The sequence below is a fragment of the Polyodon spathula genome, chromosome 7 (assembly GCF_017654505.1).
Source record: "Polyodon spathula isolate WHYD16114869_AA chromosome 7, ASM1765450v1, whole genome shotgun sequence".
In the NCBI taxonomy this organism is placed as follows: Eukaryota; Metazoa; Chordata; class Actinopteri; order Acipenseriformes; family Polyodontidae; genus Polyodon; species Polyodon spathula.
The window spans coordinates 51,982,958-52,107,020 of NC_054540.1; the positions used below are offsets into that span (position 1 = coordinate 51,982,958).

The window sequence follows — 124,063 nt, forward strand, 5'->3', positions numbered from 1 at the left end:
GGAGAAGGAATTCTTCAGCCAGGGGCTGAACGAGGCCGAAGACAAACTGGTTGTCATCTCTGCCGAAAGGGACAAGTACAGACATAAGGTAGGGAGCTGCTTGTTTGTTACTTAGTTGCATACATCTCATCTTCCTAGAGGCCCCCATGTCGTAGTGAGGTTTCTTCCTGTGGGGGTACTAGCTTTGTATCCCTCTCTACACCACAACGTCCAGCATGGACACACACACACACACACACACACACACACATGTCACAGGGCATGCTTGGTATAAAGAACTGCACTTTCATCTGTTTGTTTATGTTGTTTACATTTTTTCTCAGTAAAATAAGAAATCATTGCTAAAACGGTACACCATTCCAGTCCCATTCTTTACCTGGAAATGGCCCTGGGGATTTCCTAGATTAATGAGCGATTCCTAAATCTGTAAGCCGCTGTGCGCTCTTTCATGTTGTCAGACAGACATTCCAGGTGACTGCCTCCAAGTTATAAGCAAAACACTTTTTGCCAGATACTCAAAACATAACAGTTCAAATAGTCTTAATCCGGCTTGTAGGTTCATGTCTTCATTTCAACTTAGCAGAAAAGAACACTAAAACTATATATAATGTAAGACTGTATTTGACTCTGGGCTTATTTTGAGCACAGGGCAAGGCACTAACATTAAGGCAAAGGTTGTTAGTTCCTGATTATAGGGCACTACGTGGGCGCAAACAAGCACAATTAGACTTTTGCCCTGTGAAGTGGTTTTTGGTACAATGAGTTGTTATGCCTGCGCTATTTGTATGTGTTGGCAAACAATTTTGGGAGTGGCTTCATTATCATTTTCCATTTCAATGGATTGGTCAGCGCTAACCAAATCGTGCCAACTAAAACCGTTTTACTTTTAAAATCACAAGGATGCCATTAATTGTTTGGCAGAGTGATTACACACATTCTTTCTCACCCCAGTGACTCATTATCAGTATGGGCCTGTGCTATTGATTGGAGTATGGTTGTGAACAGTGAGCCCAAAGCAAAGCCTGCCTGCAGTCTATGTGTGTGTGTTTGTGGAGTGACTCTGTGGGATGTCCTGTGCAGGTGGCTGAGCTGGAGCGGGAGAAGTGTCGCCTGCAGCAGGAGTTTCACAGGAGCCAGCAGGAGGTGCTGCTGCTCCGAGCTCATCCTAGCAGAGCCAATGAAGAGATCTTCTGGGGCAAGAAGTACGCCAGCTTCCAGTACCAAGAGCTGGAGCCATTGCGGGCCGAGCTGGACCGAATTCGGAGGGAGAAGAGGGAGCTGGAGAACCGACTAAGCAGGCAAAGAGAGACCCGGGAGCAGGGCACAAGCCCCCAGCCAAGTGCCACTGACAGGTAACCTGCATGGAGAGAGGGAGCCCAAAACATCTACGTGCAACCATTCTCGACTATGCAATGCATCTGGGTTGGAAATGGTCTTACCTACACTACGCACCCAGTTCAATTAACTTTAAGCAAGGAAAAATATACATTCATGCAATAAACAGTGCAAGAGAAGATTTTAAACACATCATCAATGTGATTAAATAGTGGGTTGGGAACCTGTTCTCTGTCATGTCATTTCCAAGGAGACAGCAAGCAGGCTCACACAGTTATTTATTTATTTATTAGCAAATACCCTTACCCAGGGCAACTTACAGTTGTATACAAAAAAATACTTAACAGGAATTAAAAGTACAATTAAGAGCAAGTTACAAAATACAACGACAAATACAGTCCTGATAAGAGCACAATCTTGCTCGGTTACACAATAGCACAATTCAGTTGATGTAATGATGTAAAATCACCTTTGAGGTTTAGCTCATTATGAAGTCCCTGTTTTTAAATCTCTTCGTGCACACAAGCATGCAGTTTGTCTGAGGGGGCTGAAAAGCTAAAGCTGTGCAGTGCAGGATGCTGCTCAGCTAGAAAGCAGTATAGTGTTTTTAAGCCCAGTGCATTAGGTCTGGTCTCATGATTGCGTGATTGAAGCAGTGCAGAGGCAGGCTGGTTCTCACAGGATGTCGCCCCCCCACTCCACCCTTGTTTCCACAGCGTTACCATGGAGAGGCTGCGTACACTGCGCCAGAACGTGGCAAACCTGCTGACCTCGGTCCTGCCTCATCTGGACCTGAAGGAGATCAGTTTCGACACAGGAGACATCGACCACATCCTGGAGAAGGTCATCGAAGCCAACAAGATCTGAGGCCCAGGCCAGGACAGATCATTTGATCCTTTAACAGGCTGTTGTGCTCTGTTATTTTTAAGGATGCTGCCTTTAAAATATCTGTGTATTGAGTAAGCTGTCCAAATTGTACAAAATCTAGCAATCACACAAAGTGTAAAATATAAGAAATAGGGAGATTAAATGAGCTATACTGTAATAGTTAGCTGGACATTATTGATGACATCTGTTCAATAACAAAGAAAATAAATAACATAACAAATTAATTTAGTGACTGATGTCTGGAGTTGTTTTTGTGGAATGGCAAAATTTACTGGTATAGAATTAAAGTGTGCATGTTAAAATGGGCTACCCTTAGAAAAGGAATAGGACTGTTTTATCATTCATGCAGTGCTTTTATAGCAGTAAAGACAGGTTCTTTCAGCAATATATTTATAAAAAATACGTCTACATTGTAGCATAAAATCAAACATTGACATATGACTGTTGAGGTGGGCATGCAATGTATTTTTATTTGTATTTTGTATCTGAATTCAAAGCACAGCTGGCTCATAGAACCACTACACTATCACCCACACCCTAAAACTGTCAAGTATTACCTTTTTCCACATATAAAGTAACCAGTTTTTAAGTCACCTGGTTTCAATTCTTGCAGAAAAACACAACTGAAAAAGTGGAATAGCCAGAGTTGTCCACCCAGCAACAACAAACGTTATCAACTTCGACTTTGATAACCCCTTTTCCCTACCATATATAAAATATATAATTTATTTTTTAGGTTCAAATAAGATACTACTGGCCATGAGTAGAACATGTGAATAATATGGCTGAAGTCAATTTACCCTTAACCACTGTGTGTACATATTGTATTGTAAATTAGATGAATGCTGGACCCAGGTTCCTAATATGTCAGTTAAGTCAAATTGTCATTTACAAATCCTCTAGAACTTAAACATTTAGTTGGAAATGGTATGGTAGCAATTAGTGTAAATAATATAGATTACTAGTGATTGTTTTATATAGGCTGCCAGTCCTTTTTCCTATTTTATACATTCTTGATCACATCTCAGTAACAGCGAACTCAGCGAAAGATGCTTAAGAGTCTTTTTTATACAGCGTCAAACCATGTGGAAAGTACCTAGTGCGTCAGAACAGTGCCTTAATGCAGTACTATGTTGAGAAAAGAGAGATCTATTGGGATGTATTTGTTTTTGCGCTGTGTGTAACCAGCTGGGAAAAAAAAAAAAAAAAAAAACAACCCGCAATCTGAGAATCGCTAGAACAAAATGAAACCTTTCCCAATACCACTAGAACAGTAATGACATTTCCCCGAATGTGTGGTCAAGGCCTATTTAGAAAGACCTACACTTAGTGTTAAATACAAAATAAAAATAACGATAAATTACAGATGAGTTAATAAAGTAAATTAGTTGTTTTTACTAAATGAATTACATTTGGCACAGCTTACCCTTAAATCTAAATTAAAGACTTTAACCATTTGTTGAACCCATGACTAGGAAGGCAGTGTCTTGGTAAAACATACTTTTAAAAAAATTTCATCACTGGCACCAAAAAGGTTAAAGTGTGAGGTCTGTTGATAATATTTAAATATCTGATAACTAGATACTACAAAGTAAAACGTTTCTTCTATTTTTTTTTTTCATTAACAGTTGTTACTTGTTACTGATTGTCAAAGTACCATAGAAAGAGTTTGCCTATGAAACCAGAAGCTCAACTCGTGCTCAGTCCACTAGAGGGAGCTGTTATGTGGATGTTTGATGCTGCTGCCCTCTGGTGCATGCCAAAGGAGGTACGTTAGTGTACAATGCTAGGCGGTTCATTGATGGGAAATGAAAAAAAAAAAAAAGCAACACAAAGCTTTTAGTTGTAGGAATGAGGGTAAACATGTTCATCATACATTCAATTCTACTACCTTTGTATTATGTTAAGCCAGCTTGTATTTAAGCACCATGTAACTGTGAAGCACACTGTAGAACAGGAAGTGTCGACGGCATCTTCATTTTGCAGATACCCCACTATGGATATATTTACAGCAACAAATGTTTGCGTTTATAAAGAACACATATACTGTATATAAGTCCAAAGTAGTGATGATTTTAACTTTGTAGCATGTATATATTTTGCAGATTTGTAATAAACACAACATTTGTAAAAATGTCTTTCGCGTAAACATTCCATGTTTTGCAGTATCAAGTAGCTGTAGCAGTGTATGTATTTCTCTTGGCCGTTAACCAGCATTGTGCATCCACTCATAATATTACAACTTTGATCAATGTACTTATTCAGCCACATATTTTCTATGTCTTAATGTTTAATTTATTGTAATTGTTTTTTCATATCCATAATATATTTTCTACCAAGTGTGAAACCTGTTTTGTTTTGTAATATTGTTTAAATGCTGTGTGGTGTTTGAAGGGCTTATTGTTTGGCTGCTGTTGTATATATATATATATATATATATATATATATATATATATATATATATATATATATATATATATATGGCGTATCATTTAGAAAAACTGTTTTTTATAAAATGTTTGAATATGTAAATCTGCATGACTTGTGTTCTTAATGTGTTTCCTGATTTCTGATTTGACCTGTGTAGAGAATACAGCCAGTAAGCATCTATCACAAGCCTCAGTATAAAAAATAAATACATAAAAAAACAAGTGGGCAAGCTGTACCAGATGTTAAACTGAGGCCCTAAACTGCAGTAATCAAAAAAAGTCAATGCATTTCATGAGAACCATAAAGTTGCGCAACTTCAGCCTTATCTACAGATCAGTACTTTTGCTTCCCAGCTGAACAATCAAAACCTCAAACTATTTACACACAGTTCGAGATAACGCTTAGTAAAAATTAAACATCTTTTAATGCATTTGTGGTAAGAAAACTCTAAAAGGCGTACACGTAGCTTAAACACGTTTTACCAAAGTACAGCCGCATGGAGTTGTCAAACATTTGTCTTTGTCTAATGAGGGTCATTTAAGTGCTACTGTCAACTGACATTAATGAGACCACTTGGTAGAACACAGCAAAGCATGGTAGGGCACAGGGGCGTGCGGTGATATTGTGCTAAAGGATTCAGTTACTGCACATACACGGGGAAGCATGAACATTTAATACAGCAAACTTCCATCAGGGTCTAGCCTGTAGAAATGCTTATTGAAACTGTATGGTAAGAGAAATGTTGGAAATCAGTGTTGGCTATAGCAGTTTGTGACATCTAGGGCATGTGAAAAGAGCTCATTTCGATCCAAGAGAGCTACAAATCAAGTTAACCAGGCAGGTGAAGTTTATTTACGCAGTAATGTGTTTTAAAAATCAATACTAGTAGTAGATAAGATAAGTTTGCTTTCCAACTATTATTTCTATGTCTTGTTTCTTGTTCCTATACTATCGAATAATACACCTGAAATGACATTATCGAGCCTGTGTTCCAATATCCTAATTAGATTTTTGTACATTTTGTATGAAACACTGACACCCTGAATAGGACTGTAGTACTGTAATTACTGAATGGATGTGAAAAGGAAATATTCTACAAACAGGTAGTGGTAGTTCCTATCAGAAGATACAGAACCTGTAATGAAATGCAACGTGTGTTTAAAATTGTTTTCGAATTTAAAATCTTTCTGTCATGTAATGGTGTTATTGCTGGAAGGGGTGTTCTTCGATCACTGGGTGTTTTATTGAGTTGACATGAAACTGTTTTTTGATAAATCTTCCCCCTTGGAAGACCATTTTAAACCTTTTGGTTGTCAAAATGGTGAATTTTCCCCTGCACTGTATAACAAAAAGAAAACAGATGCAGTAAATTGTATTGACACCTTTTGTGCTTGGGGGAGTGATGTGTTGGATAAAAATAAAGCATGACTCACTGCTCATGTGTTACCTGCCTTCCGGCATTAAATAAAACAGATATGTATAGCTGTACAGTAAGGCAGTAAAATGTGGCTGTTACTTACTCATCAAGTTCCAAACAAAGCCAATATATCAATCATTCCTCATGCTAGTTTCAGTTAAGTAAGTTTTTATGTGTACTTTTTATTGATCCATGCAGTAAAAAAGTACCCCCCTGTGTACATTCTTGAAGTATTCTTTTAAATAGCAAGTATAATATATGGACAACACCGTATGTTTAAACCTATATTAAACAGAAGCATTCTGGGATTTTATTTTATATCAAACTCTGCATCTTATTAACACTGTTGCCTAAAATACGAAAAAGTTATTCAATGCTACACACAAAACAAACCAAAAAAAAATAAAAAATGTAAAAAATTTACGTTAATTGTATCTCACAGTAAACAGATACATGAAAAAACGGTTTTGAAATGATCTGCTATTTTGAATAGATACGGTATCATTTGATAATAATCATCAACATGCTTACAGATGCTTGACAATGCACCTTAAAGTGTGACCAGCACGATCTGGAACACTTGAACATTGTTCTTGGTCCCAGTGAACCAGAACAATATATTTTGATTCCAGTGATGAAGGTTTTTGCTTGGTCTATTTGGCTTTCTGTAGTTATCATGGCTTTCACAATTTCCATGAAATGTACCCACAGTAGTGTAATACGTAGTTTTACTTAAATAATCCCCATTTCTGAACGAATAGTGTAAATATCATGTTTTTCATCACTTCAAAATAAAGACAGCAAATATTTGCCTTACTGACTTGTTGCAATGCATTCTGGAACCTGGCAACCATCTTGTTTTGCTTCTGGTAAATGATTGAACACACTGCATAGAGCTGCAGGATTTCTTTAAAATGTCTTCTGTAAAAAAGAAACCAGCTGCATCAAAGAGCAGAAACTTGTCTGCTAAAGATCGCTCTGTCCAATACAAGAAAGGGACATTTTACCTGTCTGTTGTTATTTTTAAATGTATTTATGTTTTTATTTTGTTTGATAATTCATTGACATTCTGTAATTTAGTATTTAAATATTCTGAGAAAAAGATACATTTTGAACATGACAACATAAATGTGTTCTGCTTTTATAATATTATGTTTAATCATAAAATATTTTGAAATACTTATTTTCAGATCATGAAAAGCAGTGAAATAAGCCATCTTTTTACAGTGAAAAAAATATAGCCCTAGCTTAGTTTTATCATAGATTAGCAACAGAATTTATGCTGACATATTTAAATTTTTGGAACATTTTAAGTGCACTGCAACCTGTTTATAATAGATTGCACAGGGGCATATTTCCCAGCAAAGTGACAGTGTAAGTTTGACTTCACAGGGGGCCAGTGATAGTCCACTGTCAAGTAACGAGTCAGTGCTCCATAATTCCTGGTACATTCCAGTCCAGTTCACCCACCCTAGCAGTGTCACACATACCCATTGAGATTGTAGCCATTGAAGTTGGTTCTCTGAGTCCTGGAGGAGGAGGCGGGGGGCCGGGGGTCTTTGCTCTGGGGATGGTCATTGCTGTTGTGCACCGACGGGTTCCGGAAAGTCATTTGCTGCGAGTGTTGGGGATTGCTGATCGGGTAAGGGTGGCGTCCCCCAAGACCGAAGTGTCTTGCACCCTCTTCCTGCCCACAGCAGGAGGCACAGAGGATACCCCCACCTAGGAAGGAGAGCAAGGCAGACACCATGCCCACGTAGAGCGACTCGCCCATCTCGTACTTGTAGCTGGAGGACAGGTTAGGGTTGTAGAAAATGCTGATCACCTCGTTAGTTGTCCATGACACAGGGATCAAGCACATGAAGCCAGCAGCCAGGAAACAGCAGCCTCCAGTGCCAGCCACTTTGGATCTGGCCGAGGACTCCAGCATGCAGGTGGTGCACTTCATCCCAATACAAGAGATGGCACAGCCCAGGCTGGACAGAGCCACTGAGATGACCATCATGGCCCGTGCAGCCTGGAGATCAGAGGGCAAGGCTAGCAGAGAGTTGTAGGTCTTGCACTGGATGGTGCCCATGCTGAGGTAGGCACACTCCATCCACAGGCCTTTCCGGTAGCCCATGGATGTGATAATGTTGGAGCCGATATGTGCAGTGGTTCTCCAGTTGGGCAAAATGGTAGCAACCAGTGTCCCTAAAAAACCCAGCATTCCCAGAATGAAGCCTATCAGCTCCAGCCCTGTGGAAGACATTCCTAACCCTTCTTTTCACTCAGAAATTAGATTCTCCTGGATAAGTTAGCAAGAATTTGTTCAATGTTCCTCTCCTGTTCTGGGTGGTCTGAAAACCAGGGGATATCTAGGTGACTGTCTTAATATGAAAGCAAACACGCTGGTTAAATATTCACTCATCAGAGAGCTATTTCCCAGCCACCAGTAACAAACACTAGACCCTCTACTATCATAAAGGGAACATGTTACAGTGAAGAGAGGAAGGATTTCTAGGTCAGGGTCAGCGCCTGCTGGGGTGAGAGAGGTATTCTGTGTCAAATCCTCACTCAATAGCTTGTGTGAGACCATTATCATTTTGAGAAAATATAAGTCAAGCTCCAGTTCTATTACTGAATTGGCCTTCGCTTGTAGTTGTTAAATAGACTTAGAAACCAGGAGAGGCTATGCAGTGCTAACAAACAATTCCATTCTAAAACAGAGCTCTGTGATTGGCTGAACAAGATTCTAAGCAATGATGTTGTTTCTGCAAAAAGGCACGGCAAATGTAGTGTAGTAATCTCAAAACTAATGCTTTATCAGTGTCTTATAAGAAATGATCCGTAAGAAAAACTTGAATAATGTAGAAATTAGATTTAATAATGTGTCTTAAATGCATAACACTATGTAAAACAATTTTTGTTCCTGGGTAGTAAGTGTTATTTCCTAATTGCTTATGCCTCAAAAGTATAGAAAATGGCTATTATTCCCCACAAACCTTGCTTTTGTGACAGGGACAGTGATATTTCAAAATATCACTATTTCCAATGGGAAAATGGGCAAATTTACAGTATAATCGTAAATCTCGAAAAACTACTCACTTCTAAATCTTTTGTAGTCATTTTTGTATTACTTTAGTATAAATACATGTTAATTTGGATTCATATGTTGTTTTTTTTTTCTGACTTTATGTGAACGAAAAGACACAAATTTGCCCGTTTTCCCATTGGAAATAGTGATATTTTGAAATATCACTGTCCTGGTCACAAAAGCAAAGTTTGTGGGGAATAATAGCCATTTTCTATACTTTTGAGGCATAAGCAATTAGGAAATAACACTTACTACCCAGGAACCAAAAAAAAAAAATTGTTACACGGTGTAATTACACAGCACAAAGTAGTTCCACAATGAAATAACAGATTCAGGTTAGAAAATAATATATTTAAATATAAATATATTTATGTTGTTATAAATAGAATAAAGAGAAAGCATAAACAAGGAGGAACAAAAAAAAAATTAAATGCTGGTATATACAAAATGTCAGATGTTCCGCTTTTAAAAGTGACTCGTACAATATAATACATGGTAGTGAGCATCAACACCGTTTGTGTTTAAAGAGCCTTATTAATGTTTCCTTAAACTAAAGGGTGACCTTTTGAAATGCAGAATTTGTGAGGTAGTCCTAAGGAATGTATGTGTGTTTTACTTTATTTTGGTGGGGTTATTTTGACTGTTATTTATGGATAAGTACTATTGACTCTCAGCCAATATGAAACAAAAAGTCAGAATGAATCTGTATTAAGTCAAAAAGTTGCAATTAAGACATGTGACAACACAATGCCTATTTATGAAATTAAAAAAATAATAATAACAACAAGTGTATTAAATTGTTATAACTGCTCTTTGCTCTTGTGGTTTATGATGTCACCAGAAACCCTCAATGCAATTATAATCTTGAAATTCACTGCAATGCTTATTCTATATATATATATATATTTAAGCAATATCCACAGGAGGCATGAAACATAAGTCAGTTTGACTTCCACCCAGTCATTTAACTCAGCTACAGAGTGCTGTCTCAATGCAGTCACTGGTGCTTGTTATCAAAACTGTACATATAATTTTATCCCAGGATATAAAATTTGGAATCCCAGGGAAAGTGATTGACAGAGAGATTGCACTTGTCATATAATTTATAACATAAAATATAATTTTTTGTAAATAACAACAGTACAGGACCAGAAACATGTACAGTTCCTGGCAAACCTAGTTCTGTATCGACCAAAGTCATTAAACTCAAAATATATACAACTGATAACAACACAGAGGGTATGGAATGAGATCACATCTTGCGTAGAATAAAATGGCAATCGGATTTCAAGAAATACAGCATACACAGTTGGCAGCCTATAGAATTTAAGACGGTGATTCCTGTCATATACAGCATGCAAATGACATCTCTTCCATTGTGTTATGAGTCAGTGTCCAAAGAGGCACCTCTAGATGTTAGTTGGTGTGCAGTCAATGTTTCCAGTACAGTGCAGGACCAGGGGTTGTAGACTATCAAGCCAGTGCAACAAACACATGTTAAAATACCAGTGTTGAGTACAAAAAATATTTTGATTGTATAAATGAAGGCTTTTACAGAAACGTTCACAAAATTGATGATTGAGTGTTTAAAGCTGTAGATAAATGCTGATGCATACACGCATTGTTCCTGGTGTTCGACATGGTGCCTGTGTAAGTGTGGCCATGCTGTATTCTACACTCCTCTATCAGTGTTCCTCAATTCCTGGTACAGCCAGTGCTCCCACCTCTGCAGTGTCACACATACCCATCTAGGTTGTATCCATCGTGGCTGATGTTGTGTTTTATGCTGCCGATGGCATAGCTGTTTTGCACCGCTGGGTTCCGGAAAGTCATTGGCTGCAAGCGTTGGGGGTTGCGGTTTGGGTAAGGGCTGAGCCTGAGGCCCGGGCGTCTTGAGCCCTCTTCCTGCCCACAGCAGGAGGCACAGAGGATGCCACCAGCAAGGAGGGAGAGCATGCCAGACACCATACCAAGGTAGAGTGCCACACCCATCTCATACCTGTAGCTGTTGGGTAGCATTGGATTGTAAAACAAACGGATCACCTCGTTAGTGGTCCATGACACTGGGACTAAGCACATGAAGCCTGCAGCTAGGAAACAGCAGCCCCCGGCTCCAGCTACTTGGGATTTGGACGTGCTTCTCAGCATGAAGACAGTGCACTTCATCCCAATGGAAGAGATGACACAGCCTAGAGTGGACAGAACCACTGAGATGACCATCATGGCTCGTGCGGCCTGGAGATCCGGTGGCAAAGCCAGCAGTGAGCGATACATTTCGCACTGGAAGGTGCCCGTGCTGAAGTAGGCGCACTCCATCCACAGGCCCTTCAGGTAGCCCACGGTGGTGATAATGTTGGAGCCGATGAACGCTGTCGTCCTCCAGTGCGGTAAAACGGTGGCCAGCAGTGTCCCTAACAAACCCAGAATTCCCAGAGCAAAGCCGCTCAGTTCCAGCCCAATAGAAGCCATTTCAGACCCTTCTTTTCACTCTCGACCTTATCAGAATTGGGAGTCTCACTAGTACGTTGACACAAGAGAGCCTCAGCCTCCTCTCGGTCCTGTTGTCGGAACGCTCCTGAATAGCTGTGTTGCTATCTTATATAAAAGCAAGCAAGCTAGTTAAATATTTACTCATTACAGAACTATTTCACAGCTACCAGCATCTTGAAACAAACCTTTGACCTATCATAAAAGTAACAGACAATAAAAGGTAATGAATAGATGGAAAGGATTCTGCTAGACAATAGAACACTAGTACCCTTTAGCCTCATCACCAAGCATTTGCTTTCTTATTGAATAGACCATGTTGTGATGCTTCCACACAGCACCTAACAATGAACCTTGGTGTGACTTGTTTAAAACCCAATATAACTCATAATTTGTGCGGAATAGCACTGATAAAAAGTTATTTCTTATTTCTGCCACATGATGTTTTGTCAATAGCAGCCTTGTTTCCTGTCAGTATAAATGTGTTACAAAAGGGGATGTCTGGGTTTCCAGAGATTCTGATGACATCATAGACCACAGGAGCAATCTCTAAGTAGTTTCCATCCAGAAATCCAGTATGGTACAACAACTTTTTGTTCACATAAAAAAAAAAAAAAATTTAATTGGTATGGATTTCCTTACACAACATAGATTTCCGTCAAAAAAAAATAAAATATATATATATATATATATATATATATATATACACACATACTTTTTCATTCACCTTTCAACCATTTACAAATATGCATTTTACAGTATGTGATGAATTTTACTAGGCAGTCGATGTTCCTAGTTATGTATTAAAGTACAGGGGATCAAACATATGAATTGCTGTAAAGTGTGTAAAAGCCCTTCTGTTTGTTGTTTTCTGCATAGTCGGTATATATTATATATGGGAGTTCTCCTAACTTATGCATGCTTCTTGTTGAGCCCCCTAAGGTACACAAAGAACTGAGCAATTGTTCAAACAGTTTCTTCTTAAAATACGTTTGAGGTTGACTCAAGTATCACAAGAAAACTGATCATTTGGATAACCAGATCCAACCTGCAAGTACATTTGAAACCCTGTTTCGGGCACCTCAGTGCAAACATTTCTGTTTCACATCCTGGTGTTTACCACATTTGCTCTAAGGGTAAGAAATAGCACTCAGAACACAATTAGACAGGATTCTGAGAGCACTATTGAGGACACAGGGATGCTTTAAACTTCTGAGTTTTAAAAAGTCACCAGACTGTGATAACAGAATAGAAGGTAAGGTACAAGGGTAATTGTCACAGAGACGGCCGAAGTGGGCGGCGTCAGAGCCAGGAAAAGTAATGAAATACACAAAACACAGGACGGATGAAATGAAGTGATGAAGACGCCTGTTGGCGCCGGTTTAATACAAAATAAAAGGTTTACACAAACACGAAAAACACAGGACACGGCACTACGCCAAAATAAATAGACAAACGAAAACAGACTAAACTTAACAAAACGGTGCACGCACAGACACTGACAAACACGGTGAGCGGATACTTTCTCCTCTTATCATTACTACTACTGCTTATTTCCTCCGTCTCCAATCCCGTTCTCCGCTCACCGAACACCCAACCACAGTATGTGACAACGTGCATCTATATATACTATTGTGCTGGGATTCAATTACCAATTAATTATTCACTTGAATCCCAGCACGTGAATTAATAAAGTGCAATTCCCCGTGCTCACATATTACTACATTTTACTTGCACGTGAAGTGCTGTGCAATCCTCGTGCTTAAATACACATATACATTTTAAACACTCGTGTTACACAGACCCGTTTATATCCCGTGTACCAATGTCTATACACCAACATTTAACACACCACACGCAACATATAACAGATAATATACACAGGGGCGGGCACTTTGTTACATATACCCCCTCCTGTGCAAAGCACACATGGCCTCAATGGCCACCTCCCCCCTTAAAAGCCCAAAAGTCCCGCCCAAAGTCCTTGGCCAGGACCAGAGGCTTCCAGGGGCCCACAGGTCGTAATGCTGTCAGCAGGGTAGCATTCTCCTGCCAGGGTAGTCCTAGCAGCGGAAAGGCTGCTTGGGGTGTGGTCTCCTGACCTTCCCCCTCCTTCGGCGCCGGCAGCTCCCCTTGGTGGGGCTTCAACCACCGTTCTTCCTGCAGGGAAGAAACTGCAGAGGGAGCAGGTCTCCGGACCTCCCCCACGATCTCCGGCGGAGAAACTGCTGCTGGGGTTGGCGGTCTCCAGACCCTCCCCCTCCTCCGGCAGCGAAACTGCTGCTGGGGTTGGCGGTCTCCAGACCTCCTCCCCCTTCTTCGTGGCCGGCAGCTCCCCTTCGTGGGGTTCCGGCCACAGTACTTCCGGCTGTGATGCGGAGCGGCGGGCAACCCCAGGCGATGCAGAGCGGCGGGCAACCCCAGGCGATGCAGAGCGGCGGGCAACCCCAGGCGATGCAGAGCGGCGGGCAACCCCAGGCGATGCAGAGCGGCGGGCAACCCCAGGCGATGCAGAGCGGCGGGCAACCCCAGGCGATGCAGAGCGGCGGGCAACCCCAGGCGATGCAGAGCGGCGGGCAACCCCAGGCGATGCAGAGGCATCCTTGGGCGAAGCGAGGCTGGCATCCTTGGGCGAAGCGAGGCTGGCATCCTTGGGCGAAGCGAGGCTGGCATCCTTGGGCGAAGCGAGGCTGGCATCCTTGGGCGAAGCGAGGCTGGCATCCTTGGGCGAAGCGAGGCTGGCATCCTTGGGCGAAGCGAGGCTGGCAGTCAGGACAAGCTGGGGTGCGGGTGTTGGCCCTCTTTTCGGCCACTGCAGCCGGGAGGTTCTTCCCCGTGCTTCCCTCAGCAGCCTATGCAAGGGCTGCTGAGGACCGCCAGCATCTAGTCCTGGTCCTTCTGGTGCAGGGAGAGGCAGCTCCTGCTCCTCTCCCCCTGATGGAGGTGGAGGCAGAGGAAGCTCCAGCTCCTCTCCTCGTGATGGTGGGGGAAGTGATACCAGCAGGCATTCACCCTCTGCTGGTGGGGGAAGTGATACCAGCAGGCATTCACCCTCTGCTGGTGGGGGAAGTGATACCAGCAGGCATTCACCCTCTGCTGGTGGACAGGGACCCAGCAGGCATTCACCCTCTGCTGGGTGGCGGAGGCAGAGGCAGCTCCTGCTGCTCTCCCCCTGCTGGTGGCTCCTGCTGCTCCCCCCTGCCGGTGGAGGTGGCGGAGGCAGAGGCAGCTCCTGCTGCTCTCCCCCTGCCGGTGGAGGTGGCGGAGGCAGAGGCAGCTCCTGCTGCTCTCCCCCTGCCGGTGGAGGTGGCGGAGGCAGAGGCAGCTCCTGCTGCTCTCCCCCTGCCGGTGGAGGTGGCGGAGGCAGAGGCAGCTCCTGCTGCTCTGCGCCTGCCGGTGGAGGTGGCGGAGGCAGAGGCAGCTCCTGCTGCTCTGCTCCTGCCGGTGGAGGTGGCGGAGGCAGAGGCAGCTCCTGCTGCTCTCCCCCTGCCGGTGGAGGTAGGAGCGGCGTGTAGTCTCCTGGTGGTGGAGGTGGGAGCGGTGTGTAGTCTCCCCTTGATACAGGGGACTGGTGCGGCTCTCCCTCACTTGCAGGGGACTGGTGCGGCTCTTCCTCCCTTGCAGGAGACTGGTGCGGCTGTGGAGACAGCGGTGGGACCTCTGCCTTCCTCTTCCCCTTTCCCCTTCTCTGCCACCTCCTCACCTTCCTCTCCTGCGGCAGTTCCTCCTCTCCCTCCTGGTAGGGGCAGCGGAAGGGACAATTGGCAAAGAGATGGTCCTGGTTGCAGAGGAGGCACCCCGGCAAGGACTGGTTACATCGCCGGGGATGTCTGGCCCTTAGGCGGCACTCCTCCTCTCTGTCCCTCACCTCTTTATCCTCTTTCCTGCTTCTCCCCATTTCTTTCTTTTTTTTTTTTTTTTTGTAATCCAAAGACGCCCCTTTTTTTTTTTTTTTTTTTTTTTTTTTTTTTTTCTCCACACAAAAAAAAAAAAAACCTCTCCTGGTCTGACGCTTGGAGGCGCTGTTAAATCCCACGCAGGACACCACGTGTCACAGAGACGGCCGAAGTGGGCGGCGTCAGAGCCAGGAAAGGTAATGAAATACACAAAACACAGGACGGATGAAATGAAGTGATGAAGACGCCTGTTGGCGCCGGTTTAATACCAAATAAAAGGTTTACACAAACACGAAAAACACAGGACACGGCACTACGCCAAAATAAATAGACAAACGAAAACAGACTAAACTTAACAAAACGGTGCACGCACAGACACTGACAAACACGGTGAGCGGATACTTTCTCCTCTTATCATTACTACTACTGCTTATTTCCTCCGTCTCCAATCCCGTTCTCCGCTCACCGAACACCCAACCCCAGTATGTGACAACGTGCATCTATATATACTATTGTGCTGGGATTCAATTACCAATTAATTATTCACTTGAATCCCAGCACGTGAATTAATAAAGTGCAATTCCCCGTGCTCACATATTACTACATTTTACTTGCACGTGAAGTGCTGTGCAATCCTCGTGCTTAAATACACATATACATTTTTAAACACTCGTGTTACACAGACCCGTTTATATCCCGTGTACCAATGACTATACACCAACATTTAAACACGCCACACGCAACACATAACAGATAATATACACAGGGGCGGGCACTTTGTTACAGTAATACAAAGGTAATACAAAGGTAATTTAAACAGCAAAAAAAATAGAACCGGATAAGATAAGTTAATAAATAAGTGCAATGTCATACTCGATTGGCTCTTTAACAGGAAACCTGTGTCTTATCTATGTTTCAGTGATACTCAAGCCTGTTTACAGAACATAATGACAGTAGGGCTGGGCTCTTGGTTGGTTCGTGCAAAACAAAACAAACTCAAGAGCAGTGATCCACAGAAAAGCCAGTGGCATGATGGATTTTTTTTTTTACCTGTATATGTACATGTGTGTGGCGGTGGGGCATCAAGTACGGTCTAGAAAGAACGACTGCCCTACAGGACAAAGGTCAGCCCTGCAGGCTCACTGGGAGCTTGGCCAGTAGGGGCTACTGCAGCATGGTGACTCAGTTCCTGTTGATTTTGCATCCGTGATTCACAACAAATTTGGTCTGAGCTTCACTGTACTTATCACAGTTTCCAGGCAACTTGTCATAGCATGTGACAAGGTAGAGGCTGGGTGAGAACTAGTGACCCCGCGCACTGCAAGCGAGCCTCTAAACCACAATGAAAAAAAGCCGGGCTCCTCTGCATTCTTGGTTTTAAAGCATTTGAGCTCATCTCATCTAATCAGCAGGGGACAGGATAGAATCTGTAACGGCCGTGTATTACACAACACCTCTGCTGTTGCACATGTACAAGCTGGTTGCACAAGGCTGGGGGATATTTTTTTTTATTTTTTATCACTGTTCTCAACAGATCACTTTGAACTTCAACTCTGTCTTCTCTTCACCAGCCTCGAAGCAGCACTGATCCACTGGATTCAGCACAGTCTGATGTTTCCTTCTCAGTTTTACAGCATTTAATCAATATCGGCATGTATTGTCTAGTACTAGAATGTCATTGAAACGAATAGAGGGTCGATATTTAGAGACACGGTAATAAATACATTAAAGAAAATCTGAATATTAGGCTAAATTCACAGGTTCTTAATCATTTCTACAATCACACACTTAGTGTTTTGTGATTAAAACGAAGAAAAACAAAATAAATAAAAATGCAGGACAAGAACACAAACCCCAACAGACTCAGACATTCCCTGAGACTCACGTGCATACCTGTAAATGTATACTTGCAAAACTGTACACAACTGGCACACACAGAAATATATACCACTATAGCCTTCTGGTTCTCTTAATCAAGCGTTACATCACCTGATAGAATTAACTAATATTAAAGTCGATTGAAACCTGATGAATAATGTTATGTTAACATATTGATACATACAAATACATACCACTTTATAGTTTTCCATATACTTAACCAAAAACTGACAAAAACTGTAAAATGTGACATTTATATATATATAAATTATGTATTAATCCTAAAATTCTAGGTGATGCAAAACTATTGGCCATAGCTTTACAGTAGTTGATGCCTACATCAGTGGTGTTGTCCTAAATCTGAAGGTACAGGAACACCACTCAAATAGATGTTTCTTAAACAAGAATTATTATACAAATTCACATTTTCTTTTTATAATGAACTTCTAGTATCACATATAATAGGTGATGTATTCATCTCATTTCTGACTAGTATTTCCACAAAGTGTCTTTTTCTATCTTGTCAGATTGCTTCACTTTATGTACGTGTCTGAGTGTCAGTGGCTTCGTTTGCGTTTGTGTCCACGGTCATAGTCGATGTACCGTCACTGTCGTCTTCATCAGCATTTATAGCCTTCTTAAGAAGTAATTCCGTACTCTTAGATCTTTCTTTGTGTTTTTATTGAGAAGAGGTCTTACCTAAAGACGGTTCAGTGGAGTATTAAAAGTTTCTAGTTTGGAAGGTGCTATGTGTGGTGCCTCTTTGGGAATCAAAAGGGCATTCTTTAAAGGTGCCAGTTGTCACTTCTCTGATGATTCTAACAAGGTGTGAGGAGGAAGGTTTTGTGATGAATTCTAGGTTCTCTCTAGTCTTCACTGAAGTGTGCCTGTGGAGGTGTGAGGCTGGGTGTGCCAGAGACACCTCCCAATCAGGGAGGAGAGGTGTGAGAGTAACCAGCTCTGAGTGGGAATGCCCTGGTCAAAGTACAAGGGACGTCGAAACACACTCAGCCCTTTACCATGCCACCCATTCCCATAATGCACTGTGTCTCCATTTGAAGCTTTGTGAAGTTCCATTCTTAAATATAAAGGGATTCTGACTGAACATGTAGAGTTATGAGTGAAGTTCCAGTCCTGCTTTCCTGGGTCATGTGACATTCCTTGGAACCTGAAATGAAATTCTGACAGAACAGAGATCCCCAAACCTTTTCAAAAGTTTCCAAAGGGGGAACAAAAACATGTATTACATGACAGAGTACGAGTACGAACTAAATCTGAAATTCTCATTTCCTTAATTATGACAGTAAAAATGAATGGTGAGTTTGCAGTTCACCATTTGTATATATGTTGTAGGGATGGTTTGCCATGGTTAACCCCATATATATCATGCTCATTTAGCATTTAGTATACTTTATTATACTTTGCTGTTTTCAGCCAATTTATTTTAGTACTATGGTACCATAAGAGTATGAGTTTGCTGCTACAGTATATCAGGATAGATTGATTGAATTCCTGGTAGTGTTAGGGTTTGCTAGTGGTTCTGTTTGGATTTCCCACTATAACAGAATCCTAATGGGCTTCTTCAAACTTTAAAGGTAAGGGTAATCAGATAAGTAAAACATGATGTTTGAATTATATATTTACAATAAAACAATGGCATAACATTTTTCCCTAAAAGGTAATAGGTTGAGCTAAATGTGTTTGGGATGTCTGGATTCTGCATTTTCAACGAAGTAATTCCATGAACAGTAGTTAACAAACAGCCCGACCCTGCATTCAGATTCATTTATTAGTGTGTGCGATGTCAGTCGTGTGGGACTCTTCACTCTCCCTGGACCCTACCTGGCACTCCGCTCCTCTGAGGTGTGGGTTTGGGAAAGCATCAGGTCATTGGAGCTGCAGAGAGGGTGACCTCTCCGTGCCCCCTCCCTCCACACCCGGAGTGTGCCTGCTGAGGTGAGAGGCTCTTTAGAGGAAAGAGGTGTGAGTGACAGGCCTGAGAGGCAATGCCCAGCACAGGCAGTGTTAGCCTGAGTCCTCTGTCATCAAACAGCCATACATAACTACTTTCAAAGTATACATAATCACTGACGAATGAGAAATGTGTGCGAGAACGGATGGTGTTAAATGTACATTTGCCTACTTTTGTTTTCCTGGGTCCCTCTTGGAAAAAAGCTGGCTGTGCCAACTTAATGAAGTTTTCATGGTGTGTGTCAATTAAAAATTAAAATAGGAGATCAGGATATTAGCTAGAGAAAGCTACTCATGCATGTGGATCGATAATATCATACAGTGACTTAGATCATTGTGTGGGAACCGTAAGGTCAGCAGGTCCTGTTTCATGAATACAATCAGAAAGTTTCCAGTAGTAGAGGTTTCTGGAAGTTTGAAAGCTGCTATCTGTGAAGGTGCTGCTTTGTGAATCTCATTAAAGACAGTCTGAGAGGGTGATAGCTGTCACTTCTCCAGAGGTGTAGATTGTAGCAATGTGCAGAAGGGAGCCAGTCTTTACTGAAGTGTCCCTGCGGAAGTGTGAGTGTGGGTATGCTGGAGAATGCTGGCTCCCTCACCCATCTCCCTGTCGTTCACCCTGCCTGGCACTCAACCCCTCAGAGGTGTGGGTTTGGGAGAGTAGTAGAAAGGGTGACCTCTCCGTGCACCCTCCCTCCACACCCAGAGTGTGCCTGCCGAGGTGAGAGGCTCTTTAGGGTAGAGGTGTGAGAGTGCCAGGCCAGAGAAGCAGTGCCCTAGAGCACAGACAGCCTGGCTCAGAACAGGCCTGTATTCAGCCATAGCTCTCTATTATTACACACTCTTAGCAGTACTAGCCTGCATAGACCCCTGTTCATGACAGCAGCAGTGAATATGTATTGCATGACAAGTGGAATATTTCTGCTATCCTCTTTCATGGAGATTTCAAATGGTGTTATCCTACTGATACAGTAGCACTCTGGTACAAACATATGGTACCATGATACTGCAATTAATTGTATGTTATTATGATATCACTGGTGTCAAAATAAGAAAATGTTTCCATTGTGATACCATTCTACCAGTGTCTCATAACATAACCCCTCCTTGTGCAGAATCTTTGCCTTTGTAGTGCAACAACTGCACTGCCTTTGAAGATCATTTGGTAAGAGTTTGTCTTCATGCAGATTTTTATTATTTATTTTCTTGGTAATGTTAAAGTTTCTGCTTGGTACATTTTTGTTATAACACTAATACTAATGATGGTTATCGAACTTTCCTCTAAAAGATAACAGGGTGAGCTGAATGTGTTTGGGATGTCTGAATTCTGCATTTCCAACAAAATAATTCCATGAACAGTAGTTAACAAGCAATCTGACCCTGCAATCAGATTCAGATTCATTAATAGTGTGTGTGTGTGTGTGTGTGTGTATGTGGGGGTTGGGGGTTGGGTCAGCCATGTATGACTGGGAATGCTGCTGGCTCCCTCTCCACTCACTGAACCCTGCCTGGCACTCCCTTCCTCTGAGGTGCGGGTTTGGGAAAGCATCAGGACATTGGAGCTACAGAGAGGGTGACCCCTCTGTGCCCTCTCCCTCCACACCCAGAGTGTGCCTGCAGAGGTGAGATGCTCTTTAGGGCAGAGGTGTAAGAGTGGCAGGCCAGAGAAGCAGTGCCCTAGAGCACAGACAGCCTGGCTCAGAACAGGCCTGTATGCAGCCATAGCTCTCTATTATTACACACTCTTAGCAGCACTGGCCTGCATAGACCCCTATTCATGACAGTAGCAGTGAATATGCATTATATGACAAGTGGAATCCTAGCCATTCTATTTCACTGGGACAGTTTGGGTAAACAAATGTCACAAAGGTCCATAGGGATCGCAGCATGTTGATGTGATCTGTTTGAAGTCAACAAAAGACTGAAAGCAACAAAAAATCCAGGATCTTATTAACACCTTATTATTTTAATTATTTCAATATAAATATACTAGATATATAGATAGATAGATAGATATTAACTTGATGCACCCTGTGGTTATTTCTTACTGCAAGTAAAACAAGGGTGGATAGCAATAAGGCTATCTGGCCACGATACCATTTTACTGTGTAAAGTTGTTTGACTTGAACAGGGTTTGGTTTTGATTTGCACTGATCAAAAATATAAATGCAACATGTAAAGTGTTGGTCCCATGTTTCATGAGCTGAAAACAAAGATTCCAGAAATTTTACATATGCACGAAAAGTTTATTTCTCTCAAATTTTGTGCTCAAATTTGTTTATACTCCTGTTAGAGAGCATTTCTCCTTTGCCAAGATAATCCATCTACCTGACAGGTGTGGCATATCAAGAAGCTGATTAAACAGCATGATCATTACACAGGTGCACCTTGTGCTGGGGACAATAAAAGGACACTCTAAAATGTGAAGTTTTGTCACAAAACACAATGCCACAGATGTCTCAAGTTTTGAGGGAGCGTGCAATTGGCATGCTGACTGCAGGAATGTCCACCAGAGCTGTTGCCAGAGAATTAAATGTTCATTTCTCTACCATAAGCCACCTCCAAAGTTGTTTTAGAAAATTTGGCAGTACGTCCAACCGGCCTCACAACCGCAGACCACATATAACCATGCCAGCCCAGGACATCCACATCCGGCTTCTTCACCTGCGGGATCGTCTGAGACCAGCCACTCAGACAGCTGATGAAACTGTGGGTTTGCAAAACCAAAGAATTTCTGCACAAACTGTCAGAAACCGTCTCAGGAAAGCTCATCTGCATACTTATAGTCCTCACCAGGGTCTTGACCTGACTGCAGTTCGGCATCGTAACCGACTTCAGTGGGCAAATGCTCAACTTCAATGGCCACTGGCAAGCTGGAGAAGTATGTTCTTCAAGAATGAATCCCAGTTTCAACTGTACCGGACAGATTGCAGACAGCATGTATGGCATCATGTGGTCAAGCGGTTTGCTGATGTCAGTGTCGTGAACAGAGTGCCCCATGGTGGCGGTGGGGTTATGGTATGGGCAGGCATAAGCTACGGACAGCTAACACAATCACATTTTATTGATGGCAATTTGAATGCACAGAGATACTGTGACGAGATCCTGAGGCCCATTGTCGTGCCATTCATCCACTGTCATCACCTCATGTTTCAGCATGATAATGCGCGGCTCCATGTCGCAACATCTGTACACAATTCATGGAAGCTGAAAATGTCCCAGTTCTTCCATGGCCTGCGTACTCACCAGACATGTCATCCATAACCTCTTAGCACAGAACCATTGCATTTCCATTGCAGTGCCAGAGCTGCTTTGCTGCTGAATATCATTTAAAAGCCTCTCATCTCTTTTTTTTCTTTTGAATCTGTGGAGGTGCTGTTTTGGGAATCCCAAGTCCAGTCTGTAAAGGTGTCAGTTGTCACTTCTCTAAAGGTGTAGATTCTAACAAGGTATGAGAAGGAGGAGGAGGGAGAGAGGCTTTGTGATGAATTTTAGCTCCTCTCTAGTCTTCACTGAAGTGTGCCTGTGGTGTGAGGCTTGGTGTGCCAGAGACACCTCCCAATCAGGGAGGAGAGGTGTGAAAGTGACCAGCTCTGAGTGGGAATTCCCTGGTCACAGCACAAGGGACGTCGAGAGACACTCAGCCCTGGCACGGTATTTCATGTTTTCATAACCCACACAGTTCCATAATCTTTTATTTTTTTACAAAGATATTAACTAAACTCTGCAATGTTTTGAATCAATTTCCCACAGGAGACTGGTAAAATAGGCTATTGCTTGTGACATATGTTTCATCTGACCATCGAGGTGACCATTGATTTACAGATTTTTGTTCTCTTAATTTATTCATGAATTAGGACTAACAGACCTCATCAGTGGTGAACTGACAAGATTTCATATCAGTTTCAGACATTCATATGTCTAGCTATACTCTCTAGTTAAGTGTATATGCTAGCAAACAATAATTTATTTTTTGAATGATAGCGATCTTATAAAAGTTTACCACAGTAATTTTGCACAGGAATTATGCCATTTTACAATGCTTTTGCCATAGCTATACTATGCATTTACCATAGTTTACCAAGGCTTGACATGTTTTTTAATTGTATTTACCATACCTCTCTGTGCTTTGCAAAGGTTTCCTATTCTTTTATAAGTTTAACGATCAGAAGGGAGGGGGGTAACACTACACTTTGCTGCAACACTGGAACACTCAATGAATGTAGTTCCGGCTGCTCATCTTCAATACAGATCACCAAGTTATTTTAGCAAGAACATCAACTGCCGCTGCAGTTTTCCGCATCCACCTCTCAGTCATGTTCCTAGGTCTCCAACAGACATGCAAAACAGAAAGTTAGGCTCCGGATCAGCACTTATCTGTGACGGTGGTGATAGACTGCTGCAGGTTTGGGAAGGCTACACGCTGCTCTCGCTGGATTGCAAGAGACCAAGATGAGTCTTCACTGTCATCCCAGTGAGGGAGGAATGCTGGATAGCTACTCTAAGGAGCAGTGCTTGGAAGTGACGTTAGCTGCATTAAAGGAGCAATAGGTCCTCATGTTCCGGTTCCCAACGCGGACCCCCCCCCCCCCCCCCCAACTCCCCTTCAAGGACGTGACGTTCATCTGAACTCTCTCCAGTCTGCTGTGCTCCGCACGACCATTCTTATCTGAGGCGTTAGCTCCTTCCACCTGGTCCGCCTACTCCACCGCCTAGTCAACATTCCTCCTATTCTGCACCCAGAACCAGATGTCTTATTCAGTCAGCAACCTAGACCACTTCCTTGCATTCATTACCTACCTACGGGTCTCCTTGAACCTCCTCCCTTTATCTATCAGATCCTACATCTCCGGCATTCAACATCAGTTCAGTCTTTCATCCATCCCTGCTCCACAGCTCCTGTCCATCCCCGGCTATCCGCCTGACTCTCCTCGGCATGGAAAGAGCTCTTCCAGGCTACCAATGTCCTCGGACATCCGTCGACTTCTAATCTTCTCACTCAGGAATGGCTGCTTTAATCCATCAGATGACCCCAACATGGAGGTGCTGTGTCTATGCTTTCTTCGGCTTCCTTCATTTTTCAGAATTCTTGGTTCCTCCTCCATCCAGCATTCCAGCGCTCGGCTTGCAATGCTCTGACCTATCCCAGCTTCCCGGTGATCACTTTATCCTTCTCCTGAGGTCCTCCAAGGTGGATCAACTCCATAGAGGTCACTTCATCCAGCTGTCAAAGATTCATTCCTCTCTCTGCCCCAGCTCTGCTTTATCCAGGTATCTTGCCACTCAGGTTCTATTATCTCTAGACACTGGTTCTCTTCCCACCTCTCCTCCCTCCTGACAAGAGCCGGATTTCCTTCCCAGTCCTATTCTCCTCATTCATTCCGGATCGGAGCTGCCACCTCAGCTGCATGAGCAGGGGTTAATCAACACACAGTTAAATCCCTGGGACGTTGATCTTCTTCTGCCATAGAGACCTATATCAGGACAACTTCTTTGGACATTACAGCTGCCCAACAATCCTTGGTTAGTATGTCCGGAGTGGGGGCGCCCTCTCCGCCAGGTCCACCAGAGGTTTCCTCCTGCTAGGGTTGTTTTTTCCTCTCCACAGCGTGGACGGCCTCCAATCCATAGTCTGTCCCTCCTAACCTCTCCATGTCCTTTTTGTTTTCTAGTTCACATTTATGTGTGCGGCATGCGGTTCTTTCCTGTCCCACGGGTGCAGTTCTGCGGGGAGGCGGGGGTCCATTTTTGGGGGGGAAGTGAGTCTCATTCCCCTGGCCGGGCCTGGCTCTGCAGCCCAGGTTCCTCGTAGGTCAGAGGGGACCCCCGGCCACACCTATTCTTTCGCAGCTCGTGCACTTTAGCCTCAGCTAGGCTCTAATCTATAAGCCTTTCTCTTAACTCTCATTTTCTTTCGGGTCCCACGGGCATCCAGCGGGTGCCCGGCCCTCACTTCAGGGCTCACTCCTGATGGAGGTCGGTTCTATGGACGGGACCTGTCTAGATCCTTTTCCTTTCCAGGTCCGGGTACCTTTCTGTCCCCCTGGAGTAGCCGGGTCTTCCTACCACCAGGCAAGCTGCCGGGACGAGTCCCCCACCGAAGGGGGGATGGATTTCCTCTATCCATGTCATCCCCTACTCGCCACAACCTCTCAAGCAGCTAGCGGATCTTCAAGCAGTAGGGGACCTGTCCTGTCTGTTCAACTTTGTCACTAACTCTCTGTCGTTCAAGTCCCACAAGCACTCCATTCCCCTTCCGCCTTCGCAGGCGTTCCGTGAATGATAATTAATGATATAAAACCCAAATATATCAAATTTCAACATTTCCATTAATGTGATTATTGGATTCAAATCTATTGTAATATCAATAAGGTCATTAGGTTTACAGATTTTCATTCATGTAAATGAAAGGGGTACAGTCGTATCTGGCTGGAGCTTAGCTTTCTCGCCTCTCGCCTCTCTCTCTCGTTTTTTGTATTACTGTATCTCACATATGTGTGTTTAGTTACAGGTAATTTGGTGTGGTACAGGGGTTCATTTCACCCCTGACATATTTTTATAAAAGAATATTCAAAACTTTAAAAATCAAGCTCATCCCAGAAGTAATTAAAACTAAACAGTAGCTGCATATAACATAAGACAGGATATAACATTCATAATACTGTAAATCAGAATTGTGATTAACCACAATCACTAACCAGTTTGTGATTTAACAGTAACATATACACATACTCATGCATACACTTTATAGATTGTGTTATGCATACTAGAACAATTTCATGAATGCAAAATGTATCTATGAAAACAGACTTCAATCTTTATAATAGGACCCCCAGGTATGTAGAAATAGAATCAATCATTCTACAACAATGGTGCTGCTGGATAGCTCTGCAGCACATCACTCCCTGGACCCTGCCAGGCTCTTGAGTTCAGGGTTGGGGAGGAGATAGGTGGAAAGGCTGCATAGAGGGGGGTGGCTTCTTGTAAAAATGAAAACTATATGAAACTGAGTCAAACAAACAAATGTTTCGGCTAGTACCATCATCAGTACACTGGCGAAGGCATTAGCCCAGTTGTATGTTTACTCAGTTTCCTAAGAATTTTACCTTACATTTTTACCTTACATTCAGGGTTTTTCAATTTATGGATGAAACCTGTATGCAGTAAACTAAACTATTTATATGAACAGTACATTGTGAAATGTAACTACGTAAACAGTACTGTACTCATTATTTTGTAAGAAACACATTACCAAAAAAGTAACAATTCAAGTAATAACAAAGCAAAAATTGTATTTAGTGACTCATGTTAATGGGTGAAAGGGCCAACAACAGTGTATTTGTTTATTTTTTACCAGACAATCTTTAAATAAATGAGGTAAAGGTCAAACGTCACAAAGTTCTGAAGCATTTTAGTCTTCCCTGATTCATGTTTGAACTTTATACCAGGGGGGAAGAATGTCTCACTGCTGCCCCCCAGTGTCCATATGTTGTTCTACACTGACAAGGTGTCCCAATGAGTTGAATGGGGAGGCTGAATACGCAATAATACCAGGATATCATGGAATTAACAGTGGCCCCTGCAATGATATAGGGGATTGCAATACATGAGCAATCCCCTATATCATATTAATAGAGCAAACAGAACAGACAGGTATTAAACACATGGTAATCCTGGAGAACAGGGGGTCCTGCTGGAGCATACAAATGAATGAATTCCACTTACCCACAGTTTAAAGAACATTATTACCCTAATGGATTGATAATATTATACATCACTGTTCAACTCTATATATATATAATGTTTGTTTTATTGCAAATATTGCTTTTGGTACTGTAATATAGCGGTAGGTTGAATAGCGTAGCTAATTTATTTTCCGGCATAGACTATTAGTATTATAAGTGTAGGCTGGGACAATGGGGAAATAAAGGTTAACATTATGAACTTCTTTCTAACTGAAAACTATTGAATAAGACACATGTGGTACATGGATACATCCATGATGGATTTAAACCCTGCAAATACATTTATGACATTCAAACTACTGAAAAGTGACAGAATTCAGGTGTTGTATTGTAAAAGACAGAAAGGCCTTTTCAAGAGTAAAACTCTTGCTTGATCAGTTTACCAAAGATTTGGGAAACTGTGTCTGGCAGATGAGGATGGTGTTGCTCTGAAACAAAACTGAAAGCATTTAAAAAGAAATAACTTTTACTAAGTGTGGTTAATATCTATTATATAACTTTTTGAAGGACTTCAAAGCATCAAAAAATGATTTAATCTTCAGGATTACACATGGGCAATTACTGAAGGAAACATGAAATACTTTTTTTTAACCATGTATAACGATTTGCAGAGGGAACACTTTTTTTTTGGTACTGTGGCATTTCGGTAAAAAACACAGAAAGATGTGATCATGCAGATGTGCTGTGTATTATCAGAAGCTCTGAGGTCTGGTGAAATACCTTTCTCGGTGGGTGCCCTGGCGCTCTGCCCGGGGTATGTTGTTGTAAAACCTCTTGTCCAAACTGCCAGCAAATGTGACAATAGATCCTTCAGAGCAAACGAGTAATACAAACAGCCGTCTCCAAACTCGTGTTTTCATAGGGGTCATTTTAAGAGATTCAACATTTGGATCTTGGGGATAAACTTGTGTCTGGGTTTAACACAATCTGGTAAAGTTGTAGTGGTGGGAGTATTCAGCTTCTTAAAGGTGTTAATTAAAATCCTATTATCTACAACAGAGGCCAGAAACATAGATGTCAAACATTTAAAGATAAAAGAGCGCACATTTTAAACAAACAAAACCGCCTTTTCTCTATTCTGTTATTTTTTTCTTACGCTCTTGATTTAAAAAAAAAGTGGAGTTGATAAATGTAACTTTTTTTTTTTTAACTACAAAATGAGAATACAGGGTCTACTATGGACTAGTGGAAAAGTTAAAAGAAAATGTATAACCGCTTAATCATTTTACTAAAAGGAGCCATGCACCTAAATACAGATTGCACGTTTTGTTTTCAAAAGGAGTAAAGGCTATAGCTTTTAAAAATAAACCTCAAGCAAGTTGTGTTTGTTTGTTTGTTTTTTAGTCCGGTGTCCATAGTTATTCCAAATTAACTAAATGAATATCACATTCAGGTGCCCTTTGTCGAATTAATGGGCATTCAGATTGCACTTTTGATGTCCCATTTACTCATTTTGTTGCAGGCTCTGCCAGAATGTGGGATGCCCTGCTGATACAATAAACTGCCTCGTCCAAACTGCCTATAGAGTCAATGAGACCCCATTAAAGGGTCATTACTTAGGAATACGTTTACAAACATTTAACACTTCAATCTCAAATACTGTAAAACGCGCGTAATCTACAACGCTCATTCTGTGTACGTGCTAAAAGTTCAATGTGTAGATTCTGTAAAATAAACTAGTTTATTTACGCCTAGAGCAAGTTAATGTACATGCAATTCAGTAGGCTACCAAATATAAAAATGTTGTTCAACAATTAAACGTCACTGTTAACAGGCTATACATTTAAAATCCGCAGAAACACTGTCAATTCAATGTCATTTCACTCTTTGAATTGTTCACCACAAATGTACACACATTTTTGGTATTACTATAGTTTAGCTACACATATTTTGTATTCATTTAGAAGAACTCATATGCTACAGTTATTATACCACCCTAACAATGGTTTACATGTTGGCTATATCATTATAGTTCTATGCCTGCTTACTAACGTTTTATTTTTTCTAACCCACTGTAAAATATTTTAAATCCATAGAGTTGCTCTACTTTACAGACAATAAACAAATGATTCAACATAGATAAGCCCTTGGAGTTTAAGGTAAAGATTGTTTCGCGTTTTCGCCCATTATGTAAATTGATTGACATTTATGACTGCCTTGTCTCCAAGCAAGAATGCCCAGGCGCTCTTTTAGTCTGAGGGCTGGATACTCATTTTCTCTCTTAATTACTTTTGCACTCCAGCTCTATAACTCCCCGTGGGTTTTCCTCACAGATGGTGTCTAACTTTCCTCCTTTCTGTTATCTTTAATCACCTCTCTCGTACCACATTTCTCACCACCGGCCTCACCACCCGCTGCCGCGCTCTGTTTATTCAACTGGGACACTTTTGACATCAAAATGCAAATAGCCCCAGTCATTTATCACTGTCCCTCTTCCCGAGGCCTATATAAACTCTGGAGAGAGACTGCAGCAAATCACAGAACCGTACTGCTACCGACCCGAGAAGTCACTTGAGATAGAGAGATAGATAGAGAGAGAACGCGCCAGTGAAGAAAAGAAGCATTCATTTTTAAAGAATAACAGCAGAACACAGCAATGGAATCCACCGCATTTTTTGTTAACCAGACATCGTTTGAATTTGCTCCTAGCTACTGCCTTTACAGCATGGCTTTAAACGGACTAGCTCAGAAAAGCAGGTAGGTTTCTTCTTCATTGTTCTACATGTTTACAGCATTCAAATTACAAGATATATACATTTTTTTTTTTTTTTACAATAATAGTTAACTGCTTTCCAGCCAGTGACCTGAGTTACTCATTAATATCATTTCTTTCTCCAGCCCACCTTCTCTATGGAGACCCTGGATCATGACCACCAAAGACATGGAGAGAAAAAACAGGAGACAGCAGGCTTGTGTAAGTTTTATTTCTGTGTAGTTTATAGTTTGCAGAATTAGATTCCCTTGACTACTCTCTTTAACTGAAATATATATGTGTGTGTGTGGTAGTTGTTGGTTTGCACCTCACCCATGGATAGATACCATCTGTCCCAGTACTTCTAACTTGTATTTTAAACTGGTACTGTCAGACACAGAAGGAGTGAACTCACATATTGTAATGGGATTAGCACTACCATGCCAGAGAAGAAGGTGTAGAAATGAAGTTGATTTAAGAGAGAAACATAGATGCTAGGGAATTCTCACCCAGATGAGATGCCATATGGTGGTCTAAAGCCTGGTACCAAACAACTGAGCTGACACTGAAGGTGGGACTTCAAACCAAAAGGCTTCAAATGCCTACACAAGTACTTGAGATGAGCATGCTGTGTACCTGTGGGGGCTTCCCATAGAATTCTCCACCCGCACTTCAATGTATTTGCCAGTTAAATCCTTTGATATCCTCCTTGTTTGGTGTTTTGTTCACAAATACAGTGCAAGTTCTTTAATTAATGTACTTATTCTGTTTTCTCTCCAGCCTTACGCCAGACCTGCAAACACAGGAAGCTTCACTGAAACGGAAAAGACACAACCCCAATTCCAGCACCCAGTCAGGTAAGCATCTAGTTTTGCCTTGTGAACGTGCTGTCAATCTGATTCCAGACCATAGCCTTAATAGGAACTTTACTCTTCCACAATCCAACACAAGTAGAAGACCTTAATTCTACTGGAAGATTGTGAACATGCATGAAAAGTTGATCTGGGCACTGGAATCATTAGCACTTCTTCCATTATAGTTTTATTGTTTCTTGGTTAGATAAATCTGATTTAGTTCCAACAAACCTCAAAATTCAATGCTAATTACCCTATTTTTTCTTTTTTTTTTTTTTCTCTAGACTATTTTGGCCCAAATCTAAATCCTACGACTACCTGTACAGTGATGGGGAAAACCTTCTGAAGAACTTCCCAGTCCAGGCAACAATTAGCTTCTACGAGGAGTCTGACAGCGAGGATGAGGAGGAATATGATGAATCTGAGAGTGAACAGGAGGTCTCTCCAAAACACAATGCTCTACCTGCGACCCACTTCACCAGCTACAACTGAACATACTATTAACAGCTTAGAACCTATTTATTTATATTTCAAATATAGTTATTTTATTTCTGCTGGAAATGTATGGTGAAAAACAAAGATCCATTGACTCTTCAGCTGAATAAAATCTTTGTTCTTGTTGGAAATAGAACCTAAGTCACCTAGTTCCTTCACTGTTTTGTACGTAGGATACTGAGTTGTTTGTCTGATCAATGTGCCATCTGTTTAATAATCTTGGTGTGATGCCTAAACTTTGTTATTTATTGTTTTTAGTACTGGACCTAGTTTGTCTCATTTCTTTTGATTTACTGGTCCCATATTGGGGTTGTTTATTTGAGAGGAGTGGATTTTTTTGTAACAAATATATTACAATTTTATTTTTTTATTTGTTAATTTATGATGCAAAAAACCTGTACATATTGTAAATTGAAATGGTTTTGTACAGAAATATAATTTAAAACCAGAATTCTATTTAAATAAAAACTTTCAGAAAACCTAACTTTGTTTTTGCTGCATATAGTATATGCTCTACTGTGTTTAAAACAAACAAACAAAAAAAAAAAAACCTTTAAAGTTGCTTTTCATTTTGGGATAATCACATAATCTTTGCCTTACCCTTTATCAATGCCCCAGCTACTAGAGAGTACTATCGACATGTCAAAAATACCAATGGAGCTTATTCTCTTGTTCATTCAACTGGGTCTCCTGTCACTGCAGGGGAGCAAAAGATCTTTGATCCCCCAATAATGTACTTCATAGCAAGACTTCATCAAGCTCTCACTGTGGGTGCCCATATAACTTTAATCATCTGTGATGATCACTCTAGATATGAATCTATCCGATATGTTATGGACCGTGTCTGAGCCTGATTTGGATTACTTCTTCACACCCTACAGCATTATTTGAAGTGACACACACTGTTGTCTTCACTCAAGTCACATCAAAGACAACACCAAGTATTACAGCAGAGGCTGGGGGTGAGGCGTGTGTTGCTCATTTGAACCTAACCACTACCTAAGCAATATGTTCTCTTCAAATACAGCAGGGTACATGCAAACTATCTGAACAAACAATGTGCCCCCACTTATTCATTTATACTGTTCATTTAATATGAATGCAGAACTACAAGGTTTCACTGAATCTTCATTTTGCACCAGGAAATGGGATTCTGCGCTGGTGCCTGCTAAGGCTGGTACCGAAGGAGGAACAATGTCTCTCAATCTACATGTATTCATCTATGCCAGTGCTTGTTGGAGGCTAGCGAGTGTGTTAGTGGGGTAAAATGCGTTTGATAAGAGCTTGAAAGACCGGATGCTGTGAGCACAAGGTAACCTGACATAAAGACTGCCCAAGGATAACTAATTAATCAAGCACGTCAGTTACATTGAGTGCCCTCCACAGCTGCAATTAGAAAATGAGGGACATCGGTTACATGAAAAAGTTTATCACCGGGGTCTACACCGACGGCTTGCACATGTAAAAATATATGTTTGACATACGGACAGAATGCCTGCTGTTTTTACTACATTCAAATTCTAGTGTTCTCAATAGCTTGTTAAAAGTCTATCCACGCCGACCATTCATCAACACTAAATAAGCACTTCTAGGGTGTGTAAAAGCACAGTATGACACAATGACAGGGGCAAACAGGGTCCTCTATAGCCCCAGATTCTGATATAATTAACAACTAAAGCTACACAGTGTCCCTGTCTAGCGGTTTTCTAGATAGCTGATTTTTATTTCCAATTAACAGATATTGTCAAAAAAGCCAAGTGTTTTAAGGTATACAAAACTACTATAAGCAGTCGTGTCTCTCTTTATCAGTTTCTCTGCCTCTAGGACGTCAGGAATCGCGCACACCCCCACTCATCACATCCCTGTGACTAAACCTGCATCATGGTGCGACTCACGCTTTCTTCTAGTCGTGACACAGACACACACGGTTTCACAATAACACCCAGACAGTTTCAAATGTACTACCCCATGCTGATCTCAACGATATCTGTTTTCTATATTGTTTGTGAGCACAAAGGCTCAATGCGTTTCAATCCTAAATAACCCCACCCAGTCCTAAATCTGCCAACGATGACCAGGGCAGCTGCGATTTAAAGAGACCGCTGTGGATCTAGAATTCCTCAAAAAAAAAAAAAAAAAAAAAAACACATAAGGAGCCGCCCTGAGCATAACTATCGAACATACACAACCTCAACACGGTGTGTTTCCTATACTGGGGCTTCAATTATACAATAGTTAAGCATTAAAAATTATATAAGACACCTGGTCACTCAAAATGAAAACAACAAACCAAGATCCCAAACTTCCATGCTTGTTGCAAAACATCTTTTTCATAAATAAATAAATAAATAAATAGCAAGGGGGCTGACTGTGTGTTGTAGGGATTCTAGTAGTTGTAGTCTTTTGTACAAAGGTGTGGCGAATAATTATTCATTTTTAGTCTGAAAAGTGGCCTTTTCTAAAAAAGAAATAAATAAATAAATCGAACACTTTGAAAAATAAAGATAACCGCGTATATCCAAGGACCGACGTGGCGCGCAGATTATTATTTTTGTTTTACTTTTGGTGAATTAATTTCTAAGAATAAAGTGAGGAAGTGCAAATGAACATCAACCCCCTTAATACACTGCTAACAGAGGGCTGTGACGTACGAATCCGAAAAACCTCTTTCTGCAGTTTATTGGATAAATCTGTCGATCTGAGTCTTCTGATTGGATGAGCTGCGTTTCTGTCTCAGACGCTCCACGGTTTATGAAGATGGTCTTGTTGCTGTACTGGAATGGGGTTGTAAGCAATACGTAAGGACTATTTTATATATATATATATATTTTTTTTTATTTTTTTATTTTTATAAACAATTTTGAAAACATGTATCTCTGTAGTTTGTATATGTCGTAAGCGTGTTATATATTCTTACGAAGTTAAATAACCCTAACTACCATAACGTACATTTCAAAAACCACAATGAAGATTCTTATAAATATTTCATTATGGTATGGAACATTTTTTCGCAAGGTTTTTTTTTATTTTTTTAACACGAATATAATTAATACTGAATGGATAGGTGAGGGTATGTAATCAATTAATTAATTGTTTTATTCATACTGTTATTAATGTACCATTGTTAAAAAGATACAAAATTCATATTCCCAACGGATTGGCATTGTTCCAGTACTGTGTTGTAATTTTAGGGTTACTTTTATTTAATTGTTTTTATTTGTTTGTTAGATTTTTTCTTGTATGACATTTAATAGCATGGTGAATTCAGAATAAAATATATTGGCTAAAGTCAAAAATGCTTCTCACCACGCACTTCCAATGATGTACCCTACACATACAGATAGATAGCCATTTAAAATATAAATATACAGTGTACATTGAAATACGTGTTGAAACACACATTTTTTAAATTTTATTTTTACATGTGCTTCCTGTGCTACATACAAATTTTAGGCGTCATTTTGCCACCCCCTTCGCCATGTTGTTACCATGGAAACACCTCGGCGATTGTATATGTATAATAGGTTTATTATAACATTGGAAAACTGTTTCCCGAGCACAAACTTCGAACAGAGAATATAGCAATGCTTCTCGGTAAAGACACGGAGCCGAGGGTCTGCACTTTTATCTGGCGTCCCGAATGAAAGAGGAGACATCACTGAAGTTTCTCCGATGAATAAACACAGGACTATCTCAAGTACAGTATTTTGATTCATATGTCAAATGCAGTTATAATGGGTCGTGCGCTGCCGGTGTTAAACGCTTTTGAAATAGGCTTAAGTTAATAGACAATTAGCCCTTCTCCAATAGTCTAGTAGAACATCAAACACATTTGTGCATTTTTATTTGAATGTTGCATTAAAAGGAAAAGATGCTAACTAACTAGAACCACATTATTCAGAACACAGCATGAGTCTGTACTTCGTCTCATTTATTATTATTATTTTTTTTTTTTTCTTACCAGTTTTTGTGTCTGCTCTCTGTCCTCTCAATGTTAAATTAATATACTGCATCTATATTCTGTTTGGAATTCCAAAATGAAATGAAGTGATTTTGTGCAGTGGACAAGATTGAAATATAATAAAAACTGTTCCAATTGTGCTAAAAGCATGAAAGCTGATACAACTGAATGTTTTGTTAATGGGATTAATATATCAGAATGCCACATGTCCTGCTGGGCAAGCACTCATTCAGGAAATGACAAGAGTTTTGGCTTGACACTGGTATCTTGAACCATAGTCTTTTGTTTGTTGAATTTGCTGGTTGACCATGTTTGCCATTTTGTCACTTCTTGACACTACTGACATCCTTTTAAATCCACCAGTTTGTGTTATGTCTTGGCTGTCTGGAAACAGAAAATAAGCAAGCAACCTGTGTGTGAAATGCTTCTTTATCATTGCAGCACAACGGTGTGACAAGGAACAGTAGCACTCATTTCCCTGCAAATACATAAAAAATCACTTCACCTGATCAGTATCATAATAATGTCAAGATAGTACTGTATCTTCAATCCAAGATCAAAGGTAAGCCGCCAGTAAAACCGAAGGCTGTCATTAACTTTTCATTTAAGTAGTTATTGATTTTACACCAGGTTAAAAAAGTAAGTTGAGAACAGAAAGTAGGAAGCATGTTTTTACACATACATAAATGCATGAAATAGCCTACCATGTGAAGTAGTAGGATCTAAAACACTGAGAACATTTAAAAAAATAAATTAATTTAAAAAAAAAATAGATTCTGTGCTTTTAAATTACCCCCAGTAGAGGAACACTGTGTGCTAACAAGGGACGAGCCTTGATGGGCTGATTGGCCTTTTCTCCTTCTCAAACTTTTATGTTCCTTTCTGTTTTTGGTAGGTCAATGCATTCCATTAGACGTTGTGGTCTGGCACTATGGCTGAAAGTGAGTACATATTTTTTTAAGAGATAAAAATACAACTTGCCTGTCATTTTGAAAGTGATGCATACACAGCATATACATATACAACATGCATGGGCTTTTTACAATAGGGATGCATGCTATTTCAGCCCTTTGTGATGTCTTACTGTTGAGAAAAGAGAAAATGTATAATATTACAGTTGTATAATAAACATTCTCAATAGCATTATATTATATTACTATACACTGTGTTCGGCAGTGCTTATACATGTGTCTTAGTGTATAAACAACACATTATTAGGATTTAATAAGAATGCAATCATATGTAACAGAGGTTTACTAAAATATAATATGTCCTATAGATTAATTTTTTTTTTTTCTGAAGTGAAATACGGTGGCGTAGTGATGCATCTCCGTAACTCCAGTGATGGGGATAACAGGTTAATAAAAGTGTTCTGCTACAACAGCACTGAGGTATACCATGTTATAAGTAAAACATACTAGGGAATTGGAATGATAAACAGGGTAAATGAACAGTAAAACAAATTGCACAATCACTGCAGTTACCATGTTAAACTGTTCTGAGGGATTCGTTCAGTTAGACAGTATGTAAAGCAGGGGAGCCCGGGTGGGGATTTAGATTTGTAATTAACTTGACCACACAGCAATGTGAAATTAGGATGGGCCAACTGACTTCAAGGCTGACTATAACATTGCGGTTTTTCTCCTGTTTAAAATGTTATGATTCCAGATTAATCTTAAACCCGACTTTTAACCCAAGGTATTTTGTATGTTTATGTGTTGGGTGGCTACCGCTAATCTAGTTGAGAGTGTATTTGTTGTGTGCGCTTTGCAACATGTTTGCCTAATTGTACTGTTTGTATTACTGTGCTTTTACATTGTTGAAATGTAGTGCTTGTGAAAGGTGAGGTTACAATTAGTCAAGGAGCCTGCAAGGGCTAGGAGACAGCTCTGCAAGTGATTACATCTCATTCCTGACCTGAACAACCCCTTGCCTTCAAGTCCTGGACACCTTCATAAGCAGTGGCTTTTGATAAATTATGTGGTGTCATCTGTGCCAAATTGAGGCTAAAACCACAAACTCATTTCAGTTGCGATCAGAGCCGCATTCTAAACCAGGTGAAAGGATGAAAAGTTAGCCTATTGATCCACTAGCCCTATCTTATTTTTGAAACCAACTAACACCCAACTGGCTAATTTTTTTTGAAGACTGTATCTTAAACATTTGGTTTTAATTCAAATATGCTTCAGCATTTCACAGGGGGCCTCTGTAATGTGTTATTTATATCATTGACTTTGTGTATTTGCTGTATGTTACTTACTGTACCTACCTTGTTTTTAATGCCTCACTGGGAGCTGAGGAAGATATAAAAAGTTATATGGTACTGTATATTGATGGAAATAATGCTATGACTAACATTACAGTGCCACCCCAAGATAAAGTAAAACTAGGCAGGAGCAGAATGCTGTTGCTGGAGGTGCTTTGTTTAATACAACTAATGACATCCCTTGGTACCAAAACAGACAGAGGAAAGCACAGCCGCTTTGATTCAGGCCACAGGGAACCAGTTTAAGAGTGAAATCCTATCTGATGTGAAAAATGAAAAGAAGCAGCAGGATTAAAAAGAAGCAAGAATACTGCAATTCAGCAAGCTTTTGGTAGCTTTCGTCTACAAGACTGAGAGCCAGAGTATAAAGTAAAATGCTTCAATATACTCACCCCATATTTGATGGCTCAATGCTGCAATTAACTCTCTTAAATTGTACTGGTGTGATACTGGCAAGACAGGAGTCGATAAAATATTGCATCATGCTTGTATTATATTTTGTATAATTTTATTCTACACAGTCAAATTAGCCAGAAAAAAGAACTAGCCAAATTGTAATTTTAATTCATACTTGATATGTGAAATGTTTTTGACATTCTTTGGCTGTAGTAACAGGTTGTTGCTTTGTTCACAAATCCTTCCTCAGAAAGTTACCTTGTAACAGGAAACTTCAGATCATTGCCACTGTTTAAACAGCTTACATGCAAGGCTTTGACAACTTGAGATGACATGTACTTGCACTGATAGCTTCAGTCCTGAAAGGTTTGTGTTTGAGTTTCTGATTTTTTTGCCATCACCCCCCCCCCCCCCCCCCCCCCCCCCCCCAGCTTTCCTAGAAGCAAAGGATGCCAAATCCCTCCTCAAGCGTCTGCCGAGGGCTAACGGTTTCCTGGAAGAGTTCCATCAGGGCAACATTGAACACGAGTGCAACGAAGAGATCTGCAGCTACGAAGAGGCCAGGGAGGTCTTTGAGAACCAGGAGATGACGGTAACCGCTTTCGCTCTTCTCACTCTCCAGCATAGCCTACTGTGTGGTGGTGGAACCCAGATACAGTGTGAAGAGTGTACTTTATATTACTGCATTTATCAAAGTGTTGGTCGCTTATTTGGACTGCTGAGACTCCTAAACACACATTAACCCAAACTAAAGCCTTACTAACATGCACTGTGATCCATAACAAAGGTTAAAATCCTAAACTTGACTTGAAGTTTTCTGAGACCCTTGTTTTGTATGTCTTATTTGTATCAGCAGTGATATAGTGATACACTGCACAGTGTGTAAGTATGTATGTCACACTTTACATATACCTAGTGAACCGTTGATCCACTGATGTGATGAAACTTGGTCTGGTCATTTTTTTTTTTTAGTTTATCAGAATCGGGATATATGAGGAGGTGCCTGTTTGTCTGTCTGTATGAGGCCTCAGTCTGGGAGGTCTACTTGGACTTGTGGTTGCTTGGCCAGTGGAGAGATGTGGCAAAGTGCACGCCCCTGTGTGTATTTTGTGTTGTATGTTATGTGTTAATGTTGGTGTATAGTCATTGGTACATGGGATATAAACGGGTCTGTGTAGCACGAGTGTTTAAAATGTATATTTGTATTTAGGCACGAGGATTGCACAGCACTTCACGTGCAAGTAAAAAATAATATATGAGCACGGGGAATTGCACTTTATTAATTCACGTGCAGTTGTACCGCAACTCCAATTGAATGATTGATTAGCAATCGAGTCTCAGTACAGCTGCATAAAAGCAGCATGTTTTCACTCATTCGGGGTTGTGTGTTTGGTGAGTGGAGAACGGGATTGGAGACGGAGGTAATTGTAGTAATAATAGTAATAATAATTAAAATAGAAGCTCACCGTGTTTGTCTGTGTAGTCCGTTTTGTTTGTCTCTTTTGTTTTCGAATGTGCCGTGTCCTTTTTGTTTTTGTTTGTTACAACCTTTTTATTTACTTTTCTGTTAATTCATTAAATGCTGAGCGCAAGCAAGCACTCAGCTTCCCCAATATTCCACCACTCTGTTGTTTATTTCCTGGTTCCTGTTTCTGGTCTGACGTCCCCCACTCCAGCCGTCTTTGTGACAAGAGGTCACTGAAATATAGTGCTTTCCTCGGACGATTTACCTCGCTAACCATCCAGGAGAACAAAGTCCAAGACCGCGTGCCCTGTGGGTACCCAACCAAGATGTGCAAATCAACACAAACGGATTCTCATGAGTTTCCCTGCACTCCAAACGCTGTGCTTTTAGTAGGAGAGCCACTGTGGACCCCTTTAAGATTGGTGTCCTACTTATGAGTTGTGGCTTGTGGACTGGTCAGTGTAATGAAGCAGGGATGAAAACAAGACTCCCATTACATAGTAGTTTAGTTCCAGGTTTTCCTTTGAGGTTATGTAACGCAAACAAACTGTGAGGTCATAAGCTTAATCTTTAAAACTGCTTTCCTGAAATTGAAGCGACTTCTAAATATATAATAGATAATGGCAATGTAGCTGGTTTTATTGTTGTTGCAGATGGAGTTCTGGAAGACCTACTACACAGTGAACACCAACCTTGACCCACAGACTGAGCACTCTGACGCCATGTACATGGTGGTGCCCCTGTTGGGCGTGGCCTTGCTCATCATCATCGCGCTCTTCATCATCTGGAGGTGCCAGCTTCAGAAAGCCACGCGCCGCCGTCCCACTTACTCACAGAACCGCTACCTCACCAACCGGACCTCCCGCAGCCTACCCCGCATCCTGGTGCACCGGGAGCCCTCGCACACGACCACAGAACTGCCTCACCATGAGCCCAGCGCCAGGGCAGGGGCAGCTAGCAGCGGGCACACCAACCGGACACTGTATGTTCAGGACACTTCTGTCTCTGTTGCCTCCCGGCTCTCCAGCGCCACACCACCCCCTTCTTACGAGGAAGTCACCGGACATGTGGAGAGCAGCAGTGACGAAAACAGCGCCCCCTACAGTGACCCTCCGCCTAGGTATGAGGAGATTGTAAGGCAGAAGTGACCAGAACCCCCGTCACCCCCCGCCAACCTTCCTGTGTTTAAACTTTGCAGGAAAAAACAAAACAGGACGCCTTTGCCTTAACTTGAATTGTTAAAAAAATATAGAAAGAAAAAGCACAACAACAAAAGCTAACTATAATGTATAAAATAGAGAAGAGGGTATATGGAGACTGTTCTCATTTAGAGCAAAGCAATAGGAGTTTGGTTTCAGGAAAGTCCTTTGTAATGACTGTGACCCCTAGAAATTCCCTGTGATCTCTGCAATTTATGGTTGTGAACCTCTGGAGTATTGTTGTGTTTGGTTATTGAGAGTGAAATGTATTCAAACAGCTTTCGTGATTAGCTGAACAACAGTGAAACCACATGATTTCTGTGCTTTTAATGTTTTCTTAGTCCCACAATTGCTGGGAGTGTTAAAAACGATCTTTACAGGAATCTATTAGGCAGAACAGAGCATCTGTAAAACCTTGAAGGATGGGAGAGACAGGAGAGTGTGCCAAGATTATAGCTGAAGGAGACCAGGTACTGCGAGCTGTTGAAATGAAGGTCTGTAGTCCTGCAGTCCAAAGGTCTCTGTGAACTCTGTGTAGTGGCCTATCCACTCTGGAAGGAAGATTACTGATGCAAGTCTCCAGCTGAAGATTCTGTTATGGAATTGACCGATGAAAATTCTCGAACACCTGATGCCTTTCAATGACTCTGCATTCTTGAGAATTTGTCAAATTTAAAATAAGAGACACATAAATACTTGTGAATCAACAATCATTTAATTGACCTGCCACTGTATCAGTGGTAGATTTAGGCGTTGGTGGGTGAGTGGGTAACGCTATGTTTTTAAAAGTGTTCTAATATTGAATGTTTTGGTGTTCTAAAGCACAGCTGCACTGCCATTGATCACTGCATTCAATCAGGGTTCGAACTGAACAGGTGGACCTTTAGAGTCTGGTTTAGTGGAAAGAGGATGTGAGTAAATGTTTGACTGGGCATAGTGCGAAGAACTGGCAATCTTGAGTTTTTGTTATAACCTGGACAATAATAATATTCTTTCTTCACTGCTTTCTCGTTAACACATTTGCAATAGCCAACTCCACCAAATGGTTTGTGCAATACCTTTTTTTTGCAGTAAATGAAATTACCGGTTTAAATTCGTTCAATTGTAAATATTTTACGAAAAACAACCTAAAGTGTGGACAATTTGACTTGCAGTATTACAGATTTTTTTTTTTTTCCAGTAAACAAATTGTAAGCACACAGTAGTTCTGTAATGAGTTTGAGGTTCCTCAGTTTTGTTCTAGCCCTGATGGTGTTCTTACAGAGACGCGCTGTTTTGAGTGCAGGTGGACACGATTGAAAGCCCTGAAGCCAGCAGGCTGTTTGCTTCCCTGCTGGAGTGGTAACAAGTTACCAGCCCTTGATCTGTCAGCCTCTGTGGACCTGCACTCAAACTCTGCTTACTTTACGGCACACATGCATGGAATGGATCAGGATATCCTAGCTTTTTTTCTCTTTCTCTCTCTCTTGCATATGGTGAATGGAAGGTTCTTATACCTTTGTCAATGTGTGCTTTTCTGTTTTTCCTTTTTTTAATTTTGTTTCCCTTTTTAGATAATACAGATGCATTCCAAGCAAATGTACACTAGGGGGGAGGGGAGCACTATACAGAGTGTTATCATTGTTTTTTCAAGCCTTACTTGTGGCCTATTTACTGAAACTAGTTAACCACTTGAGTGTGAATGTTAAAGCTGGGTCTGTACCTCCCTGCTGAAGTGTTACCTAAGAAATTCTCTTATATTTATTTACTGTCCACCCACAGTAGCCATGGGGAACTAACAGTTTTCTCTGTAGCAATAGCAAAAGCTATATCAATGAAGTTAAACTAAAACACATAAATCTATTAGATGAGCATCAAAAATTGTTTTAAAACTGAAAAAAAGGCTTCAAATATTTGCATTCATTTTTTTACAACTAGTAATAAATCAATTTCATTTTAGAAACTATGTGATATAAGCCAGTAAAACTATCACTAGTGTGTGTGTGTGTGTGTGTGTGTGTGTGTGTGTGTGTATATATATATATATATATATATATATATATATATATATATATATATATATATATATATATAATGTTTTTTTTTTTTTTAAACACAGTTCTCGATAGGGTGTACTTCAATGTAATCTAGCTTTTCTAGAGTTGTTCAGTCTCCTAATGTACAGTGTGTATAGTAGCTTTTGCTATGCATGTTGGTGTTTAGGTAGTTGATGTCTGATGTAGTGAAGCAAATACAATGTTTAACTCTTAACTTGCCAAGCGGTTTGTCCTCCAACTCCAGTACTTTTCTATGTCAGGGGCACAAAAAAAAAAAAAAAAAATTACTTCGGACAATAAAAAAAGAAGAAAAAAAAAACAGATGGCTGCTCAGCAAACCTAGAACATATTTAGTCATTCCTGAACTCAAGCCTTGTTTGATTTCATTTCAAAGATGTAGTTTCTGGATGCTGGCACAAGAAGAGTTAAATAATTGGTTACCTACTTTTGGATGGTTTGGATCACTTGCTACTTCATGTTTAATGCTTGGGAGTGTATAAGTTACAAGTGGGCGCTGTTTTGTAACTGGGCGGCCAGAACAAAATAACCACTAAAACAGCAGGAATATTATCGGCTACCTCCTGCATTAAAGGGACCATATCTTTTTGGTTGTTATTTGTCATTATATTGTCTTTCATTGTGTGTCATATAACATATACAAGTTGTTCTTGTGGCGTCTGTTTGCAGTTAAAAAAAAAAAAATTCTGCCCTCTCTACATAAATCAATTTTAAAGGTGAACTTATCCTTGTTCCAACTGGATTGCATTATTTGTAGGAGTAATCATGGTATAACTACATAAAAGTGGCTGATGGAATCCAGGGTGATTTCCCAGGTGCAGTCCAGCTATTTGTGGCTTATCATGCAGGGTATAGGTTGATCAGATCATCTCCTAAGGCTCAACCGAAGAGAATACTAGCATCAACTGTGTCTCCTACAACACTGTTTAATCTCTAATGCTAGTCACCCAGAATTGCTAAATTGCAGTTGCTGAACCTTTGCTCCCTTGTGTAAAATAAGCTTCCAGTAAGCTTGGGGAAGGTGGGAGGGTGGTGATGATGTCCCTTTTATCACAGATCCTAAAATTGTTGCTTTAGCACCTAAAGGGGCTTCCCAATGGTACTGCAAGTAGTGCTTACAAACTCCCTCATTGAAATGCTTTAATTTAGTCATTGCACCAAATTGCATGCAAGTGAGAGGAGGTAGAGGAGACTTGATTTTTGTTTTTATTTGATATTCATTGTGTTTTGGAATGTGTTATTCTAAGCAAGTATTAAGGCTGATTTTCAAACAAGGCTTAAACATTTTAGGGAGGCTGCTGTGTTTCTCGGTTCTTGACCCGGGCTAATCCAAATCTGTTTCCCCGCTTCCAGAGGGAAGCAGCACGTGCAGCCCATGAAAACACTTCAATCTCAGTCCACATTACAATTCTCAACTGCAAGTTAGAAAGTATTTGCTACTTCTTAACACTGCTTAAGAGCAGAAAATGTTTACAAACCATATTGGGTGCCATGTTAAAAAACGAATCAACAAAACCAAAAGTAAACCAAAAAGTAGAAAATAGAACCAAACAAACTTTGGTGTAAGAAATCTAGCACGATGAAAGAATATTTTTGTAAAATTAAACAATATCGTTCAAGACGTTGCTTTTCAATGATCATACAGGTTTATAAACGTACCTACATACAATGTATATGGTGAAAGTGTTTTCATGGACTCCTTTTAATTTGTGTTTCCAGTCTGCCCAGGGTCAGATATGTTAGCTGTGTTGATGGCCAGTACTTCTGCTCATGTGTTACACAACAGCCAAAAGGAAATGCTCATGTTTACATGTATCATCTACTTCATGACACAATGGACAAGAGGTGCCAAGTTATTGCTTTGTGAAAGCACATATTAAAATAATAATAATAATAATAATAATAATAATAATAATAATAATAATAATAATAATAATAATAATAATAATAAAATTTAAAAAAATAATTGGTTGTCTGCGCAGTTATTTATTCATTAATAAGAATGAAGAATTTCCAGACTGTTTCTGCTTCCTGCCAAAAGAGATAATTGTTGTTGTGGAGATCTGGTTTTAATATCATGCTGGTCTGAGGGAGGACGTTTATTGTATTTTGTGGGTTTTGATATCAATAATTATGTTTCTGATATCACTATTGTATTTTTGATATAACAAAAAAGCATACTAATGAACACCCGATTTGAATTTCTTATATAAAAAATGAACACGAATGAACATCCGGTCTGAACATGACCTAGAACCTAAGCCCGTCAGCAGGACTGAGCGAACCCATATTTACACCGACATTTAGGGATGGGCTTCACTAGCTCTCCAACCAGCCCACCCGCTCGCAGACGCTTGGTTTGTGACGAAATAGACAAAGAGGCGGTGTTTCAGTTTAACGTTACGTCACCTTGAGATCTAGGAAAGCTGTTTGTCAGGTTTGTTAAAATTAAAACTTTCTAAACATTCTTTTGTTAAACATGTTGTGAATGTATAACCTAATAAATCACACCAATACTTAAACACAGTAGCAGTTTATCTTGTGAAAGCAACCTTTGACAGCTAATTTGTTTTTGGTACTGCGCAACATTGTACCGCGTAGTGTTTCGCCAGTGACTGACAGGAGAAATGGAAAACAAAATGACAGTGTCCATACGCTGTGCTAAGAAATAATCATATACAATTACATTAAACAAGGAAATGCATAGATGTGAGTCTAGTTAAAAGAATATTAATAAATGCAGTACCCGGTACTTTTAGTTCGTCGTCTATTTTAACCCTTTAATTGATTCGACGTCTCTTTCTAAACCGAAGCAGCGCTGCTAAAGACAGGTGACACACAGAAGCAATGGGTTCGACTTTAGGACCATTATTTACACTCAGCAATTACCGTACGTGCTTTTGAGTGCCACTTGAAGTAATCAGCGAGTGACAGTTTAATTGTCTTCTATTAATCTTACGCTTCTGAAGACTGGAAGTCGTGCAGTGCGCACAAGGCAATTCCTCAGTAGTTAGAGAAGGAGCGATACGCCGTCATCAGTGTCCATAGATTAGCAATGGAGCCTGTAGACTTTGTAATACTATATAGGTTTGCACATACCCAGTTATTCACCATTCTCCGTTTCAAAGTTTGCACTACTTTCTTTGTAAGTAAACAGCCTATCCTATTAGGCAGTAAATCGCCCTAATGCTTCCTGCAATTAACTGTTCTCTTCCAGTTGCTATGGCAGCCTCAGCATTCCTGGCTGAGCCAGGTGATCCTGCAGAGGGGACCTGGCAGAGATGTGACTTGAGTTTCACAGAGGCCATCAACCAGCAAATGAGAGTCCCTGATAGGCTGAAGGTAGCAGACCCGTCATTGGGAGGTGAGGGGGAGCTGAAACAAGATGATCCGCCTCCATCGTTTAGTATGCACCTCCCTGATAGGCTGTCACTGGCAGGTGGGTGATTTATATGCTGTCATTTGTTTAATAACAATGAAAGTCTCTAGTCTGCAATGTATACATTTATGTGGTCATGCAATCCACTAGGCCTATCTAAGCTGTGTGAGAGTTGTGTACAACTATTCCTTAGCACTATGGCAAATCAGAAAGCTCTCTGGCTTGACAAAGGGAAAGATAGTGGGTTCCTTATTGATAATCTGATGATACGGAATGAATAAAGTATTCAGATCATTATGTTCATGTTAAGAGGTACAGTGGTGACACATTCTGTTTGAGTAGTTTACCAGCATTTGTGACATGCGTTACATTTTTTACAGCACTATTTGAACAAGCTGTTAGAAAAACTGGGCTTGTGCAATATTCAGTACTGAAAATATATGATGACCTTTAAAATACTCTCAGTGGAAAACACAAAACAATGTTCTGCCACCATGGCTCCAAGTAACGAAGACACAGCAGACATTTCCCAGTACTGAACTCTTTAATATGTGATTTCTATTTGAAGTGCCATATATGTTTAATTTATTTCTGAATAATATATAGCCTATATTTTCAAGCAGATATGCCGGATTTAGGTCCAAGACCCTCGTTTCCCAACAAATCCTCTCAGAAGCCCTGGTTTGACCCGTCTGCTGCACTCCACACCCCTTCTCAGCTGGGAATGCTCCCAGACCAGCACACAGGGGGCTGGGAGAGGGGAAGATACATAAGAGAGGTAACTTTTCTTCAAGTCCACTAAAGTGTCTGGGACTGATGCAGGCAGGGGAGCTGGGATAGGAAGGCTGAACCTGAAACTAGCAGAATTGAATTTCAGGTAGGATCTTAGCTATAGGTGTTTCAGTGACCTAAATACAATACTGTACCTCAGTATATTTAGTTATACCCCTTGGAGATGAATGCTTCTTCCTAGGGGGGGGAACAGACATCAGGAAAAGCAGTTTAATTAATTAATGTATATTCTTCCTTACAAGGCATCCCTCCGCAGATCAATGAGCGACTGTGCTTTCAGCAAAAGCTCCTCAGCTATGTGCGTCTCTAAACAGAAGCACAGTCTGTAAGTACCTATTGCATTTCAACCCTGAAGGCCAGGGGAGATAAAGGAGGAAGAATGGACAGCACTCAACTGCAGCCTAAAGACTATTTGGTGTGGAATGAGATTGGTGGTATAAGCCTCAAGTCACAGTGTTTTTTTTTTAGTATCAGCTTATTTAGAGGCTATAAATGGGTTGATAGTGGAGCAACTGAACTGTCCTGGTGATATCAGATTAGAAGCGTGCTAATTTAGAGTGGAGAAAACGAAACACAGATTCCAGCCTTGTTGCTGTGATAATGGGTAGACAGAGAGCTTCAGTCGACTCTAATGAAGATAGCTGACTGGTGCATATGTTTAATAAATACACATACATGTATATAAACCAGTATACTTCAGAAACAGTTAATATCTACGTGTTATGCAGAATATACAGTGTATAGACATTTTCAATTTCAAATAAGCTTCCTTTTGGCAAAAACATGTCACATTTGTTATTGTAATTCTCCACTTTGTTACGTCACACACATTTAAAGAAACACATACAATTTCTGCATGTCTAGTTTATTTCCTTCCTCTAATGTGTTTGTGTTTGTGAACACAGCAGAGATGTGAGATCCCCATGCCCTGTACCTCTCTACTCCTCGACAGGACCTGACCTCAATCTCCTGTCCTCGCACAGCGTACTTAATGCAGCTAAATATGTGGGGAGGCAGGTCTCACAGCGCCTCCTGCAGGCCATCAATGAGAAATTCGCCACGAGGTGACTCCTCACTGGTTCACTCCTGCTTGGCTTCTCGCTCAGGGACTGCATGACAAGATCTAGGTCTCAGAATGTTTTTTTAAACCTCACTTACATACATTTTGAGCCTTCTAAAATAAAGGCAAACCTGCAAATGTTTTGCAACCTTTTTTTTTCTTCTTTTGCAACTTTTTTTTTTAGCCATTTTTTATTACCATGCTGTGTGTGTTCTGTAACACTTATCTGTGCATTCTCTCTGTTTATCTGTGGGTTTGGAATGTTCTTAACGTTGGGCCAAATTCAAATGACTTGCAGATTTAAAAAAAGTAATAAATAAGATAAAAAAAGGTATTAAATACAAGCATTAAAATAAAGAATGTGAAGATGAGATTGATTAGATTATGATCTCATCGATAAGGTATCGGATCAAAAATATTCCCCATACACTTTGTTGCATGAAATTATATCTTCATAAAATGCATTTTCCCAGGTAAAAGTTAATTGCATTTTGCCCTTTAGTTACACAATTGAGTCGATTGTGGATTGGTTTTCTAAATACAGTAAGAAACGTCTGTCTAGTGGAGTTTTTCCTTTCTTCTGTAGTTGTATGACCATCTGTCTCTCTTTTTGATTTTATCTATATCTTTTTCTGTTTTTAAGGTTTGTATGTCTGTTTATGTAATTTGCGTTTGTTTTTTAATCTGTTTTTAAGTTGTAGTTGTTTTGTTAGCCCTTCCCTGCAGTATCTCTTGAGAAGGAAACTTTTGACTTTTGCTTCTGTTTCTGAAGGTACAGTTTCTCTGAGTGCATCCAGGCTGACACAACAGACCATGCATTTACTGAACCTAGTAAAAGAAGGTGATACACTTTCTTAGCTTTACCTTTTCATTTTTTATTAGAGGTCACAATTTTGAAAGCATTTTATATGCTAGTACTACCAAAAATCTTACTCAAGAGTGATTTAAAGACTTTATTATTATTTGTTTATTTAGCAGACGCCTTTATCCAAGGCTACTTATGGAGACTAGGGTGTGTGAACCATGCATCAGTTGCAGAGTCACTTACAACAACGTCTCACCCAAAAGACAGAGCCCAATGAGGTTAAGTGACTTGCTCAGGGTCACAGAATGAGTGAGCCGGGATTTAAACCAGGGACCTCCTGTTTACAGGGCCTTTTCTTTAACCACTGAACCATGCAATTCTGGTTGTTCTTCATATAAATGTAACTGTTGAGTAAATATTTCAGTGTGGGAATGTGCTGCTGCAGACTGAAGCTTTCTGACAACCACACAGCAGATACAGGCAGATTAAAAAGAACAATTGCCTGGAAACCACAAAGGTTCCAAATATCGTCCAATTTCAGTAAACCTGACTTTGCTATTCGGCTAAATTGTAATTGTTGAACAAAGCCAATCTTGCTATTTGGTAGAAACTGTAGAAGTTGAGAGATTTGACAATGCAAAGTGACGGCATCTCATACAGTACTGTAGCTCATCTCTCCGCCTTTCCAGGGAAGCAGCACAATTACTACTGTGCAGAGGGAGACCAATACTGGGGATTCATGGAACTACAAGTAGTAGAAGGCCAACAGAAAGAGCACTGCCTATTTTAAAGCTTTATCGTTTTCCATGTTTTAAACATGATCAGCAATAGATAGTGGGTGCCAATGCCCTGCAAGTCCAGTGTCGTGGCCCACTCCCCCCATGTATGGAGGTCCTTAACCATGCCCATGTTTAGCAGCAGCATTACCTTGTGCATATCTTTCAAGTGTATCTCGTGCTTTCTGCAACCTGTTCATCATTTATTAACTCCATGCACAACAGTGATGAATTGTACATATATTAATAATACCTATTAACCGAGAAGCTATAATTTTTAAAAAGCAGTTTTGTCTGACAGAACACAGCAAGTACTCTACCCCCCACTAATCTTGGACTGTCCAATGTTACTTAAGGTAAAATAGTCCAAGATTGTTGTTAATCAGGATCTGTGAAACCAGCTGTAAATGGGGGAAAAAAACAAAAAAAAACATGTTTACACATTCATACTTCCAAGAATAGTGCACTTAAAAGTATAAGCTACTGCTTGTCTTTTAAGCGTTAGTTCTGAATATACCAGTATTGACTACATCACCAAGGTTTGTCTGCTGTATTGTCTTTGCTTTTAGTTGGCATTTCCTAATAACAAGTCAACTGTTCTATATGTATAACCCTCCTTTTTAAGTACTGTGTACTGTGCTTGTGTGACCTTGCAGTATCCATGACTCTGGGCTCGTTCTTGATGGAGAGGACTTCGGGTTTGTGGAGGTTCTCGCACTTAGGAGACAGGTGAGTGGAGGGAATCATGGTGCTTCACTTGTGGCTTAATATCCCTGTGGCGTTCCAATTGAGAAAAACTTGCATGACTCCACCTCCACAAAATGAGGCTTGTGAGCTGGATCCAACAGAATAATACAAGATGAAAGAGATTCGTCTCAAACCAGTTTCTGTCTGTTTACTCTCTATGTCTGTCTACTGGACTATGGTTCTTTAGTTCTAGCCATGTAATGATATTTATGGATGTTGTGAATGGATTATGGTGTATAATGTAATTAAACTTGCACTTCTGTAGGCTTTATTTCAACTCTAAAAAGCAGCAGATTTATACAGATTTCACCTGTCTTTTGCAGTATGAATCAGTTTTAGAGCAGGATTAAGCTCTAACGATCTCTGTTTAGATCATTAAAATAGATATTTAGTTCCATGCATAATTAACAAAGTAATTTTAGTTATAGTTACCACATAGGTGTAGTTAGCATGTAGCTACAGTGTATGTAATTACGGATTCCTTCTGTTTCAGTTGAATAAGATGAGCAGACGTCTGGCAGGGCTGGAGAAGCAGAGTGCGGCGCACCGGCAGACCGAGCTGGTGCTGTTCACCCTCCTGGTCAGTGCCAGCCTCGTCAACAGCTGGCTGTGGCTGCGCAGATAGCCCTCCACCTGCACCTTGCACTAAGACAGTATAGACTTGAGTTATAGCAGGAAACTACGTGGCCCTGGCCCCTCTCTGTTCGCACTCTGTAGAGCTCATTCTGCGTTGGCTGTACACTGCGATTGTGAAACAATGACATATTTACTGCAGCTAGAGAGAGAGACTCTGTAGAATAAGGGATCTGTATAGCTGGCTGCATTTCTCTACGCTGTCTTGGCTACAGTGACAGCTGCACACCAACACACAAGAATGTGGGCTCTGTACCCTGAAGTCTGCTTTCTGCTACTCTTCACACACTTTTACAGATGATGCCATTTTAAATCGCATTTCAGAATAAGAGTGCTTTTATTATTATGGTAGGGATGGTATTTATAGAGGAGGACTAGAGTGTAGTGTTCCCTGTTGGTTAGAATTGAGTGCTAGGAGGCAGTGTGACCTGAGTCTATTTAAAAACTAAGGACTAGGAGGCAGTGCAGTCCAGATAAGCACTGACAGGTAGTGGTCTAGTATGGGCTTTAAAGTAGTATGTTTTGTTTTTGGGTTTTTTTTTTTTTTTTTTAATACAATGAAAGTAAATGAATTATGAACACATGTGACATCAATAATATGTAGGATATTATCAATAATAAAACATTTATTTTGTGTGTGTGTAAGTGTGTGTGTGTGTGTGTGTATGTATGTGTATGTATATATATATATATATATATATATATATATATATATATATATATATATATATATATATATATATATATATATATATATATATATATATATATATATATATATATATATATATATATATATATATATATATATATATAACTTAATATGTTATTAATTTAATATGTAAAAAAACAAAATTTTGTGTTCCAAAAATTTATTTGAAATAAAATTATTTTAATGTTGTAACATTAGACTCCTCGGAGCAGATTATTATTATTATAATAATATTCATAATATTATTATTATTATTATTATTTATTAAATGATAAGTCATTCAAATATTATTTTGTGTTTTATATTGAACTCTTAGGATGTTCTGACCCTTTGTGAGTTGTGGGGGTGAATGGAGAGCTCTGTTACCATCTCATTGTATTTCAGTGTTCTTCAGTATATGCACATCATTTCAAGGGGGGTTATAACTATGGTTGTATTTTTTTCAGGGTAAAAAAGATGCTTATTTCACTGCATTTGACAGTCTAAAAATAGGTATTTCAAGATTTTTCACAGCCATACATAATATTTTTTAAATCAAATTTTGATCATTTTGTCTGGAGTTGTTACAACAAATGTTCCTAAATATGGAACCTGAAATGCTAAATTGTAGAATATATTTTTATGTACACCATTTAAAGACATTTTACTTTCACCATTGATGAACAACAGACACACGTGAAATGTCCCCTTCTTGTACTGAACAGAGCGATCTTTAGCAGAAATATTTCTGATCTTTGATGCAGCTGGTGTCTTTTTCATTGAAGACATTTTAAACCATTTTCGTGCAGCACTATGCAATGTGTTCAATCATTTACCGGAAGCTAACTAAGCTGGCTGGCAGGTTCCTAAATGCAGTGTAACAGGTAGTGTGTCGATAAGGCAAATGTTTGCTATATTTATTAAGTGATAAAAAACATGTTTATTTACACTATTCATTCAGAAATGGGAATTTTCACAGAGAACTGCATGTTACACAGAAATGGGTAAATTAGTAGAATCGTGATAACCATGAAAAAAATATAACTATTTATTAAAACATGTTGTACTTTTATTGTGTGACATCAAATGAGCAGGACGTTTCAGTCTGATAGTTTGTTTACTAGCAGGCTGACAGAATACAAAATCCAATGTGCTCTGTAGAGACTTGAAAGACTGCATGCCCCAGGGAGAGAAGAGCAGAAACTGCTAATTACCTGCCTCAGCCATGAAAGAGTTTCAAGCCTGTCTCATCAAATCACAATTAAAAGTGTTTTTAATTACTCATAATGTAGAAGTGTTAGCCTTTCTTTTAAGGTTTCATCAGGTGATGAATGTGGGGTAGCTCAAACTCATCATCATGAAAAGATTTATCGTACATGAACTACAAATAGAATAGCTACTATGGGCAACCATTTGCTGTGATCTTAATAGGATCATTTAAAGAGCAAGAATATTTTACCATTTGAAGAGAGAGAAAAAAAATCTAGTTTTACCATACAGTCCCTTACAGTATATATCAATTGCAAAGCTCTTTGAAATTCCTCTTGCTCTGTTTTCGGCTGATGTTTGTGTTTGTTTGCTCCCCTGCCTCCCTGCTTTTGAATGTTAATCAGTCTTCTTAAGCAGCGTTCATTAATTCATTTCAAAGGCAGCCGCTGACACAAGAGCAAGATGGTTTGAAAAGGAGGAAGGGGCTTGTTCCTTCATCAGTGGCTTCTCCTGAATTTTGATCAGATTGCTGCTCGCATTGAGGATGGACGGATTAATGAACTCCCATCAAAGGGAGACCTGCATCTCCATCCTGTTTGTTTGTTGTGTTGTAATATAAGGACTCTCTGATCTTACACTGATGATTCATACGGTAGTAACACAGACAACAAAAACAAACGGCAACAAAAAACCCCAGCTCATCATATAGAAGCCAAGAACTCACACTGTTACACCCTTGTGTCAGTGGTCAAGATCATTGGTAAGTAATCATCCGATGTAAAGCCAGGACAGAGGTACTGAAATATATTAATACATTATTGTTTAATAACAGCTGTTTCTTTACATTTCCACTTACACTAAAATAAGTACATTTTGAGGTCTGCATACAGTATATCATAGTATATCTAATAAACAGTCTCAACTCTTGACAATTATTATGACTTTTACCTTGATTAACAGCTAAAACTCTCTTTCAGTCATTTTGTTATCATTATAGTGTGTATCCTGACTCATTACAGCCTGTATTAACAGACTGATTGCAGTAGTGCAGAATTTGTCAGAAACCATTTGAGAAACAGGCTTAATATTAATCGCTTCAAAAACATTAATCACTCACTGAAACTTTTTTTTTTTTTTTTTTTTTACTACATGATTGGACTCTTGTTATACAATTAAAAAAATATTTAACAGTATAGCTTGGGTCATTCAAGTTCAACCAGTCCAATACAGATCTTGCATCAAACTAAAATCACTCTCCCAAGCTTATGTACCTCTGCAGTGCTCCTGCTCTTGTTTTCTATTGAACCCATACACAGAATAGGGTTGTAACCCAAGGGCTAGATTCTGGGAGACTAGTGGTGAGAGGAGCCTTGTGGAGATGAGAAGCTTGGTGGAAACATTCCAACAAACAATGCCTTCTCTAACTGGAAACTGAAGTGCAGTTGGTCTAGCAAAATATTTCTTTATGAAACACAAAGGGACAATAGCAGTGGCTAGTCAGGAGTAATGAAAGCTTCCCCTCACAGTGAGTGAGGGGTTTTCATGATCTACAAGGTGAGAAACTACCTGTGATGTGGACTCTGGAAGAGGCTAGGATCAAACCACTAAAGAAGTTACACTTGAGCCAGATTCAAAGCCAGGCCTCCAGTGGTAAAAGGCATAGTAGGCGTTATATGCAACGACCCACTAGCCTTCTAGAACCGTTTTTATCCTACCAAAAGCTTATATAAAGCTTATACTACTCCACTAGAACAAATGACAATTTCCTTGATCACTAAATAGGCGTGAACATCCATGAAAATACCTAGTTATATTAAAACAAAAAAATAGAGACTAAATCTCATTCCCATTTACAGAAAGAAGTGTGCGTAGGTACTGTAGCGTGTCTCATCTGTCAATGGCGTTCATGGTGATAACTCCCCTAGTCTCTTTTGATTCCCCTCCCTCTTGACAGGGGCTCTGTTCATCCCCACAGGATCACAAGCTGAGCACTGATGCCAGTACTGCGCTGCAAGACATTTCCACAGAGACACAGTCGCTGTTATTCATCCAGCAAGCAGGACTGGAAAGAATGAGAGCTTCACCACGGTGCAGAGCAGAGAGGAGGGAAGCTACTCAGGCACCTAACTGAATGAGAGCCAGATTCTGTTTTACTCCTTTCTATTTTATTCCTTGCAATGCCCTGTAAGGATAAAGTGGTGTTTTAGGGCATGCCGACACCAATGGTTCTGAGTTAAATTGGATTCCTAAGTGGGCCGGTGAGTATTTTTACGCTTTTAAAGATGGAGTGCTACTCACTTTGGAGAGCTGCTGTATTGTGCAACAGCCATGAAAATATGTTGTGTTTCAATATCTTTTTCATTGATCCAGTCATTAAAAGAAGCAAGACATCAAAACTGAGCGGTAACATTGATGGTTCTCTAGCACAAAGGGTTAATAGGGAGAGACAGGCATTGAATAAGAGGAGAGCATTCACTTTAATCTGTACATGCTGTATAATCGACACAGTTGCTCAAGTATACAGTTCTTTGCAGTGTTTTTGTTGAAATATATTATTTATTTTGTTATGCTTTGCATATTGTGTTGTCTACTATTTGTCAACGAGGACAGGACTTTAAAGATGTAACATTACTCTTACCATGCTTTCAGTATAATATACTACATTTTGCAATACTTTATCATAGTATACCACAGGAAAAAAATGTCAGGACTAGGCAATTGGTGTGAAGTTTAAGGGGATGCTGCTGTGGTCAGCGGACAGCATGAGGTGATGCCAGGATTTTTTTTCTAAACCACAAGGGGTCATGAAGTGACTGAAGGACCAAAACTGATGATCTCTGTTTATGTAACGTGTAGAAGCGTCAAGAGGCTGGATCTTAACATAGAAGCCCAGTTTCCAGACTTTCAAATTTTAGTTTTCAGGATAATACTCTGGGATTATCCTAATGGTATTTACCATACTGGTCTGAAAAGGATTTGAGTGCTGTGCCTCATAAGGGACGCTTCCTCCGAAAGCTCAGGTAGGTTTGCAGGGATTTCACTGTGCCACCCAGGGACACTAAGAATCAGATGCAATGTGAGACACGGTATTGCACAACCACTGTGTCCACAGCCATGAAGAAAAGCAACCTCACAAACATCAGAGCACAATTAGGCAATATGTTTGCAAAGCCACACAACAGGGAGAGATTTACTAAACTTGTGCTCCAGTGCAAAGTTTACTCCCTTTTTCTGTGTGGAGTCAACAACACGTTTTTGGAACTAGTAAAAAGCACACTCAGGCAGCTCTAGGCAGCTTTAAATGAAACCATGAGCTGTTTATTTCTGGTTTTGAAGCATTAATAATTTTTTATTGGAGGAAACATGCTAAGAAAATCAATCCCACGGTATCCATTGGTTGTTAGTCAGTATTAAAGGAGTGTTAGCTAAGATTTTGAATTCATTTTCTTTTTAGCAATGGCACTGCCCCCACTTTAATTATCCTGGGGTCTTTACTTGCGTGTGTATACACAACTGTGGAATATGCACAGATGTCTCAAAGACGGTTGCTCCTGCTTCCATGTACTAAATGTGTTGAAGTTCAAATAACTTCTATCAGATCATGTTACACAAAAGGTATCATGATGTATAGTGTTGTATCTGAAATATTTAAACATCCTGAATTAACTTCATGAAAAACCAAAATAGGATCATCTCAATAACAAAGGAAACAATGCTACTAAAGCTTATTATTTGATTCTAAAGTAGTGATTGAAACTAATTTGGTTTTCTAAACATCGAACTTGTTGGATCAATACAGATTTTATAAAGACAGTTCTTTCTGCCCCAGAAGGGGCAAACCCCTGTTTGTAATGGATATGTGATTCATTAATCCACACTTGTAGTGGCTATGGGATTCACAAATCCATGTCTGTCACCCTTTTTGTCTGTTGAGGGGTGATTTTCTGAAGGCTTTTGAGAGATGTGATTGTCAGCTGTTGTTATAATACAAACGCTTGACACAGAAGGTGCAGTTCACTCTTAGGGTCTAATTAGAAATGTAAATATCACTTTGCCTCTAATGAACAATCTCCCTGCTGTGCTCTTCTCAGCGGCAGTATGCACCTCAGTGCAGGACATTTGATCATTCTTTCCTGTTCACGTTTCATGAGTAGGCTTTTGACATAGATTTCTGGAAACATGAAGCCAGCAGATATAGCCCTTTTGAGCTAATACATTTATGCATTTACAACTAATATTGGATTATCCTGAACCAGAAAATATGAAATACAGTATGCAGGCTTAGTGAATACACTGTATGAAATGCAGAGCATGTTATGCTGCAGGTGGTAACTGTTTCTCTAGGCAGTTACCCAGGTGACGCAGGTTGTATTTGATGCAATGGAAACTGTAACTGAACCGGGAGACCTCAGTGAGCTGAGTCCTGGAACAGAGACCATGCCTGTATGAGTATATGTGTTTGTGTCAGGTAGGAGTTTTAGAAGGAATCCTATCATGCAGGCAGGCATGTTAAGTCTCATTCATATGGAATGAGAAGCTTTTGGCCTTGGTCACAATGCATTTTATTCAATTTTTCTTTTTTTTTTTTTTTTTAAATCTCACTCATTTGAATGATCTGACCTTGAGCTGACCTGTAAAGACGAGGATTGGACTGAAATAATGAATAGAAATACATGACTAAAACTCTTTAAAAGCTTTAGTGGGTGAAGGTAGAACTGAGATTGTTATGCCTGGTGTTGTCATGGTTGCCAGTGCTGTATCTGTAGCTACGAGTGAGGCCCCCAGACAGGCAGCAACAACTGTAGAGCCTAATTAGGCACAGCATTTATTTTCATATCTTATACAACTGTGTCACACTCATTGATTTGTTTTTAGTGCTTTTTACTGTAAATGAGCTAAATATTTTGACTAGTATGTTCTCTAATAATAGAATACTCTTCTTTGCTATCGTACAATTAAGGCAGGGGATCACAGGCAGTGTAGTCTAGTGGCTAGAGCAAAGGCATAGCTCAGCAGCTGATATGCTTTGTCACATTTAAATATTGAGGTAGTGTGAGGTTCATTAGGCACCACTGCAAGGAACTCCGGGAAAGAAAATCCCCAACAAAGAGCCCGGCTCCCTGTGCCAAGCAGCCAGACACATCCTCATATGAAACAACCCAGCCAGCCACTAGACTGAGTTCATTACACAGTACAGATGCACTACAATGACGAGGCAATGGGGTCTGTGCGTTGGGCCAAGTGCAGATGCAATGGTATAAACCACTGGTTGAATGGAACCACAAGGCTAACATTTTCATATCGATGTTCGTTTTTAAATGGCAGTTGGCAGGGGGGTTCTGTAATGTGTCGGGGATGAGGCAACCTGAATTCGCATCCTCTTCCCTATGTTCTAGCTCTGCCCTCAGCTCAGAGTAGTGTGCTGACAAGATGACTGGGCAGATGAACATCGAGAGCAATCACCTTTCCAACCACAGGCTGTCCGTCAAGACTACCACAGATGAGGAGCTGGAGCGTATGGACAACACTCTCAGCAGGTCAGGGACAATCCAGGCTTTGCCAATCTTTGAATTGCAGCAACAGCAATGTTTAAATGTGCTTACAGTAAATGGATTGAACAAAATCCATGTTTTTACTGTATGTACTGAACTTGGAACATTTTCCATTGCCTAACAATGAAAATGAAACATCTTGATGGAATTACCTACTAACTTAGCTGTGTGTCTCTGTGTGTGTGTGTCTTCAGGGCCCAGTCCATGTGTGATGACACCTCCTCAGAGCTGCAGAGGGTGGCTTCACTGGACCCCAATGGGCTGCACTCCCAGAACTCCTTCCAAGGGAGGGGGGCGCTTTCAAGGTAGGGGTCACTGAGAATAGCTCTGTAAGAGGTGCTGGATAAAAGTCATTTTAATAGTTTGATCTGAATATGTGTCGGTACAATGCTTAGTAGAATCATGCAACATGTAACAAATAAAAGCAAATTTGTAGTTGCATTTGTTAAAAAAAGAAAAAAAAAATCACCTTAAAAAATGCAGATATCTAAAAAGTTTACATTGAATTCTTTAAATGAACATGCCAATGCATGTATGTATTTACACTGAACAAAAATATAAACGCAACATGTAAAGTGTTGGTCCCGTGTTTCATGAGCTGAAATAAAAGATCCTAGAAATTTTCTATACGCACAAAAAGCTTATTTCTCTCAAGTTTTGTGCACAAATTTGTTTACATCTCTCTTAGTGAGCATTTATCCTTTGCCAAGATAATCCATCTACCTGACAGATGTGGCATATCAAGAAATTGGTTAACAGCATGATCATTACACAGGTGCACCTTGTGCTGGGGACAATAAAAGGACACTCTAAAATGTGCAGTTTTGTCACACAACACAAGGCCACAGATATCTCAAGTTTTGAGGGCGTGTGCAATTGGCATGCTGACTGCAGGAATGTCCACCAGAGCTGTTGTCAGAGAATTGAATGTTGATTTCTTTACCATAAGCCGCCTCCAACATCGTTTTAGAGAATTTGACAGTACGTCCAAATGGCCTCACAACTGCAGACCACGTGTAATCACGCCAGCCCAGGACCTCCACATCCGGCTTCTTCACCTACGGAATCGTCTGAGACCAGCTACTTGGACAGCTGATGAAACTGTGGGTTTGCACAACAGAATAATTTCTGCACAAACTGTCAGAAACCGTCTCAGGGAAGCTCATCTGCGCGCTCGTCGTCCTCAACAGGGTCTTGACCTGACTGCAGTTCGGCGTCGTAACCGACTTCAGTGGGCAAATGCTCACCTTCAGTGGCCACTGGCACGCTGGAGAAGTGTGCTCTTCACGGATGAATTCCGGTTTCAACTGTACCGGGCAGGTGGCAGACAGCATGTATGCCGTCGTGTGGGCGAGTGGTTTACTGATGTCTGTGTTGTGAACAGAGTGCCCCATGGTGGCGGTGGGGTTATGGTATGGGCAGGCATAAACTATGGACAACGAACACTATTGCATTTTATCGATGGCAATTTGAATGCACAGAGATATCATGACGAGATCCTGAGGCCCACTGTCGTGCCATTCATCTGCCGCCATCACCTCGTGTTTCAGCATGATAATGCACGGCCCCATGTCGCAAGGATCTGTACACAATTCCTGGAAGTTGAAAAGGTCCCAGTACTTCCATGGCCTGCATACTCACTAGTCACCCATTGAGCATGTTTGGGATGCTCTGGATCAATGTGTACGTCAGCGTGTTCCAGTTCCCCCAAATATCCAGCAACTTCGCACAGCCATTGAAGAGGAGTGGGACAACATTGCACAGGCCACAATCAACAGCCTGAACAACTCTATGCGAAGAAGATGTGTCACGCTGCATGAGGCAAATGGTGGTCACACCAGATACTGACTGGTTTTCTGATCCTCCCTTTTTTTTTAGGTATCTGTGACCAACAATTCACGTGGATTCCCAGTCATGTGAAATCCATAGATTAGAGCCTAATGAATTTATTTAAATTGACTGATTTCCTAATATGAACTGTAACTCAGTAAAATCTTTGAAATTGTTGCATGTTCCGTTTAGATTTTTGTTCTGTGTTTGTCATATATGGTGTCCTCCTCAGTCTCTGTTTGTATTCGAGGTCCCTCCATCCAAATCTGTGTAGGAAAGGATATCTACTACAGAAAGGATATCTAGTGTCCCTCATACTATCTGATATAGCAGAGTTTGCACAAATGTGTGTTGCACATGACCAGTTGTGTGTGTTACCTGTGTCCTGTCTTTGCCCTGGCAGGCTGGTCCGGATGGTGGTGACGTTGAGGGAGTGGGCTCACAAAAGCCTGCAGGAGGAGGAGCAGAGGCCAGACTCCTTTCTTGAGCGTTTTCGAGGGCCAGAGCTGCGGGCCATTCCCAGCCGGGTCAGCAACTCCCAACAGGACCAAGAGAACACTGACAGCAAGGGAAAAGACAAAAAGTACATGCATCTATGTGGAGGGAGGGGGTTGCCATGTGTTAGTTAGTGTTTCCATAGAGCATTTCCACAGAGACACGAGAGATGCAAGCACAGAGAATGTCGCACTGCTTCATAAATTATGTCCATTAGGTTACCTAAGAGCTGCTTTAATCACACCTAAATAGCAGAAATGAATATAACTGGCAGAGCTACAGATCTAGCAGCCAATACAGTTGACTGTTAATTCCAGTGTAATAAACTTTTGCTACAATTCTGAAAACGTATACCAAAACTGTCTTATTTTGTAAAGGACTCTTACATACTTCAGTTACTCTGGAGTAGATTGGAGTAAATGAGTCAGTAAGACCATTTTAGTTTGGTCTGGGTGAACATAAACACATGTAAAAGATCTACTCCAGAGGCAGTACCATCAACCAATGAAACTAACCATACTTCACAATGACATCCCTAACCCTATGGTATTGCATTGTCACTAGACCATGTGAAAGTATCAAATCCATGCCATTGCTGTTAATTGTGAGATCTGCGGATATTCGTGCCAGGGCCCTTCTGAGTAATACACTATTATTGTAGTCAGGATATCTCAAAATGAGACAAGGACTCATCTGGTGATATCAACCTTTTTGAGAATTGGGACATCATTTTCTCTAGGGAATCACTCTGCTCCAGTTGCGGTGGTTCTGCTTTTACAGTAATGTACATGGTATAAAGCATACCTGTAGCTGTTGTTTCTGATGTTCTTATTCAGCTAGACCCAGGAGCAGATGCTGACAGGCATGCAGCTGAGGTGGCTGCTGTGTCTCCTCCAGGGAGTATTACTGAGCCAATAAACAACTTAAATGAAAAAGCCAGCCCTTGGGGCAGTATTTAAAGCATGGTAATGTTTGTTCACAGAAAGAAGGAAGTGTTTGTGCTGGACCCTGCTGAGAATCTTTACAACCAATGGCTCTTAATAATCGCCATTCCAGTACTCTATAACTGGTGCATGCTGATAGTTCGGTAAGTTTTGTGAAGCCATTTAATAATAAGTATTTTACTATCCATGTGTTAGATACTTAACCAGTTAGACAAGCTGGCATCGTTCAAGCCATAAGCTGGTAGTTTATCAGACTGGACCAATATTAAGCTATGAATCATATAACAATTCTGTGCAATGACACATCGCCTTCAAGGAAGCTTATTTAAACCATTAACCAATTCCGAAGATCATCATCTGAACCTGTTGGTCTTTTCCTTGTGTTGTGAACTGGCTGCCAGATGTATCATGGCTAAGGTCAGACGACCAGACCACAGTTCAGATCATTCCAATGAAGGCAGGGATTTTCTTTACGCAAATTCAAGATGCCTTCTTTGCTTTGTTTTGTATCCAGGGCCTGTTTTGATGATCTGCAAACTGAAAACTACATTCTTTGGCTGGTTCTGGATTATGTTTCAGATGTCCTCTACATTATTGACACTGTCGTTCGGCTCCGCACAGGTCTGTTGTGAGTGGATTGTAACATATGTACTCTGTATGCATCTTTAAACAATAAAAGAATGTTGGTAATTAAAAAAATGGTTATCTCAAGGAGCAGTAGAACCCATGGATATTTAATTCACAACCATCACATTTATACACGTTTATTTCACAATTTTATGCAATGGTGCCCACACTGCACTATACTGTGTTACTGAATCATTTAAAGAGCAAGAAACATGGGAAGTGATATTGATCACATTACATCTGGTCCATGGTATGTATTGTGACTTCGGTAAATAATTAGACCCCCAATTCTTAATGTACACAAGTTTCCAAATATCTAAACGCAAAAGGCATTTTCAGTAGCATTAACTTTTAATTTTCGAGCAGGAAAAAGAAAGACAGTCTGAAAGGAAATAAACATCTCATCTGTCATGGAAGATTTACGGTCAGATAAATAAAACACTTCATTAATCTCCTTTAGGTTTCCTCGAGCAGGGGCTGATGGTAAAGGACCTGGCCAAGCTTAGGGAGAGCTACATCCACACCCTGCAGTTCAAGCTGGATGTGATCTCCATCTTACCGACAGACCTGGCTTACATCGCCACAGGCATCCACACCCCTGCGCTTCGCTTCAACCGTCTTCTGCGCTTTCCCAGGATGTTTGAGTTCTTCGACCGGACAGAGACACGCACCAACTATCCCAACATTTTCCGCATCTGCAATCTGGTGCTCTACATTCTGGTTATCATCCACTGGAATGCCTGCATCTACTTTGCTATCTCCAAGGCCTTTGGCATAGGGTCAGACAGCTGGGTCTTTCCCAACTTTACAAACCCCACTTACGGCAGACTGACTCGAGAGTACATCTACTGTCTGTACTGGTCTACTATCACACTCACCACCATTGGAGACATGCCACCCCCAGTCAGGGACGAGCAGTATTTGTTTGTTGTTTTTGATTTTCTAGTTGGGGTCTTGATCTTTGCCACTATTGTGGGAAATGTCGGATCCATGATCTCTAACATGAACGCCACAAGAGCGGAATTCCAGGCCAAGATCGACTCTATCAAACACTACATGCAGTTCCGCAAAGTGAGCAGAGAGATGGAGGCCAGGGTCATCAAGTGGTTCGACTACCTCTGGACCAACAAAAAGACTGTGGATGAAAGGGAGGTCCTCAAAAACCTGCCAGACAAGCTCAGGGCTGAAATAGCCATCAACGTCCACCTGGACACCTTAAAAAAGGTTCGTATCTTCCAAGACTGTGAGGCCGGGCTTTTGGTGGAGCTGGTTTTGAAACTGAGGCCTCAGGTTTTCAGTCCTGGGGATTACATCTGCCGGAAAGGGGACATTGGAAAAGAGATGTACATTATTAAGGAGGGGAAACTGGCCGTGGTAGCTGATGATGGGGTCACCCAGTACGCTCTCTTGACAGCCGGAAGCTGCTTTGGCGAGATCAGCATCCTCAACATTGAGGGCAGCAAGATGGGCAACAGGAGGACTGCCAATATCCGGAGCATCGGCTACTCTGATCTCTTCTGCCTCTCTAAGGATGATCTGATGGAGGCACTCACTGAGTATCCAGATGCTAAGAAGGTGCTGGAGGAGAGGGGCAGGGAGATCCTGGTAAAAGAAGGATTGCTGGATGTGTCAGCTGGGAAAGGGGTGGTGGGGGAGGTGGAGGTGGAGGAGAAGATAGAGAGGCTGGAGTCCTCCTTGGACAACCTACAAACACGCTTTGCCCGGCTGATGACAGAGTACAACTCCACCCAGCTTAAGCTGAAGCAGAGGATCACCTTTCTTGAGAGGAGGGTCAAGTACATGGGCAGTGGGTACATCTCTGATGGGATGGACAGTACTAATGACACTGATGGAACCTGCAGTGAGGGAATGCAGTGACCCTCTCTCCTGACCAATTAACTTTATCAAATGCTTTTATTGATTACTTTCAGCTGTAGGCTGAGACTGTTGGAAGGTCTGCTATCTTATGTAACCTGCACAAGAGTTAATCACTATATAAACAATGCAAAAAGTACATGTGAAATACTAGGTCAGTAGAATCCCAGAGCACATAAGGAATGGAAGATGATCATAATAACAACATGTTTCTAACTCTGAAACTGATACTATTTTCAATGATTTTATGTATGTGTACTGTATTAATATAAGGTCTACATCTTTAATATGATAAATAAGTTACAAACAAAAAATAAGACAGAAGAGCTGTTTAACTTATAAAATTCACAGTGTTGGATGTCTTTTACAGTAGCCTTGGTTAAGCTTTAAGTGGTGTGCTTGGTTGAACAGTCAGTGTGTTGTTCTTAACTTTGAGGCTCAACTGTATTAAAGACTATTTTGTTATAATAGACCATCAACCTCACCTTCAGCCCAGAACTAATCAAACTACTCATAAAGGCTGGCAATTCCTCAGTGTAGGATATTTTTGGTTAGATATTAGGTCAGATTTTTTTTTATAAATCAGAGTTCATCATTTGGGATTTCAAATACTAGTGTATCATAGTTTTTCTCCACTTCATACTCAACTGTAATTTAAATTATCGTAAATTACCTTACCTAAAGGTCACTTTAACCATGGTGATCTTTAGACAGACACGGCAACTTACATAACTTACATTGTTTAAACATGTATACTTGAGCCTTACTCTCGCGTTTGAATTACAGCCCTGTATCATATGATAGGTATGACCATCTAAGATCTGAATAATTAATACTGTATAAAATGTAGCTTGTTTTTTTTGTTCACTTTTTAATTTCTGCATTTTGCAACCATTTCTATTCAACTATATTAGTAACATCAATGTTCATTTGGTTCAGTAAAGGGCTGGCAACTAAATTAGACCTCTTGTAGTTTCCAAAAAATCTCTGCAAGAGGCAAAAAAGGGAAACTAGTTAGCAACATGAAAATATTAATATCAGGGTAGAATAGTTCAAAATATATCAAATATTCGCCCATAAATCTGTTCTCAAGGTTACTGTGAAAAATACTGTACAGAGGAACAAATGTTCCCATGGCATGTCTGCAGTGTGTATAACTGCATCACAAACATTTTCAAGTACTGCATGTCTTTCCTAGTAGAGCACTGGATTATTCATTTGAGTGAAAACTTATTTGGCAGATTTAAATACTTCAATTATTTTTACATTATGTAAATTGAGTTATTCTTCGTTATTCTTGACAACTTTATTTTGTTGGAATATATTTAAATAAAAAATATGCTCCTATTTTAAATAATCTTGTCTCACTCTTTTTTGCTCCTGTATTGTTTTGGTCTTGTTCAAGGTTAAAAGGTTTGACATGAAACAAATCAGACAAAGATTGACATGCAAATCAATGTTTTAGTACAATTTATATGAAAAACACAACCACTGGGTTAAACATTAATACCAACATTTAAAAATAAGATTGCAACTATCTTATAAAAAAAAAAAACACAACTGGTCCTGTTCATAAAAACAGAGAAAATCTGCATACAAAGTGCATCAAGAAATGTATTCAATATTACCTGAATACAAAGCTATCCACTATGCTTGTTCGTGAAAGTCATATTTTATAGAAAACAGGAAATTCTTCAAGGGTTCTTGGGAACTCCATCTCACAGAAGCCCTTGCAAGCAATCACTTGATCTCACAGCCCTCCCATGACTCCAGTGTGGAAATTATACAGGAAAGTATGGACAAGTTGTAGATGGCTTTTCATGCAAAGTTGATAAAATCCATCTCTCTCTGCATGGTTAAAGTGACCTCCAAGGTATGTGCCTCTGAGATGAAACGTGCTTTGCCAGTCTTACTGTCAACAGGATGGGGCAGATGCAGGCCTAATTTACTGTAAAGGAAGAAAGAATAGCTGGTACAAATATTGGATTTCACCATGCTCTTTAGTATAGCAGTGCTCAATGCTGGAGCTGTCTGCACAGGAAAACACTAACATGTTCTGGATTTAAACATTATTTATTTATTTAATTTATATATATTTTTTTTAATTTAGAGTGACCAATTATTATTTTTATTTATTTTCCCCCCAATTTGAAATGTCCAATTATGTTTTTTTTCTCCTCACAGCAGCGAGTTCCCACACAGCACAGATGTTCTGAGGGCGTGAGAACGTCCTCCCATCTCACAAACCTAAAGCCAGACTCGCTTTTACAATGAGCAATCCAGAGCAGGGGTGGACAGGTACCGGTCCTGGAAGACAGAGATCAGCCCTGCTTCTTATCCACTCTGAATATGCTCAGTGTCTGGCCAGGAGGGTTCGCTGTTGCGCGATGAGGGGAAGCCCCCAGCATGCTTTAACTGGACGAGCCACTTGGGGACCACTCTACATTTTTTATTTTTCAAAAAGATGTACTGCTCAATAAAGCAAACATTGAAAAATAACTAAAGCTTACAATTTTGGTGAACGCAGATCAAGGAACTTTTCTTTGACATCCAGAAAAACATCTGCGATTTTGGTGTCTGGAAGCTTGATTTTTATCTGAAATAAATACATATATAAAATAAGCACTTCCTCAGCTATGGATCTAATTTACATTCATTTTCTAAAATATGTTGTACTTGTAGAGGGACTGAGGTCATTTATATATTTTATCCTTAAAACATCTCTAACCACCTATCAATGCATGCCATTGTTTCAGTCAGTGGAACATGTTCACATGAGTGAGGGAAAATGTATTTTGGTTATAAAACAATTTACCATATATATATATATATATATATATATATATAATATATAATATGATTTTCTTATCAGTCTCTATTTGGAGTTTATTAAGTTTAAGCCTCAACTTTTACAGGTATAAGGGTTTTGATTAATTGATCTCCATTGTCATGTATTGCTGTAGACTACAATTCACTTACCAGCATACACTCACAACAGGCAGAAGATGGGTCCTTTCTGCTCATCCCTAGAAACACATCCTCTGTGGTAACCTTCTGTTTGAAAAGAATCTCATACCTGTACAGAAAGGAGAAGCTAAGCATTTTAAATTGTGTAATGCACAACATGAATGATGTTTCAGCTATAGCTGTCAGTGCTCTGTCTGATGCACAACCCAACCCAACCACAATTATCTTTAATGACAATGCTATTATTGAGCAATGGTTGCCTGAGAAAGAGATACAATGGCATGAATCACAAGGGAACATTTCCATATTTCACCAGTGGTATTTACTTTTCTGAATGGGACCTTTCTTAACTGATATTAGTGGGGAACAAATGTCTAGTTACTAGACATCCACTGTGAGTTACATTTTTGGGAAGGTCTACAGTATCACTTCCCCTGTTTATTAAGGACAGACAGAAACAGCTACTGCTTAGGAATAGACAGCTGATTGTACTCACTCGGGCTGCTGCCTGGGGTCCCAGGTGTCATCAAGCTCTGAGCCCTCTGGTACCTCCTCTTCACTCCAGATATCTTTGCTATTCTTACTCACCACTGGAGGAACTGGCAACATATCAGGACACATTATCTTTCCTACCCATGATATTGCCAGTTTCTTAGATTGAGAACATTTTTGGAAAAGACTGAGATCCACTTTTGTCAAGTTCCAATTCCTTCAGATGGTATTTGGTTCCTTGGGAAAACCTTTTTTTTTTTATCATTTCTAAAAATAATATTTATTTTAAACTGAAAAACATAAGGTTTAAATATAAATATAAATAAAGACAGATGGGTCAAACCAAGAATAGACATGTCAATGCTTGATTTTTCAACCCCCTAATTAACACAGCAGGTGTTGTAAGTTATATAGTGGAGCTGCTAGTATGGAAGTATGACCAGATGATCACTAAACCACCCCGTGATAAAAGGTCAATTATTGTGACTATAAGATACAATTATGCAAAAACACAGACTAACATACTGGACCTTTCATTTGCAATTGTCAATACAAAGAAAAACTATTAAAACATAAGGTAACATGCCATCATTTCCTTGAGATATCAATTAAGATTTTTTTTTTACCTTAATGATAATTATGTCACACTATGTCCTAACATAAACGGTTGCATCAACAACAAATAGTGATTGCTTTCCTTGAGTGTTTCAATGCCATGTCAATGCCTCTACCATGTGACCCACCTATATGGTTTTGATTACACTATACTCGTCATCAAGATACATGCTATTCTGCATGTTGTACATTTAGCTCATGGAGACCCATTTCAGACAACTATACTGTGTTACGAATGTAGTCCGTATGTTAAGAACATACCTTGTTTAGCATTTACAGTAAACTGCAAGGTACCGTATCGTGTGTGTTCTGCAGACAGTTACTGTAGAAAGAGAGACGTCTTACCATTTGTTTCACATTTTGCTGGGCCAATGTGACCAGGTCCTAGGCTCGCTGTCGATGAAGCAGGCTGAAATAAACAAATAAATAAAAAACACAATACATCCTAAACCGAATACACATTATTGTTGATTTATCAGTGTTATCGAAGTGATTTTATCAGAGACATTTTTTAAACTGAAAAATATGCAATAGTTGTAACAAACCAGAACCAAACTACAAGTAATAATAATGGTCTCTTAAGCAGTCTCAGTTTGTAATTAAAATGAGAAATATTTGACAATGGGTAAACTAATTAGAATTGTTAATTAAAAATAATAATAAAAAAGGGGCTAGGAGATCACGTGTTCAAATCGTAATAAATATAACTTTACGTGCTCTAAATAATAATACCTGCTCGTCTTCTTCATCGTCTCGCCCCTGTGACAGCAGTTTGGAAAGTGCCTCTAACGACTGAATAGAAGAAAGACCGTCCATCTCGGCTGCAAATTAAATTCCTTTAAAACTTGAGGAAAGACTATTGAGTTAAGTGAAATTTGCGGCTTTGTCGCTTACGTTTAGATGTTTGAAATACTACGTTTTCCACACCGTAGAATTATGTCCAAATTATACTCAATTTGTTTGAGTCTTCGGGTGTCATGGTAACCCGACAGTACCGCCCTTAGCAACCACAAAGTAACTGACAGAAATTCAGCCAATCCGAGAACACAGGACTCTCTGAACAGCCAATAAAATCAATTGTTATTTAGCTTACATTGATAATGCCTGTTTGCGGGACTCTTAAGTTTGGCAAGGAACTGTAAAAAAAAAAAAAAAAATAATAATAATAATATTCTATCAGAATATTATTTATTTATTTATTTATTTATTTTTTTTACAGATTATGCATATGTTTCGTAATTTATTTCACACATCCAGGTTGCCTGTTTATTTGTTATTTCAGGCATTCTGGTAGTCTCCTTGTGTGGAGTGTAGGTCCTCACATCCTCAGTGTTACAAAAAATGGCGCTTTGGTTGGGTTAATGTGGGTAGAGAGGCAAAATATATTTAAAAAATCTAAATAGTTTTTGGACCGCTTGCTGTTAAGGATTCCAAATTTGTTAGTGTCGTAATCGGTGAGTAGACCATTTATGTCTGATGTGCATAGTTAAAAAAAACAAAAAGAAAACCCTTTTCCTTTTTTCCTGATGTAATTTAGCACGCACATTGACATTGGCATCAATACATTTGTAAAACAAACAGGCTTCACACAAATCCCACTCTTCTTAAACTTGATAAAAGGAATATATTAATATATTAATATATTCATATGTTCTGTAGATGTGAATCAGTCAATAAGAAACGTATAACACAATGTAATATAATGTGTTTAGAAATGCCGAACAAACTTGGCTGTCACAAATTTTAATAACCACGAGGATATTTCTTAGATTTATTGCTTAGGAAATATCAGTATCTTTATAATTTCAATGTTCAATTCTCTGTGTAATAGTAAACTTAAATAGTGTGTTATAGAAAATCTGTATTTTGCTTTGGCTATCAACATATCCTGTCTGCTACACTTTCTGTTATTTAGTTATTACATTTGTTTATTTTTGCATCAGAAAAAATGTTAAAAAAAAAAAAACTAACATTAGTTTCCCTGTTGTTTAAATAAAATTCTGTAGATTATTGAACTAAATTATGTTCTTTCCCCGTCAGAATTCAAAATGAGTGGATTTAATTTTGGTGCCTCGTCCGGTGGCTTTAACTTCGGTACCCCCAAGACGACAGCAGGGGGCACTCCTGGGTTTTCACTGACTGGGGCCAGCACCACAGGAACTACAGGAGGTGGGTTCTCCTTTGGGACCCCTTCCCAGGCTCCTGTCCAGCCCTCTAGTCTCTTCTCCATGGCTACTCCGGCAAGCTCTGGTTCTCAAACAGGATTCAGCTTTGGAGCCCAAGCCACTTCAACACCAGCAGCAGCACCTGTCCAGACCACTGGAGGGGGGTTCTCATTTGGGTATGTCTGTTTCTCTGTGTATTACACCTAGAGCCCTAGCATGGAAGTGCCTAGATTGCCCAGGATGGTGTTGATAATGTTAGTCATTGATATTTGTCATATAATACATTGATAATCATGACAGTTATCAACTGCTAAAATTGCCATGTATAAATGTTAAGGACATCTGTACAGCTGATATCTTATTTTTTGAAAACGACAAACTTTTTTCAGGGTGAAATTGCTGCCATGTGATGAAAAGAAGCAAGTAATGATAATTAGAGTAAAGAAAAAGCTCAGGACTATCTTTGTTTTTGTTTTGTTTTTTCTGTTCCTCCCACCTTCCAGTGCCAGTGCTCCAAAGGTAAACCTTGCCATGCCGAATCCCACCCAGGCCTTGACCACTGCTGGTCTGACCCTGGGTAACAGCATGGCAGCCTCCACAGGGACAGGGTTCTCCCTTGGGGGAGCACTGTCCACCCAGAGCACAGCAGCCCCTTCTGGAGGGGGGTTCAGCTTTGGTTCTAGTGGGAGTCTAGGGGGTGCCATAACACAACAACAACAACAACAACAACAGCAGCAGCAGCAGCAGCAGCAGCAGCTACTACAACAACAACAACCAGCAGCCAGTGGATTCTCCCTTGGGAGTAGTGCTGCTGCCCAGCCTTCTGTGGGGTTTTCTTTTGGGGCAGCAAAGGTGCAGGTGACCACAACGGCCCCCAGTGCAACCAGCGGGGGATTCTCGTTTGGGAATAACACTGCCCCTGCAACCAGCCAACCCGCAGCGACACTTTCCCTTGGTGCTCCAACAACAGGTGTGTATCTTTCAGTCCAGCGGTCTTGAGTAGATTACTTTTGGGATTGTAGAAAAATAAAACCCAAATGAATAAACCGTTAGTGTTCAAAATAAGAATTGCTTGGTGACAGTTGTGACCCCACCCACCCCTTGAAAAATGTCGACACCCCTGTTATTCTAATAGAAATATTGGTGCTGTATCTTTCGGCAATAGGATGTTATACATAGATTTTTTGTTTTCCAGAAGCAAAAAGGACCTTTTAAGTGTTTATTTTTTTTTATTTTAATTGTCCAAAAATGGTATATCTTGTTGAAGTGTAGTTTTAGTTTTTGTGTATTTATTTTTCAATGTATTGAAATCTATATATTTTATTTATTTTAATTTTTTTGTACATTAAAAAAAAATAGGGCTTACTTTGGGATCCTTAGCACCAGCTTCAACTGCAGCAGCGGCCACAGGGACCACAACCCAGGGGACAGGCATGTTATTTGGTGCCAAACCCCAAGGTAGGATATTTTCATTCTTTTAAAAATGTAGTTTATATACAAAAATAGAAAACACTTGAAGTGGTAACAGTAGTGAAGTTGCATCATTTTTTAAATAGGCTTTGGTGGCCCCAAACTGACATTAGCCTTTATCAGTAAACCACCACACAACTGGAAGTCTCATGTCTTAGAATGGTGGGAGATATTCAGGCGAGGAATCAAGACTAAAACGAAGAACCGTCATACACGCACCCTTGTCCTTCCTGTTTCATGAGCTCTCAAACCGTATATTTTGCAGTATTTTTTTTTTTTTAGCGCTCTGGTTTTCTGTCTCAATCAGCCTTAACCTCCGCAGCCCCCACCACCACCCTGGCCAGCACAACATTAGGGTCCTCTCTCTTTGCTTCACCGGCCCCCGTCTCATCAGCTCCCTCCAGCTTCACACGTGAGTTTGCATACTACTCTCCCATATCGTTTGTTATCAGACTGCAGGTTTTGGTATCCATATATGTTCAAGTAATGCCAGCATATGAATAGATGCTGGCAAATATGTATCAGAGTGGGTGAATCTACATGCTGAGTTTTCTTTGTGAGTTAATATGAAAGTGATTCTATAATATATATTTAAATCAAAACACTCTTCCTAATAATCCATGTTTTTCTCCCTCTAAAGTTGGGTCTACAACTGCCCCTACAGCTACCTCTTCAGCAGCATCAGCAGCAGCAGGAGGAGGATTGGGGTTCATGCTGAAGCCTCTGGGGGTCACCACAGCAGCCAGCACTGCTCTGTCAGGTAAGAGCTGTGAGGTACTGACACTGGACAGTTACCCAGTTGTACAGCTGGGAGTGATATAATATATGATGGAGCTCAAGTAGTGTAGTCTGTCAGTTTTCTAGCTTCAATTGGTTAAACTTCAGAATACAGTCCATGTAAATGTTTGCATGAATAGAAACAATCTCCTTCATTGTTGTGTAGCAGCTATAGTTTATGAACAGGTCTGGATGACTTGGAGCTCAAACCACCAGGGCTATGGTGTTTTTCATACTGTACGGCACATTTGAATTTAATAAAGGTGTACTGTTTCAGCTGCTGCCCCCACAGGTGCAGTCACTGGGTTCTCCCTCGGAATGAAACCTGCAGGATTGGGCACTATTGGAACCACAGCTCCCCCTGCCACCACCACCACCATCACAGCAACTGCAGCCTTAACAGCCAGGTAGTACTGCAATGATGCTTTTACCTTTTCCCTATGTGTATGTCTTTGAACTGCAGGGCCTGGTTCCTTTTATTTAGACTAGCCTTATTTCTTGTAAATTTGCTGTAGCTTCTCTGGTTATGTGAAATGTTTGGATTGGTATTATTATTGTTATGCTTTGTGCCTTGACTGTTCATGCCTTCCTCCAGTGCCCCCCCAGTAATGACATACTCCCAGCTGGAGAACCTGATAAACAAGTGGAGTCTGGAGCTAGAAGACCAGGAGAGGCACTTCCTGCAGCAGGCAACACAGGTCAATGCCTGGGACCGCATGCTTATCGAGAATGGCGAGAAGGTAAAAGAAAGAGGAGAGTGCTTTCATTCATTCATGCTGCACATTAAAAGCAACACCTTATTTGTTATGTTTAGTCCACTAGTTCCATTAAAGGCATTCCTTATTCATCTAAAACATCTGCTGTAATTCTCCATTAGTGGCAGTCTTACAATTTGTAAATAGTTTAATTCTGTAGGAGGCTCCTATTTATACAGCATTTTAGTTCATTTGATAGCATTGTCATTATCACTTTTATATTGATCAATGACAGTGCATTCTGTTTGCCCCACCTAGATCACATCTCTACACAGAGAGGTTGAGAAAGTGAAACTTGACCAGCGAAGGTAATTTTAATTTTGCTTTGTAGCCATTAGCACATATTTTGTGTTGTTTGCAGTTGTGTTGATTTACCCCTTATGTGTGTTCAGGCTGGACCAGGAGATGGATTTCATCCTGTCTCAGCAGAAAGAGCTGGAAGATCTGCTGACACCCCTTGAGGAGTCTGTGAAGGAGCAGAACGGGACCATCTACATGCAGAATGCAGACGAGGAGCGAGAGAAAACGTAAGTTTGAGATCTGGAGTTCCAGCCCTGCAATGTAGGATAAGCTGGACAGTTATATATACCAGCATGTGCCATCCTTTGTAAGGAACTCAACACGAGTGCCTTGCTCGATTGGAAACTTGATGGGGTTTTTATTTATTTAGGTTCATATTTTTGTCCCAATCTTTCCAGATACAAGCTGGCAGAGAACATAGATGCCCAGTTGAAGAGAATGTCCCAGGACCTGAAGGAAATCATCGAGCATGTGAACACATCCAGCAGCTCCTCTGAAACCAGTGACCCGGTATCCGGGGGATTTAATGTGAGAATAATCTTGAATAATTATTTTGTTTTTTGTTCCCTGATCTGGGCTAGATCTTTTAAGGGTTTAAGTAGTGGTGTTATTTTTAAACTTGGGAGATAAAAGGGGTCATCTGAAAATAATTTCTGTATGCGATGCAAACAATAGGATTGCGCTATCTGATATATTTAGTTAATTCAATTCAGGCAATTTTAATGCTCCTATGGATATACTGAGTAATAGAAAACACATTTTAAATAGCATTTGCGATCTGAAATTTAGTCTGCTTTTTCTTTCAGCTTCTGCAAATCTGCAAAATTCTAAATGCACACATGGATTCACTTCAGTGGATCGACCAAAATTCAGGTAAGTTGGTTTTATTTTTAATAAGTCTTTATTAGTGAGCTGTAGAAAACAAAACTGGATTGTAATGTAAAGCAAAGGGGCTTTTAAAACACTAGCTGACTTTTGTATATCTGTTATTGATTTGAGAGCCAAACAAATATTGTAATAGTTTGCTTCTAGAAAAAGTGTAAAAGGAATAACAAAAACTTTGTATTTATTGAGATTAGTGCTGTAATATTTTCTAGCACATATGGTTACCCACCATTTCCCTCATTATTGGGACATTGATAAACATGCAAACAGTCATAAAACCACATTTTAAATAAATAAATAAATAATGAATAAGTATTGAATGTATATTGTTCAGGTAGAGAAGCCTATGGGAAGTTGTGGATTTAATATTGTGGTTTTGTGTTTTTGTTTTTTCTCTAGTCTTGCTGCAAAGGCGGGTGGAAGAGGTGTCCAAGCTCTGTGAGGGTCGTCGCAAGGAACAAGAAAAAAACTTTCGTATTGCATTTGATTAAAATAAACAAAATAATATATAAGCACACACAATGGTCTCTTTAAAATCTATACCCAATTTCTGTGAAAAATAAAAAACAATTTTATTTGGAGTCTGTTTGAGTAAAATAAAGAATTGCTTACACTTTTTAGTCCTGCTCTGTGTGCATGATTTGTGTCTTCTGTACAATGAATTTAAAAACATTAGGCTGTATTCACAAAGCATAAGATTGTCATTTAAAATAAATACAGAGCTTGGTCTAGCCCACTGTTGTTGCACCAGTGAAGGGGGCAAAAAACTTCTGCCAAAATCCCTAGTCACTTTTTATCTTTTAGCTTTGTTTTAAGTACCCTTCAATGTTCAGCAAATGGTTTCTATCACCACCAAGAATGATTATAATCAGTGTAGTGTGTGCTCTGTAACTAAGTGATTCACACAAATTGTGCTTTAATGGCTGGTTTCACAGACCCTAATTAGCACTAATCTTGGACTACTTTACCATGTCTAATAATAGAAATCCATAATAAGTGCTATTCAGGATCTGTGAAACTGGCTGGTAAAGTTGAAAGGATTTTCTTCCCTGCAGCAGGTGTGGAATATTGTTTTTTTACTGAGGTTCAGCTGACTGTTCAAACTAGACCCAGTGATACAGCAAGCATCTATGCCTGTAATCAAGGTGGCACTGAAAGAAATGTAAATATTACTAGTCAGATAATCTGCACTAATATCCCATATACTCAAGAGAGGTGACACAAGCAACTGTGCAAGTCGTGTGTACCCTGCCTAGGGCTTAGGAAGGCTTTTTGGTGGTGTAGACAAAACAAAAGAATCAGCATTATATAAATAGGAGGGGAAACAGGCACCCAGCTCAGTAAAAGCAAAATAGAAACTGCATTCAGGGCTCATTATGCTGAGAAGTGGAAATAGGATTGTGTTTTACAGGTATATTGGTCATCACAATACCTCTGAACTAAGATTTAAGATTATGTTGCATGTTTTAGCAACATCATGTTGTATTATATTGCACCGTTTACAATGTAAACATTCAGCTGTATCATTGCATTCATTGTAGCCATTAGATGTGGATTGCTGTTACCACGTTGCAAGAACAATCCCTAACTAAAGTTTTACTGGTAGTGCTGATGTAGCTAATGACTAACTTGGTGCCACTTCCCTGTGTCTGCACCTGCATTACCACGAGTTTTAGTTGTCATGAGAACATCAAAGGGTGAAAGTTCATCTTTGAATTAAAGGTCAATACAGGCAGATCCGGGAGTCGATACTTTCGGTTGTTTCTGGAAAGGTAAAATAACTAGATGTTCTTTACATTTTTGTTAAACAAAAAATACAATCGTTTTTTTTTTTGTAACTACAACCTTGTTTGAGCAATAACTGTAGATTTTAACTGCAAAATAGTAAAGTTTGCACTAGTTTCAATAACTACTTGTGGACCAAGGCAAAGTGGAGTAGTGTGAAAAGTTCTGTCAATCACTCTGAACTCCCAGAACGGCTATATATATATATATATATATATATATATATATATATATATATATATATATAGTTTAAACAGGTGGGCTAGCAACATAATTGATAAAAGTGCATTTTTAAATAAACAAATGCAATATTTTTGTTCTTAGGTCAATACTTTTTATAGGTATATTTGGATGTTTGTACTTACAGAACAACACAGTTTGTTATTTATTTTGCTATACAAGCTGATCCCTGAATTTACAGTAGTACAACATTACATACAGTAGTTCATTTTAAACTGCAGAACCGTTACAATTATCAAAATAATGGGAAGAATCTGTCAAATCCCAACCAACCTATGACATGTCGAGTTAACGATACTTATTATTAAATATGCTAAATTACTATCGGGATACTTCTAGAATGTACTGTTGTTTAACTTTTAAAATTGTTATTGTTTAAGTGAAATGATCTATATTCTCTACTTTAGAGGTCGCTGGTATAAAACTTTTTTTATTATTATTTCTTTATACAAGTTTTTTTTTTCTGTCACTTAGGCACAGAAGCAATGGGAAGTAAAGACAATCATGGAATTAAAACAGATGACATCAAGAGACTATCAAAAGCAGACCTAGAAGTAAAAGACCAGATAAAATAAGTTAACCTACAATTATAAGTAATCGTTTCCATTAGAAGCTAGATGCTGACCTGTTAATAAGTAGAAATCAGCGTCATGGGATTACCCGGTTTGAAATGATGACGTCTTTTCAGTTTTGAACCCTGTGTACTCGCTCGTCTTCCACAGAGAAACCTTAACCAACCATTCTCACTGAGAAAGAACTGGCCCCACTTGAAGGGAGGCAGGTATTTGGGTCACGGTAGCACAGTTAAAAGTGTAAGCAGATTCACATGGCAATTCACGTCTTTTTTTTAATTCCCTTGGTATTTTAGTGTATTTGCGCTCAGAGTGGTTCTGTTGCTCCAAAACAAACTATATATTTGTATCTCTAAATACACCTTTTACAGGGGTTTGAGCTTGTCTGGAGAATCCTAAGTGCCAGGCTAAACAGACTTTCTTAGTCCATTCAAAGTATCTGTCAATGGGATCTTTTTGGGACCTTGTATATTTTATCCATGTACATATTTTCTCATTTGTGTACGTTTCATTGATGGGAAGTGTGCTACATAAATAAAGATTGAGTGGAAAGCTGGACTGGCAGCCCTTTGTATTTTACATGTATTTAGCACAGCTGAAAGGTCACATTGTCACATGATTAAATTCAAAGCATGCTCCAGACAAGTTCAAAGCTGGGTTAAGGCAGATTTAGAGAAACAATATAGGAACGCTGGAGTAACAAAACCTATAGCCACTTGGAATGACAGCAAAAATCATAACACAGTAAGAGAAATGACATTGGCTGGAACTCTGCTGTGAATTTCCATAGTGTCTGCAGCATAAGATTTTACTTCCGTCCTTTCCATCAACAGTTAAATACATCTGCAATCTCATAACCAAATCAATTAATACACTAATGTATTTCTAAACAATTACTCTGATTTTTCTCATTTTATTTGTAGGTTCAATCTAGAAGAGCAAGGTCCTGAAGAAGTGATCAACTCTGCCTGCCTTAACTATATTGTAAGAACAATTGTAAGAACAATGCTGACTAGCCTGTGTGTATCAATATTAAAAGAGGTATATATGTACTCCAGTACTCCCAGGGAGATCACCTATTCTGATACTGAGCCACATTCCAAGCACACTAAGATACTTCCTTAACAGATCACACACAGCTGTTTTCTATTGAATTATTATTTTTTTTTTCAATTTAGTTCCATTACCAGTAAAAATGAACTCTTTCATTGATACATTGATATAAGCATTGGTCATATCAGTGACACAAATATTTTCACATACTCCTCCCTTTATGGCATGACCTTGTGTTGCTAATTCACAAGAGTCTAAATTTCTAATTTTAAAATACATCTACAATATAAAGCTACCCACTAAACTGACTCGCAGATTTTTTTTTTTTACACCAGTGAGCATTTCCATGTTTTCTGTAAAGCGTAGCTCTCTCCTTATATCAACAACCAAACTTATATTTTTATAAATCATACATGAAACATGATTTACAATCTCAAATACATAAAATGAACATGCTCACATCTCATCATAACACATTTTTTTACCCATTTTCTTTTAACAGGGGTTAAATTTAAAAAAAAAATGGTTAGATGCATTAAACACAAACATACCTTCACTAACTTTGAATTGAATGGGGCCTTTGCGCGAGTGATGATAACTTCAGTGGATTACCTGGTGAACATTGGGGTTGGATTTCAGCCTCTCTATGCAGGCAATTCTCATTAGAAACACTGTCAATTCGCCAGTGTAAAATGACATGCACATCAAATTTTTATTGAAGTGATGAAAGGTCAATGCAAACTACAGCTCAACCACAGAGGAGGGGAAAATACTTGACCTCCACAAGCCTCAATCCCTCTCCAGGTTCAAACACAACCCCTTACAATGTACACAGGGAGGTAAAAATAAAAAAAATAAGAACTGAACGTAGTTCAGGAAACCCAAATTGCCTGTTTACAGTTCAACCCTAACTGCATAAGTAAAAAATAACCTGTGCAATTTAATCTGCAACACACGATATGTTTTAATTTCTCTTATAAAACCATTACTGTAAAGTTCCCATCTCTTAATATATGCTGCAAAGAATATATGCAAAAATAAAATAAAAAAATAGTGCAGTGTGTTAATGTAGTATAAGTCACTGTAGCTTTTAAAGTGTTTTATAAAGGAATAGTTTAAAGAATTTCTACCTGACACAAACCAGTCTGAAAGATTAGCTTGGTGTTAGTTTTTTTCCCCATTTTCTTTCAAAAGAGTTTTTTTTTTTTTTTTAAGTGTGTTTAACACAAATGTACCCTCATTAACAGCAAATTGAATGGGGCCTTTGAGCAAGTGATGGTAGACTACCTGGATTTATTTTTTTTAAATATATTTATTTTATTTTATTTACAGAAAAGAGCCAAAACCAGTCATTTATATTATAGCCATAAGAGGTCTTAACTATTAGCCAATTTACAGGTTGGTAAATTAATCACATGGGTTGCTGCTACCATCGAGGAGAAGGGAGTTGGAGGCAATACAGTCAATACATAAAAAAAATAAAGCTAAAGAAATAAATAATACATGCTTCTTAAAAAAAAACGCTACCTTTTCATTCAAGTCTTCCATTGATTGATGTAGAGAAGAGCAACTTCACAGAACAAGTTACAGAACTAATATCCTCAAAATCAGAACGTCAGTCACTGTTTTTTGAGCGACTGCGCTTTCAGGATTGGGGCTCACATGACTAGTATGACCTTCAGTGCACGTTCTGCAGTGACTGTTGCTGTAAATTTCAGATTCCACTATCCTGTACACAGCTCACTATTTTCTTTCATCTGCAGCTGCACATCTGGGTCTTGCCTTTTCACTGTGTTTTCATGTATTAATCTATTTAGTTCAGTGGGATTGGACAGCTCTGTCTCCATCTTTATAAATAAAAGCTACAGTCTGTGCATCCAGGTTTACTGAGGATATACCACTACATTAAAAAAGGGAACCAAATCTGAAACATGGGAAACAAGCTGGTAGTCGTAGTATATTCCCTGCTTTATCACACAATGGCTACCATTAGATCAACTCTTTCATAAGACTGAAAAGTTACAAGATTAGAACTGAAATCTAGAACAACATTTAAACCTTCACAGTAAATCAGGCTAGAATACTGCAATTAAATCACAATCTGTACAATGATTGTAGAGTCCACGTCTATATGAAATGAGTATATAAAATGTGTTTTTGTTTAGATGGGTCTTTTTCTGTTAATAAGGCAGGCTTGGATGCAGTAGTCCTTGAATGGGAACGGATTAGAGGAAGGAAGGAACGGGCGCAGGTTAAAGGTGAGCTCTGGTTATCAGTTGGTCGGTTGTACAGTTCTGTTCCCTCAATGGGGCCCCATGCTATGGTGCGTTCCTCTGCCTGTTACTTTTTGACACAGCTTGGCCAGCTGAGCCCACCACAGGCTGCGGAGACGATGACATAGATCACAATCTGTAAAAGAATAGGTGAGGAGGGGCTATGGTTATTTGTCTAGTATAGCTACCAAATCTCAGTCTGAATGTGCAGATCTATTCAAGTGATTGTTTGCACTTTAAGACAACTTTACTCCATTTGGTCTTCGTAATACAGAGACTCCCCCACAATTGTTACTCTAATTTGCAGAATATTTACCCTTGCTGAAGTAAATATAGGTTATAGAGATATAAACTCTAAAAGTTTGCTGCCGTGTCAGGTAACTATTTTATTTCCAGTACTAAACTATATGGAAATCTAGATGGTGAATCTAACTGCTTCCAGATGTAAGCTATTCAATTCTTAGTGAATGAGACAGGCGATACTTACAAGGGATACCACCGCTATTATAATGGTGAGCTTGAAGTTTTTCATGCACATTGACCGGGCCAGGTTCCTGCTCGTGGTTTTGAACGTGACGGACTTAAACAGAAACAATGCATTTCAGGCAAGCTTTTCCTGGTTGATGTAAAATACATATGAATAAAGAAACTGAACTTTACTGCACTGCTTTTCATGGGCAGTGTTTGTCTTGAAGATGCAGAGATAACATAAAATAGCAGAACAAGGATACTCACAGGGACACCTCACTTTTTTCCACAGCAGCAGTTCAAAATAGCACACTGACTTTATAACCTCCCTGGTGTATGTAAATAATGAGAACTCACTGAATCCACCAGGCTCTCTGTCTTGTCTATTAGCAGCTCCAGTCTTTCTCCTCTCTGTGCAACCAAATCTGAAAAAGAGATCCATCAGCTGGTTATTTTAATGAGGAGACAGGAGATGCAATGAACAGCATTAACAAGATTATACAACAACCACCAGACGCTGTTATTACTCAGTAACAAAACAGCAAATAAAGCACGACAGAGAGGTCACTAAACCCTGTGCAATTAGATCTGGTACACTGGAGTGTAACTATTAACATGGACCTCTGCAACACTCTGCACCTCGTCCTGATATCTCTACTGAGACCACACAGATCCTTTACATTTCTGAGTTTTGAAAAGTCTTCAGATGTGAAACAAAAAATGACGAAGAAGAATCAACAGGAGGAACATATTCATTACCCGTATTAGGTTTCATTTCAAATTGAGCAGCATTTTTAGGCTTGGATACCGTATTCACCTTCAGGTTCGTGTGTATCAAGTACAAAGTGTAGCCATTTCAGCTCTTTTTCTACACTTTGAAACGGTGCAAGTGGGAATCAGGAACACAATGCACTAGTGATCCGAGGTGGTAACGCAGCTGCTTGCTTTTACCTACCAATATTTCTGACCATGATGCCTTTCAGCTCGTCCACCTGGGTCTGAGTCTCCGTCACACGGTCAGAGCCCTTGATGTCTGAATGGTGCTTCTGAGCGCACAAAATGAGAGAATTTATATTGGAGCACTTATATAAACACACACACAAAATAACATGGGTTTTGATTAAATAGTAATGTTCTGCACATAGCTCTTTAGACTGTGTAAGGAGCATTCTCTCTGGATTCCTAGACGCCGATCTTAAATTGTATTTAGTGTATATCAATTTAAAAGCAGGATGCACATACTGTACAATTCAAACAATTTCAAAATGTACAGCAATAACTCCAATGAGTTAATAATGTACAACATTATCCACTCCTAGTACACAGAACAAGGCTTAACCCTTTTGACACATGAAAGAAAGGAGAGCGAGCTACTTGCTGTGCTACACCAACGACGTATGGCAGAGTCACAAAGACGGCTGTAGTGGATGACGTCAGACCAGAACCAGGAACCAACGCAGAAGAGACACAGAGGTGGAGTATGGTGAAGCTGAGCGCTTGGCTGCACTCAGCATTTAATAAGTAAACAGCAAATAAAAAGTTTGTAACAAAACACTGACACCAAAACAGGACACGGCACTGGCAGCCAAAACAAAGAGACAAACAAAAACGAACTACACAGACAAACACGGTGAGCTGCTATTATTTACTTTACTATTATAACCTCCGTCTCCACTCTCCCGTTCTCCACTCATCGAACACACAACAACACCGAAATACACACAGGGACCGGCGTTGCCACATACACCCCCCCCCCCACCCTTTGTGCACAGCACACATGGCCTCAACAGCCACCCAAAAGTCTCGCTCAAAAGTTCCGGGCCAAGAACAGGGACTTTAAGGGGCTCATGGGCAGCAATGTTGCCAGTAGCCAGGCTGTTACTGGCCATGCCGTCAGCAGACACGCTGACAGTGGGGCAAGTCTCTCCTCCCGCTGTACCACTAGCAGCAGAAATGCTGCCAATGGTGAGGCTGTCAGCAGACGTGTTGACAGCTCCCAGACTCCTTCAGCCAGGGAAATTCCAGCAGCCGAAAAGCTACTGGGGTTGGTGGTCTCCAGACCCTCCCCCCTCTTCACAGCCAGCAGCTCCCTCTGAGAGGACTCCAGCCCCCAGAACTCCTGCAGCGAAATTGCTGCGGGAGCAGGTGGTCTCCTGACCTTTCACCCCTTCTTTATAGCTGGCAGCTCCCTCCGGTGGGGCTCCTACCACACTGACCCCTGCGGCCAAGCAGAGCTGACGGCAACCCCTGGTGAAGCAGTTCCAGCGACCCCAGGCAAAGGCAGCAGCGAACTCTCGGGAGGCGAACTTGGGAGGGGAGCCCCTGGCCATAGAGGCAGCAGCGGGAGCTCTGCTTCTCTCTTGTACCCTGCCACCAGTGGCTCCACAGGCGATGCGGAGCAACAGGCAGCCCCAGGCGATGCGCAGCAGCCGGCAACCCTGGGCGATGCGGAGCAGCCGGCAACCTCGGGTGATGCCAGGCGGGCATCCTTGGGCGAGGCTCTCCCTCACTTGCCGGGGACTGGGGTGACCCTCCCTCACTTGCCGGGGACTGGGGTGACCCTCCCTCACTTGCAAGGGACTGGGGCGGCTCTCCCTCTCGCTGTGGAGACAGCAGTGGGAGGTCTCTGGCTCTGGAGGCGAAACCAGCAGGCATTCTTCCTCTGCTGGTGGAGATGGGGACAGCAGGCATTCTTCCTCTGCTGGTCGAGATGGGGACAGCACGCATTCTTCCTCTGCTGGTCGAGATGGGGACAGCGGGCATACTCCCTCTGCTGGTGGAAGTGGGACGGCACCCCCGGACGAACCATCATTAGTCAATGGGCGGTCTCCCTCAGTCGGACTACAAACCAGCCCATGAATTCTCTCTGGAGACCCTGCTACCTGAGCTGCAGTTCCCTTTATCACTGCCTCCAGGTAGCAGAGGACCAACTCTACACCTTCCTCCAGCGTTTTGGGTGTGTGCTGTCGCTCCCAGGCCTCCCACTGCTCCCTGTCCATCAGCCACAGGACATGGACTGGGCCTCCAGCCCCGCATTCTCCTGGATCCACTCCCATGGCCTGACTGTGTCTTTTGCCATTTTTTTTTTTAAAACAAAAAACTGCGGTTCTTACTCTAGGAGGTGCTGGTAATCCCACGATGACACCACGTGTCACAATGACGGCTATAGCGAGTGACATCAGACCAGAATCAGGAACCAACACAGAAGAGACACAGAGAGGTTGAGTTTGGTGAAGCTGAGTGCTTGGTCGCGCTCAGCATTTAATAGGTAAACAGCAAATAAAGAGGTTGTAATAAAACAGGACACGGCACTGGCAGCCAAAACAAAGAGACAAACAAAAACGAACTACACAGACAAACACGGTGAGCTGCTATTATTTACTTTACTATTATAACCTCCGTCTCCAATCCCGTTCTCCACTCACCGAATACACAACACCACCACCGAAATACACACACAGGGGCGGGGCAACACTGCCACAGGCAGTGACCCCGACATTATCACAAGTCACACTGCACACCCGCATGATTGAATTAGCTATAAGGGAATCTTTTACATCAACTTTCAAAAGCGCTTAGTGAGTGAAGAAATTTTTCTAACAAGTTTTTATACAAGGCCTCTTAATCCTGCAGGCTCTTATCAGCTCTACCATTGCTTTCAGACTTTCTGCTCTGAAGGTCTCCGAGGATGCCATTCACTTCCCCCTCGTTACCAGGGCAGCAGTTGGGATTTACAGGAAATGAGTACAGCAGCTAGTACACAGCCGTTGGTAACTTCCTCAATATGCAGTTTTAGCTCAACTCCACACTTAAAATGTGCTCCACATTTTTTAGGTGTGGGAATGGGAAGGTGCAGTAACCAGTTTGGGGACTGTGATGCATTCTCTGGGCAGGTTTCTGTACCATCTGAGCTGCGAGCAGGCTGGAGAACTCGCTGTTCATGGCGTAGGGTAGTGCCGTCTGTGCCCGCGAGCCGTACGTTGTCTGGAAGCGCTTCTTAATCTCGTTGAGGAAATTAAACGCTCGGGATCTCTCAAAGTCCTGCAACCAGAGTAAGACTGCTGTTAACCTCAATATAGTAACACATGACAGAGAATACATATTGATACTTGGAGACTGGTTTACTTACATCGTCTGTGATACAGAGGAAAATGATTCTGTCTTGACAAATGTAATGAAACAGGTAACTGAAATAAATAAAACCATACAATCGATTAGTGCTGGAATGAGAAGGCTTAAAAATATCCTTCATTGCCATCAGAAATGCAGCACCAGTGGGTACACATCAATCTAGCAGTCATGATGATTAGCATCTCCTTCTGGTAATATGAGCCACATTTACCAAGCTTTGGCTTCTACATTTTGGTACACTATTTTCAATCAAAAACTGTACATTGGACCAATTAAAATAGTGAAAAACATGTATGACCTGCTTTAGCTCACACTTTAAAAAAAACACCTTGTAAACTTACATACACAGTCCAATAATTTTTGTAAACTGTTTGAAGCTATGTCACAGTCCATTAACAACACGTATTCATAATACTTGAGCCCCGAGTTATGGCAGGAGACTTACTTGCCATGCGAGTAGGTGAGCTTGTTGTTCTCGGAGGGGATCTTAGCCAATACTTGCTCGGTCACCTCCAGGAAGTTGCCTCCACACCAGGCATGCTTCGCCAGGATTGTTGTACCACGAGCCACTACTGCAAAGAGGATCGCCATGGCAACAGCTGGTAGAGGAAGTGAGTGGGAACTCAATCTGGAATTCAATGATGAGAAATACATAAACTATTGTTATCAGAGAAAGGGGCTAACAAAGCAGCAGCCACAAGATCCATTTAAGACAGAAAACTTCAGAATAGACACAACGTGATTGAAGCCAACATCTTAATGCTGATTTTAAATTCTGATACCTGTGTAACTCTTCCCCACGTTCTAACATAGTGTGCCCTGATGTGCCCTCTATCAGAAACTAGGTTTACAGTCCTGTTTGTTTACATTCCCTGAAGATAACTGCTTGTTTCCACAGAGGAAAATGACCTCAATGTGTCACATGAAATTAAACATCACACTTATTCTTATTATGATGTTTTTTCTTTACCTACTATGATTAACAAGCCACAGGACTGAAAGGTCATTTACACTTATGGGGATTAGACACAACCTGCCTTCCTCCTTGATGACGAATGCCCTCTTTGCACTCTATGTACCAAGCAGGCATACTCCAGACCTGTAAATAACATGACATTCTTCATTCTATTGTTCTGGTAAACAAAACGCTAAACTAAACACACTAACATGGGGAATGAAAGACAAAACACATATGGACTACATAATAGAATATCACACACTCAGTACTGAAAACCATACTACTTCTGCAGCAGTTCACAATGTTTACACATTACGAGTCTGATGGCGTCTATACACTTAATCAAAAACTAGATTGATTAGAAGACTTTACACCACAGACAGAGAAACTTCTTGTACGGTACAAAACATGCTTTAAATTTTAAACAACATGTTTTTCCACCGCCGACTACCCACCGGATTTTTGACAGAGTTGAAAAAATAAACGAGTTTATTCTTCCCCTTTCTCTTTCAGTTACGACAGCGCGGAGTCGAGTACATAAACACACCTTCCGCAGAACTACCCCGTCAACAACACGTTCGTGACATGCCAGTGTGCCTGTGTCTGTTACTTGTTAAAATATGTGTTCCCAGCACAGTATTTCAAATTCCTGTTACTTAAAAAAAAGATACTGCTTATTTCCGTTATCTTCTCGCCTTCGTTCATGTGTTTTTCATTTTCAGCTCCTGGGTCACAAGCAGCTCCAGAGGCCACTTCCTGCTGCTTTGCGTCATGGGTATTGTAGTTCAGAAAGCAGAAGGGTCAAGTTTTATTTCTGATATATAGCTCAGTCTGCTCATGCATATATTTCATTATGTATTACCAGTTATAAACATTTTAATAATGGCATTTTATTTTGTTTAGCGTGGGTAAAAAGAAACTAATTTGATCGACTCATAAGTACTACAAATGACATCAGGTGTTTGCGCGTGTTGACTGTTTGTAGTTTTAGCCCTTTGGTAATGATATATAACCCAATGGCCTAATTTCAACGTAAAAACAAAATAATTATTAACTAAGTTACGAATTACCTGTGTGACTGTCATTTTTATGAATATAAATACCGTGAAACGCTCAATCAGAATAACCAATCAGACTACAAGGCCCATACTGCCACGCGGTTTTCGTGTACGTTATGTCCCTGCGACACTGGACTTAGAGGAAACAGAAAGCATGGCGACAGAAGAGGGAGTGAAAAAACCAACACTGGAGGTGGTAAGTAATAAATTTGAATGTATGTTTGTATTATCATACAATAAGAAATAGTCAATCGCAATATAGTAATATACGCGACAGTAGGCATGCGTCACTGCAAAAGTTTCCTGTCAATAACTTAAAAAAAAAGAAAAACACTCTTACTAGTTAATTATATAACTACCATGTAGTTATTTTGATTAATTCACATACAATGATATATCAAATGTTACACTTCCCTCTCTCAAGACACTGCTGAAAGCACAAACTGGTCATACTGGCAGGTCCTTTTCCAAGAGAAACAGAACTTCTGCTCAAATTCAGGGGCTCTGCCTGGGGGTAGGCTACTTGAACAACCCTTGAATGATGATTTTTATGTGAGGATCTCGATAGAACCTTGGCCTCAGGGCGGGGGATTTCATTAGTCGCATATAATGTTCAATTCCCCGCAGTATTTCCCAAAGATGTACTAATATAGGTGCTGCATACGCGTAATTGCCATTTGTTTAATGCATGCTTTTAAAAAGTGAATAGATAAATATAGACCAACGTGTTGCACATGCACTGCTAATGTTTAATGATTACATGTTATAAAGTTAACAATGTAACATCCACACAATAAGTCCAAGTTGGTGTACAACCTACTGTCCGTGGTGTTTTCGTTTGCTTAGTCTGCTTAACGAAATGAACTTGTATACAGAGTGACATCAATTATAAAGTCTATTCTTTTTAAGAACAAATTTGTGAAGCTGTTTTTTTTGTTTTGTTTTGTCTACGAACTCAAATGTGTATTGTGATTTGTTAATAGTTAGTTACTATGCAGAGGTTTAAAAATGTATCATGTGAAAGAATTAGGTTTCAAATTGTTTGACCAATTTTAAATAGAATGAAGTAACATAGTTAATAAATATCTTCTCATTATCAAAATAAATAAATAAATAAATCCGCGCTGGTAAGCTAAACCCAAAATTAAAACTATACTTCCCATATACTTTACATGCTGCATTGGTCGAAAGTGGGTTCTCGAATGGCGTTTCATTATAGTACATTATATCGAGTTGAAGTTTCCATTGACCTCCACTAGGGGTCAGACTTGATCAACTGCTGGTTGATGCTGATGTTCGCACAGTCAGCACCCACATATCCGACCCTATAAAATTTTAGACTTTAGTGACGGTTAAAGGTGACGGATATTTGATTATTTCATTTTGTCCCGTTCCAACCCCATGTATCTTTTCGGTGTTCCCTGAAAAACGGACAAAACAAAAATACATATCTGAAACGACTGTGTTTTAAAATAGGTAGGCTTCCATTTAGATGTACAGTAGGTGGTTTTGTTGGTACAGTATTATATTTAACATAAGTAGTATTTTAATTCAGAACGATATGATTCTAAAAATATCACTTGGCAAAACTAGAGACGACATGTTAATTGTAATACAGTACATACTTTTATATTCGGTATGTATTGTAGCAGTATGTAAAATTTTCCATCAATGACCCAACAGCAAAATTAAATAAAAATGTTATCCATGCACATGCATGTGTAAAAGGCAATGCAATTTAGAAAAAACAAAAGATTAAAAAAAAAAATAAAATGCAGCACAGTTTCCGGAATTAAAACAGTATCCAAAGTGAGTATTCATAATTGCAGAAGTGCTGTAAAGCCCTAATGTGTCAGTTCACTTGCAAATGAAAATGCACAAAAACAACTAAAGATCAGAGATTTAAAAAATGCATCACAGCATCTAAAACTGTTTAATGATTAACTGTTACATTACCCTAGCTTGTCTCGTTCGCTTTGTTGTGGCTGAATTTGTCAGGTAAAACTGCACATTAGACAGACTGATTTGGCTTTATTATATATATATATATATATATATATATATATATATATATATATATATCAGCACGGGCTGTGATGGATATTCAGTTAAATTGTAATATAGAAGAGATGGGCTTTGTATCAGAAAAGGGGTGGCAGTCAGAAATCGCGTGTGACAGGTAAGTGTATTAATTTGTTACATATATATGTAATGGGGATTGATGTTCTTAATACAAGGGCGGTAAAAAATGACTGACATGTATCCGGGTAACGGATATCCGAGTGCTGACTGTATTGACACTGTTGTGCATAAATACTTTTCCTACCTTCACACCACACAAGCAAATAAACCCAATGCTCTTCCATCTATCTCTGTTTGCTGTGGTATCTTAAGCAATAAAAAATCCTGTTTTCAATACTGCTGGAATTAAATCCATGCAACCTCATACAGTAATTGTGCCTATCTTTTTTTTTTTTTTTTTTTTTTTTTTTTTTTTTTTTAAGATATAAACTACCAAGTGTGAACACTTTCACCTCTGCTTGTCCAAAAAATAAACTTTCACAATATCTCGGTATTGCCCTGGTAAATCGTATATCAACTTCTTTCCTCCTCTGCTGTGACTAACATCTTCTGTGAAATAATGTTTGTTATATCCTGCCATCCCTCCCTTCCTGGTTTACGTCCCAAAATAGCTGGGTCTTTCATGCTTTGGGATGCTGTCGCAGTGTAATCAACAGGACCTCCATCCTCACTGGGGTTTAATCCCAGACAACAGAGGGGAGGAGCTTGTAAACTATTTAATGCATCACACTTGCCTTTTCTACAGAAACCAGCTGAGGTTAAACTTAGTGTGGTCATTCATTAGCCCTCTCATCATAGTCTAGGTCAGGATTACACCACCTTGCTTGCATTTAGTTGCAGGACTTTACATTGACCCTGATTGAAATCAATATCTAAGGACCTGGTTGGAATAAAGTCTTGCATACCCCTGATCTGGGTCTGTGGTAACCTGCTTATACTTTGTCATATTCTTTGGAGAGCATTTGTATGTTTGTTCCTGAAATTGACTTGACATGTTCAATTAAAATTGCAATTACAGCAGAATTGTTAGCTGAAATTGCAATTACAGTGAAATAGTGTGCCAAATTGTAATTGCAAATACTTACAAATTGCATGCACAATTACAATTATAATTGACCTCAGGTGTGCCTGGGACCATGTCATCTCCTGGCCCTGTTTTATATACATTTACATGTGCTGGGAAATCATGTTTACTGTTTGTGAGATCATTACTGGAATGCATTCAAGTAATGCATGCTAAAGAAAAAAAAAGTTCAGCGTCAAAATAAAATTACTGTACATCAAAAAAACTAAACTTATTTATTGTTTTTGAGCATTAAAAATGAACACAAACGTCTTTACATACAGTACCGCTTGTGAGTGTTTGTTTTATCTTATTTTCAAGCTCTTACTCGTAATACAAAAAAAGCATGTACTGTTTTTGGGTGGAAATAAACCAGACTATATGGGGCCCTAACAGATGCTTTAGATTACCTTATTCCTAAACACTTCATAGTGTTATAATGAGATTCTGTTAGGTATACAAAAACACATTTCCCCATGGATGTCTAGCATATCCCAAAACACCAACAGTGCAGTACTGCCACAATGATTGATGAGGGGAAACAGTTTGGTGTAAAATATACACATGCTGGGGTGTTTTGTAGGTGCAGTAGATCACTCTAATCCCATGAGCAAACGTCGTGGCCCACACACAGGCAAAGCACCTGCTTCGCTTTAGCACTCTCCCCCTGGATCAGTTACTTGGAGCAGCCCTTGTCAGTGAGTTTTCCTCTCTTGCTTCAGGGAACTCGGTGTTTAGCAGTAAAGCTTCTCAAAAGGGGTTTCCCAAAAAGCCTCCCAGATCTTGGCCCAATCCTGTAAAACACTCTTAACCACAAAGAGCCGAGTGTTGCATGTTTTGTTTTCTCTGGAAACTGATTGTGAGTATTGGACGAGCTTGAAAGGGACCGATAATTTCCTTTACGTTTTATTTTTCAGATCCTCTCCTTTTGGATCCAGTAATTCCAAAACCACAGGCATGTCATACCAGGGTTCGTTAGCTCATTTCGCCCCCTTCTCCCTTCTAGTAGCTGTAGCTTTCTGCCTTCTATATAGACTTCTTGTGTGCAACAGAGAAGACGGGCCTACTCCAGAAAGAGCGCTGACCCCATCCAAAGAAATTTTAAACTCTGTTTAGGATTCACTTCACAGCCTCCCGCAGATGCACCCTGCTGTTACCATTATGGTCATTTGCAGGTCACTTGCATATTGGAATGGGTGAATAATAACTTTAAAATACACAAGATATTAGTACTAGGAAGACTCTTTTGATCTGATTCTGCTCCTAAAAGGGTGACCTTGCTTATTAACTCGCCCCAAATATTTAAATTTGTATTACAGTTCAAGAAACCATGTGTGCAGGCAGTTTCTCAAGTGCATTTTTCAAAACCTCTTCATACAGCCAAACTTTTACTCATGGAATTCTGAAGTTGATACAGTTACATTTAGGCATATATTAATTACTGCTGACAAGAATCTCATATTTTGCCTTTTGATACAGCAGTATGAAAATAACATAATTAAAAAAAAAAAAAAAAAAAAAAAAAAACCCTCAATGGCAAAACTATAAAAGAAGCCCAGAAGTCAGTGTTGCAGAACAGGTTGGCAGCCTACAGCACATGAGAAGGTTTTGTGTGACACTCGCACAGCTAGTCAAATTTAGGGCATGTGAAGATCTACATTTAAAAAAACATTTTTATTGTACTTACCACAATCGTGTTTGTTCATTTTTAAAAGAAAACTGTATTTATTTATTGAATTTAATCTAATCTACGCATATGTAGTGTTGGAATTATTTGGGGATCCGCCATCTATGCATAATATATATCATGTGAGTTGGCAGTACGTGCTGCAAATGTGAGACAAGTAAATAAAAAAAGAACCTGATGGGAGCGCTTGACAAATGTCTGTCTAAGAAAGCAAAAGTGCATTCATTTCATGCTAGCTGGACAGAGGAATTTGGATTTCTTCACAAGAAAGACCGGGCAGTTTGCAATTCCAGTTCTCCACTCATCGAACACACAACCCCAAGTGAGTGAAAACATGCAGCTTTTATGCAGCTGTACCGAGACTCCATTGCTAATTAATCATTCAGTTGGAGTCTCGGTACAACTGCATGTGAATTAATAAAAGTACAATTCTCCGTGCTCACGTATTATTTTACTTGCATGTGAAGTGCTGTGCAATCCTCATGCCTAAATACAAAATATACATTTTAAACACTTGTGCTCGCAACCCATATTTATATCCCATGTATTTTTTACATAAACACCAACATTAAACACACTACATACAACAGAAAACACTTCTAAACATAAAGGGGCGGGACACTCAGCCACAGTGATGCAGTGAAATTTGGCAAACTCGCAGCTTAATGATGTGATGAATACAGTAGTGCGGATTGTAAATTTCCTTGTTGCTCGCTCTGTTTTAACTCGCAGGTAGTTTCAATAACTGCTGGAGGAGATGGACTGTGTTTTATAGAAACATCCTCTTCACAGTAACTGGTGGCTAAGGCATGGAGAGGTTTTGGACTGCTTTGTGAACTGCTTTGGTGCTATCAAGTAGTTCTTGTCTGAAAAAGGGCAGATCTACCCTGGCCTGGATGATGATAGATGGTTAGGGAAGCTAATGTTCCTGACTGACGTTACCTCGCAACTGAACGAACTTTACTTTGCCTCCAGAGTGCAGGGCAAACAGTTTTGTATCTTTACGAAACCTTGAAGGCATTTGTTATGAAACTGGCAGTTTTTGTTGGCTATTCAAGCTTCCGCTACTTCCAACACCTAAGAGCTATCGACACGATGCACTGACAGTATTGATGAGAGTGGCGTGTACATGCAAGCGCTAGAATCAGAATTTTCTGAAAGGTTTCAAGATTTCCAACATTGTTGGACAATGTTTTCCTTTCTAATTTTAATCTGACCAATTCATGGAGAGGAGCTGGATTTGTCTTTCAGTGGATGGGCGTTGAATTTGAAATGCAGCGCATAGTTATAAAGCTGAGATTTAGAGATCTGCAAAATACATTAGAAACTATTGAAATAGAACCTGGGGGCTGTATTCTGACCTGCTGGGCATCACTTCCTGAGAAATTTAACTGCTTGAAGAAAACTGCAATCGCCATGCTTTCAGCATTTGGATCCACTTACCTGTTCAAGCAGGTATTTTCACACATGAAGTCTGTTCTCTGCCCCTCCGAGTCGAATAACAACTGATCGTTCTGAAGCCTGTGCGCAGCTCAAACAATCCAAATACATGCCGGACATCAGACATCTTGGCATGCCGCATTTGAAAGGTTGTCGACCTGTTACAGAACACTCTGCAGTGTGTAAAATAATCGCCTTACTTAACTTTGTCCATATTGCAGCACAATATTTCTCAACATAATTGCTTTATAAATCATATGCCTGTGCCAACTTGTACCTGGGAGTGTTTGCCAAGAGAAATCTAATTCTCTTAACGCATTGCAGTGTATCCAGATCACGCTATCTCCAGCTCATTTCCTGTTCCCACAATACTCTGTTCAATCAAAGCGCCAGCAGTGTTGCAGGAGGAAGTTTTGATCTTGTTTGTTTGCTCATAAGTGAAATGATTTCTCCTGGTGAACCTTCACAAGTAGAAGTTGACATGAACAATGCATTTCCCCATTAAGTTTATGACCTATGATGTTCATTTTCTAGTGAGTAACGGTACTTTTTTAAATGATTTGTATTTATTTAGGTCCAGGCGGAGGGTTCTGATGACACTTGCGTCACCTTCGTTTTGCATGATGAAGATCACACATTGGGGAACTCGCTTCGCTACATGATTATGAAGAAGTAAGCTTGCTTGTTTGCTCACTCACCTCCCCCGGACACACAACCCCTGACCTCTAGCAACCTACACTTCATACTTGTTGATAGGCTGGTCTTTTTCTATGACATTTGAGACTGAATCGGTTACTGCCAACCAGGTTATTAACCAACAAAATGGCCGCTTTTTTTTTTTGTTGATGCAGCTGAAAAGGTTAAGTGCTTTTAGACCTGGATGTTATGATAATAGTCCAGTAACAGCTAGAGAACTCTTACCTGCAAAATATTATTTGCAAATATGTTTCAGTTAAAGTGGGAAGTATTTAACCTTAACTTTCTTGCCGTTTGGGAGTACTAATAGAGTATGTCTGTGGGACGTGTGCTTTATTAAGTCAGTATGTGTCCCATTACAGAGAATATTGGTACTGCTCTTGCAGGCTAGTCTGCTGGATTTATTTTCTAAGCTTCAGGTAGTTTTTGTGAAGGTGTTCCTTGGACTCCAAAGGGGGATAGGTTAAAACAAAAGTTACAGTTGGGTAAATTCATGCCAAAATAACAGTATACTGCATTTCTTCAGAAAACACCAAAAATCCTACAGTGGTGTCCATTTAATAACCTAATAATATCCATTATTAGGTTATATGGATGCGCTTTTGGTACATTTGTATGAATGTTTAAATGCTATTCAGGTGTCAGTTTAAACTATGTCCACACACACACGCACACACATTCTGGTGTATACCAACAGCCCTGGTTAGTGTTTTCTAAGCAAAGACACCCTAAATAAGTAACTAACATTTACCTTACACATTAGAGTATATATTGAAATAATTAGGACTGTCACTTGATTCAAATTTTTGATCGGTTCATTTATGGGCATTGGTTGATTCATCTGTGCACATTTTTAATAAAGGTAACGATCTTATAGTGGCTGTCCTGCATGTAATGCTAAAAATACATTGGTATATTAACTGTACTGTTCAGGGATCCCCTTCTGTTAGCAAATTACATAGATATCAAGGACATTTTATTATTATTTTTTTAAACAAATGATTTGCGTAAGAGTTTACTGGCCAAGTTTAAAGCCTGTACGTAAATTCTTTCTACTTGTGTTCTCTGAATTAATATTGAAAGTAAAACTTCTTTTAAAATCACGTTGTACGCATTCGCAGGGACGTATTCGAAGTAAATGTCAGTTGCCATCTGCAGCGTTCCATTTTATTATGGATGTTTGCTTTTTACTGCCATCAGTAGCTCCATGCACAGTAATTTCTGAATGTTTTCATTTCAAATATTCAAGCATGTGTTTTTGTGTTTTTGTGGTATGGCAATTTTGTTTGGCATAATTATTTACATACCACAGTTCCATAAAATAATTCCAAACATTGCTTTGCCTCATTCCTTTGTTTAGAGCATTTTGTTAAATCTATAACAAATGTCAGAAAAAAACGCTTTTCATTAGCTTTATTACCCTGTGAACTGGGTACCATACCACGCCTACTACAAAGTGCACCAATAGAGCGTTAGATCGACCGAGAATAAAACCTGCCCCAGTGTCAATCTTTCTGTTGCACAAATTAGAAAAGCTGCTTGGAGGCAATTGTCAAACCTGTTCCTTTTTTTTTTTTTTTTTTTTTTTTTTTTTTTAAATAATGTCTGCTCTTACCATGGCACGACAGCAGATGGATGTGCGACGGACTGCTGTATATGATGATAAATTACTAAAATTTTTATACATCTAGCATATTATTCAATGTTTAACCACTTCTTTTAGAGTTTATATATTTACATTTTTTATTCCCATCCTGGCTAGGTTATGAAATGCAAACTAACAGTGCATGCATGTCTCTTTAGTGATTGTACATCTGTAAAAAATATTAAGAATTCTTCGGATTTCAAACAAGAACACTGAAAAACATACAAGTTTTTATGTCTAATGGCATATACGGTAATAACTTGTCTAACTACTTTTATCATAGCCCAGAAGTGGAGTTTTGTGGCTACAGCATTACTCATCCTTCAGAGACCAAAATAAACTTCAGGATTCAGACGAGAGGTGAGTTTTTTTTTATTACCTCTAGTGTATTGATTGTAGTCCTTCACACGTCCCTGGCCTGACCTCCTGTCTCCGAGGGGTTGAAATCTATCTGGAAAGCTGCCTGCCTTGCAGTCAGCCAGTGATCTTCCTCCCCTCTACCACCCCTTTTTCTCCGGGCTCAAGTTCACATCGGCCAGCTGTGTACTGATGGCTGGCTTGAGGAAGGCGATGTTCTTGTCTTAACTGTTTTAAACAAGTCTGCATTGTGACATCTCTCATTGGTTCACTACAGAAGTGTTCCACAGGCTGTGTGAACCCTTTTTTTTTATTAAAGACAACTCAATTCTTAGAATAAATACCAATGCTAACTTGCACTGGGTATATGTATTGAAATCACACCAGTCAAGGTATTATGTGGACTGTGAATTACCACAACTGGATAAGTTCAAGGAGTGGACTAAATACTAAACATTACTGTATTTTTTTTTTTTTTACACCAAAAACAGTTGTTACTGTTAACAATAAGTGAAAGGCAAATCTGGATGCCTGTTTAAAGGAGGCCAGGCATTGTGAGTTTAGACAGCTGTTTGTAAATAATTACATTGGAAAAGCAATGGAACATCTCAGTCAACATTTGAAAAATGTGAAAAATCTTATTCCTTTTATTCACACATTTTATATCCTACAAAGTAATTGTGAATCATTGCAGTTTTGAAAGAAACACTGGTATTAAACATGTATTTATTTTGTAGTCTTTGAAAACCAAACTGTTGAACTTCATGGGGAAAATAGACAATACTAGATTGGGAGTTGCCAATATTTAGAGGTGCTACCTACCATTAATAACCTTGTCATTAGTTAAGATCTACTGTTTTTATTTGGTTACTATTATTTTTTGTGGAAATGTTTATATTTCACATACATTACAGTGGTATTGTCAGATCAGGTTGGAGTACAGTAAAATTGCAGTTAAGCGTTTTGTAAAAATGTATAAATATTGTCGATTCTGATAACTATCCCCATGCTAGATAATTGCGAGACCTGGGCTTTGGTGACCTCAATGTGTTCTACATTTCCTGTAACAGACAGATTGAGTTTTTGCATTGTCCAAAGTCAGTTTTTTCCAGTTGAGATCTGGACATACATATTCATATTAACACTCAGAAATCCAAAATACTTATTTTGTTTGTCTTAGGGGTTGATGAATGGATAGCAATTTTTTCTGTATCTTTATTACAATTCAAGAAACAACATGTGCAGCCAGTTTCCCCAAGTGCAGTTTAATACAGTATAGAAAATCAAAAAAGGGAAGCAAAACTTTTCATCATGGATTGCTGAAGTTGATACAGTTAAGCCATTTCTTAATTCCTTGTGACCAAGAATTTCATATTTAATACCAATATGAAAATAACAATGTTTGCACCTTAGAAAATAAAATAAAATAAAAAATAAAATACCCCCCACCTTATTTTGACATTTTCCAAATTGGTATGCCTCCAATTGCAAACAGGAAACCATTCCTATTGTGTTCTGTGTCAGGCAATTTCGGTATTTCCCTTGTGCTGAATGCATTGAATCTCAAACATGTGGTAGTGCTTTTTGCAGTAGAGTGGTTTAAATTGAAGTGGTGAAAGTTATTACAGGGGCTGAAAAAGGGACACTGTGTTCTACAACATCATCAACAAGTTTATAGGGATTGAGACCATTCTTCTGCACATACTAAATGCAATACTTGTATCGCGATCAGGTAGAACTGGTGCAGTTCCATTCAAACACGGCATATCTTGCCATGATTGTTAAATGCAAGCCACTGCTAATATTATTCCATATCTATAACTTTAAAAAATAAAAAAAATAAAGCTTTTTCCCTTTGATGCATTTGCCAGGGATTTATTTAATTTTTTCCACTTGAATTTCTCATTATTAATAAATGCCCCTTTTGTTATAGTTTAAATATCTCAGGGCAATCCCACACAATGATGAACTGAAAATGGCATTAATCTGAGATTCTAAAGAGAAGTCCCAATATGTGATCTTTTGGTACTGTAAACCAACACGCAATCAAACCATTCCTTCCTCCCAGCTGATCGGACTGTTTAATACAGTCATGTCATTGGCATGATTTTGTAACACAAAACAATATTGGAGTTCCTCACTTAGTCTCATGGAAAACTGGTGAAAAGCGAGACGTGATTTTTGAATTATTATTTTTTTAAATGGACAAAAGGTATTTCTTCCCCCAAGGTGTGGTTGTGTATGCCTTAATATGCACAGTGAAAGACACAAGCTAATTTAACACATTTTATTGAATCCAGTGAGACATGTGTTTACTAAATAACACATTTTAAAAACCACAAATGTCTAACTGAGACTTCACTTTATAAAACACATGTTTTTAGAGTACTGCTAGAAACAAAAGGCTGTTGCCATAAAGCTTCCTAAAATACAAAAGTTTTAGTATTATTGTTGTTTATTGTGTCTTGCTGTTTTATTAGTATCATGTACAGCCTCGTGAGCAGGCCATACCACAGGGACATGCCTAGGAATGGCACAGTATACCTCGGCTCTGGGAGGTTAGTTTAGAAGTAAACTGCTCAAAAACACTATTGAATGCTGATTGAAATTCAAGAATACTAAGCATATATCAACAGCTTGTGAATCAAACCCATTTAAAATATCTTCATAAATAAAAGGGTTTGACAAACATCTTTTGACATTCCCTTACATAAAAAGTCTCTCTACCATTTTTTAAGACATTGGTTTGTCTTCAATTTTTTAAAACTACAAACCTCTATACAGGTCTAAGAAAGGCAGCTATTTAAAAACTACGGACCACTTTAATGGTATAGCAAAGAAAACTCTGTTTAATTCTGTAAACTTACTAAAGGGTTGATTTTTATCAACCTATACCCTGCCAGCATTAGCAGTTGGAAAGTTTCTAAAAAAATCAGGTTCAGATGTTTGCATGAGTGTAGGTTTTTAGGTACCCTGGGAGTCTAATAAATAATTTTGTCCGAACTTTTTGCATGTGTCAAGATGATCGCCACTTTTTATAGTTATGGGCCTACTGGTACTATCTTATTGACAGAGTATAGGAGCAAAGCGGGGAAATTGCTTCTCCGGCTCACTCCTGTCAAGTTCAAGTTCTTTCCTGTCAGCGTAAATGTTGTCATGTGACTCCTCCTTGGTCACTGATTGGATACTTGTCCAGGGCGATCGCATCTGATTACATGAAAATAGAGCCCCTCTCGGTAGCTTGCGATAGGATGCAATCCGATCAAGCCCAATTGGACGGCGCAATAGTGATGCGATAACCAAGCAATCCCGGGCTGTAATCTGGTTGCATGCGATCGTATTGCACTGAAATTGCTTAGTGTGTCGTGGCCTTTTAAACTTATTTCCCCTGTAGGACTGACCAATACAAAATAATTGAAATCAGAAATGTGTGACTCTCACGCCAAGTAAAGTGGCTGTGGCTGTTAATCATTCCATAATCCTACCCGGCAGGCATCCGTTATGCAAGTCTGAAATGAGCAGTTTTAAGAGAAACACATGTTCTAGTACTTTCACCAGAAAACATTGTCTGGTAGTACAGTACTACACTTACTAAAGCTTTGCAGCCAGTAAGGTTCCTTACCCCCCAAAAGACACTGCTAAGGTGAAATGACTGGGGAAGTGAAACAGTAACAGCCTTGCTGAAAGTAAGGTAACCTAACGGACAATATTCTTAACCAGGTGGAGTATAACATTTATTATGAATCACACACACACACACGTTTGCTGGAACACGTGATTATTTCAGAACTGCACATTTCAGACCTATATAGCGAATGGAAGTGAATGACCCAGGTAACGTTTCTGGAATTATTTTATTAACTGGAGCCACTTTCAAATTGTTTCTTTGTGTCTTGGGATTTCCAGATTACTTTGATAGAAGAATTGACCTTATGAGCACATGTACCCATGATGCATGTCCTAATGAAGTTTAAAGGGTCATCATCAAAAGAATGCACCAGTCTTTCATCAAGGCTAGAGAGGAGCATTTGGCTTTTCATCTGAAACCTAATTTTATCCACATTTTTAACCTGAGGACTATCTGCGCGCGCCGGTTTCATCGGGCTCAGTGTGAAAGTCATGTATACTGTACGTTATTCTGGAAAATGTTCAGGTCATGTTTGATTTGGAAGCAGTGTAAAATTAAGTTTTAAATGGCCTCTTGGATTCCTTGCCAAGTATGCATAGGCTAGATTAGACTAGGTGGGAGATATCATCTCTGCTTACCTTCTGCTCCACCCTTGCTAGCTCACTAATTGAAAACAGTCAACTTGGATAAATTCCATTGTCAAGGCAATACGTTTTTAAAGCTGCGCTTCGCCTCCTCTAGTGTCATATCCATCACAGTTTATTAGAACAACCCAAACTGGAGAGGTTTTTTAAAAAAAAAAGTGGAGCTTCAGTAATACTAAAAGAAAGAAAAGGTTTTGACTAGGGGTGTGCAGATACTGGACTAATTCCCTTTAACATGTTTTTTGTCTGCAGGTCTAAATTAAGACAGTTAGATGTGGTCATTTCACAACAAGAAAAGCTGCCTTCCATTAATTAGCCCAATTATGCAATTAAAAGCCAGAAATGTTCCTTCTACCCGACTACTTCTACTGCCAGGTGGTGCCAAAGTACTTGGGTGGTTTCAGATTTATAAAGGGCTGCTTGCTATCGGCAAGGTTTCAGTACCTATTCTTTTTTTTCTGTTCTTGGATTGATTGCATGAGGTAGTGTTGGAGATTGTAGGGTTAGGCTTAATGCTTAAATTTGACAAGACTACTGATGGCCTTGAACTGAGTTTCACCGTGTCCTATTTTTGTATCTAATATAAATGGACCTGTGTTTCTCTTACGCATGGCTGTGTGCCGTTCATTGCTGTCTCCACGCATTCTGCAGAAAGGAAACATCTTGAATTGGTTTCTCTGTTCTGCAGGCGAGCTCCCCGCTGTAGAGCCCTTTCGTCAAGGCCTGAATGATTTGACTACAGTCTGCCAGCACGTTCTCAACACTTTTGAGGTAAGATGACGTACGAACTCCAGAACAGATCAGTCACCATCTTTGGGCAGTGCATTAAACCTTTTCTGCATTGTATGTATTTTTCCATTACTTACGACTAGACCAACCCTGAGTGTGCAAAATATAGCTGAACTGATGAAACAACAGTACACTAATAATTCCTGTGTGTCCTTATTAATATGTTTTGTCAGTACAGTTCAGAAGATTAGTGTGTGTGTGTGTGTTTTTTTTCTTCCTGATTTCACATTTTCATGAATTATTTATTTTGTCAAACTATTTGCCTGTGATCTTGATTCCAGCTTTTGATTAAACTAAGTGGAAAAACTAGTGGAAAAAGTAATTTAGGCCAGTTGACATAGCATCACGCTCTGTGTAATTAATTAGTCCCTGTGCTTTGTTTCAAATAACATCTTTGTTCAGTTATCATAAGCTTTTTTTTGTGTGTGTGTAATTTATAATATTTTTGTCCGAATGTGAACATGTGAGATTTTAGTATTTCTAATAATAGTTTATGTTGAATTTTGGTGTCACTGCATATGTGATGGAATGTATTTGTGGTTTCAAAAGTGTGGATGGGCTCTGCCACTTACAGTGACATCATATCTCTACTTTGTTACTTTTTCATTGGAAATGTGTACGTTCAGTTAAACAATTAGTAAAATACTCTTAAGGATTAGGGTTTTATTTCTGTTTACCGCTTCAAAGTAAACAGGCTTAAGCCTTTTGCAGCCTTGATCTCCACACAAGATAATAATGTGGTTGTTTGACAGACTGAGACATGATGAGGGAGTTGACACATGTGCATAAGTTACTGTAAGGGTTAGAAGAATCATTACCCCACTGCAGAATTAACTGGATTATTGTAACATTAACCTATTTATAACAAACTGACAAACAGTAAAAGGTCAGGGTTCATATACAAGTATTTGTTTGGAGGATTTTCTCCCTCATGACCTGAGTAAAGAATATGTTTCTGCAGGCAGCTGTAATGCATTAACTAAAGTACTGTGTGTGTGTTTTAATATGTTGCAGACAAGTATGAAGACATACAAAGAGCAGAAAGAGGAAGCCATGGAGTAATTCTGGAGCGGACCAAATGTTGAGGTTCCTATAGCAACAGAGCTCCTAGCAGGGTGCCAACCTTGCAATTTTGTTTTTACTCAAATGCAAACGTACAAGTTAGGAAACAAATCAGGACAACATATTACACTAAAGTTAGAACATTAGTAAGCTAGAAACTTAAAGAAACAAAGCCACTTTTTGAAAGAAACAACAAAAGTAAATTTGACACAGTTAGAAATAACAAATAAGTTAGACAGTAAGAAGAGAGTAAGACAACAAGTTAGCAAGACACACATTGACAGCAGGAATGATGCCCTTGGAGAACAAATTAAGACAGATAGTAATAAACTGTTACAGACAGTAATTAGAAAGAAACAATTGGAGACTAAATGAAGTACGTTTAGAACGAAACCGTTGGAGAACAAACTTAGAATAAACCATTAAACCAGTAAAGACAGATGGAATAAATTAAGAATGGACCAATAGAATGCAAGAAGAAACAGGGAGGCAACAAGAGCCAGCAGAACAGAAAACATTTAGTTTCAGGGAAAAAGACTGACAGTTAACAAAGTATGAAAACAATATACTATTATGAGTAAAGCAACCGAGGGGGTAACAGAAAGAAAACAAACTGTGCCTGTCCACCTCAGTTACTGTGTTTTTTTTTTTTTTTTAAAGCTGAGCTTGAATTATTTATTTCCATTTTTCATCACCAAAAATGATTGTTTGGCTGTGCCTGTTTAGAATGCTTTAGAAATATAAACTGCTGGAGACGTGAGATGTTTAAGGGATAATATTTTGTTTGACATGCCCGTCCTAGTTGACATCATGGTGCATGATTGGGTCACTGAGGGACTGAACAGCAACTGTCACTTCCCAGGCAAATAAACCCTGTACGCCAAGTTGCCGAAAAGACCAATTCTGCTGCAGCTTGAAGAACTTCTCAGCAGAAATCGAGAATTCCACAAGGCCCTGAACATGCTAAGAGATGGGAGTTGAACGTGGAGAATGTAATGTATCCGGTACTGTTGGATGAAAGTTCAAAGAGCTGCAGCAATCTGAATAATTTCAAATAATAAAATATAAGGGTAAAAGCAAGCAAGCAAGCAAGCAAGCAAGCAAGCAAGCAAGCTGTGTACTTGGTATTGTCATCCTGGAATTTGAATTGCAGCTACATGCTAGGACTGTAAGCCAGGCATTTCATATATTCAAAAGTTCTGCCTGCATTTTCTTGTTATAGTGATGGGTATACATTTTACAGTTCACTTTTCTGTTTTTAAATAAATAATAAAAAATAAAAAAACCTCTTGGTTTACTACATTATTGTCTTAAACAGGTTAGAATCACGCTAACGCACACATCAAAACACATTTTATCTGCTTATATTGCAACACAGTGTGTGTGGGAGTGCTATGCTTTTCACAGAGATCCTTTCAGCAAGGACACAGTGCTTTGGAAAAACCGTTAAACATCCACCCCTTTTGAATTTGTCTTCCAAAAAAAAAAAGAAGCGTTCTGCATGCCTTTTGAGATTGAGCTAAATTTAATTTAACAATAAAAGTGAAAATTGCGTGCAAATCAAAATTTGATTACAGAAAAAGCTAAAACTAGAAACATGGTAAAATAGTTTTTATTTGCTATATATTGTTTACAAGCATACTAGCTTATTGGATTGGTAGAATCAAAGTACAGCATGTGTCATCAGGAATGACAAAAACTTCCTGTAAGTTGCTGTCAGAAATGCCATAATGTTTTCCACCAATTAAAGTTGAAATTGTTTGAGTTGAGTTTATTTTAACAGCAAGGTAACCACCATCTTTGTATTCCTGCTGCTTGTGTGGATTACTCTTGCATCATGATTTCCAGAGAGCTTAGCAGAACTCTTACATTCACAATGCAAATGTTGCTGCATAGCATGGATCCACATAGAGTACATCTTGGTCAATGACAACAGCATGTAAAAAGCTTTGTCAGTCAAAGTAGGTCAACCATAAACACCTTTGACGTTACATTAAAAATAAAAAAATAAATAAAAGTATACAATATCTTAGCTTTAATAAAAGTCAACCCCCATAACCCTCTCAAGACATGGCATAAAGACAAGAAACAACACACAACTGTAAACGTTGGCAGTGTTTTTTCTTCACAGTAATTCAGATAAGTACAGAACACAAGTGGTATTTTGTGTTTGAACATAATAATTATTATTCTGGTTTTTCGTTATTCCGGCATGGATTTAGTTGAATGTATTCCCAGCATTTAACACCAGAATTCAGACTAATCTCAGATATGCATACAAAGTCCTTAGGAAGTTTATTATATATCTCACACACACACAAACTCTGTTTGGGCTTACGCTCACTTCTCAAATCGATCGACCCACCTTGGTTTATAGATTGAAGTCCCAAAAGACCAAAAGGTTGTACACTCAAAATTAGGACAAGATTTACGTAGTCTTTTAAAAAAGATTTTCTTTGTTTTATTAGTTATTTTTAGTCAGATAAACTTGAGCAGAGGAAATTTAGTTCATCGTAGAGCAGTGAAGCTTGGAGGCATCATATCATGGGTAACTGGGAGTCTTGCTGCATGCTTTCAAAGTTGCAGGTTAGATTTGTTACAGTTAAGAAGAGAGTTGGGCTTCACCCACAATCCCTCAGGTCGGAAAGAGGAAGCAGGAATTTGGTAACTCATCAGATTGGGAAGAGTTTGGATTGAAAAACGTAATTCCTCCTGTCAAGGCCTGATCCATTAATCCGTTATGACTTTCTCAAACTTCAAAGTATTACACAATAAGTATTTCGCTATAATTAAAAAAAAACAAAAAAAAAAACACGTTTCTAAATAATTTTAAATATGCACACGTGTAACATATTTACACGGAAAAAATGCCGTAAATGTTATCGTACACATATATATTAAATTTATATATTATATATATATTATATATATATCATATATATATATATATATATATATATATATATATATATATATATACTGTTTAAATAGTCTTTGATATATTCTTCAAACACTTTTGATGTGCTTCTGTTTTCTCTTGCATGGCAACACGACGAAGGAGAGCTAGCTGCACCAATCAAATTGTCGTCCTGGCCCCGATTCAAACATCGTAGCTGATTAACTTAAGACAAGCCCATTTACTTAACCCACCACCCACCTGTTCCCTTTTGGAGAAGGCTTTTTTTTCTGAAATCTTAACACTATTTTTTAGAATACTAACCCCTCTGTTTGCACAATGAACAGGGAACTCACAAGAAACTCCTCTGTAAATGGGTGATGGACGAAAGGCAAACAATGAGGAATTAATTTCAGTATTATACTATAAACTGATAATAATAATATGTTGGGTGTAACCCCTCCCCCCTCTCTATATACAAAACATTTGGTCGTTGGACCAAAAAATTAGGAATATCTGCAATATGGAGCAAAAGTCCTGACTAATTTGTTATTCAAATGGGATCCCTAACATGTAGTCTGTCATATATAAAATATTCATCTTCTTATTGCACGATGGACAAGATGGGATATATAGCAGGATATTCTGTATGCACGAATGACTGCTGACTGCAGATTTCCTGACACAAGCATGGAGTAAATGTCACATCCTCTACAATTTGAACACCTTGCATGGTGGCCTATACCCTACAGAAAGTGCAGGTGTTCCTAATTTTTGGTCCAAACCCTAGCATCTACCTCCCTTTGAGAGAGATGGAATTTGCCCATGTCCATTCTCATTCCCGCAATGGGTTCGGTTCACCCGGAGCTGTATTGTCAGTCTGACCATGGGTGTGTTTGTGTTCTTGTATAAAGGAGCTGCCCGACTGGATTTCCAGTATGAAATGTGTTGGCTGTTTTTTTGGGGATTTATGATTGTGCTGAAGTTGATTCCATCAGCTGCCATGGTGGAGCCTATCTGAGAATGGAATTCAGGCTTCCCGAGATGTGCTTCGCTGCAACGTGTGCCACAGGTTTCCCTCCCCAGTGAAGTCTATCTGTTGGAGGAGCTGTGTTGTGGCAGGCAGGCTCCAAACTGCCCCTCTCGATTATGATGTGCTGTATTTGTGGCTGGAGCGGGAGCTGCTCCTGTCCAGGCCGTTTCCATGGCAGTGGCCTTTCCAACGGCCCCCTGATCCCTTCTCATCGGTGGGGGTGATGTTTCGGGTAGGCCTCTTGCACCAGCAGCACAGGCAGGACTGCAAAATAGAACAAGAGGTTGCTTTAAAGTTTGTACTGCTCCAAAGGGCTGGTATTTATAGTGGTGACTTGGATGGTTTTAAGAAAATTAACCTGGTTTATGAATTTCAATATCTAAATTGTCCAATATTCACATAATATGGTGTCAACATCATTTTTTGGAGATTCAGCACTTACTATTGTGAAGAATATGCTTACTGTACAGAAGTATTAGTTAATTATCTACTACAGTATTGGGAACACCCTATTTAAAAAAAAAAAATAGGAATTCTAAGCATTCCAAATGCTTTGTGAATCAGGCTTGATATGTCAGATCTTAATTTTATTAATTTAGACTTAAACGATACAGAAAAATAGAATTCCTGTAAAATAAAAGGTAGCACTTTCCCCATATGGCTTTCAAAACAGTTGAACAGATCAGATGTTTAAATGAAACTCAAGAAACCTAGTCCAGTAGACTTTCAACATCAGTGTCTGAGTCTGCCAGGCCACAAACATATTATACAAATCTGTTTCGCTGTACAGTGGGACAAACGCAAGATTCCAACGTCAACTGGAATACCCCCAATTTCCTCATGTATTAGGGAGCCAGACCACGTTCAAAACATGCCAAGGTCAATGTTTTCAGTCTCATAAAATCTGTTACAGAACGTATTGCACAACTGATTACTAGCAGCCCCTTTGACGTCAACAGCACAAGAGTGGATCCTATCCAATTTCTCTCTCTGTCAATCTCTTAATGAATAAACAGGCTTGCTGTAAAACAAAGCATCCCTGGGGGTATAATGTAGGGGGACTGGCCTGTCTGATGAAACAGTTTGTAAACATGGAGTAAAATGGATTTGCTCATACGGCCATGGTTTAAACTATGGCAGTGAAACAGGTCAATTTTCATTTAACACCAGCAATGGAACTTAATTGAGAATCATAGAATACAGTTACTCAGTGTCACATAACCAATGATAGCCCTATTAGGTCAGAGGAAAAGGTTGTGGTCACTAACAAAATATAAAGTCTCAAATGGTTTATGACTTTAGCCTAACAGGGATGTTTAAATATTTTGTTTTTCTTTAAGCAACGTGGTTTGTGCATGGGGTGTTTATTTAAACCTATTTTGCTTTTATAACTTTTCCAAGATTTTATATTTATAGCTACTGCCAGCTCATTATGTTAAACACCTGAAATCAACTATACATTGAAGCCATTGATGCAAGTAACTAAGGCCCAAAGAAAATGCTTTTAAAGTTTTTAATGGATTGTGATAGCAATGGCAACTAATGGGCTCTTGGTTTCACTAGGTCTCATAAATTACATTATGGCTGAGAGAGATCAGACACCTTGACATGCGAAACTTCAGTTCTATACTTTCCGTTTAAGTGACTTACTTGCAAGACTGATCACTCAAGGATTTGCACTGATGGCTTCAATTATATACGTTGTTCCAATGTATAACCAATAAGCTGCACACACATGTACAGTGCCTATACAAAGTCTACACCCCCTTTCAAAATGTTCACCCCCACAACTTCCAAATGAAAAAAAATATTCTAACTGAATAAAAACTGAAATAGCTTGGTTGGATAAGTGTCCACCCCCCTTGTAATAGCAATCCTAAATTAGCAAGGAGACTGATTAGAGAGTTGAAATCCACAAGGGAAGACTGTCAAGTTGAACTTATCTAGAAAATTAAATCTCTGCATTATTACCAAACTGTTAAACATAAATACATATTTCTATTTCCATGCAACTCACCCATTATTCCTAGCTGGGGACAGGAATAGAGCAGAGGTGCCCTTGATAACTTCAGGGTTAAGTGCAGGTGGTAATAAACTAACTCCCAAGTTAATTTTTGTTTTTCCCTCCATACAAGAACACAAGTATATGAATATAAAATCAAATTGGATGATGATTGTTATTATTTTTATTATTAGTATTAGTAGTTGTATTATAGTATTATAAACAGCTAGTTTGAAAATGAAGGTCTGTGTCCTTTGATCAAAGTGTTAAAAAGACCCTTTGAATTTGCAGGTTGATAACAGTTTCAAACTTTCATCAAGTGGCTGAAAGTTGAGCTGTGCTGAAGTTTAAAAAAGTAAAAGGTCAGTCATTAACCATTAAAAAAAAATAGCAATTTACCCACCTGGAAACAGTTTTTGAATTTCTGGCTCACGAAATAGAGCGCCACAGGATTGATGCAGGAGTTTAGCGAAGCCATGTTGATTCCAATGTAGTCCATTACCAGCAGGAAGCTGACAAAAGAAGGTGAACAGGTCACAACATATTTTAGCTAGGGGAGAATAAAATCCCCAATCATCGTTAATGCACTTACCCAAAACAGGCAATCCCAATAGAACTACAAATTAATAAGATTCTGCTTTCGCCGGCTCTTGCCTGCCTACCTTAGCAGCTGGCAGCGGTTGGGGTCATTCTCATCATAGATGGTTATCTTCAGGATCCGGCTGAGGTGAAGAGGCAGCCAGCACAGGGCAAAGATCACCACCAGGCAGAACACTGTCTTAGCCACCTCGCGACGCTGCAGGGAACCAGACTCAGTATAAATGTAGGGAGAAAACAGACACTGCACAGCCATCAGCACTGTTTCATTTTCTTTTGTCTTTAGACTGTAAAAGGTGGTGTGTTTCTCAATCTAAATGACATGCAATTGTATTTTGTAACAAACAACAAAGATCAGGAGGAACATCTGTTGTAATTTTAATGATCTAAACAGCTGCCCATCTTAATACAAACCCTTTCAACTTTATTCTAGGGGGGGTCAATTAATATCTGCCGCTATTTAGATCATACACGCATGGATGTCATTTGAAAGGTTTTTCAATTTGTTTGCCCAAGAACTTAAGAGTTTGAAGATATGACTAAATTACCTCAGCTCATAGCAAGACGAAACACACAGTATCTCTCACAAACAGCATTCAGAACATTCTTGGACTACCTTGTTACCTTATATAAGGTAGTCCAACACTAGTGCCAATCAGGGTTTGTAAAAGCAGTCAAGTTGAAATTATTAAAACGGACCCTGTTGTCTTGGGAATATATACGGTCTATCCATCCAATGTCCCAGTTCTCACCTGTTTCATGTGGTCATTGAGAGCTATGCGCATCCCCATTCTGCGGCTCAGCATCTCACAGGACATGAGTGTGTAAAAAACCCCAGTACAGGCCAGCGGGAGGCAAAAATAAAACCCAAAGAGCCACCAGTCCTTCACATCGCGGTAGAACTGTAGAGAAACAAAACAACACAGGTTTAAAAACCACATGTGCGGGCACACTCTCCAATGGGCTTACCAAATAGTACAATAAATAATAGAAATATGTACATAAGAACATAAGAACATAAGAAAGTTTACAAACGAGAGGAGGCCATTCGGCTCATCTTGCTCGTTTGGTTGTTAGTAGCTTATTGTTCCCAGAATCTCATCAAGCAACTTCTTGAAGGACCCCAGGGTGTCAGCTTCAACAACATTACTGGGGAGTTGATTCCAGACCCTCACAATTCTCTGTGTAAAAAAGTGCCTCCTATTTTCTGTTCTGAATGCCCCTTTGTCTAATCTCCATTTGTGACCCCTGGTCCTTGTTTCTTTTTTCAGGCTGAAAAAGTCCCTTGGGTCGACACTGTCAATACCTTTTAGAATTTAGAATTTTGAAATTTTTACATGTACTACTCCCCTTAGTCACCATGTTTTAACCATGCTTTACTACAATTTGCTACGCTTTTACAGTACAGTAAAAGAAGGGTAGAGGACAGTATTGATATTGCTTTTAAATTTCCCCATGGGAATCTGGATTTATTTAACTGAGGACAAACTGTACTTGGGGGAACAGTACATTGGTCCACAACTGTGGTCATGCCACTGCAATATGTATTGAATATTTAATATGTGTTCAATATGGCCAGTGCCGTTTTAAATCGGGGCAACTTGGAAGAAGGAAAAATATCCCGAATAAGCGGCTGTCCCAATTAAACGAGAGGCAGTTGAGACGACCTCACATCACACTATGATTAAATGTTAAATACATCAAAATGAATCGCTGTTTTTTTATTGAAATGAAAAAGAATGAAATCATATCTTATCACAAGGCGAGGCACCGGCAATGTTGACACACCAACTGTCTTTGCAACAGCAGCCTGAGAAACCGCAGGAGACTCATGTATCATGTACTCGCTGCACTACACAGCCTGTTTTGCTCTGCATCCCAATTAAACAAAGTGATGTCTCAATTAAATGACAAATAGCATATCCCATTTAAGCAGAAATCCCGATTATCAGTATCCCGATTAGGCGGTGCTGATTGCATATTCGTATACCGGGAAGTGAATACATTCTAGATTTGATTTTTAGTGCAATGTAAATAGAGTTGAGATTGACTGATCACGTTGTTTTTATTGTCTTTTGACTTCATGCAAACAATAGGTGGATTGCATGTCAACTCAGTCAGATCCCCTGTTGACCATTTTTTCTTGGTGATGTAGTTTTACAAAAAGGGAAGACATTTCATGTCTCATTTCTTTCCAAGGGGTATGACTATTCCCTTTTGTTTGGAAGCATTTATGTCAGCCAAAACATTGTTTTAATTGAACCTCTTGCTCTGTTTGAGGCCATGTCGAATATCAACGAGTAGAGAAGAGTTTAGAATTGCTGCTCTGATTCATGGAAGTCAAAGCAACAAAACAAGTCTAAAAAAAACCCACAAACTTCATATTCACAAATATTTACAGTTCTGTATCATATACCTTTGCTTTAAGTTACTTTTGTTATCTTTATCCATTATAGCTCACTTTTGAGCCACACGATCTTGGTTTAAACTGTTATTCTACTTCACAGTGCCATTGCTTTGCTTATGACAGGTGGCAGGTTTGGTTGAAAGTTTCTCCAAACAAGCAGCTCATGTATCCTAAATGTAATAATCTGTATTTTGCATCATAGGACTGGATATGCTGATGCTGGACGTTGTAGAGTTTCCACCAATTCTTTTACTGTACTGTACTTGCATGTGCACTATGGTTTTACTGCTGAGCTGAAACCAATTGTTAAACCTGGAGCCAACTTAAAGAAGTGTTGCTTTTAGTCTATGCATTTATTAAATGTGTAACTACAGTGTACAGTCATAGTAGAGCATCACCATTAACCAGCCTTCAAAACTAGCAATTTGCATATGTTTTTAGGCAGCTGGTAATGGGCTTGTTAAAAGTTTAATATACTAGAACAAGAAGTTATAAATATTACCAAAACACTCTCCTCACTAGAAACAGGATACACTCACAGATATTTTTCAAAACCAGCTATTGCATAGAAGTATTCAACAGGGTTTTGAGATTTCTAAAACAAACAAAACAAAACAAAACTGTATATAGAAGTTCTGGGTTGTTTGTGTGCGATTTGCACGCATGTGTTTGAAAATTAATCTCTTAATGTTTTATAAAAAATAATGTCAGAAGTCTTAACTCAGAAAGTATTTCGGACACAACAGTAACATCACAGAGACACACCGAAAAAGACACGTAGCCCACTAAAGAAGCTTGCTATTTAACAAATTGCTACCTTGAATGTCATCAGCCACCAGCTACAAGACAACATATTCATGGAAACCATACGATAGGATTTCCTCTATTCCTGTAAAATATTTCTGCTAACTACATTCTAAACCTGCATTACTGTTTTACTGTACTCCAAATACAGTTTGTCTGATTTACTATGGTTTAGCACCAAAATAAAAAAAGGCAGTAAAATCAGGGCCTAATTACACTACGTGAAAATGAAATATGTTCTTAATGCAGACAGGTTTATGTTCAAGGACTGCCGGATTACCATCATGAACACTGATTGCTGCTGGGGGTGGAGGAGACAGACCCTCAGCTTGGTGCCTCTGTAGGGCATCTCCATCATGTCAAAGGCAATGGCCTCTGGCATGGCCAGGAGCACGGCGACTGCCCAGATCAGTGTCACCTCTACTGCCTTCCACAGCGGGATCCCCATTCCTTGAACACGGCTCCACGAAACCACTGCCCTGTACCTGCAGAGAGTGGGGGACAGTCCGCCACAGAACAAACAACTTAGCCTTAAAGCTGTAAGCAAGAGAGACCTCAAAACACCTCGGATTAGCAACATTTGTACAAGCCTTTGGCACAAGGTGTATTTTAATTTCTGCAAACCCCATATTATTGATGTTATACATTTGAAAATATATTTGTATTGTAAGATAGCACGGATGTTTTTAAAAATGTAATACAAACATTTTAAAAAATGTAAAATAAGCAACGCCTACCTGTCAATACTAAGAGCACAGAGGCTGAGGACAGTGATTCCCACCGATGCTTTCTGGATGAAGGGCATCAGTTTGCAGATATAGACCCCAAACGGCCAATCCTCTGCCAACAGCTTTAGAGAGAAGAGTGAAGAGGGAACATTTGTTTTGAATTCTGTTTTTACCCCAACATTTTGGGGTTCATCAAAAATTTCAATTCCTTTTTCAATGGTTTAAAAAATTAGACTATTTATTGCAAAAAAGTTATATTTTCTGGACATTTATATGCATACCTAAGTAATAAATATAATTCTTTCTAGTTCTTCCTAAAATTTTTCTCTTTATTAATAGATCTCACACCCCCACCACATCAGAACTCTTGCAAAACAATGGATACTCTATGAGATTTCAATGAGAACTTCAAGTTATCATGTTTTAAAAGGATTTTCAGAAAGCACGTTGATGTGTTCAAGTTTACACTGTGTAATAAAATCCTAAAGCTTTTAATCCCCATGTGTCTGATGTGTTTAATTTATAACTTCCAAGCACAATGTCCCAACTCAGTTGCAACACTTTTTTTGCAGTGCTTGTGTCCAATTTTACACCCAGAGAGACATATTAATAAGCATAGAACAGTTAGCTATAACTGCTTTGTGCCTAAGCTGCATCCCAGTTTCCTTTTGTGAAGTGTCCTGGGATGCCTCTGCATGAAGGACTGTATAGAAGTGTTAATGGTATATGTGGTAATGGTATAATAGGTAGTAAAAGCATAGAAAAGCATAGTAAAAAAAAGGTAGGGAAATCACAGCAGAGAACGGAGAAGCATTTAATACCTTGCAGATAAACTTTTATAAAGAAAAGACACCAAATGAGGGACAAAAAGACTTACAACTACTACCAATGTTTCATAAAAGGCAGCTGAATTATTACTGCTTAATATGAGAACCATTTGTCTAGAGGAAGGTCATGAGAAAGTGGATAAGCAACCGGAACCTCACCTCAAAGCAGATTCAGGACTATCAGATTTAGGACAGGTTAGATTGGATCAATAAATCAGTTAAAAATGCAACTCTGAAGCTCTACTAAGTGGAAGTTTACTTGACAGCTAGTTTGAAGATGTACCCAGGAGCTGCAAGCCATGATCTGACAGGAGCAAACTTAACACGTTTCATTTTTTTAAACCAGAAATATATCAGGCCATAATTCACTATAAAAGTCAACTGCCACTGTTACAATAACTCATGCCAAACATGTAGCCATTCTGTACCGCTGTGTGAAACTATTAGCACTCATGCTGCTTTCAGCACTGTGGCCTGTGTCATTAATCATTCCAATACTGCCATCAATCATCTCTTTTCCAGATCCCTGCTGTTATGCTATACAGCCCTCTATCTATCTTTTATTGTTTAAGTAATTCCAGCAGGCTTTTGGCATAGCAAGCATAACATTTGAGCATCAAGACTGCACCACTCAAGTGTTGGCTTTGTTATCTTTTATGTCCCACAGTCATATTTGGTTTTACAATAAAATTGGTATTCACTAGTGGCTGCTTAAACATTAACCCTCTGTTTAGCCTTCTCAGCACTTTACTTCAACATGAAGCAGTCAGTTTCCTTACATTCTGTAAAGGTAGTTTTGGTGCCCAAGCCTCCTTTCTATTGTCCCATTCCATTGTCTAAATGCAGGACGATGTAACAGTGTATTACTAAAAACTATTGCAATGAACCGATTGAAAAATGAATGCATTTTGTTAAATACTTTTCTCCATAACAGAGAAATAGGTAAGCCTTTAAATGTCATACCTCCTTAGCATAAATATTGTCAATTATCAACTTATTTGTTATGATAAATGTTGCTATGACAAGGTGAGGTCAAAAATAAATAAATACATTGAAACCTTCGTTCTCCTCCATTGAAGGCTTTAAAACAGTAAGCCATCCAGTATCTCTCCCCTACCTTGAAGATGTTGATCGGGATGGCAATGAGAATGTACAGCAGGTCCCCAAGGGCCAGACTGGCAATGAGCACGTTGGGGCCATTGCGCATGCACTTGTTCTTGTAGATAATGCGCAGGAGCGTGGAGTTTCCGATGATCCCCACCACAAAGATAAGGCAGGAAACTACCGTGTTCACATACTTGAAAGCGTGCTTGATCTCCGTGGGCTTCACACACATGGGAGGGTAGGATAAACGTGGGGGGCTGGGCTTGAAAGGGACCTCCGAAATGTTCTTCTCCAACGCAGGCTGTCCAGGGACACTCTCCTGGCCAAGCCCCAGTTGGTCACCCTCTTGACTCCGATTGGTCGCTTCAAGCAGGCTACCAGGTGTCGTCTCTCTTGTGACTCGAGTGGCCCCAGAGACGGCGAGCAGGAAAGTGAGGAGAAAAGCAGATGCCTTCATGTTTGCGCAGGAGAAATTCAAATATAAGGTGATCTCCAAGATCGGCTGGGTCTCCAGTAGCTTCCTGGAAAACACACACAAGAGGCAAGCTTTTTATAAAACATTCTTTCACCACGCTAAACTCCAATCCCACCTCAGCTGAATGCTGCTTTCATCAGTATCAGTTATTATAGCTCCAGCTGTGCTGGGTCTAAATCTGATCATATCATGAGAGAACAAACACATTTTATTTATGATGTAATTTCACTAGCAAACGTCATTAGGAACACATAGCTATGGCTCCCTGAACAGAGTTATAATGAGGAACACAGTACCTAGTTTGTTCTTTTTTTATTTGCTCCTCATTATTACATTTGACTGTTTATTACATTGCTGGTTAAAGTTCTTTTAATAACCTAATTTTCCTGTTACGCCAGTCCCATATGTGTCAATGAAACAAATCATAAGACTGACTTTACTTTCCCAGTCTCTGGGGTAGAGAGAGAGAGAGAGAGAGAGAGAGAGAGAGAGAGAGAGAGAGAGAGAGAGAGAGAGAGAGAGAGAGAGAGAGAGAGAGAGAGAGAGAGAGAGAGAGAGAGAGAGAGAGAGAGAGAGAGAGAGAGAGAGAGAGAGAGAAAGAAAGCAACTACCACTGCTGACTGATAACATCTGCAGCACAATACTAAAGCCATTTTGTTAGGGGGCTTTGATAAATCTATTCCCTCCACAAATAAGTTATTGCCAAAGGCCAGGGGCAATAGGTTTTGAGAAGATAAAGGGCTAAACCATGAGGTGTTATCAGCTGTATATTGTACAATAGAGGTCCAAATTCAAAATGAAGAATTTTTATTTGTCTCTTGTATGATATAATTTGGCGTACAAAAGGCAATATAATTACAGAAATTCTGGTTGATTTGTTTTTCTTGTGATGTGTGAAATGTATTCATTTTGCCATTTTCCATAACCTTTATATGACTAGCATAATTTTTTCATTTGATTCTAAATCATACGCCTGGAATATTATGCTGTCCAACAAGTACTGAAGCACAAATGTTTTGACTAAAAGACAGGAAGACATTGAGAAATACTTTTTTAAATTATTTCTAAATGTACCATTATTGAGTGTTGTATAGTTATAGATGCAAATTTAATTATTACACAACAATTATTTTCAATCAAAATAAGTCTAACAGTTCGGATGGCATAACTGACCCAGTGCTAAAAGAAAAGAGGTGTAAATTAACATGTGGTGTTAATTTAATGAAAAACAAACAAACAAAAAAAAAACACACACCTTACTACTGGTTACTTCAGAAAAAAAGTAAAGTAATATCCTTATCACTCAAAAACAAAAATAGGTACTCATTACATCTCCTTCTCTTGTCCTGTAAAACAGTTGTTGTGATGGTTCCTTACTTTGTAACTGTTCGTCTGGTAAATCACTTATTAAAATGTGTCAAACAGATTTTTTCTTTTTCTTTTTTTTTTTTTTGTAGTATAACAAACAACTTAATGTATCTGATATTGCAAATACTACATTGTAATCCTTACAATACACGCCACTTTGCGAAAGTATAACTGTCTTTCCCAGTGGATGCCGCATAGTCGGTGGGCCCTAGGGGGGTCAAAGTTTTGGGTGGGATAAAAAAATTAATGTAACAGTGATAACATTCTCCACATTAATATTTGCAGCTATTTCCTTCATTTTCATATCATTGTAATATCAATGTATTGATATTATCTTAATTATGTTTTTTTTTTTTTTTTTTTTTTTTTAATGGTTGAATTAAAATTAGCTTCCTAACTTTTTTTTTTTTTTTTTTTCCTCGTAACTGTCTTTGCACGGAGGTTGGTACGAGACACTGTTTTATATTTCGTTGTCGTCTCTTTATTGAACTCCGTGACCACTTGTACTTTGATCTAGCGGTCTTTCAAAATTGCAAACCAGTTTCCAGCTGTTTTCATGGAAGGTTTTGTGGTACTGCTCAGCAGTCTTTTGCAGTTTCTGAAGAAGTCGCCGTTTATGTACATGTCAGGATCGCGGTTATGCCTTTATTAAGCTCTGCACGCAAGCCATTTAACCTGATTGCACAGTGCGCACGCACACAACTCGCCAGATAAAAACTAAAAGAAACGCCTCGATGACGATAAAGTTTGTATGAAAGCCATTTTGTGAGATGATTTATGAAACTGTTCTAGGCAATTATTGAAAGGAAAATCACATCCGACACATCATTTTATTTGCTTACTAGAAACTTAAATTGATTTAGATAACGAGGTAACGAGATTAACTTGTCTCTTTTTTTGCGAGATTGTAATATTATTACTCCCGTTAAAAATCTAAACTCTAACGTTTAACGTTGTTATTGACAAAATATGTTACTACTGTAACTTAAATAACGCGTTACGCCCAGCTCTGCTGGTGACAAAACTCTCACAAGCTTTGTGCTTTTTACACAATTGAAGCTAAATGTAAAAATATGGGTTTGAATTTGGATTAACGTGTTAATCAACTGAAAATAAGCTCCATATTTTTTCTCCTTATTTTAGTTGATGTTTTTTTTTTAGTTGAAGACAATGGAATTCTAATGCCCCAGTGCAAATATATATATATATATTAAGATATGCCCCTATATATATAATATACTATATATCATATATAGGGGACTGATATATATATATATATATATATATATATATATATATATATATATATATATATATATATATAATTTTTTTTTTTTTTAATATATATCCTGAAAGGCAGTAGGGGACAGTTTTTAATTCTATTCATTGCAGAGGATGAATATACCCGTCAAGGGGTAATAGTGGAAGCTCTAGCACAGATTAATTTACAACTATTCAAACACACACACAGTTTCATTATTTTAAAATCCAGTTATAAGTTTAACAAATAATTAATATGCTAATGAACCTGCCAACTCGTTTCCGTTTAAAAGTATAATTTCCTCTTTCGACCAAACCTGTTCAGTCTGTACAGTTTTACCTGCCTGTGTGGTCAATAGAAGTTTTTTTTTTTTCAAAACCTTTCTACCGAGTTCCAAGTTATTACATAACCAGGCAAAACAGACAGACTTCAATTTAATAATTAAATATGGAATAGTGGAAGTTGGAATAAAGACCTGGAGATTTTCTACTGTGGGCAAATTACCAAATTGCCCATGCAAAGCATTCACAATGGTGGTGAAAGCAATTTGCCAGCGATATTTGCCCAAAGGGGAAATACAGGTCCTAGTCTACACGTTCTGAGGTTGCTTAGAACTGTGCTGGCTGTACTTACTATCACTATGTAGCATCGGGTACAATTAAGTTTCTCAACACTTCTTTCCTTCGTACCCAGAAATCACCATGTCTTTGGACGTCTTGAAACACGGATATGAAGACATCTCAAGACTCCTTAAGACATAGGTGATGTGTGGGTGTTGCATGAACGAACCAGCTTCACTATTGACTGACATGCTTTTCAAACAGTAACATTCTTTGAACCGGAAGACACTGAGGGTAATGACCTAGGAAGTGATGCTATAAAATAAAATACAAATAAGGAAAAGCCGTAGACAGTTAAAGCAATAAGGCACGAGAGACAGTGGGTTGTGCCGGATAGGGTTACATCTGGGTGCGTTGTTAGGCTTATTCTGTGTGCAGACCATTATTGGGGGCTTTCAACCTGCTCACACATCCCATCGTAAGACTTGTTTCGATCAGTTTTCAACTGCTTCTATATTCAATCAAACACACACGTATATTCTGTATCACAAAGTTACAGTAGTTTGATGTATCATGTATGTGTGTGTGTATATATATATTATATATATATATATATATATATATATATATATATATATATATATATATATAACTGTTGAACTTATTAACTGTTTGAAAATGATGTATCATTTCCTTATCACTAAACATGGGGTTTCAGTCAAATGTATTCCAAACTAAAAACGTACAAAGCCACATAGTTTACTGCCCCGTAAAGTTACACAAGATTTATTTGATATTAAATCAAAAAATAGTAAAAACATAAAACGTCTTCTGTGTGCGTTTTTAATTTCTCTTTAAGTGTGATAGATATAAATCTGTTTATAGCCTACTAAACACATTGGCAAGGCAGCAGCTTCAGCCACGTTTAATACGAGTAGAATTAAATCAGCAATAGCTGAAAGGCATAATTAAAAAAAAGATAACATCAAACCATTTTCAGAATGTAAAAGCATTTATGCGCTTACCGGCAGACCAATTGTTTACAAAAAGGATATTAACTAAATCCAATTTATTAAGTCGTCTTTGAAAATAGTCCCTTTGTGGTTTTTAAAGTATGAGAAAATTGCAGTTACAGGTGGATCAGAAACACACACAATAATTTAATGAAATAATGAAGGCGTTCCTTTATACCCGACTAACGGTCTACCTGGAAATCACCCTACATCTGTCTGCCTCTAAGTCTGTAGATATCTTTCTTATCGTCTCTTTTCTTTCTCAACAGTTTCCCATTATGAAATAAACACATTATTATATTGCGTGCGTACGGTTTTTTAAATGTAATTATTAATATAAAATAAAAGTACACAATATTGTTAACAGATTATAATTAACACTTGCCATTCGTTGTATATATTTAATGAATATTAATAAATACTTTCACAGTATATATACTATATATAATATACTATCTATAAAATATATATATATATATATATATATATATTTTTTTTTAAATGGCTTACCTTTTAGTTTTGGTAAATCAAAAACATACAAAAACACTATGTTCTGAAAGACTACACCATACATGTAATTTTCTAGAATGATACTTATTTGGGTTATTCCAATATCATCCGGCACCTGATCCAGTCAGAGGCGAAATAGTAATATACAAAATCAATTTTATTTGTTTTAACAACACACAAAAATAATATAAATACGATATTATTATTATTATTATTATTATTATTATTATTATTATTTTATTTTATTAATAATGAATTAGCCCTACTCTAATTAGCCCAATGCGAAACTATCTGATCTGTGTACCTTCTAGATTGTAGGCACGCATAACGATGCTCTCTCTCTCCGTCTTTCTCTCTCTGACAAGCTGCAGTGAGAGTCTGTGTTTTATAGCCGTGTCCCTCTTCTGTCCGTCTGGTACCCCACCCCTGTAACCAATAAGATGCAGATGCGGCAAAACAAGCTATACTGTAGGACGGTGGACTGCCACAAACAGAAAAAGATCTGGTCAGATGTTTGTTTATCTTCGGAGTAAACAGAAGACACCCTCCTACCCACAGAAGATGATAGTTAAAAAAAAAAAAAAAAAAAAACCCGCTGGATGTCATCAAGTTCCCATAGTCTCATACACGCCAGACGTGGAACATCTCAGTCACAAAAACAAATTATGAACCAGCAACGACTCTCTTCCTTCCCACATCAAAATATTTGAAGTTTACTAAAACAATTTCAGAACAAGACGCGCCCATTAAAATATAAACAAAGAGAAATGAACATCAATTGAGCAAAGACAACTCGGGCATATGCAGTCTCTGCTACACATAAATACCCGTGACTAATACCTGAAGTGGGTAAATGTATTTCATCGCGCAGAGCAGAGAGGAAGGGTCATAGCCAATCAGGAATAAGCGCACAACGAACGCGTGTAGGTCTGGTGGACTTGCGTTAGGAAAGTAAACGTGTAGCCTGCATTCCTCAATCACTCAGTTGTCAAATAACCCACCCTGTAGCAGCTGGAAAAAGGCAATCACGATCCCAGTCGTGTAGCCTTTGCAACTCTGCAGCCGTATGTTGACATAAACCGATGTCTGACAATGTGCACAAAGAAACATGACCGTTAACAAACACCGCTTAGATGTAAACAACGCTATCCATCACTCGCTTTTAACACAGTAGGAGCAAGCATGCTTGTTCAGCGACAACATGGTTTCCAAAATGAGCAGGTCTAAAAAACGTGTTTCAAATTGAGGTAGGTCAGAGCGGTTAATAACCACATTTTAAAATGTACTCACGAAGTACAGTTTAGCCCCCCTCAACATTCTTCCAATGCAGTTATTTTGCTTAACATTTCTGACCATTTACTTTGTTATAAATTAAACCAATTTATCTTGTCATCACTCAACAAATGATGTTCGGCACACAAGGTGTTAGCATTTCACTCCAACCTCACGCACCACCTGGTACTATATAAGGTATGTACATTTACACCACAAGTGTGGGTATATCTAGCGTGCGATAACGCTAAATAAAAATAATAGGACACATGCATCATTTATTTACAAAATATTGGGCAGTGAATGTGTCCAATCCAAAGCGCTATCAAAATAAATGTGAAATTCCCAGGGGTAAACTTTAGCCCATATATGTCAATAGATAAAGCCTTACGACTATAAACACGTCGTGTGGTCCAGTGGTTAAAATAATGGGCTTGTAACCAGGAGGTTAAATCCCAGCTCAGCCACTGACTCATTGTGCGACCGTAAACAAGTCACTTAACCTTCTTGAGCTCCGTCTTTTGGGTGAAACATTGTTGTAGGTGACTCTGCAGCTGATGCATAGTTCAATGCGCCGTATGGTGGTCAGGTGATATTTTCCGCGATATATATTTTCTACTAGTAATAATAACACATAAATGGAAAGATGTGTCGTTTCCCAAAAACTAAAAATAAATAAATAAATAAATAAATAATTAAAAAAAAAGTTGTACACGGCAGATATACCTTCTCTCTCATTATGTATAAATTTGTAAAATAATGAACCAATTATTGTACCTTCTGTATGACACTGAAATTTAAGAAGAAAAAAAAACTAACAAATATTTTATTGAAATATAACAAAGATTTTATTGGGGGGTGGGGTGGGTATAACGTTGTGAAAGTTTTTTTTTGTTTGCTTTGTTTTTTTTAATGTACAGTATTTAACCCTATTGAATTTGTTGTCAGTTTGTCTAGAAGTAGTCTAAAAATCAGGAACAGCTTTATAACTATAAAAGCACCTGTTCATTTAAGTAAAACACCTTGGTTGTTTCTGTCTTGTATTTGCCTTTTAAATTTGAATAAATTAGATGACAGTTAAGCACTTGGAGAATATGACTCATGAAGACATTACAGTGGTGAAACATGCTGTTCACAATTTCATGCCTAGTTGTATGCCCATTTTTTTGGTCAGAGAGTCACCCAAGCTCAGGACTGTAATTTAGTTTAAATACCGTATACAGCAAGAAAAAAGTATTTTTAAAATTATTTTTTAAAAAATGAATAATGTGACTATTACTCTGAAAATGTACATTGACATCAAATATTATGCCACTATCCAATTGGTTAATGGGTCACATGACCCACATTGTCAACAGTGTTCTTTGACACCACCCTCAATAAACAAACTGGAAGACCAGTAACAGACATCCATTGCAGTTAGTGAGTGTACTGTAGTGGAAATGATTCCCTTTGAGGTTAATTAAAAAGCCTCAGCTCCAGTCAATATGTGTAATATTGTAGTTCTATGGTGTAAAAACAAATTATTAGACAAGTCTGAGGTGTGTGTCAATACCAGCAACAGCAGTACTGTAAACTTTTGCAAAGATAACACAACCTGTATGAAAAAGGCTGAGGAGGGAATCTTGAACATCATTTAATTATATTAAATAAAACTATAGAATAAACGAGAGCTCTCCTCTAATATATAATATATATATATATATATATATATATATTATATATATAATATATATTATAATATAAACACACACACATGTTAAAGATGTTCTAATCTGTTTTTTTGGATAGACATTCCTGACCCCAAGAGGAGGAGCTGAGTGAAGGCAGGCAGCTGCTGAGGGTTTCCTGCAATGGAATGCTGGAGAAGATGTTGATTTTTCACAGCCCCTTCCTAAATAATATCAAGCATGTAACAAGATGATCTTCCTGAAATAGATAAACTGTTCATTAAAGCCATCTTATTAAAAAGGACCGCTCATAATTTTAGGCACTTTTTTTTTACAGTGCCACTGTATTCAGTATTAAAGTCACCATCAGCAGTCCCAAATGGATCAAGTCACTGCTAAATGACAGATAGCCTGACTTCTCTCTTTCAGGTTGTACCGCTTGTCTACTTGCTGCAATCCAGTGTTCCAGAGTTAAGGTCAAATCTATTTTATATATATAGCAGTGCCAAGGAAGCACTTTCTTCGATAACTATGTCTGAATTATAATTAAAATAGAGAATTCAGATATATTTACTTTTCACATGGTCTTTAAACTGTCCATAATATACAGCAAGAATAAAATTTGAACATACATGTATTATAATATCAAATGTGTTTGAGATTAGTCAAATTCTGACACATTAATTTATATTTAAAGTAATATCCCCCAAAAATGTATGAATATAAAATGTAATCACAGTACAAGAATCAAATACTTTAATACATTATTGCAGTAGACAAACAAACTTCTAGCCGTGCTGTCATAAGAACATAAGAACATAAGAAAGTTTACAAACGAGAGGAGGCCATTCGGCCCATCTTGCTCATTTGGTTGTTAGTAGCTTATTAATCCCAGAATCTTATCAAGCAGCTTTTTGAAGGATCCCAGGGTGTCAGCTTCAACAACATTACTGGGGAGTTGATTCCAGACCCTCACGATTCTCTGTGTAAAAAAGTGCCTCCTATTTTCTGTTCTGAATCCCCCTTTGTCTAATCTCCATTTGTGACCCCTGGTCCTTGTTTCTTTTTTCCGGTTGAAAAAGTCCTTGAGTCGACATTGTCAATACCTTTTAGAATTTTGAATGCTTGAATTAGGTCACTGCGTAGTCTTCTTTGTTCAAGACTGAACAGATTAAATTCTTTTAGCCTGTCTGCATATGACATGCCTTTTAAACCCGGAATAATTCTGGTCGCTCTCCTTTGCACTCTTTCTAGAGCAGCAATATCTTTTTTATAGCGAGGTGACCAGAACTGAACACAGTATTCAAGATGAGGTCTTACTAATGCATTGTACTGTTTTAACCTTACTTCCCTTGATTTAAATTCAACACTTTTCACAATGTAGCCAAGCATCTTGTTGGCCTTTTTTATAGCTTCCCCACAATGTCTCGATAAAGACATTTCTGAGTCAACAAAAACTCCTCTGTCTTTTTCATAAATACCTTCTCCAATTTCAGTATCTCCCATATGATATTTATAATGCACATTTTTATTTCCTGCGTGCAGTACCTTCCACTTTT

General features: G+C 39.2%; 12 protein-coding genes across 23 annotated transcripts in view; 7 read left to right on the forward strand and 5 right to left on the reverse strand.

Moving 5' to 3' along the window:
* LOC121318746 (MORC family CW-type zinc finger protein 4-like) overlaps nt 1-4,649 on the forward strand; it is a 28,562-nt gene extending 23,913 nt beyond the window's left edge. Inside the window, exons 15-17 of the mRNA XM_041255756.1 lie at nt 1-88; nt 1,081-1,352; nt 2,052-4,649. The exon at nt 1-88 is cut by the window's left edge and continues 582 nt beyond it. Of these exons, the coding sequence (XP_041111690.1) occupies nt 1-88; nt 1,081-1,352; nt 2,052-2,202 (511 nt within the window). The 3' untranslated portion in view covers nt 2,203-4,649. The remainder of the gene's footprint in view (nt 89-1,080; nt 1,353-2,051) is intronic.
* Nucleotides 1-8,571, reverse strand: part of LOC121318747 (claudin-14-like) — a 24,564-nt gene extending 15,993 nt beyond the window's left edge. For 2 of the 3 annotated variants that reach the window (XM_041255758.1, XM_041255759.1), the window contains exon 1: nt 7,561-8,566. In XM_041255758.1, coding sequence (XP_041111692.1) covers nt 7,561-8,321 — 761 coding nt within the window. In that variant the 5' untranslated portion in view covers nt 8,322-8,566. Of the gene's footprint in view, nt 1-4,712; nt 6,992-7,560 lie in introns of those variants that run through there. The other variant, XM_041255757.1, reaches the window with a different exon arrangement.
* A 2,309-nt stretch (nt 8,572-10,880) lies between these two features.
* Nucleotides 10,881-11,679, reverse strand: LOC121317868 (claudin-14-like). Its single transcript, XM_041253965.1, has one exon. The coding sequence runs from the start codon at nt 11,613-11,615 to the stop codon at nt 10,881-10,883; it is 735 nt and encodes a 244-aa protein (XP_041109899.1). The 5' UTR covers nt 11,616-11,679.
* A 17,944-nt stretch (nt 11,680-29,623) lies between these two features.
* On the forward strand, nt 29,624-31,481 carry LOC121317913 (protein ripply1-like). The gene is made up of 4 exons (XM_041254007.1): nt 29,624-29,820; nt 29,962-30,037; nt 30,596-30,672; nt 30,954-31,481. Exons 1-4 carry the CDS (start codon nt 29,720-29,722, stop codon nt 31,159-31,161), a joined length of 462 nt encoding a protein of 153 aa, XP_041109941.1. The 5' UTR covers nt 29,624-29,719; the 3' UTR covers nt 31,162-31,481.
* A 2,378-nt stretch (nt 31,482-33,859) lies between these two features.
* Nucleotides 33,860-42,446, forward strand: LOC121318748 (transmembrane gamma-carboxyglutamic acid protein 3-like). 2 transcript variants are annotated; one of them, XM_041255760.1, is made up of 5 exons: nt 33,860-33,962; nt 35,567-35,687; nt 36,021-36,066; nt 38,219-38,379; nt 39,906-42,446. In XM_041255760.1, the coding sequence occupies exons 3-5, from the start codon at nt 36,057-36,059 to the stop codon at nt 40,398-40,400; spliced, it is 666 nt and encodes a 221-aa protein (XP_041111694.1). In that variant the 5' UTR covers nt 33,860-33,962; nt 35,567-35,687; nt 36,021-36,056; the 3' UTR covers nt 40,401-42,446. The 2 variants fall into 2 exon arrangements, with proteins under 2 accessions (XP_041111694.1, XP_041111696.1); XM_041255762.1 differs by lacking the exon at nt 33,860-33,962 and adding an exon at nt 34,372-34,861.
* A 2,388-nt stretch (nt 42,447-44,834) lies between these two features.
* Nucleotides 44,835-51,330, forward strand: LOC121318749 (mitochondrial fission factor). 3 transcript variants are annotated; one of them, XM_041255763.1, is made up of 8 exons: nt 44,835-44,942; nt 45,723-45,944; nt 46,508-46,662; nt 46,919-47,001; nt 47,582-47,740; nt 48,509-48,577; nt 49,974-50,046; nt 50,558-51,330. In XM_041255763.1, exons 2-8 carry the CDS (start codon nt 45,728-45,730, stop codon nt 50,687-50,689), a joined length of 888 nt encoding a protein of 295 aa, XP_041111697.1. In that variant the 5' UTR covers nt 44,835-44,942; nt 45,723-45,727; the 3' UTR covers nt 50,690-51,330. The 3 variants fall into 3 exon arrangements, with proteins under 3 accessions (XP_041111697.1, XP_041111698.1, XP_041111699.1); XM_041255764.1 differs by having other exon boundaries at nt 48,515-48,577; XM_041255765.1 differs by lacking the exon at nt 47,582-47,740.
* Nucleotides 51,331-53,925: 2,595 nt separating this feature from the next.
* LOC121318750 (cyclic nucleotide-gated olfactory channel-like) lies at nt 53,926-65,273 on the forward strand. Its single transcript, XM_041255767.1, has 7 exons — nt 53,926-54,855; nt 57,994-58,134; nt 58,344-58,454; nt 60,383-60,562; nt 61,457-61,561; nt 61,933-62,039; nt 62,506-65,273. The coding sequence occupies exons 2-7, from the start codon at nt 58,028-58,030 to the stop codon at nt 63,921-63,923; spliced, it is 2,028 nt and encodes a 675-aa protein (XP_041111701.1). The 5' UTR covers nt 53,926-54,855; nt 57,994-58,027; the 3' UTR covers nt 63,924-65,273.
* Nucleotides 65,272-68,988, reverse strand: dnaaf6 (dynein axonemal assembly factor 6). The gene is made up of 6 exons (XM_041255768.1): nt 68,727-68,988; nt 68,340-68,403; nt 67,384-67,486; nt 66,900-66,996; nt 66,431-66,516; nt 65,272-65,868 (listed from the first exon to the last, which is right to left on the reverse strand). The coding sequence occupies exons 1-6, from the start codon at nt 68,808-68,810 to the stop codon at nt 65,739-65,741; spliced, it is 564 nt and encodes a 187-aa protein (XP_041111702.1). The 5' UTR covers nt 68,811-68,988; the 3' UTR covers nt 65,272-65,738.
* Nucleotides 68,989-69,320: 332 nt separating this feature from the next.
* Nucleotides 69,321-74,941, forward strand: LOC121318752 (nuclear pore glycoprotein p62-like). Of its 3 annotated transcripts, none has more exons than XM_041255771.1 (13): nt 69,321-69,448; nt 70,035-70,335; nt 70,663-71,129; nt 71,519-71,617; nt 71,937-72,041; nt 72,270-72,389; nt 72,699-72,813; nt 73,002-73,146; nt 73,420-73,469; nt 73,554-73,688; nt 73,860-73,989; nt 74,268-74,334; nt 74,746-74,941. In XM_041255771.1, the coding sequence occupies exons 2-13, from the start codon at nt 70,043-70,045 to the stop codon at nt 74,835-74,837; spliced, it is 1,818 nt and encodes a 605-aa protein (XP_041111705.1). In that variant the 5' UTR covers nt 69,321-69,448; nt 70,035-70,042; the 3' UTR covers nt 74,838-74,941. The 3 variants fall into 3 exon arrangements, with proteins under 3 accessions (XP_041111705.1, XP_041111704.1, XP_041111703.1); XM_041255770.1 differs by having other exon boundaries at nt 71,952-72,041; nt 72,684-72,813; nt 74,746-74,940; XM_041255769.1 differs by having other exon boundaries at nt 69,322-69,448; nt 72,684-72,813; nt 74,746-74,939.
* A 4,351-nt stretch (nt 74,942-79,292) lies between these two features.
* LOC121318755 (vesicle-associated membrane protein 7) lies at nt 79,293-93,493 on the reverse strand. 4 transcript variants are annotated; one of them, XM_041255774.1, is made up of 9 exons: nt 86,282-86,575; nt 85,906-85,967; nt 85,314-85,496; nt 84,867-84,924; nt 84,641-84,778; nt 81,693-81,783; nt 81,095-81,162; nt 80,757-80,849; nt 79,293-80,405 (listed from the first exon to the last, which is right to left on the reverse strand). In XM_041255774.1, the coding sequence occupies exons 2-9, from the start codon at nt 85,956-85,958 to the stop codon at nt 80,337-80,339; spliced, it is 753 nt and encodes a 250-aa protein (XP_041111708.1). In that variant the 5' UTR covers nt 85,959-85,967; nt 86,282-86,575; the 3' UTR covers nt 79,293-80,336. The 4 variants fall into 4 exon arrangements, with proteins under 4 accessions (XP_041111708.1, XP_041111710.1, XP_041111712.1 ...); XM_041255776.1 differs by lacking the exons at nt 85,906-85,967; nt 86,282-86,575 and adding an exon at nt 93,160-93,493; XM_041255778.1 differs by lacking the exon at nt 85,906-85,967 and having other exon boundaries at nt 86,374-86,575.
* polr1d (RNA polymerase I and III subunit D) lies at nt 86,988-103,263 on the forward strand. Its single transcript, XM_041255779.1, has 5 exons — nt 86,988-87,080; nt 93,731-93,828; nt 95,781-95,857; nt 100,815-100,897; nt 101,930-103,263. The coding sequence occupies exons 1-5, from the start codon at nt 87,039-87,041 to the stop codon at nt 101,975-101,977; spliced, it is 348 nt and encodes a 115-aa protein (XP_041111713.1). The 5' UTR covers nt 86,988-87,038; the 3' UTR covers nt 101,978-103,263.
* A 2,574-nt stretch (nt 103,264-105,837) lies between these two features.
* Nucleotides 105,838-120,082, reverse strand: LOC121318754 (endothelin receptor type B-like). 2 transcript variants are annotated; one of them, XM_041255772.1, is made up of 8 exons: nt 119,867-120,082; nt 114,389-114,896; nt 112,454-112,566; nt 111,997-112,201; nt 109,258-109,407; nt 108,571-108,704; nt 108,312-108,420; nt 105,838-106,170 (listed from the first exon to the last, which is right to left on the reverse strand). In XM_041255772.1, exons 2-8 carry the CDS (start codon nt 114,830-114,832, stop codon nt 106,021-106,023), a joined length of 1,305 nt encoding a protein of 434 aa, XP_041111706.1. In that variant the 5' UTR covers nt 114,833-114,896; nt 119,867-120,082; the 3' UTR covers nt 105,838-106,020. The 2 variants fall into 2 exon arrangements, with proteins under 2 accessions (XP_041111706.1, XP_041111707.1); XM_041255773.1 differs by lacking the exon at nt 119,867-120,082 and adding an exon at nt 118,113-118,588.
* Nucleotides 120,083-124,063: the final 3,981 nt, after the last annotated feature.

Bases quoted from the DNA above. Each gene is read 5' to 3' on its own strand.
- polr1d (XM_041255779.1), top strand. From the start codon at position 87,039: ATGGCGACAGAAGAGGGAGTGAAAAAACCAACACTGGAGGTG. The intron at 87,081-93,730 runs GTAAGTAATAAA...GTATTTATTTAG, and splicing joins AAAAACCAACACTGGAGGTG to GTCCAGGCGGAGGGTTCTGA. The intron at 93,829-95,780 runs GTAAGCTTGCTT...CTTTTATCATAG, and splicing joins CGCTACATGATTATGAAGAA to CCCAGAAGTGGAGTTTTGTG.
- LOC121318755 (XM_041255774.1), bottom strand. From the start codon at position 85,958: ATGCCTGCTTGGTACATAGAGTGCAAAGAGGGCATTCGTCATCAAGGA. The intron at 84,925-85,313 runs GTAAGTCTCCTG...TATTTATTTCAG, and splicing joins CTCACCTACTCGCATGGCAA to TTACCTGTTTCATTACATTT. The intron at 81,163-81,692 runs GTAGGTAAAAGC...TCTCTTTTTCAG, and splicing joins CATCATGGTCAGAAATATTG to ATTTGGTTGCACAGAGAGGA.
- dnaaf6 (XM_041255768.1), bottom strand. From the start codon at position 68,810: ATGGACGGTCTTTCTTCTATTCAGTCGTTAGAGGCACTTTCCAAACTG. The intron at 66,997-67,383 runs GTGAGTACAATC...CTTTCTGTACAG, and splicing joins GACCCCAGGCAGCAGCCCGA to GTATGAGATTCTTTTCAAAC. The intron at 65,869-66,430 runs GTAAGCTTTAGT...CTTCCTTTACAG, and splicing joins GATCTGCGTTCACCAAAATT to TAAATTAGGCCTGCATCTGC.
- LOC121318750 (XM_041255767.1), top strand. From the start codon at position 58,028: ATGACTGGGCAGATGAACATCGAGAGCAATCACCTTTCCAACCACAGG. The intron at 58,455-60,382 runs GTAGGGGTCACT...TTGCCCTGGCAG, and splicing joins GGGAGGGGGGCGCTTTCAAG to GCTGGTCCGGATGGTGGTGA. The intron at 61,562-61,932 runs GTAAGTTTTGTG...TTTTGTATCCAG, and splicing joins TGGTGCATGCTGATAGTTCG to GGCCTGTTTTGATGATCTGC.
- LOC121318754 (XM_041255772.1), bottom strand. From the start codon at position 114,832: ATGAAGGCATCTGCTTTTCTCCTCACTTTCCTGCTCGCCGTCTCTGGG. The intron at 108,421-108,570 runs GTAGGCAGGCAA...TTCTTTTGTCAG, and splicing joins AACCGCTGCCAGCTGCTAAG to CTTCCTGCTGGTAATGGACT. The intron at 106,171-108,311 runs GTGGGTAAATTG...TCTATTTTGCAG, and splicing joins AATTCAAAAACTGTTTCCAG to TCCTGCCTGTGCTGCTGGTG.
- LOC121318748 (XM_041255760.1), top strand. The intron at 38,380-39,905 runs GTAACCGCTTTC...TTGTTGTTGCAG, and splicing joins TTGAGAACCAGGAGATGACG to ATGGAGTTCTGGAAGACCTA.
- LOC121317913 (XM_041254007.1), top strand. From the start codon at position 29,720: ATGGAATCCACCGCATTTTTTGTTAACCAGACATCGTTTGAATTTGCT. The intron at 29,821-29,961 runs GTAGGTTTCTTC...TTCTTTCTCCAG, and splicing joins GGACTAGCTCAGAAAAGCAG to CCCACCTTCTCTATGGAGAC. The intron at 30,038-30,595 runs GTAAGTTTTATT...TTTTCTCTCCAG, and splicing joins ACAGGAGACAGCAGGCTTGT to CCTTACGCCAGACCTGCAAA.
- LOC121317868 (XM_041253965.1), bottom strand. From the start codon at position 11,615: ATGGCTTCTATTGGGCTGGAACTGAGCGGCTTTGCTCTGGGAATTCTG.
- LOC121318752 (XM_041255769.1), top strand. From the start codon at position 70,043: ATGAGTGGATTTAATTTTGGTGCCTCGTCCGGTGGCTTTAACTTCGGT. The intron at 72,042-72,269 runs GTGAGTTTGCAT...CTCCCTCTAAAG, and splicing joins AGCTCCCTCCAGCTTCACAC to TTGGGTCTACAACTGCCCCT. The intron at 72,814-73,001 runs GTAGTACTGCAA...GCCTTCCTCCAG, and splicing joins ACTGCAGCCTTAACAGCCAG to TGCCCCCCCAGTAATGACAT.
- LOC121318749 (XM_041255763.1), top strand. From the start codon at position 45,728: ATGGCAGCCTCAGCATTCCTGGCTGAGCCAGGTGATCCTGCAGAGGGG. The intron at 46,663-46,918 runs GTAACTTTTCTT...CTTCCTTACAAG, and splicing joins GGGGAAGATACATAAGAGAG to GCATCCCTCCGCAGATCAAT. The intron at 47,002-47,581 runs GTAAGTACCTAT...TTGTGAACACAG, and splicing joins TCTAAACAGAAGCACAGTCT to CAGAGATGTGAGATCCCCAT.